The sequence below is a fragment of the Balaenoptera physalus genome, assembly GCF_965194825.1.
Source record: "Balaenoptera physalus genome assembly, chromosome: 8".
Taxonomy (NCBI): Eukaryota; Metazoa; Chordata; class Mammalia; order Artiodactyla; family Balaenopteridae; genus Balaenoptera; species Balaenoptera physalus.
The window spans coordinates 110192289-110336467 of record NC_138887.1 but is presented as its reverse complement, the minus strand read 5'-3'; the positions used below and the strand labels follow the sequence as shown (position 1 = coordinate 110336467).

At 41.6% G+C, this 144179-nt stretch overlaps 2 protein-coding genes across 17 annotated transcripts in view; both read left to right on the top strand.

Moving 5' to 3' along the window:
- The window catches only part of SLC37A3 (solute carrier family 37 member 3), a 117900-nt gene extending 95009 nt beyond the window's left edge, over positions 1-22891 (top strand). For 12 of the 14 annotated variants that reach the window (XR_014266827.1, XR_014266828.1, XR_014266829.1 and 9 more), the window contains one exon: positions 1-3959. This exon is cut by the window's left edge. Coding sequence is in view for 2 of the 14 variants with exons in the window: in XM_082473073.1 (XP_082329199.1) it covers positions 21873-21907 (35 nt within the window). In the remaining 12 variants the exon portion in view is untranslated. Of the gene's footprint in view, positions 3960-12385; positions 12430-21872 lie in introns of those variants that run through there. The other 2 variants (XM_082473073.1, XM_082473058.1) reach the window with 2 other exon arrangements.
- Positions 22892-64105: 41214 nt separating this feature from the next.
- On the top strand, positions 64106-143623 carry KDM7A (lysine demethylase 7A). Of its 3 annotated transcripts, XM_082472900.1 has the most exons (20): positions 64107-64407; positions 103574-103659; positions 108744-108861; positions 112016-112176; positions 114039-114180; positions 114466-114652; positions 115864-116026; positions 119497-119584; positions 120868-120974; positions 124084-124175; positions 126441-126530; positions 132741-132950; positions 134491-134615; positions 134829-134983; positions 136251-136348; positions 136840-136988; positions 137155-137363; positions 138682-138767; positions 141098-141371; positions 142030-143623. In XM_082472900.1, exons 1-20 carry the CDS (start codon positions 64214-64216, stop codon positions 142122-142124), a joined length of 2829 nt encoding a protein of 942 aa, XP_082329026.1. In that variant the 5' UTR covers positions 64107-64213; the 3' UTR covers positions 142125-143623. The 3 variants fall into 3 exon arrangements, with proteins under 3 accessions (XP_082329027.1, XP_082329028.1, XP_082329026.1); XM_082472901.1 differs by lacking the exon at positions 126441-126530 and having other exon boundaries at positions 64106-64407; XM_082472902.1 differs by lacking the exon at positions 142030-143623 and having other exon boundaries at positions 64106-64407; positions 138682-138778; positions 141098-141222.
- The last annotated feature ends 556 nt before the right edge of the window (positions 143624-144179 follow it).

Genomic DNA, 144179 nt, shown 5'->3' with positions numbered 1-144179 from the left:
CTGGTGAGGTGTGGGTAATCTCAAACACTACTAGTGAAGTATAATTTGGCACAGACTTTATGGAAAAGCCACTTGGCAAAGTCCGATGAAATTTTACGTGTACATACCGTTCAATCTAGCAGTCATACTTCTTCGCCTTTATCCTCAGAGAAACACTTGCACGTGTGCTCAGGGCAGCATGCCCAGGGACATTCCTGGAGCATTGTTTATAAGGTAAAAAAACCCAACAATGCTATAATTGTCCAATAAAAGGGGGACGGCAGTACAACAACAACAAAAACCAAAAGTCATGACCCTTGAACATGTAAAAAGATGCTCAGTCTAACTCATGATACACAAATAACAATTTAAAGTATAATGAAGTTCTATATATATTTTTTGCCTATCAGTTTGGCAAAGTCTGGTAGTATTTTATTGGTGTGTTGGTAAAGCTATGGCAAAGCAGGTGGTCTCATACAAGGGAAAAGAATCTAAAAAAAAAAAAGAGTGGATATATGTATAACTGATTCACTTTGCTGTGTACCTGAAACTAACACAACATTGTAAATCAACTATACTCCAATAAAAATTAAAAGAAAAAAAGGTGGTCTCAAACATTGTTCACGGGAGGACAAATTGGTTCAATCTCTACAGAGAGCAATATCCATCAAAATTACAAATGCACAGGCTTTTTGACTGAGAAATCTCACTTCTAGTAATTCATCTAATAGATAAGTGCATGGACTAAATTTTATATATATACACAAAGATATTTGTTGCAGTGTTGTTGACGGTAGCAAAAGTTTGGAAACAACCAATAGGGGGGACTGGTTAAATAAATTTCTTCTTATTTAACGCAGACGTCTGTGCTGCGGAGCTAAGACGTGGTGGAGGTCGGGGAAGGACAGGAATGGAAGGAGAATTTGCCTTTATTTCACCGTATGGCATTTCTTCCTATGTTCTCTTCTAGGACAAAATGCCCCACAGTGAAATAAATGTGCTCTGTGCCTCAGTTTCCTCATCTCTAAAAAAGAGATGGTGATTCTAACCTCCTAGGGTTACTGTGAGGATGGTGAGCCGATCCACGTGAGGTGCTTAGATCAGAGCCTGGTGCAGAGCGAGGGCTGTAGAAGCTTGTCCAGGGCGCCACGTGTAACAGAGCGGGGCTCATCAGTCATGGGAGGGGGCTCTAGCGGTCAAAGTTTAAGCTGCTCGGAGACAGACATTAGGTTATGTCAGAAAAGTCAAATCAAATGGGGTAACTCAGAGATGGATCTCCAGCTGAGACAACACAGGACCATGGGCAGGGCTGGCAGCCAGTTCCATTTGTGGCTCTCCAAGGAACCATACGTGGTGGTCTTCACACCCTTGTGTGGATCTGGGGCTAGGCTGCTTTCACTGGTAGTGTGTAGAAGCAGGAACTCCTTTTATTTTTTTAAATTGAAGTATAGTTGATTTACAATGATTCAGGTGTAAAGCAAAGTGATTCAGTTATATATTCTCTCTATATATTCTTTTTCAGATTATTTTCCATCATAGGTTATTACAAGATATTGAGAACAGTTCCCTATGCTGTCCAGTAGGTCCTTGTTGTTTATCTTTTGTTTTTGTTTTTGTTTTTTTTTTGGGGGGGAGCCATGTGTTGCACGCCATGCGGGATCTTAATTCCCCGACCAGGGATCAAACTGGTGCCCCTGAAGTGGAAGTGTGGAGTCCTAACCACCGGACCGCCAAGGAATTCCCCTGTTTATCTATTTTACATATGGTAGTGTGTATCTGTTAATCCCAACTAAGAAGGCAACTCCTTCTTAAGACCTGTACTGACCACGGCAAGGGTGAACACCCCAACTAGCCCAGCTCCTCCACCAAACCCACAGATGAACAGCTGATGTTTAAGATCAGCAGAGGAAAGAAGCAGGATAGGACAGAAGGGTGCCACATCCTTTTAAGGAGCTTTTCTGGGAGTCCCTCACACTTCTGCTCACATTTCATTGGCTAAAACCTAGTCAGAAAGCCTCATCTCACTGAAAGGGAAGTTGAGAAATGAAGTCTTTGAGCTGGCAGCACTGACACCTGAATAGGATAAATTCTATGGGTGATGGAAACGTTCTGGAACTAGACAGTGGTGATGGTTGCACAACCTTGTGATTGTAGTAAATACTGAATTGTACACCTTAAAAGTATGAATGCTGTTACATGAGTTTTACCACAATTTTTAAAAATTGGACTTCTTTTACTGAGGAATAAGATGAAAATGAATATTGGGGCAGGCACCCAGCAGCTTTATCGTACCTGCTTTTAAATTGCAATCAATTACAGTAGGTTTCTCTGGGCTGCGTGGCAGCAGGGGCAGGGGAACAGTGTACCGTGATTGGACAGCCTGGGTCACAGGCAAACCCTGTAGTTGGGGGCTGGGGTCTGTGTATAGGAGAAGCTAGGGAGGGGTGCTGGGTAGACACACAACAATCGTCCTGCCATTTGTCATTAGGATTTAACTACCTTAAAGTAGGTAGGAAGAGCTCTATGGTTCACCTTTCCCATTTCGTGACCATTCCCCGATTGTTTTCCCCAACTGTCAGGCCAAGCCAGGTATTTGCTTTTGAACTTGACCTGTTCGCTCTTTGTAAGCCACACCCCACTCTGAGGATTGCTGTCTCTGAGAACGTCAGGGGAAGTTTTGTCCAGGTGGGTCTGCATTTCCTCTGCCCCCCCGAAAATGAAGGGGGTGGTTTCCCAACTTTCATGAAGTGTTATCTAGGAAAGAAAGAGGCGAGCGTAATGCAGAAACCAAAAGGGATAATGACTAAAAAGTGGCTTAGCCACCTCTCCTGCCTTGTGGGTCCCCTGAGGCCCGAGTCCTGCCCTTTTGCCTGAATCAGGAGGAGCAGGGCAGGCGATGGAGAGAAGGAGGAGGAAGAGGGGGTTAAGTCTGCCCACGTTTTTCAGTGTGATGAGACCAGGGCAGAAGGTCTGCCAGGAACAGGTCAGGTTCAAAACAAGAAGCCCCAGGGCACTTCTCTGTAGATTTTACATGGATCTCAAGGGAAAGTGCTAGAACTGATCTCATTCAATATTTTATTTTACAAATCATGTTGAAAAGGAAGTACACAATGAGCTCTCCGGGTTTGCCAGCGACGCTAAATCTCTCCCAGGTGCTGCAGTGCTAAGGTAACGGGAAACGCAGCAGGAAGCTCCTACAGCACTTAGTGGGAGGGGGCTGGAAGATGGCCTGACAAGGGGCAGGAGGAAAGTGGAATCTGGGGGGAGCAGAGCCAGGCCCTGCTGCCCTGGGTTCTCATAAGCTCCACAAACTTCCCGGGGCTTCTGCAGCTCCCAGTGTTGGTGTGGGTGGTGTGGGTGGAGTGGGTGGTGGGACAGAAGAGCGGGGCTCCCGAGCCACCTGGGAGCCCCTGGGACGGCCCAATCCTCCCTGGCCTGCACACACAAGCCGTGCTCTTCGGGACACCCTGAGTCACGGAACTCCTCCTGTCTGCTGGGATCTTCACCTCAGCATCAGGTACTTTCTTCAGCTTATCCTGCTTGTAATTTCAGATATACTTATTTGGTTTGTCTTATTTCACCTTGGCACTTCCCTTGCCTTCCACTCAGCCCCACAAATGGTTCGGATTCTTGTTCTCCTAGTGTTGAATTTCTAGGCACCAGGGAACCAGCCAGCAGGTCTGGTCTCCACAGGCTGGGGAGTTAAGTGAGAGGAGTGACAGGAAAGAGAAAGGCTTCTAGTGGTAAGAGATTGAGCCTCATCTTCCTACTTACGTTAATTACTAGATTCCAGGCCGCGGCCTTTTGAGGCATAAACTCAAGTTTAAACTGGTAGGAGGGCAATCGAAATAACTGCTTCAGGCAAGGATCATCAACTGTGTTGATTTTTAGGAGGCACATACTGAAGTATTTAGGAGTGAAATATGATTTCCAAAACTTAAGTTCAAGCATTTTGGCAAAAAAAACACAAACAAAAAACACACATATAGAGATAAAGCAAAAATAGCAAAATGTCAACAATTTTTAAATTTAGGTCGTGGGTATATGGGTAATCATTGTGCTATTCTTTCAACCTTTCTGTATATTTGAGCACTTGTGTAATAGTAAGTTGCTGGGAGTAAGGGTATGGGTAGTGGACAGCTGGTGAATCTGAGAGTCCTTGAATATATCACAGGCATGAAAGGGCTTAGTAATGCCAGACTTGGAAAAATCTTTTCATTCTGTGAGGCTCAAAGAGTAGTGTCTTGGGCTGAATTTTGTCCCCTCAAAATTCGTATGTTGAAATCCTAACTCCCAGGACCTCAGACTATGACTGTCTTTAGAGATAGGGCCTTTACAGAGGTAATTAAGGTTAAATGAGGTCATTGGAGTAGTGTCCTAATAAGAAGAGAAATTTGGACACAGACTGGTAGAAAAGACATTGTGCTATGGACTAAAAACCCCCAGATTTGCATGTTGAAGCTTTAACCCTCCAAGGTGATGGTATTTGGAGATGGAAACTTTGGGAGATAGTTAGGTTTAGATGAGGTTATGAGGGTGGAGCCCTGTTAGGGACCGAACGTTTGTGTCCTCCAAAATGCATATGTTGAAACTATATACCCCTCAGTGTGGCAGTATTAGGAGGTGGGGCTTCTGTGCTAATAAGCATAAGATGAGGTCATAAGGGTGGAGCTCTCATGAATGGGATTAGTGCCCTTCCAAGAGTCACAAGAGAGCTTGCTTCCTGTGCTCTGCTCTCTGCCACATGATGGTGCAAGAAGTCAGTAATCTGCAACCTGGAAGAAGGCCCTCAGCAGAACATGACCAATGCTGGCACTCTGAGCTTAGACTTCCAGCCTCTAGAACTATGAGAAATAAACTTCTGTTGTTTATAAGCCACCCAGTTTATGGTATTCTGTTATAGCAGCCTGAGCTAAGACAGGCCCTCTCGACAGGATTAGTACCCTTTTGTAAGAAGAGAAAGAGACCCCTAGAACTCTCTCCACCATGTGAGGAGACAGTGAGAAGGTGACTGCCAAGAAGGGAGCTCTTACCAGAACCCGACCAGGCCTGCACCTTCATCTTGGGCTCTGGCCTCCAGAGCTGTGAGAAAACAAATATCTGTCGTTTAAGCCACACAGTCTATCGTATTTTGTTATGGCAGCCCAAGCAGACTCTTACACGATATGAAGACACAAGGAGAAGACAGCTATCTACAATCCAAGGGAGGAGGCCTCAAAAGACACTAACCCTGCTCACACCTTCACCTCAAATGTCTAGTCACCAGAAGTATGAAACATTTCTGTCATGTAAGCCACATCATTAGGGCAGCCCTAGCAAACATGCAAGTATCATTCACCATTGTTTGCACTTCCTTAAATGAAGCAGAGCTCTCACACAGGAAAAAGAGTTCAAATGGGGCAAAGTTCAAACTCTCCTGTGCTTTCCTGTGGTTAGGACAAAACCAGATGGCAGCTGGTGGTTACCCACCTGAGAGAGAGCAGAAAGTGGAGGGGGGACCAGACCCTGGGAGCCACTGAGGGCTACACTTGTCTTATACTTTGGAATCTTGACCAAGAGGAATAGAATTTGCTTTTTAATAACTATTTCCTTTTGTTCTCCTGTGATACTAATAGAGCTATGTTTTGTAACTAGGACACAAGGTGAAAAAGTTATATGCGATAATTGAAAATAAGTTTTCCCTATGAGGGTCAAGCTAGGAATAATCAACATTTGAGAGACAAGGTCAGCAGTCTGTAGGCTGAGGGCATAGATACAAGGCTTCTGAATGGTATTGTGAGAAGAGCCTTGGCTTTGGCTTGGACAAACGTCAGCACAACTTTTCCCTTTTCCAATTAAGAGCTGTGAGACCCTTAACTGGGGCAATTTGTGTAACTTCTTTGGACCACACTTTCCTCATCTGTAAAATGGGCAGAATACTACCTGCCTTGTAGAGATACTGGAAAGATTAGAGCCATTGTACTTAAGCCCTGGGTACAATGCCTGGACACAACAAATGGTACTATTATTACTGTTGCTATTTTTTGGGAACGCTCAGTAAAGGTGATGGAAGTGCAGTGAAGGGAAACACAGTAAAGATAAAAGAAAGCTACCTTTTACTTAGTCAAAATCATAGAGACAAAAAATAGAATGGTGGTTGCCAGGGGCTGGGTGAAGGGTGAAATGGGGAGTTATTGTTCAATGAGTATAATTAAAGTTTTGTAAGATGAAAAGAGTTCTGGTGATGGATGGTGTTGATGGTTACGTAAAAATATGAAAGTACTTAATACCATGAACTATATATTTAAAAATGATTAAGGGAATTCCCTGGTGGTCCAGTGGTTAGGGCTCCACGCTTCCACTGCTGGGGGCCTGGGTTCGATCCCTGGTTGGGGAACTAAGATCCCACAAGCCGCACGATGCAGCCAAAAAAAAAAAAAAAAGATAGTAAATTGTATGTTACGTGTATTTTACCACAAGAAGAAATAAATTGGAAAAGAAATAACTTACTCCACAGTACAGCACACTTGACGAAAACACAGGGGAATTGGGGGGGAAAAATTAGCCATAAAGAAATTTAAAAATTTGACTAATAAACAAAAATTCTACCAGGCAAAAATCACTCTAAGCAAAGTCAAAAGACAAAGAACAAGCTAGGAGAAATATTTTCAATTCTATCCAACAGAGCTCATTTTCTTACTGAAGAAGTCCATATGTTAGGAGAATGGCCTACCAGAAGGCCAGAAAGAGGAGTTCAGAGAACATAAATTCTAGTTTCTCCAGGACCTTCCAGAGGCACCCATGGTGGGACAGGTAGTTGGGGCAGACAGTTCTTCAGGCTTCATGACGTCCCAGCTCAAATATCCCTCTACATTCTCCATATCCCTTTTCTCTGAATTTTGTGCTAAAACCTCTTTGGACACATATTAGGTGCCAATAAATATTTATTGAATTATTTCACATATTACAGTGTTTTCGTTTCCTAGGGCTGCTGTAACAAAGGACACAAACTCGCTTAAAACAATGGAAGTTTTACAGTTAGAGGCTAGAAGTTCAAAATTAAGCTGTCAGAAGGACCATGCTCTCTCTGAATGCTCTGTCAGAGAATGCTTCCCTGCCTCTTCCTAGCTTCTGGTGGCACCAGGCATTCCTAAGCCTTTAGTAGCATGACTCCAATCCCTGTCTCTCTCACATGGCTTTCTTCTCTGTGTCTCTGTGTCTTTCTTAGTCTTCACCTCATCTTATAAGGATACCAGTCATTAGATTTGGGGCATACCCTATATCCAAGATGATTTCGACTTAACATCCTTAGCTAATTACATCTTCAAAGACCATATTTTCAAATAAGGTCACATTCTGAAATTCTGGGTGGATGTGAATTTTGGGGGGACACTATTCAACCTTTTAGTTGCAACACAGAGCTTTTTTAGTTGCATCTTAAAGAAAACCCCCATCTAACTAGCTTAAACAAATAAAAATAACTACTGGGACAATTAGCAGAAAAGTCTAGGAATATATGGAACATCAAGAATGGCTTGACCAAGGAAGTCAGTTTCTCTGTTTCATTCTGATCTGTCTTTTGCTGTGTTGACCTCATTCTTAGGCTCCATCGTGTGGCTTTTGGCAGCTCCAGGTTCACATCATCCTTATTGGTGGTAATCCTAGCAAAAAGTATCTCATACCTTTCCCCAAACAGTATCAGCAAACATCTCATGTATATCATTGGCTTTTATTAGGTTTCATGCCCATCTCTAAACCAGTCACTGTGGCCTGGCCTTAAGTCTATACCTCAGCTCTAGAACCAGGCATTGAAAGCACACAGACTAAGGATGGAGGAGGGGTTCTTCCCAGAGTGAACTTGGGGTATTATTACCAGGAAAAGCATGCATGGGTGCTAGGTAGTGAAAAATGTAGCTGTCCACTAGAATGTTAATCCTACCTTCATAGTTAAAGAGCTCCTGGAAGACAGCAACTCTGGTTTTCTTTTCTGTATTCCAGAGCCCCAGATAGCATCAGGCCTTCACATAAGTATTTGCTGACTTGTTTTGAATTTTTAACAAGATTTAATCTCTGCAGACTTTATCCACTATAAATCTGCAGCCCAGTTCCTGAACCAAGGCGACACACCCTACCCCATCGAGATACTGCTCTTTGTAAAGCTCTATCTAGGTAGACCAGTTGGCCACCTGTTGTGAAATCATTCTGAAAAACTTCCATGAAAGGGAACTGAGTAAAAAGGCTCATGTTTGGGTCAACATGGCAGGAAAGAAACACAAGTGTCAGGAAAGAAACAGTGGGTGAAACTGAGGAACAGAGAAATACAGCGCCACTTCCCCACTTTGTTCCAACACACACACACAAATCTCAATATATCTGCTGGGATGGAGTATTGTTACTCTCACATACCCCGGAGCCCTGGTGGAGTAAATAAGATTCTGTTAAGCATGTGTCATCGAGGGGTTTAGGCCTGAAGTGTTGTACCTTAAACACACGCAGAGGGGCCTTGTATCTAAGGCCAATGCCCAAAGGGTGAAATCAGACAGCCCTTTAGCTAGATGAAGCTGGACTTGGTAACCACACTGTGGAGTTTAATTTGCTGACCTAGATGTAGTTTGAAGCCCACAAAACCTCATACCACAGCAAAGCTTTTCTTGTGCTGAGACAGCTGGCTGAGCATGGTGTTGCAATGACTCAGTTCTTGGTAAAGGGTCTGCAGAAATTAGGGGCAGAGCTATAGTCCTAAGACCACAGTCCCAAGAGACCTTCCTGTTTATTCCATGGTGAGAGAAGAGGAACCTTCTGTTTGTGGGCACTGGTGTTTCATCAGAAAGGACGAGGCTGGGGCTATGGGTTTGGGCTGCGTATACACAGTCCACACATGATGGTCAGACAGTTATACTCAGACTGATCCTTCAGACTTAACCACACAGGCCAAAAGCATTTTTGGAAAGTGGTCTTCAAACTGTGTGAACTGAGTCACATTTCTCCTTGACTTCCATTTTGAAATTGGGGCTAGTTTACATGAGGAAGCTGACTTCAATAAAACTGGGGTTGAAAACTGTGGGTTCTGAGGACTCCCCATTAAACATAGCAGATTGAACGTGTATAAGCTTCAGCCTCCTCCCAAAACCCCACTAAAACATGAGTAAAGACACATTTTTTTTTAAAAGGCATATATCCAGAAGAGAGATAAGAGCAGAGAGAGGGATCAAAAAAATCCTAGCTGAAGCCTATTGATGTTCAAGGGAAATAAATTTACTTTGGATATATTTCCCTATTGTGAAATATACATCTAATAATAAATTGTTAGACATTGTTACATTGATCAGTGTTCACTAAAATATTCACCATCTTTGTGTGAATGTATGTGCATGCTGTGTTGGTTGATTTAATTTTACATAAATTTATGTTCTCAAAAGGATACATCTTAGAGTAAAAGGTGGCAGGGGATTTAAATAATATCCATGTGAGTTTATGACATCAACTAGTACATTTCAACCCTAGCAGTGCATTAGAATCACCTTCAAGTGCTTATTAAAAATGGGAACCCTGGGACTTCCCTGGCAGTCCAGTGGTTAAGACTCCATGCTTCCAATGCAGGGGGCACAGGTTCAATTCCTGGTTGGGGAACTAAGATCTCACATGCCAGGTGGTGTGCCCTGCCCCACCAAAAAAAAGGGAACCTTTATTAAAAGTACATATTCCTGGGCCTGCCTCAGATATATGAAACAGAACAGGATTGTGGGATGGGGGAATTGCTAGGAATCTGTTTTTCCTTCAACTTTTTATTTTGAAAATTTCAAACTTACAGAAAAGTTGAAAGACTATAATGCTCACCCTATACCTTCCACCTACATTCTACAATTATTAACATTTCATGACATTTGGGGTTTTTTTCCCTTTCTCTCTTTCTCTAGCTATAAAATTTTTTGCTGAGACATCTGAAAGTAAATTTCAGACATCCTGACATTTTATTCTTGTTGTGGGTTGAATTATATTCCCCCCAAAGAGAGATCGAAGTCCTAACAGCTTGGTACCAGTGAATGTGACCTTATTATAAATAGGGTCTTTGCAGATGTAATCAAGTTAAGATGAGAGAATATTGGGTTAGGGTGGGCCCTAAATGCAATAACTGATGTCCTTATAAGGGGAGAGAGAGATTGAAGTCACAGAGAGACACACAGGGAAAGACAAGTGACCATGAAGGCAGAGATGCAGTTAACGCTGTCATAAGCCAAGGAACACCAAGGATTGCCGGCAACTACCAGAAGGTAGTAAGAAGCAAGGATGGATCTTTCCCTAGGGCCTTCAGACAGAGCATGGTCCAGCTGATACCTTGATTTGAGACTTCTAGCCTCCAGAACCGAGAGAGGATACATTTCTGTTGTTGTAAACCACCCAGTTTGTGGTAATTTGTTATAGCAGTTCTAGAAAACTAATACAACCTCTAAGTACAGGAGTTACCAAAATGTAGGTATTTCAAAGGAGTAAGGACATTCTCCTCATAATCAATACCATTACCACACCTAAGAAAATTAAGAATAATTCTATAATTTCCAATCCATAATCAAAAGGATCCAATTATCCTCAAAATAACTTTTTGCAGATTTTTTTTTTCTTTTTTGGTCAAGATCCAACCCAGATATCTGATATTCATTTGATTGTTATCTAATTTCTTTTAATTCTATTTGATTAAAAGAATGTAATTAAATTCTTTTAATTTCTCTAATTTCTTTTATTCTGTAGTAATCCACCCTTTTAAAAAATGACATTAATTTTTTGAAGTATCCAGGTGTTAAAGAAAAAAGAATTCTCAAACTATAAAGAAGACTTTATTCAAGATTATTGCAACAGGGGAGAGAGAGGGAGCTCGACTCCAAATTCAACAAGGACAGGTGGGGATTTACAGCCAAAGAGCAGGTGAGGGAGTCAGTGGATGGAGATGTACTAATAGGAGACGTGGTGGAGCAGGGCAGGGGGAGTCTTGCTAAAGATAGGTCAAGTCCTTAGACATTGTCGTGGGTAGAAGAGGATGAACTGGATCAGAGATTAAGGGTGATCAGATAGTGAGGGTGGAGGGATGATTTAGCAGCACTCTGCTAAGATTGGGTTGGGTAGGTCCAAGACAGGGTGGGGACCAAGGTCGAGGCCTAGTGGAAAGAGGGTTCAAAGGAACCTGACTAAAGTCAAGGAGAGAGCCTTTGTCACAGGTCAATTGTCTTAGAGTATGTTCCACACTGTGAATTTGTCTTTTTGATTTCTCTTGGTATAATTTAACTGTTCCTCTATCCCTGTATTTTCTGTAAACTGGAATGTAGGTCATGAGGCTTGGTTAGAAGTATGTTAATCACTTTGGCAGAAGTAATTCATAGGTGGTATTGTGTATTTTGGATTATATCACATCAGAAGGTGCATAATTGTTGCGCTATTAGTGATGCTCAGTTTGATTGCTTGGTGAAGATTGTGACTACCAGATCTCTCCATTGTAAAGAGAAATCTTCCACTTGGTAATTTGTAAGTCATCTGTGGGTGTTATTTTAACCCAATGCGACTATCTTACTCTCCTATAACCTTTCATCCAATGGTTCCATTGTTAATCTTTGCCTAAGTCACTTATTTTACTGGGGGCTGCAAAACAGTGATTTCCAATTCTATCATTCCTCCCATTTTTATTGGCTGTTATTTCCCTTCCTCTCTCTTTTGTTTTGAATATCACTGTGAACGTGTGGATTTTGTTGTATTCATTGTGTTACCAACTGTAGTCATTATTTTTTTTTTTAATTTTATTTATTTATTTTTGGCTGTGTTGGGTCTTCGTTCCTGTGCGAGGGCTTTCTCTAGTTGCGGCAAGTGGGGGCCACTCTTCATCATGGTGTGCGGGCCTCTCACTATCGTGGCCTCTCCTGTTGCGGAGCACAGGCTTCAGACGCGCAGGCTCAGTAATTGTGGCTCACGGGTCTAGTTGCTCCGCGGCATGTGGGATCTTCCCAGACCAGGGCTCGAACCCGTGTCCCCTGCATTAGCAGGCAGATCCTCAACCACTGCGCCACCAGGGAAGCCCCTGTAGTCATTATTTATTTTGATGCTCAAATTGTTTCAAATTTGGCCAGTATGAATCCTTTCCAGCTAGCTCCTATGTCTTTGAATACTTCCTTGTCTTCTGGCACGATTTGATGCCCTAGGCTCACTTTTCCTGCCTGAGACTTGGGATTGGCCATTTGTTCAAGGGACAGAAAACAAGCCCATCCTTCTCAATTACCCATAAGTAAGGTGTCACTTTCCTTACCATTTAAAATAAGCTTAATAATAGCTAATGTTTATTAGGTACTGTGTGCAGGCACCCTGCAAGTGTTTTCCATGCATCACCTCATTTAATTCACATACTAATTCTTTGTGGTCAATACACTTATGTATCCCCCTTCTACAGATGAGGAAACCAGGGTGTGGAGAAGTTAAGTAAATTGCACAGGACCATTCAGCTAGCAAGCGGAGGACTTAAAATCAGAACTCAGATCATTCTGACTCCAAAATCAAGCTTGGAACCACCCTGCCATATTGCCAATTTTGCTACAAAAAGAGAAACTGCTTTAAAAGAACTGAACTTCATTATATCTATAACTAAACAAAACAAAACAAAAACCCCATGCTTTAAGATGATAGGCATTACGTAAAATTTAAAGAAAGAAATCCTTGAGAAATTTGGTAACTTTCTCATTAATTCTAAATTGCCAGTAATCACAGTTTCGGATAACCTGGGTCAGGCCTGGAATGTGATTAGCAACTCAACCAGAAGCCTTATCATGGAATGAACTGGAGCAGGGACTTTGGACCAAGTTAGTGTTAAAGCCTTCCAAGCTTCTCATAGCTGCAGAATTTTTCTCTGTTTCTGGGGTGGTCTGTTCAGCACTTAAGCTGTACAGGTTAATGGAAGGGATAGATAGGGGCAGGAGGGAGAGCTGCTGTGATTATGTAGCTGTGTCCTGGTTCTCATTGGCCCAGGGTGCTGGGGAAGTTGGGGGAGGTGACTCACCCAGTCGAGGGCTGTGACACCTGAAAGAAGGGGCCCCTTCTTCTAATTTGCACAAAGGTGCCCTGTGGGCTGGTAGAGGCCGTACCTAAGTAAAGTCCTCCTGGCTCGAAACTGACTGTTCTGGGTTCAAGGGCGAGTGACTCTCTATTATCTCTTAATGAGAGAAAACTTCCTGCTCCCACAGGAATTTCCAGTTATAGTTATTAGCTTAGGTGTAACCCGAAATTTAAATGTAATTACATTTCTCTTAGAGCTAAGGTTGCTCCTAGAAACCTGCCAGTTTCCTTTCCAGGAGGAAGGTCTTTGGCCTTTTACTCTTTTCCTTCTTTTCCACCTTCACCTTAGCGTCCAGTTAAGCCTGGCGTGGTGTTTAGTGAGGAGCCTTAACCCGGACACCAGATGTCCGGCCTGTCCTCCCCCATCCCCTCCCTCCCTGGGTCTTTGCCCAGGGCCGGGAGAGGTACCTGAGTATCCAAGTGGTGGTGAGGGATATTCCAGGGAGCGATAGGTGGGGGGACCCATTAAGATAAAGAGGAAGAATAAACAGAAGCAGATGTGCCTTCTGCCCAGGTCCCCAGCCAGCTGATAAGAGCTAGTCTCCAGGGCTGGGCCTGGCCTCCTTGGAGCCAGGAGCTGGGCCAGGCTCCTCCATCCTCATCTCTCCACTGGATCTTGTTTCCCTTCCTGGAGCTTTCCCCTCCATTGGAATACAAATCAAATATATTCACAATCTATTACCAATGCCAATGATTCCTCTAGATTTAAAAGATGTGCCCAGACAACCATTCTCCTGTGAACTACAAAGGTGGAGACTACACACACACACACGCACACACACACACGCACGCACACCCACCCACACACACACACAGAGAAGCACCCGTCTAGGCTGAGCTTAAAAAGCCCCAAGGTGTCTCCAATCCCCAGGACTGATAGTCCCCCAAAGCTATGGGGCCCCCTCCATGGGATGGGTTGTCCAAGCTTCGCTAAAGGGCTCTGGGCTTGGGGTAGAATGAGTGAACAAGGAAACCTCTAGGAACCCTTCTGGCCCTAAAATCCTCCGGCTCTCAGGGCTGTTTAAGGCTACCCACCCCCAACTCAGAAAGGATAAAAGCAATAGAAACTCTGGACCTTTAAGGGTGTGAAGGGCTTGGCTGGCACTGGGGCTGGGGCTGGCGATGGCCTGGGGTCCTCCCCCTGGCATATCGTTCTGCAGCAATGTTTCCCTTTGAAAAGAAAAAATTGTCATCGATCCAGAACAGGCTTAAAATGTTAAATTTTTAATATTACCCAAATATGTGCAAATTTTAACCTAGGTTTAAACTCCCTGTGTGCGTAAGTAGTCCATAATCATAAAATTCAAGCTGGAACGAAGGGAGAAGCCAGGGTCTTACCCACACACTCCCACCTTCAGGGGCGTCTCCTGTAGCAGCTTCTGTTCCTCCCAGACAGACCCAGTGTGACCAGCTGTGTTTAGAGCTTCCACTGGGTGATCCCTGGCTCAGGTGTCACTGCCCCTTTCTCCTGTCCCTCCAGCCTAGGGGGGTGGTGGCCTCCTGCTGTTGTTCATCTCTGGGTTGCCTCAGCCTCCCCTGTTTGGACTCCTGGTTCTTTCATCCTGGCAAGCTTGAGGTGGGGAGGCAGCATTTCACAGATGTGGGCGTGCAGGTGTCTTAGGTGGGATGCCCCCAAAGCCACCTGTGAGAGGGAGACTTGCGTGCAGAGTGTTTCCTGGCGAGCGCTCCCAGCAGCAGCGGCTGTGAGCAAGCGAGGGCAGAAGATGTCAGAATGCAGCACAGCTGCAACCAAAGCCCCATGCTCTGCCCCAGAGTCATCCCAAACTGGGGCCGGGCTGGGATAGGGTACCCCACCTCCAGCCCCGCACAGGGGAGTTGGCCTTGGGCTGCCCCCCGGGAAGGGGCCCCTGTTGGACATTGGATGAGGCAGCTCCGTTGAGGCAGGGCCATTCCTAGGGAGGGACTGGCTGGGAGCTGTCCTCCGTCCCGAAGGGGCACCTGGGCAAACGCCACAGCGAACAGCCCAGGTTCAAAGCCCAGCTCTGCACCTTCCTAGTTACGTGCCCTTGACCAAATTCCTTGTCCTTATTTAGGCAGCGTTTCAGTTTCCGCATCTGTGAAAAGGGAAACTGTGAGGACTCCGTGAGACTCTGTTCCTGCACAGGGAGAGCCTCCGCCCCTGCTGGCCTCCCTCCGGGGAAGCCATAATCTGTTTGGTCAGGATCCAGGGCACTGGCTCAGCCAGACTCATGAGGGGGTGGGGCTCCTGTGCCATAAAGGGTCATGTGCCGCATTTCTCCCACTCCCTGCTCCCAGGGGTTGGGTGACCTTGCCCTCCTCACTGGCTTTTCTAGCTCGGGGTGGAATGAGGAAACAACCAAGGTCCTCTGGCAGCCTGGCCTCCTGGCCCTCCCTCGTCTTCCTCCCAGGGCTTGTGTCGGGGGCAGGGGAGTCAGAGCTTTGGATCCCGGTGTCCCTGCCCCGGGATGGTGTGTCAGGCTCTGTGCTATTTGCCTTTATCCCATGTGTGTGCCCCAGTCCCCAGGAGCCCCGCAGGAAGGGAGGGGTGGGCGAACCAGGGTAGAATTCCTGGACCCCCAAATTCTACCTGCACTCTCAATAGTAGAAAAGATGGAAAGAAAGAAATAGAATATAGCGGGGGTGTGTGGAAGAGTACAGCAGCACCCCACACTTCTTCAGGGTCCCCTGCTATATATGGGAACTCGATGTCAATTAGAAAAGGTCCCCCCTCTGGGGAGACACAGCCCCATGAGTGCTCAGCTTAGTGAACAGTGCCTTTGTGCAAACTAGAAAAAGGCCCCCGATCTTCCCTGTGCACTCGAGGTGCGGTGCACGACCTGCCCAACCTTACGGGGTGACCCTGTAGGAAGGCTCCACTTGATGCCACAGGCTCCTTGCCCTGCCTTCTGTCCTGCCAGTTTTCTCAGCCCACACCACACCACGTAGCCTTGGGTTCTGCACATTCCGTGTGGTTTATGGGCTTAGGATGGACGATCAGGTTATATATACTCCACAGAGCCTATCTTCCCACACATCAAACAACTCTCTGCCTTAGAGCCTTACATGTTCCTTTCTGTGATGACATTCATAGATTCGTTGAGTCCTGGAACTGCAAGGGACCCGAGAGATTACTAATCACTGCTGAGTGACAGGGCCAGCAAGCCTGTTCCTTTGGGGACAGACCCCAGAAGCACCCCAGCCCGGCAGCCTTTGCCCCCCTGAGGTTCTTCTGTACGCATGTCCTGCTAGTCTCCCCTGCTCTGCTCAGAGCCCACGCCTAGTGACTTGTGTCCGTGGACATGGATCACAGCAACCTGTCCGTAAGGCATATTGCTGGAGAGGTGTGGACAGAGCAGAAGTCAGGAGCCGGAAGAGTTCAGGGGGATTTAGCTGGATTTGTTTGATGTAGACCCCAGTGTTGACTCTCATGACTTTTCTTGAATAAATGGATAAAATGGGTCTGCATTCCTTCCTGGCGGCACCTGACTGGAGCCGAGAGGTGTCACCCCAGCAGAAGTGCAGGAGTGGTCTGAACCCCAGTTTAGTGGGGAAGTGTTATGTGTGTACTCCAGAGTCAGCCAGCCTGAGTTTCAATCCTGGATCACTTATTAGCCATGAGACCTTGGAAAAGTTATTTCCCTCTGCCTCAGTTTTTCCATCTGTCAAATAGGATGATGACATAGTGCGACCCATCCTTCAGGGTTGTTAGAAGGATTAAGTGATTATGTGCTTATAATAGCACATAGTGCATAATATTTGTTAGCTATTGTAATGACAGCAGGTGAGTTCCCATTGGGCAGAATAGACATTAATGTAAAGTTTCCACAAACATCATTTTATTGTCTCAGTGACCCCTGGATTCTCAGCAAAAGATTGTAGCTGGCCTAAGGAAACCCAAGCGGGGAAATTCATCTATGAGATCCCCTCCCCTCAGCAAGGCAATCTTCCAGACTGCCCAGGGCGTGCAGGGGCAGTCTCAGCTCTGGGTCTTGCCTCGCTCAGAGCTCTGTTCCTGCCAAGGGCATGATGGGAAGGGCTGTGAACAACCAATTGTACTCCCTGTCTGCAACCTCCAAGAGCACATCCCAATATCCCAAGGCATCCTCAGTCCCCTTCCTAAGGCATTACGGTCTGTCAACAGCAAAGTGTTCCACAGCGTACTGGGCATTTTAATTTCCAGTCTGACTCCTGCTTGGGGTAATAAGTTCCATGAGCTTATCACCCACCGAGTGAAGTCCGATTTTCTTCTATTATTCCTAAACATCATTCTCTCAAGCTTTAAGCAGACCCCCTGGTTGTTCAGGATTGGGTGAATGAGTTCATGACCACTAACCATAACATCCATGATCACACAGATATTATTCCTTCTTAGCCTTTGTCTTTCCAGAGAGAAGAACCCTCAATGTATTACTCTGTATTTTTATGGCAGCTTCCCTATTTCCTTGGCAACTTTGGTTGGTCCTTTTTCTCGTTTCCCACTGTCTTTCATGAGGTGTAGAAAATCCACAGGACAGAAATCCCTCCTCAACCATAATTCCCTGTATGCCACATTCTATACACTTGGATACACTTCCAAGTACCAAATGAGAATTTCAGTTCAATACATGCAAATTGTAGTCATTTTATTGAAGAAAACTGGAAAAAGAGGGGATTGGGAGTTGGTGAAAGAAAAGAGAGTAAAAATAGGCAGAGCACCAGCAGAGAATTTTGCCATCGAGGGTGGGAACAATAAAAGGTGAGATCTTAGAACTCCGCCCCAGAGCTGCTTTACACAACCGTGCAAGATGCATCTTACCCAAGGGCACCCTCCAAGGGGGCAAGTGGGGGCTGGAGTCCAGTTGCCACCCACTCACCATGGTCCTGGGTGCCGGGCTGCACCAGCCAGAAAGCGTTATCTTTTCCTGATTTGCATAAAGACACCTTGTGAGCCAGTGGCAGTCCTGCCCATTCCTCCATTGGTCAGTATGGGGGCAGCTGTGTCCCCCAGACAGGGAGGGCAGAAAAACCCAGGTCAGAGCTAGGCACTGGGTCCTGACGTGCTCTTCCATGAACTTTTCTTCGGCATCCATCCAATGAGCACTTACTGAGCATCTGCTCTGCGCCCATCACTATTTTAGGTGCTGAGAAGGCAGATACAGTTCCTGTTCTCACAGAGCTTATGTTGTAGTCAGGGGAAACAAATTAACAAAGTAAATTTAGACACCACAAGCATCATAATGGGCTGGTTCAGGGGTTGGCAAACTACGACCCTTGGGCAAAATCCACCCCTTGGGCAAATCCACCCCTTGGCCTACTTTTGTAAGGCCCATGAGCTAAGAATGATTTTTATATTTTTAAAGGATTATAAAACAAAATAAACCCTTAGGAGATACACAAAGCCTAATTATCTCCTCTTTGGCCCTTTACAGACAAAGTTTGCCCAGCCCTGAGGTGGTAAAGTGGTCTGGAGGACACTGCTGGTGGCCTCCCCAGCACCCATCAGCATCTCCCAAATGCATGGCAGCCTAGAGATTTGGGTGGGATGGGGCCTTAGCTGCCTAAGTCTAATCTGGGTCCTTTCAGCAGCGACTGGTTCAGGGGTTGGTTCAGGGATATGCGAATCAGCATGTGCGATTCTCCTGGGTTAAGTGATGGGTTAGGTGAAGTCCAGTACTTTCCTTTGAGTGTTGGAGAACAAGAAACTCTCTTTCTGGATGAGGTGGGATATGGATGTGAGGCCAGGGCTTGATGCAGCCATTTTGCTAACGTACAGGAGGTCATCATGAGGACAGAGCTGACCCACTGAAGAGGGGAACATCAGAGAATCACAGAGACACAGATCCAGGGCCCTGACTTTTTAGTTCCACAAGTCACTACATCCCCTTCGATATTTAAGCCAATTAGGGTTTCTTGTTTCTTTTGACCAACAACATTCTAACTGATACTCAAGGAAAAAAGGAGGTGATGTTTGAGCTGAGACACGAATGATTGTAAAGATCTGGAGGGAAAACCTTCCAAACAGAGGAAAAGGTAAATGCCAATGCCTAGAAGTGGGCACGAGCCAGGCACATGTGAAAAGCAGGACAGTCAGTGAGCCCTGGGGAGAATGATATCCGATGAGGTAGAGAAGTAGGCTGGGTCTCAATGACCAAGGAGAGGAGCTTAGATATTGCTCTAAATGCAACAGGAAGCCATTGTTAGTTTTTTTGTTTGTTTTGTTTTTTGTTTTAATTAATTAATGTATTTTTGGTTGCATTGAGTCTTTGCTGCTGCGCACGGGCTTTCTCTAGTTGTGGCAAGCAGGGGCTACTCTTCGTTGCAGTGCGTGGGCTCCTCATTGCGGTGGCTTCTCTTGTTGCAGAGCATGGGCTCTAGGCGTGCGGGCTTCAGTAGTTGTGGCACACGGGCTCAGTAGTTGTGGCTCGCAGGCTCAGTAGTTGTGGCACATGGGCTTAGTTGCTCTGCGGCATGTGGGATCTTCCCGGACGAGGGCTCAAACCCGTGTCCCCTTCATTGGCAGGTGGATTCTTAACCACTGCGCAACCAGGGAAGCCCCTTGTTTGTTTTTTTAACTTTTTAAATTGATTTTTATTTATATACAGCAGTACAGTGCATGAAGCTTAGGGCAGAGCTTGATGAATTTCAGCACTCACGCACATACACATGTATCTCCATCACCTAGATCAAGAATGTTTTTGGCCCCCACAAGCCGTGTATGTAATTTAAAATTTTCTGGCAGCTACATGAAAACAAGTAAAAAGAGAAACCCAGGTGAAATGGATTTTAATAACGTATTTGATTTAACCCAACAGATCCAAAGTATTGTTTTAATATGTAATCAGTGTTAAAGGTGTTACTGAGCTCTTACATTTTCTCCTACATCTTTGAAATCCAGTGTTGATTTTACACTGAGAGCACATCTCAGTTTGGACTAGCCACATTTCAGGTGCTCAATAGCCATATGTGACTGGTGGCTACTGTATTGAACAGTGCTGGTCTAGAGGGTAAGGCATGATAAATGGAAACAAACAGTGCGCGTTGATCAGGATGGAAGTTACGTAAGATGTGAGTCACTGACCTTACCTCTATTTAGAGTACTGACTTTAAAATTTTATTTTAGTCAAAGTAAGGTACCACCCATTCTCAGTTCCCTAGCCTTATATCCCTGTAAGGTCTTAGATTACTCAACACAGAATTTTCCTTCTTTGAGGGGTTTTAGTTCCCCTTTGGGTTCTCTCATGAATGGAGTTGTCATTCTGCACATGCTTAGGCAGTATGAACATCTGAATGACAGGTTCCTCATCTAACCAGTAACCTGCCAATTTCACACTTGGGTTATCTCAAATTTTCTGATGGAAGTCTCTCTATATCTGTGCGTTCCCAATCTAGCTGGTCATCTGAATCACTTCAGAGTACTTAAAAGAAAACAAAACAAATAACACACATCCAGGACCTCTTGAATCACAATCCAGAGATGTGCTCAGTGATGTGCATTTAAAAAAATCTCAGCAGGGGCTTCCCTGGTGGTCCAGCGGTTAAGACTCCACACTTCCACTGCAGGGGGCACGGGTTCGATCCCTGCTGGGGCAACTAAGATCCCCCTCGAGTCTTTGAACAATAATATATGCTTAAAAAAAAAATCTCAGCAGATGACTGTGATGGGCTTTCAGCCTTGGGCACCATCGACTTTGCTGAACAGTCCCGAGACTTCATCTGTGGCAGAGACACAGCAAGTCCCAGAGTGACAGATCCTCTGGGAGCAAAATTCCTTTTAACAATGTCATTGTGGGACTTCCCTGGCGGTCCAGTGGTTAGGACTCTGCACTCCCAATGCAAGGGGCTTGGGTTTGATCCCTGGTTGGGGAACTAAGATCCCACATGCCTCACAGCCAAAAAAGCGCAAAAAACCCCCCAAAAAACCCCAATGTCATTGTGGCCAGGGGAGGGGTGGGGTGATGGCGGTGGCTGAGGTGGAGGCCTCAGAGGTCCCTTTGAGTGTAGCCTATTTTAGGCAGGCAAAGCCTAGCGCATGGGACAGGAAGCAGTATCTCCAGATGGAGAACCAATATGAGAGAAGACAGAGTGGGCCTCAGGTCTCCCGTTGGCCTGAGGGCTGTGGGTGAGGAGGAAGTCCACAGCTGGTAACCTATCCTTATTCTCCTCATTTTGCTTTTACCTATGGTACTGGCTTTCCTGGCAGTCAGTCACTGGAATCTCTTCTACACACATAGGTGTATAACAGCAGAGCTAACCTGTGTTTCAAGGGGCAATTTGAAAGAACAATGGGGACTTCCCTGGTGGTACAGTGGTTAAGAATCCGCCTGCCAATGCAGGGGACACAGGGTCGAGCCCTGGTCGGGGAAGATCCCACATGCCGTGGAGCAACTAAGCCCATGCGCCACAACTACTGAGCCCATGCGCCACAACTACTGAAGCCCGCGCACTTAGAGCCCATGCTCTGCAACAAGAGAAGCCACTGCAAGGAGAAGCCTGCGCACCGCAACGAAGAGTAGCCCCCGCTCACCGCAACTAGAGAAAGCCCGCGTGCAGCAATGAAGACCCAAGCCGCCAAAAATAAGTTTATTTTTTAAAAAAGAGCAATGACTAAGGTAAAAGAAAAAAAAATTAACCCAGTCCTTCTGGATTTCATTTTAATTGCTGGGTGTGCCCTGGGCACCAGGATCATAAAGCAGGCCTGGTTTCTTTCCTTTGATAAATTTAAAGAGCCCTGGATTTGCAGTCAGGACACCTGAGTTCTAGTCCTAACGCTATCACTAACAGCTGTGACACTTTGGGTATATGCTTGAATTTATCTGAGCCCCACTTCTCTCGCTAGTAAAATATGAGTAATAATACCTGTCTTTTAGGTTATAGGGATTACCAAGTAAGATCACGCCTGTGAAAGCAATTTGGAAACTAAAGCACTACACAATCACAAGATGCTAACGTTTATAGTAGGGAAAATAACGCGGGACATAGAGAAGCGGGAGAAACCCTTCACCAGCTTCCGAAACGCTCAGGACTGGAAGCGTGTTTCCGCCCCTCTGCCCTCCGCCCTTTCTTCCTTTGCCCCCTCCACCGGCCACGGCGTGTGCCTTACAAACAGCAGGCGCTCTAATCCGAATGGCTGAATAAATGAACTCGCTCCTGGTATTTTGGTTCTTGATACACACCTGTCCTGGGCTTCTGGGAAAGCAGCCCCCAAGAGAAAGCGCTGGGCCAGGTCTCCATCAATGTTTCCACTGGCAATTCCTCCGCAGGCGGCAGGTTTCCATTGGTTGGGGACCCCCTGCGCCTGTCTTTCATTGGCTGACTGCTGCGGGGATGAGGAGAGACAGTTCCTCTGCGGTTCACCGCCAAGAACCACTCAGGGCTGCTTGCGCCTTCGCCTCTTCGTGTCCCCATCAGTCTCTGGGAGCGCCCTCCTCCTCCGCGCGCTCAGTCTGTCCCGGGCCGCAGTTCTAGTCTCAGGCCCGGAATCTACAGCCTCTGCTCAAGTCGCCTCCTTTGGGAAACGTTCCCCAGCTAAACCCAGCCACCACCGGTCCCTTAAAGGACATCTTTCTGGTCCTCCACTCAGAGGCGGAGCATTCCCCTCAGGGCCATGCGAGCCGTGCCTCCGTCACTTTCTCAGGCCAGCAGCACCAGCTGCGTCAAAATGCTCAGACACCTTCCTAACTCTTCCCCTCCTCAGTGGACTGAAGACTCTGGGGTTTAAATGCACTGGGCCCCGGTCAATAACCGAATGAAGGGGGACGTTTCTTTCATCTCTTACAGAAAGTGTTTTCACTCGGCAGGAACAGCATCTACAGCTCCGCAGAGCCAGCCTAGTCCAACACCACCAAGCTAGAGAACACGGGTGCAGTTAGGGGCGCTTTGTAGCGGCTCCCCCCTCCGCGCCACACACACTTCCCATCAGGCCACATTGTTCCTCGGCCTCCCCGGGCGGGCGGCGAACCCCGCAGCCCGCTCTGCCCGCCCCGGCGGGCCCCGGGCTCAGGACTCCCCTCCGCAAGCCGGGCGGAGAGCTCGGTGGGGGGGGGGGGGCGCGGGCGGGGCCGGCGCTGCCAATCACCGCGCGGCGCACGTGCGGCACGTCTGCGCATCCGGCCCCCGCCCGGCGCCGGCTCGGCTGGGGGTCCGAGGGGGCAGGGGGTGCGCCCTCGGGAGGCGCGCCTGGGTAGGAGGTGTGACCGTGCGGGGGTCCGGGGACGCGAGCGCGCGGAGGTCGGGGCTATGCGCAGGGGGCGAGAAGGGTGTGAGCGCGCTGGGGTTGAGGGGCTGTGCTGGGGGGCCTGGGGGATGCGAGCGTGCGGGACGGAAGGTTTCTCAGGCGTCTGGAAGGTGCCAGCAGGCGGGGGAGTGAACAGGGTGTGAAGAGTATGTGAACGCGCCCGGGGGTTAAGGGGGATGCTTCGGGCTCTTGCGGAGGGCCGGGGGAGTACTCGCGCCGAGCGAGTCTACCCGGGTACCGCGGGGCTCACAGGAGGGTCCAGCGCCACTCGGCCGCCCCCCTAGCTGTAAAAGGGAGCGCCGGGAAGCTCCCCAGTAGGCCTCAGCCTGCCTCTCGCTAAAAACGGGGCCACAGACAGGTGGGGATGGGTGTGATGACCCGCGCGCATCTACCGCCGGCTTAGCCAGGGGCCCGCGGCAGGGGGGCCGGGAGGGGGGCTTCACATGCTGGACCCAGGGCACCTGTTCAGGAGAAGGCAGATCGTTTTAGGCTCCTCCTTCACCAGCATCCCCATACCTCAGCCCCACCCTCCCACCCACCCCCGGCCCAAAGAGGAGTCTTTTACTTCTGTCTGTGGTTTCTAAACACAGAGCCCTCCAATATGTAAGCCAAAGGACGGAAGCCCAGGAATCAGAGCTGTCGGTGTGGACTTGACAGCGGGCAGGAAGGAAGATGGGGCATCGCCGTCAGGGCCCGCCCTGTGGTGGGGCTTTCTGGCTGCTCGTTAATGTGTAGGGAAGTTAGGAAGGCACGGAACCAACATCTTCTTCACCGAGCGCAGCGTCTTCATTCTCCGGTGTACCGGTTGGGCCCCGGAGAGGGCCGCGTCCCAGCGAGGAAGCCGGTTGGATGTGAGTCCCCTGAGGTGTATTGCTGTTTACCCTATTTGAAAGGCTCTAACAACTTCCGGAAGAAGAACTCCCTTTGAAGTGTGGGCCTCGTTTCAGCTCCTCTGACTTCGCATTGTCTCCTTTGATGTGGGGTGACGCCAGGCTTAGCAGAGACTGGCTACTGGGATCCAGAGATCAAACAGCACTCCAAGTTCACCTCCACCAGGACAGACGTATTGAAGGGCCCGTTGAAATACTCGAGAATGGATCTCAAGATTTTCCGTTTCCTGTTGCTTTAAAATTAACACTACATATTTTTCAACTGTATCATTCAGTTCTCTGTATCTATGAAATTACAATGGAAAATCTTGGGCTAAAGTGCTCTCTACCTACATGGCTTCATTTAATCCTCACAACGCTATTAGATGGGTATTATCCTCACTTTATAGAGAGAACTTGAAGGCTTAGGGTCAGGCAGCTACGGGACGGAGCCCTCTTCCTGAGGACCTTCTCATTAAAAGTTAATTGGGCGAATCAAATGAATCCAACTACGCCAAACACAACAGTGGCTGGACCACAGTCAGCCCAGTATGAAAGGTGAGCTATTCTTCTCATCAGTGTTGTTATTACAAATAAGAAACTTAAAAGTTCTATTGCCGGGACAAGTTCTACAGGAATCACAGGCAGCAGACCTTGATGAATTCTTTTAGTAATGTTTAGGGTTTTGCTGTTTTCTAGTGAGAGCCATCTCCAAATGGTACTGGGAGTGGAATTCCTGACCAGGATGCTCCAAGACAAACTACACAGCATGTCTTTCCACAGAGATTTGCTCCCAGACTTGATCTGTCCTTCCTTCCCAACTGGAGAAGGTTCTCACAAACACGCTGTCCAGCACTCAGCTGGGTGTTTTGAGGCCTGAGGGAGTCAAATGACATGGATAATGTAACTTGACTTTGTCTTAAAATTTCACAGAGTGAGTCAACATTATTTACTGAATCATTTACTTTTTAAAATTTTATTTATTTATTTATGGCTGCGTTGGGTCTTTGTTGCTGTGCGTGGGCTTCTCATTGTAGTGGCTTCTCTTGTTGCGGAGCACGGGCTCTAGGCGCGCAGGCTTCAGTAGTTGTGGCACGTGGGCTCTAGAGCGCAGGCTCAGTAGTTGTGGCTCACGAGCTCTAGAGCACAGGCTCAGTAGTTGTGGCGCACGGGCTTAGTTGCTCCGCGGCATGTGGGATCTTCCTGGACCAGGGCTTGAACCTGTGTCCCCTGCATTGGCAGGCGGATTCTTAACCACTGTGCCACCAGGGAAGCCCTGAATCATTTACTTTTAAAGAAGTGTTTTAGAAGTACTGCTTTTGGGCTGGGGAGTGTCCTGAAGGCCCCTCAGTTACCCGAGGCGAGTGTGTTGAGGGCTGTCCTACAGACAAGTGTGCCCTGGGCGACCCAGGAGGACAGCAGTCGGGCTGAGCTGTCCCTGGGGTGTTAGCAGGACAGGATGGGGAGGTGGCAGGAGCTGCAGAAGCACTGCTAACTGAGGCGCACAGCAGGGCCTCAACGAGGGCCTCTCTTTAATCAAAGGCTGGTGGGAGGTTGAGCACAGCCAGGCTTTGCTCTTAACACGATAGGATGGAAGAAGGTATAAAGGAGTAACACGTGGTAATTGTAAAAATAATAACAGATGGGCTTTGCATGCTTTATATCATCTACCCTAGGAAGTAGGTTACTATTAATGTTCCCACTTTACCGGTAGGGATGCAGCTGCAGGGAACTTAAGTCGCCCAGTGTTACCCAACTAGTAAGTGGTCACTCAACTAGTAAGTGGCCGGTAAGGACTCCTGCTCATGGCTGTGTAACTCAGACACGTGGGGATGGAAGTGTTTTGTTCTTTTGTGCTGAGGATTCAGTTTACACGTTCTTGTTGTGGGGAATCAGGGACATCCTGGTCTGAGTCCAGGTGAGGGGAAAAGGAGCTGGCGAATCAGAGGGAAGGGGAGAACAGGTAAGGATCTGGTGGCTGAGCAGGGATGGGTGAGGGAAACTGGGACAAATGACACAGGGGGACAGCACAGTGACTGGTGTTGTGTTGGCAGGAAGCAAGAGTGCCTTTTATTTTATTTTTTAAAAATATCTATTTAATTTTGGCTGCGCCGGGTCTTAGTTGCAGCACACAGGGTCTTTTAGTTGTGGCATGTGGGATCTAATTCCCTGAGCAGGGATTGAACCCAGGCCCCTTGCATTAGGAGTACACAGTCTTACCCACTGGACCACCAGGGAAGTCCCAAGAGTGCCTTTTCGAGGTGTGTGTTCAGGGAGCAATGAAGAGGGATGAGCCTTTGCTGGGTTGAACTGGGAGCGGCAGGTGGCAAGTATGGAGGCGTCACAGGAAGCTTCCACACTAAGATGTCCGTTGACAGTGGCCAATTTGTGTCAAAGTATAGCAATGACACCTCCCAGTTTTAACACAGTGTCACGGGTTGAATTGTGCCCCCCACCCGTATATGTTGAGGTCCTAGCCTCCACTACCTCAGAACATGACCTTATTTGGAAATAGGTTCATAACAGGTGTAATTTGCTAAATTAGAACGAGGTGGGACCTAGAGGGGTGGGATAGGGAGGGTGGGAGGGAGACGCAAGAGGGAGGACATATGGCGATGTATGTATATGTATAGCTGATTCACTTTGTTATACAGCAGAAACTAACACACCATTGTAAAGCAATTATACTCCAATAAAGATGTTAAAAATTAAAAAAAAAAAGAATCAGGTGGGAATTCTCTGGCAGTTCAGTGGTTAGGACTCCACACTGTCACTGCCGAGGGCCCAGGTTCAACCCCGGGTCGGAGAACTAAGATCCCACAAAGCACGTGGCGTGGCCACAAAAAAAACCCAAAAAAACAAAAAACAAAACCTTATGGAAAGGGGAGATTTGGACACAGATACACACAGAGGGAGTGAACATGCGAACACATGCCTTGTGAATGTGAAGGCAGAGACGGGTGATGTGTCTCCAAGCCAAGGAAGGCCGAAGATTGCCAGCAAATCATCAGAGCTAGGAGGGAGGCCTGGCACAGATCCTCCCTCACAGCCTCAGAAGGAACTAACCCTGCCAACACCTTGACCTCAGCCTTCTGGCCTCCAGAGCCATGAGACAATAAATGTCTGTTGGTTAAGCTGCTCAGTTTGTAGTACTGTGTTGCACGGCCTGGTAAGTGATACATGCGGCCGCATATCCGATGGCTGCTCGGCTGCAACAGAGCTCTGAGATTTTTGAAACCTTGCTTTGTAGAAGCTAAGAGGATCTGTTTTATATAAAATGGTCTCCTCTCTCTCTTTCTCCAACAGAATGACGCATGGACATAGTTTAAAAAGTGAAATGGAATAGATATATTAAAATTGCGATGGAAAATAGCCATCGCTCTCATCCTTTGCCCCCGGCTCTCTCCAGAGGCAGCCACTCTCTATAGCCTTTATCCTGGTGTTTACCTCTGTTGTTCTAAATAATATGCTTCTATTACTATTCCTTGAGTTTTCAGTTTTGGACATGACCTGTTGACGTCTTTTTTTTTTCTAATTAATTAGTTTGTTTTTACTTTTGGCTGCGTTGGGTCTTCATTGCTGCACGAGGGCTTTCTCTAGTTGCAGCGAGTGGGGGCTACTCTTCGTTGTGGTGCGCGGGCTTCTCATTGCAGTGGCTTCTCTTGTTGCGGAGCACGGGCTCTAGGCATGCAAGCTTCAGTAGTTGTGGCACGGGGGCTCGGTAGTTGTGGCTCTAGGGCTCTAGAGCACAGGCTCAGTAGTTGTGGCGCACGGGCTTAGTTGCTCCGCGGCATGTGGGATCTTCCCGGGCCAGGGCTCGAACCCGTGTCACCTGCACTGGCAGGCGGATTCTGAACCACTGCACCACCAGGGAAGCCCCCGACCTGTTGGCTCCTAACCGTGGTAGCTGAGGAGTCACGTGCCCCCACCGTGTCCCTGTATCACAACACTGATGAGATGATTAGTGTTCACATTATTAGGACCAGACACATGCTGTTAGCAGCTGAGCCAGCCAATGCTGCAGGACCGCGCCCCCTTCTCCTGCAACCCGTGTCTTCCTCCGGAGTTGATAACGGCTTTGTTTCTTCATTTGCCTGATTTTCTCTGAACCTCTGTGTTCCCCACGTGCTGTACTATCTCTGCCACATCGCTGTCAGCATTACTTTCCAGGCTCCCTGCCCTTCGATTTTTTCCCAGGTGCTGCCCTCTGGCCTCCTGCTCCGGTGTGGCCAGGTGGCTTAGGCCACAGGACAGCCCAGGTGCTGGGAGGGAGGAGGTTAGCAGTTTTCCTGTTTTCTGAGGTGGATGTTTCAATTCAGCTTTGGGGCAGAGGCTCTTTCTGCTTCATGAAGGCCACCCAGATGGGCAGGTGCGCCTCGTTGTCCTAAGGGAAGCTGGCAAGCCACCATTCATGTCATCTGAGTGCAGAGGTTCACAGTTCCGGTTTGAGCCTGTTAATCATTCGTCAAGCTGAGCCAGCTCTGAATCCAGGGGGTGCAAACGACTGGAGATTCCTAAACTCACTCCTGTGGAAATTGGTGTTTTCATTAATTGGGCCTTTTGAGGGGGAGGGGGTGTTTGCTGAAAGGTGCTTTCAGGAGATGCGGAGTGGACGAGTGGAAGGTGCATCTTCTCCACCTATGAGTAGAATCAGCACGGCTGGGTCATCAGGGTGTGAGCAGCACCCCTCCATCCCGGCCTGGAGCCTGGTAGGCTCCCCATGGGCACTGTGCCATTGCACTGGTGGAATAAATATATTAAATGGAATAAAATTGTGATGAAAAATAGCCGTCACTCTCATCCTTCGGTGGCCCCAAGGCTCTACTGGTGGTTTGGGTGTCATGGACCTCAACCAGAGAAGCCAGGGCAGAAGAAGGACATGCTAATGACAGGGACTAATTGGGGGGCCCTTTTGAGGGCTCCCTGAAAGACCCGGGGGAGACTCTGCAGGGGTGGGGCTGAGGGCCTGCACTCACCTGGAGCCTCAGAATTACTGTGATTTGGAGTCGTGATCTAAAAGCGATCTAATCTCCACCCCAGTCTGCTGAAAACTGGGTGTATGTGCGTGTTTTCCTCAGAATGATGTAGGGAGATAGCCAAGGTATTTTTTACCCCTATTTTATGGATAGAAAATCAAAGTTTCAAAGAGGCTTATATCCTTAAGTGACAGAGAGGGAATTGGACCCCAGGTCCAGTGCTTGTCTACTTCCACTGAGTATGAAATTCAAGTCGCAGGAAGGTAACAGGGGACATAGCAGCCCCATTGTACATGTTACTGGTCCTAGGGACAAAGTATTTATTACCTTCAGTACAGGTATCACATTTTAAGAGGAACAAGAATAAACTCAGGCATTCCCTAGATTGAAATAAGCTTCATGAAAATAGATCAGGTCTGTCCTTTTCAACGTTATATCCCATCACCCAACGAGATCTGGCACAAAGTAGGTGCACGATAATTATTTATTGGATAAATGAATGAATTTGGGAGATGATGAAAGACCTGGAAACCAAGTCATTTAGGAAGTAGCTGGAGGAGCTGAAAGCATTTAGTCAGGAGAAAAGCACAGGAGAAATGTCTTCGAGTATGAAAAGCCCCAGTGTGAAAGAGGGATCAGGTTGATTTGTGTAACTCCAGAGCAAAGCAGAGACAGCCCAGGGGCAGGACAAGGGCCAGCAGGCAAAATTAGAGTAAGAGCAATTTTGGGTCAAAATAACAAAAAACTTTGCAACAATGAAAACTGTCAAAAGCGAAAATGGAATGCTTTGGAATGACCATTGGCCCTGGCATTTTGTAAAAGCAAAGGCTCTGCTGTGGGAAGGAGGTTGAGCCATGGCACTTAGGCCAAGTCTATGGAGAAAGCAGCGCAGCCATTCGGTGCCGGAGAACCCAAGCCTGTCTCCCCACTCGCTCCCGGGACACCAGGCTGCTGTGGCCTTCGTGGGCCCTTCTGTCTGCCCCCAGGAGGAGAGGAGGACCTTTGACCCCCGTGAGCCTGTCTTAGTGCAGAGGCACAAGGGATGAAACATCAGCAGTGGCGGTGATGCCCCAGCACCGCATGCGGGGCAGATTAGAGGAAGGAAGGTGCTGAAGGGGCGGAATGGCAGACGTGCCATGTGGGGCAGTGCGGGGGAAGGCGCCCCAGCCCGGGGCCGGGGAGTGGGAGGAGGAGTGAAGACATTTAGGACGTCTCCAGAGGAACCACAGGACTTGCTGCCTGACTGAATGTTGGGGGGAAAAGGACAGGAGGCTGAAAATAATTCTGAATGTGAAATCAAGCCTGGTGGTTGTACATTGAGAGAAGAAATTGGGAAGGAGAGCCATTTCTGATCCAGGCAGGTTGTCAGTGAGATACTGAGAGTGAGGGTGCCTTGAAATGAGCCCAGAGCCTGGGTGAGAGGCTGGAGCTGTGAACTGATGCAGTATCAGGAACTCCCCAGTAGAAATTGGGAAGGTGAGGTCTTGTGGACAGAATTACTCCGAGGGGAAGAGTTGAAGAAAGAGGATGAAGCCCAAAGAACATGCACGAGAACCACACTGTCCCAGAGATCAAGTTCCCTAACAGGTAAAAACTCCCCACTTCACTTCCAGCACTGGTGCCAGAACTCCAGTGATGGTGTAGTGCTTGCACAACTGAGGGACCTGCTAAGCTCAGGCAGGGCTGCATTTCTTAAGATGCTTCTCGTCAGTGGGAAGTAGGTGGAAATTTCCTGCATTCTGTTCTAACAAGGTTGAATTTGTTGCTTTCATGGAAAACTTTACTGAAGTCTTGAGAATCCCATTCTAGCTATTTCTATCACTGTTGGACTCTAACCTCTTTATATTTACAGATTTATTTTGCCTCACTCACGGCTACTAAGTGTACTTTTACTGAGTTTCTATGGACAAGGTTAATTAGTCTCTTTTCCTGACTTCTTGTGATTTTCGTTGACCCCTGTTTGGGTTTCATAATCACGCAACCTCAGGGGTTTTCTGAGGTTAAGGGAAAACAGCAGCTTGAAGGCTCAGGAAGTGGTTGGGCTTTGGGAGTTCTGGAAATAGAGCCCAGACATAGACTTACAAATTCTTGATGAGCCTGTATTGGTGGCTCAGAGGACCTGGTCTTCCAAGGACTAGTAATGCAGCTAGGTTGGCCTCCTGCCTCAGGAAACAGAGCACACAGAGGCTTTGAGAGTGAGTAGAAGGCTGCTGGTTATACCTTCTCAGGCCCCAGATATGCATCTGGGCCATACAGTTGGGAATAGGGAAAACTGTTGAAACTCTTCCTGATTTGTATCAATTAGTTTAGATTCAGCACAACAGCAGTGACTTAATCAAAATATATTAAATGGCTTCTCATATACATAGTCTAGTTGCATTATGTCAGCTTCACCGTCTTCAGGGACCCAGGCTCTTTCCAGCACTGTCTGCCCTCCCTAGACAGTGTGCCTCATCCTCATGGTCCAAATTGACTGCTGGAGCTCCAGCCATCACATCTGACTTCCAGGCAGCAGGACAAAGAGACTTCCTGGAAGAACCATACTATACTTTTGCTTACAACTCATTGGCTAGAACTTAATGGCCAAACCAAGTTGGAGGAAGATTGGGAAAATTAGTTCTTTAAGCAGGGTATAGTGCTACTCAGAATAGTTGGGGTTCTGTTATCCCAAGGGGGAGAAGGAACATTGCTGTTGGATTGGGTAGGCAGCTAGAAGTCTCAATCAGAGAAAGCTGGATATAGAAGCTGTGATATAAACAGCTTATTGGGATTTATAATTCACTTAACTCTTTGTGTGACCCTAGGCAGATCACTTTACTTCTTTGAGCTTCAGTATCTTCATAAAAAAAAAAAAAAAGTTAGACCTTATGACCAGTAGCTGTGGTTGTTAAACTGTTCCATGAAGTCCTGGGGTTTCTTGGAGGTGCCTCAGAGGTGAACGGGAGCAGCCAGAGCTGAGGCAGGAGAGGAGCCCAAGCCAGATGAACTCCTCTCTTATCTGCTTTGTTATGTTACCATGGATCTCAGCAGTTCTAATGCTCCATGGCCCAGGGAGAAACTTAGGAGCAATGGTGCAAAGTTTCTGGGTTTCAAGAGGAGCAAACTGGACAGATAATGTAGGCTCAGGTTTCTGTGGTTTGGGAGATAGAGGGATGCATTTCCGTAATTCTGAGAATTCAGGGAGGCCTCAGGAAAAAAGGTTGGTCATACTTTTATGATTCTGTAGGTAATCAGACATAATTTTCTTGACTCAGGGGCTTAGAGTATATTTCCTAAGGGCTAGAGTGAAGAGAAAATGGACTTCAGAATAAGATCCAGGCTTGTTTCCCTCCTCTGCCATTTGCTGCTTGTTCTCAATCTCTCTGAGCCTCAATCTCCTCATCTATGAAATGGGGATAATCATGCCTCCTCTTAGGGCTGCTGGGAGAATTAAATGTATTCAAGTATGTAATGCTTAGTAGGCTGTGAGGGAATGTTAGTCTACTTCAATGTCACCCATTCATCACAGGGTTCCCACCACTTAGGGGGTTATGGTAGAGTAGAAAGGCCTGGTCTTAATGATTCTGCCAATCAGTTCCCAAGGCTCAAAGTAAAAATGATGACATTGGGACTTTGGAACATCACCCTGAGCAGTGTCTGGGCCAAGCCCCTATCTCATAGGGTTTGGGGTTCTTTCCAACACGCAGCGCCCTGGATCCAACCAAATCTCACTGCTATCGTTTGCTTTCTCCCCTAAATCTTCCATCTCTTTCTCTTTACTGGTTTTTCCCCCTCACCATCAATTAAATATTCTGAAGTTGTTCCCATCTTAAAACAAACCAAAAGCCTTTCCACCTCTGGGCAGACGACTCCCACTACCCACGTCTTTCCTCCTTTCACAGCCAAGAACCTTGAACAAGCTGTCTACACCGGCGGCCTCTCCTTTCTCCCCACCTACGCTCTCCTGGTTCCCTGTAAGCGGGTTTGTGCCACATCTCTCCATGGAATCTGTTCCTGCCAAGGTCATGGACAGCCCCAATAACAAGTTTCAATTCTTCTGTGGCCTGAGTATCGCTAATTCTTTTGGCTCCCTGAGGTCACCCTTTACTTTTTTTTTTTTTTTTGCCACACCATGCAGCTTGTGGGATCTTAGTCCCCTAACCAGGGATGGAACCCGGGGCCACAGCAGTGAGAGCACAGAGTCCTAACCACTGGACCGCCAGGGAAGTCCCAGTCACTCTTTACTTTAACAAAGAAAGTTCAGCATGTAGGTATAAGTAACACATATAAGTGTGACCCCTAGTGTTTCTGAGGATCGCCCCACCTCAGGGGGGATATGGTACCTGTATGTTTTTAAACTCTTGCAATTTTCTCTCTAACTGTTCCCGTCCCCCTTCCTGTGGCTATCTCAGCCCTGCTTCTGCTCCTACGGGCTGCCCAAGCTCTCTCCGACTTGCATTATCCCTAGATATGAACGCACCCGTTGTCTTCACATCCAAGGACATCACTCACTCAGTTCCACTGGGTGAAAGAGACCTTAATTCAAGTCTACAGGTGCTTCCGGGGAATTACAGCGTAGAAGAGAAAGCAGGGAACACAGAGCATCCGCCTCACGTACCTGGGACCCACCGGCCACTGGCACTGTGGAATCTCTTCCCAGCACCCTCTCTTCCTGGCCGCTCTCTCCTGCTTTGTTGCTGGAGCCTCCTTGCTCCCTACCCGGAATCTCCTCCTATATGTTAGCTTCTTTTAGTCGCAAGGCCCATCCCGAAGTTCTGTCTCTGAGGTCACCAGAGGCCCATGAAAATAACTCTATGCTGGGCAATTTCAGTTCCCTTTTGACTCAGTGTTTCCTTTCTGGCGAGAGTGAGGGTGGGTGCCTGGGGGGTGAGCCCCCCTATACTTACCCTCAAGACACCCTTGTACCCCGGGGTCTCCAGCTTCAGCCACATGAAACACTGGCAGACATTCTGAAGCCAACTTTTCTTTCATGGGGTCAATGGTTTCAAAGAATATTCTAGGCTTCCCTCCCCACCGTTAGCGCCTGTGGAAGGAGGGTGGAGATCTTTTCCAGAGCAAACTCACGGGGTTGTGGTTTGTTTGTCTTGTTTGTCTCCCCACAAACTCCTGCTCAACAGCCTGACACTCTCCTCCCCGGGCTGTCATCACATCACTGTCTCCTGTTTTCTTCTTTCCTCTGTGCCTGTTCTTTCTGTCTCCTCCCAGGGCTCCTCTTCTTCTGCCTTTTTCTTTTTTCTTTTTTTTTTAACTTTTATTTAAAAATACTTTCAGACTTACAGAAAGCTGTTGCATAACAATGTAAAAATACTTAACACTGCTGAACTGTGCACTTTAAAAATGGTTAAGATGGTAAGTTTAATGTTATACATTTTTTTACCACAATTAAAAAAAATGCTATTTGAAGGCTTAGTTACATTGCAAAGGAAGGGAAGGGGTAGAGATAGGAGTTGAAAGTTTTGGAGGAACAACTCACAAGTCAGTTTCAACTCTACTTAATAAATGTCTAGCATTTAATACACACCTCAAAATAATTTCAGACTTACAGAAAAGTTGAAAACAATGCCACAAAGAATTCCAGTGTACCTGTACCCAGATTCCCCAAATGTTAACAGTTAGCATTTTATCACATTTGCTTTGTCATTATCTATCTGCTTACCATCTATTATCTTTCTTTCTCTCTGTCTCTCTCTGTCTCTCTGTATCTATCTATCTATTAATCTTTCTATATTACCTTTTTCCTGAACCACAGAGAGTAAGCTGTAGACATAATTCTCCTTTAGCTCTAAATACATCTATTGATATTTCCTTAAAAGGGCTTTCTCTTACACAGTACAGTGATATGAGTCAGATCAAAGTTACAAAAACACTGATATAGTACTAATGTCTAGATTGACTATAAACTTTATTTTAAATTTTGCTAATTATCACAAAGCAAGTGTAGCAAAAGAAAAAAAAAACCTTTATATTTCCTGCCACAGGATCTAATCTAGGATTGTACACTGAATTCTTTTTTTTTTTTTATAAATTTTATTTATTTATTTATTTATTTATTTATTTATTTATTTTTGGCTGTGTTGGGTCTTCGTTTCTGTGCGAGGGCTTTCTCCAGTTGCGGCAAGCGGGGGCCACTCTTCATCGCGGTGCGCGGGCCTCTCACTATCGCGGCCTCTCTTGTTGCGGAGCACCGGCTCCAGACGCGCAGGCTCAGTAGTTGTGGCTCACGGGCCCAGTTGCTCCGCGGCATGTGGGATCCTCCCAGACCAGGGCACGAACCCGTGTCCCCCGCATTAGCAGGCAGATTCTCAACCACTGCGCCACCAGGGAAGCCCACACTGGATTCTTTAGTTATTGTGTTTGTTACTTACTCTCCTTTAATCCAGAACAGTTCCTTAGCCTCTCTTTGTCTTTCATAACCTTGACATTTTTGAAGCGCACAGGCCAGTTATTTTGTAGAATGTCCTGCAATAAGGATTTGTCTGTTGATCCCTCATGATTAGACTCAGATTATGCATTTTGGGCTGGAATGTAACAGAAGTGATGTTGTTTCCTTCTCAGTGCATCATGTTGGGAGGCCCATGATGTCTATTTGCCACGTTAGTGGCGATGTTTGTTTTGATCATTGGGTGAAGGTGGTGGCTGGCAGGTTTCTCCATTGTAAAGTTACTTTTTTGTCATAGTTAATAAAAGTGTCATGTATGGAAGACACTTTGAGACTACTTTCTTTTTTAAATAATTTTAAATAAGTTTTTTCTTTCTTCATCATTTTATTTATTTTTAAAATTTATTTTTGGCTAGGCGGCATGTGAGATCTTAGCTCCCCGACCAGGGATTGAACCTGCACCTCCTGCAGTGGAAGTGCGGAGTCTTAACCACTGGACCGCCAGGGAAGTTCCAAGACTACGTAAATTCCTACGTCTTCATGCTCCCTCGTCAGCCTTCGGCTCTTCTCACTCAGCAGTGTGCGTGGCTTCAGTTACTCGGCACACCGCCTCTCAGACCTCTGTCTTTGGCCAAGATGGCTCCTGGAGACACAGCTCCCTCACACGATGTCCCGTGGCCACCTTAAGTCAGCACTACTTTTCCTATTCAGGACCTCGTCTCTCATTCCTCCTCTAGCCCTTGATGATGGTTTATGGCACCACCATGCTCCCATCGTCCATCATCCTGGCCTCCTGGGCATCATTCCAGACCCCTCCCTTCCCCTCACACTTCACGTCCAGTCAAAACCACTAAGTCCCATTGCTCTTACATCCCCAGTACTTTTTACTGCTCCCTTGGTGCAGGCTGTTATCATCACATGCTTGGAATCCTTCCACAGTCACCTCTTCCTGCCCACAACCTTGCCTTCGCTCTCACTCATTCTCCATCAGATGGCAGAGCGAGCTTCCCAGAGTGTAACTGTTGGTCCTCAAGGGTAGAGCAGGTGGGGTGGGTACTACTTAGACTCCCTCAGTGGCTCCCCATCACCTTCACAGTACCAACCAATTCCTTTATGGGCAGGTCCTGCCTCCCTCTCCAGCTGCCCCAGTCATGTTGATGTTTTCAATTTCCCATTTTGAGTTGCTCTCCCTGTGGGTTTTCACACGTGAGATCTGCCATCCCCACTTGAACCTGTTCACCAGCTCTTGCCGCCATTCAGGCTTCAGCTTAGACTCTGTGCCACTTGCTGAGGAAGACAGTCCCTGCCCCCGTGGGCATGAGTTAGATGCCCTTCCCAGGTGCTCCCCTGGTACCTGGAACGTGCTCCACCCCGCGGTGACACCCATCACATCGCTGAAATGGATTAGATCTACTTTGACACCTTCCACTGGGCTGTGAGCGCCTCCACTCCAGGAAGCATGTCTTGCCATTCCTTGTTGGGCAACTAGCACATTATGTGGCTCCAAAGCACATGCTCTGTAAACATTTGTTGCCTGGGTAAGTGGATGAGTGAGTGGAGGGGCGAGTGAAGGCAGGACTCGGCTGCGGGGTTCTGCTGATCTAGGAAAGTAACCAAGACTCTGCCGACTCAGAGACTTGGTTTCTAGGGACAGCGTGGCCAGTTCCTGGAGTCCAGCTCTCACGGGCCTAGGACATCCAGGAGGAGCACGGGGAACAAGACAAGACATTTCAGAGGCCACAAGATTTCATTAAGGCAGGGCACTCATCAGATATCCAAGGTGCCTGTGATCCAGCAGGACTGGGTTTCCAAGTTGTAGATGACTCCAAAGGAACAGGTTTCCAAGGCCCAGGTGACTCAGATAGGGTTGGGCTCCAGAGTTTAGGAAGGGCAAGTGCCAGGTAAGAAAGCAGTCAGCAAGGCTTCTGCCCAGGTGGCCAACCACACGGTCAAAACCCTCCGTTGACTTAGCAGCCAGTTCAGCCTGTGGTTTCCTAGGGAACCGAGGGCCAGTCTATAGTGCAGCTTGGCGTGGAGCCGGGGAAGGTTTCTGAGGGCCAGATGGCCAGATTCCGGTGCTGTCAGTGTTGCAGGGTGGGCGGCTGGGGGTCTTCAGGGTAGGACTCAGCACTAGGGCTGGGAGGGTCTGAGAAAAGCTAGAGACTTACAAGGGCTACATGGGTGAGGGGCACGGGAACTGGTGAGATCTGGAGATGCCCGTCACAGTTGGCAGGTAGGAGCGTGCAGAACCAGAGCCTGGTGGGCAGTCTGGAGACGGGCCACTGGTCCTGAAAGTCAAGACAAGAAAGTGAGTTAGAGACTGGGAGTGACCACATGGTTGGAATCTGGGTCCAAAATATTCTTTGCCCCATGAAGGAAGGAATCTTTTCTCTCTTTTTCTCTGCTGTAATCCACACTGCTTAAAACACAACCTGGAACAAAAGAGTCACACAGATCAGAATGAGAGCCAGTCAGGGCTATTGAAGGGCAGGGCTGATGGTGGCTCTTTCAGTCCTGGGAGGCAGAGCGTTCCAATGACAGAACTGACATTTTTAAAGTTTATTTACTAGGATTAATACCTACATGAAGCACTGATGGTAAAAAAAAAAAATCGTAAGGCATAAACATGTAAACAGTCACAGTCCTAGCAGAAGGCACTCTTTGCTGAGGGCTGGGTCCCCAGCACCTCAGACGCCCAGCCCAGGTGTGAGAATGTGAGGTTGGTCGGTCAGGGATGCCCCGTTGCTAAGGAGACCTGGCGGAGGGGGGCTGCTTCGGTGGGAAGCTGAGGGGCCCAGAGTGAAACTCGAGACCTGACTTGTCTTGAGAAGGCAGGAAATGATTAAAACTGAACCCAATCACCAGATATTTTCTCTCTGGATCTTACTCAGAAGATATGTAGATTAAAGGAGTTCAGAGCATGCGCACTGGCAGTCTGAATTAGGCTGAGCTCCATAACAGAGATGGGAAACCGTTTGTCATATGTGGTTGGTGATGGGCGCAAAATGCTCCATCTGTTGGATTTTTTCCCCTGATGGCAGCAAGAACTGGGATGTAGGAACATCTGGACAGAGAAATGAGGGGCTGACAGATAAGGGGAAAAGCCTGCACTGCTTCCAGTCAGGAATGTGAGCTAGAAGCGCAGGCAGCGAAGCCCTACCACCAGCAACGAGGGACTCTGGACTTTGAGGCTCCTGGGAGCTCCGGACAGGAAGCCTCTGACACATGGGGGATGGGGCAGCTCAGTGCCTATAGGTTGGGACAGGGAGACAAGTCAGGGAACTGAGCAGACCAGGTACTAGGGAAGAGGCGGCATGAGACGGCCGAAGAAATGGTAGGTTCTGCTACCACCCCAGAGCCTGCCCGTGGCTCCTCATTTTCTGTAGCGTCATAAGTGGCTCCTCTTTCTGGGTTTCAAGGCTCAGCATCAGCACCATTCTCCTCTTCCTCCTCCTCCTCCTCCTCCTCATCAAAATACCATTTATTGAGCACTTCCCTTTTGTTCAATTACCTCACTTAATTCACACAAAATGCTGTGAGGCAGGAACTATTTGAGGAAACTGAGGCTCAGCAAGGTTCAGTGACTTGCCAGAGGTCACTGTTACTAGGTCATCACCTAGTAGGTGGCAGAGCCAGACTTTGAATCAAGGTCAGAGGGACTCGAGACTCTGCAAGGTAGCCTAGAAGTTAGGAGCACACACTGTGGAAACAGACTCGCTAGTTGTGTGGCTGAGGGCAACTCCGTGACTCAGTTTTCTCGTCTGTAAAATGGGAATGATGGTGATACGAGAACTAACTCATAAGATACTACTGAGGAGCAAATGAGGAACTATAAAATATATAAATGACAGATAATATTTTAGAACAAAAAGTCTTGCAATATTTGGGACATACTTATACTAAAAATTATTCTTTGTTTATCTGAAATTCTAATGGAACCAAACATCCTGTATTTTATCTGGCAGCCCTATGGAGGGGGCTCCCAGGCGGGCTTGACCCCTTGCCCAGCTCGTCTTGCAGGATTCTCTGCTCTAGTGGGGCTTGTTTCCTCCCTGGCCTCCCAGCCTCCCGGCTTCTGGTCCTGCACTTTCATGCCCCCAACTCTCTCCTCTCCTTTCCTCCCCTCCTGGCCTCAGGGCCTTTCCTTCCTTCCAGCCTCGGCGCCTTCCTCGGTCTTCCTGTGTCTTTCTCCCCCGGATACAGGCCGGTCCATCCGCTGCTCATTCAGGTGAGTGACTCCACTCTCTCTTAAATGGGCTCCACGAACCTATCAGACAGAGCTCTGTCTTCTGAGTCCGGAACACGTACAGGTTTCAGGAAATTCTTGCTTCGTGAGCAGTTACAGAAATGGAACCAGCTTCCTGAGGGAGCCACTTCTGTTTTCCTAGGATGGCGGGGGTTATGCTATCAAAGTAAACCAGAAAGTCTTGGTGTCTCCGGAGGACCCCAGTCAGCCCCCTTCCTCCGGCCTACGACTCTGTGTCACTTCTGCTTCCCACAGAGGGGAGTGGCTTGGGCAGAAGTTTGTTTTTTCTCAGCCAAGGAAGTAGCACCCAGGGCACCTCCCTTCAACTGCAATAAGGAAACGACAGCCCAGCCTGGAGACCTTTAGAACACAGCAGGAGGCGGGGCGCCCACAGAGATGCTCATCCCCCTTTGTCACACCTCATCTCAGGTGGCATCAGGCCTGCCTGGCTCCTTCCCCTGTTTCCCGGGCCAGGGTGAGTTCTTGGATGGACACCCTGCCCTCGATACTCTGCCCTTCCTGTGCTTGTCCTTGTCTTCCCCAGCCGGGTGTGGGCCCTTGTAGGCTGCATAACTAAAGCCATGTTCCCGAAGAGTGGACCTGAGTCACAATAGGGCTTGTTAGGACCCTCGTCACCAGCCCCATCCCTGGAGTTTCGGATGCATAAGTCTGGGCTGTGCTGAGAATGTGCATTTCTATCGAGTTCCCAGGTGATGCTGAGGCTGGAGCCCAGTGTCGCACTCTGAGTCAACAGGAGGTTGAGTTTCTGAGAGGCACTCTTGACCCTCAGCTTCCTGATCGGAAGACGAGGAATCCCAAACCAGGATGCAGTCCTCTGCATGCCCGTTTATCGTGGCTGGCATCCCTGTAGCATGAAGGATTGAGTATGGTCATGGCAGGCCCATTTGGTAATCCTGTCTGGGGAGGGCTTCAAGAGGCATGGCGTGGTGGTTATTAAGGGACACTTAAAGTTGGAAGGGCAAGTCTTTCCTGCAACATGTGTATCATCCAGTGCAGACACAAAGCGAGAAGTAGGGGTAACGATTAGTCACCTCTGATGTGATCACACCCCTCACTAGCGGGTTCTGCGGGTGCTGCCGGGAGCAGGTGGCTGCTGGCTCGTGAGTCGAGTCCCTTTCCAGGAATTGCCCTCCTTGTTCACCTACATCTGTTTATCCCTAAATCTGAGGAAGGTAGTGCAGAGGATAAATGCTTCTAGAAGTTAGAGGAGGGCTCTATCTTTAGGACCTGGTGTTCGCACAGAGGGGGAAGCAGATGGGGCAGTGACAGGGTCTGGCAGCCTTTCCCCGCCCTCTCTGCGCTGGCCCCTTGCTCCTGAGACCCGGGGAGCCCAAGGTTTGCAGCTTGCTCCCCCCCAAGACTTCACCGCGGTGCATCTGCTCACCCCGCTTCCACCCAGACTCCTGTTCCTTTCACACCCTTCCTTATACTAAGACTTAAGATATTACTGCTGAGAAGATACTCATCTCTCAGCCGTGACCTTTCGTTATCCCCATAAAAGCCACTCGGGTAGATACCATCTCCAAGAAAAGATAAAAAGAAAAGAACGTCTGGAAGAAAAACAACACTGACACTCTGCAGGGAATCTTGGAAGGCGTCCCCTGATAAGGTGCTATGAGCATTTATAAAAAGCAAAGAAGCCCTTTAAAGTTAAATGTGAGGTGCCCAAAGGGCTTCTAGATGTAAGGGTCATTGTCCTTGATAAGAATGACTTCTGGGTTGAACTGGGGGAGCTCCGTGAAGGCCATCAGGAAAACTAACCTCCGGGCACACAGTAGGCTTTGAACAGACACTGACTGAGTGAGGAAACATAGGCCAGGCTGAGCTGTCAGTCATCTCTTCACGAGTAACACTGATGATGTCAGCTAATTTTGAGACTAAAAATATTCCCACCGTGCTTCCATGAGGCCTTTGCAAGCAGTGGCCCCTGATGACTCCAGAGACCCCCCCCCGAGTCCTGCAGAATATGAAAGAGGAAGTCCATTTGGAAAGTGTACCTGAAAAGGAGTCCTCAAATACATCCCCCCCAAAGCTTTCCTAACCCTCCCGCCCATGGGCAGACTTAGCCTCCTCTCCCTTTGGACGGGCACTATCCCCCAGGGCCCCCTCCGAGGACCTGACACTGCTCCTGTAACCCTGCACTGCACTTACTTCTGGACAAGTCTCTCTGCTCCCCAGCCTGTGAGCTCCTCAGGGGCAGGGGCCATGTCTGTATTTACACCCATGACCACAGTACCTGGCACACTGCGGGGGGGGGGGGCCTTAATATTTATTGAGTGAACAAACAAATTACATATATTTGTTCCAGAAATAATCTAGCATGGGAAAGATAAGGCAATTCATTTTAGTTTGGATGAAACGATATTCTTCCAAAGTCCTTGAAGGTGATAAAAAGGAAACAAAGAAAAAGCAGAAATTGACGTTAGTGGCAGCACACAAAACAAGACTGATGAGAGCACTGGGGAGGAAAAGAAGATGTTCTCTGTGAATCTGGGTTCGTTTTATTCTCAGCTCCTTTTCTGGAAACCAGGGCTTTCTGTATCTTTTTTGACACAGTAGAGGACACGGTGTGCAGAGAACATAATGACTTTCTTTGTTTTGCTGTGAGGATGACCCCTACCCCAACCCCCAGTTCTTAGATTTTGTCTGATTCTCATCAATAGGCAAAAACTGACAAGTCAGTTCCCTTCGACGTTTTGGAGTTTCGTTCACAAAAAGAATTCAAAACATATAACGATAAAGTCAACTGATAAGTTTACAGTTCATGCTTAGGTAAGCCATGCTCTTATAGTTATTATATAAATAGAATGCTATGAACAAGTTGTACATAGTACATTTTAATGTTCCCAAATATCAACGTTTTTTCAGTCTTTAAGAGGGCATTTGTGTGTCTTTCCCATTAAATATATTTCTCTTTCCCCAAGTGTCCCTGTTCCCTTTATTTTTTTTTTACCAGAAACGGTTGTTTCATCATGTCTTCAACTTTTTGTAACAATCTATAACTCTACCCTCATAATTTCTTTAAAGAAAACCAAATAATTAAAGGAACATGCAAAGAGAAATTCTGGAAAATAAAAGCATAGCAGTTCAGATTTCCTGGGATTTGCTGTGTCCCAGGGACATTCTAAACACTTTATACTACTACCTCATTGACTCTTCACAACAGCCTCGTGAGGCAGGTGCTCTTAAACTCAGCCCCACCATGCACGTGGGAGTCTCGCCCAAGGTCACACTGGTGTTGGCTGGGGGGCAGACTCTGGTGTGTAACGCTCTGAGCCTGTGCTCTCAGCTCCCATAACGTCCTGCCTGCCTTCCGGGACCGAGATGAGAAAGAGGGGAAATGGGGGCTCTTGCTTAAGCCCTGTCAGTGAGAACTGAAACATGGTTACCACGGAAGATGGCTTTCTGGGTGCGATGAGCTTATCTGAGCTGAGGCTGCTAGGCTGTCTCCAGCCTCAGGGTCACCGGTGTTTAATGCACAGAAAAGGATCTGGTTTTCTGACGCTCTCCCGGTACTCTGTTGCTATCTTATTTCAGTGCTTTCTGTTGGATTCTCATCCAGAGTTTCTTCTACTTATGCTTGGTAGACACTTGAACTTCCCTCCCCCCTCCCCAGCCTCCCCCATTGCTCCCAGACAGAGAGCCACCGAAAGCAATTGAGAGGTCAGAGGTCAATGGCAGGAGTCAAAGGTCGCCGGCCTGGTCCCCTAAACAATGGTTGAGGGTCAGACAATTGAAAAGCGAAGGGTGATAAAAACTTTGGCGTCTGTGAACCAATTAATTAGACCCCCTGTCCCTGTGGAGTGAGTGCAGGACACCTCAGATCCAGTGTGGGCAGCACTAACGAAACGCTAAGGTGAAGCCATCACGGAGAGACAGAGCTTCCCAGAAAAAGACTTGGCTTCTCAGAGACCTTCTGTTATCTTAATTGTATCTTTCTTTCACGATTCCAACCAATATTCGTGGTCCACCTGGTGTGAGCAGGGCAGGAGGAGGAAGGGATGAGGGCATTTTATCTGTGGAGTCAGGAAACTCGGGGTGACCCTTTCTCCAGCGGGGTGTAGAGGGCGTCGCCTCAGCAGGGCTGAGCACCTGTGCCCTCTCAGATCTATTCTGCCCTCCTTTTATCCGGCATCCAACGTTTCAGACTAGACTCCCTGGCACGCCACAAGACACCCTCTCTACTTTCCTCTCCTGGAGGGAAAGTATTTTTGTTCTGGAAAGAGAGGCTTTGGGGCCTGCCAACTTAGGGCAATTCACACCTCAAAAGCTGATCAGGTTTGGGCTCTATATTCAAATTCCTTTCGTCCAAGCTCTTTAATCTCCCCAAGAAGGGACCTCCTCGTTCAGCAGCTCTATCTACCTGCTTGCAGCGATTTGCTTCCCCTGCGAGGAGTAAAGGGGATTCTCTGAGAATTTGTGCATGGTTCACTGGTTTCATTCAAAAGTGTTTACCGAGGGTGGCGCAGTGATTAAGAATCCGCCTGCCAATGCAGGGGACACGGGTTCGATCCCTGGTCCAGGAAGATCCCACGTGCCTTGGAGCAACTAAGCCTGTGCACCACAATTCCTGAGCCTGCAAGCCACAACTACTGAGCCCATGCACCACAACTACTGAAGCCCGCGTGCCTAGAGCCCATGCTCTGCAACAAGAGAAGCCACCGCAACGAGAAGCCCGCGCACCGCAAGGAAGAGTAGCCCCTGCTCACCACAACTAGAGAAAGCCCGTGCACAGCAACGAAGACCCAACGCAGCCAAAAATAAATAAATAAATTTAATTTTTAAGAAAAGTATTTACCGAGCTAATGATAATAGTAATATTCATAAACGTATTCATAAAGAGAGGAGGATTATACAGCAAAATGTAGGAGATTATGTGTGAACTGGTTATTTTCTTTGTATTTTTCTGTAGTGACAAAGTTTTCTGTGATAAACAGACTCATTTTAAAATCAGAAAACAAAAATGCTATTTTACACTATTATTGATCACGTAGATGAACAAAGCCCTCTTCATAGCATGATGCAGAGATAGACTTCTGCTTCTAGCCATAATGGAGCAACATAGATCAGATTTACCTTCTCACCTAAAACAATTTAAAAACCAGGCAAAATATATGAAGCAATATTTTTCAGCCATGGTACAACAGGCAGTGCAAGACAATAATACCTGAAAGAATAGAAACAAATGAGGAGCACCATGAAATTCCCCCAGATCACTACCTGGAGAGTTTCCATTTGCAGTAAAGGGAGGAGGACCCAAATGGAGCTCAATGGTGTCTTGAGTTGAGGAAGCCAACCTCAGAGTTTGGAGATGGTTAATTTCATGTGTCAGCGTGGCTAGGCCACAACACCCAGATATTTCTAGATGTTTCTATGAAGGCATTTGCAATGGGCTGAATATTTGTGTCCCTCCATATTCATGTGTTGAAGCCCTAATCCCCAATGTGATGGTATATGGAGGTGGGGCCTTTGGGAGGTGATTACATCATGAAGGTGGAGCCCTCCTGATGGGATTAGTGCCCTTATAAGAAGAGATGTGAGAGAGGTGATTTCTCTCTCTCTGCCATATGAGGCTACAGCAATAAGACATCCGTCTGCAAACCAGAAAGTAGGCTTTCACCAGAAACTGAATTGGCGAGAACCTTGATCTTGGACTTCCCAGCCTCCAGAACTGTGAGATGTAAATGTCTGTTGTTTAAGCTACCCAGTCTATGATATTTGAAATAGCACAAGCTGACAGTATTAAGGCAGTATTTTCTGGATGGGATTAATGTTTAAATGGGTAGACTTTGAGAAAGCAGATTGCTCTCCATAATGTGGGTGGTGGGCCTGACACAATCAGTTGACGGCCTTAAGAAAAAGACCAGTCTCTCCCAAGGAAGAGGGAATTCTGCCAGCAGACTGCCTTCAGGCTTGAGCTGCAACATCAACTCTTTCCTGGGTCTCCAGCCTGCCAGTGAACCTCACAGATTTTTAGCTTTGTCAAGATATATATATATAACGGCATATATATATATTGACATATATATATATTCATTTACTTATACATATATGAATATATATGACATATATATATTCATTCATTCATTCGTTTAGGGGATGATGGGGAGCCACTGAAGTTTCATGAGCAGGCCAGTGTGGATCCGTGAGGTACTTTAGGAAGATGCCTCAAGCTGACCTGGAGGAGTGAGAGGCTAAAGCTTTGGAGAAATTCTGGGGCTGGGGACTGCCAGAATCCAGGTGTGTGGTAGGAAGGAAGGAGGGGATGAGAGAGAGAGGGTCAGTGAGAGAAACATTTTTAAAGAAAGAATTCATAGGGCCTGGTAAAGACTCTTTTTTATTCATTTGACTGGGGGTGAGGGAGGCATTTCAGTGAAGTCCTCATGATGCAAACGGAATACCAGGGATTGGATAATGATGGATAATGAGGAAAGAGAGGCACCCAAGTTCTCATGGAAGAAGGGGATGGCTAGATCGGTTCCTAGAGGAGTGGCAGCTTGTTTAGAATTCCTCTGGCTTTGCTGTCATTTTCTCCAGGTCAGACACTTCTTGGGCAGTTACTGCCATCAGACCCTCTGCTAGGCAGTGCGCAAGGAAACCTGGGCTTGTAGGAAGGGAGAGAAAAGGGTTAATGGGGAGCAGGAGAGGAAGGAGGTACAAGCAAGGAATGGGGATAAGGCACCGAACAGGCTTGGCAAGAGGGAGGGCAGGGGTTACACAGTCATGGGTGGAGGGCTAGGCTGCGGCTTCTGAGTCCAGAAAAAGACAGAGGAAGTCTGGGAGAGGAAGGGAGTTCAGAGGGTGGACGAGGTGTGGCCTCCATCTGCCCTGTGGGTCGTGAGGGTCTCTAGCAAGACTTTTGCACCCTTCATCCAGGATGTTTAACCTTCTCCCTGGGGATGGTTTATCGCGTCTTAATCACTGCTCACTGGACTCCTGGCCGTGCTCTGCCTGTTCAACAAGTGCTCTGTGTTGTTCTCATGGCAGAGGGCGATTTTTGGCCCTCGGGTATCCCAGGGTACGAGGAAAAGGCATGTTTGAAGCTGGAAAGAATTCCTCACTCCAAAATTTTCCTTGGGACATGGAATTTAAACTTTTGTCACTGACAGGACTTTGCTTCTCATTTTCCTGAATGACTCAAATGTTTCCTTCAGACAATGGCAGAGTGTATCTTGCTTGAATCATTGGACTTCTGTTATTTTTGTAAGATGTGGGTGGGCAATATGACTCAGTATTTTTCCAAGAGATGTGAAAATTATATTGCCTATTTTGGATCATTTCATGCTGAGATCTGGAATCTTTTTCTTGAATTTCAAATCTTGGAGCTTGGGAAATTTTTGTTTCTGTTTTGCTTTTCAATCATTTCAGATCTTTCCCAGATAAAATGTTAAAGGAAAATGACTTAAATTTACTTAGCCATAATTCTAAGTTATGAAGTAAGTTTTGAATTATAACCTATTCTATATTTTTTAAATAAGAGATTTGCTAAATCTAGTGGTGTGTTTGCCATGTTGGTTGTGAAAAAAATTGGGGAATATGGGGTTAGTAGAGTTTTGAAGGTCATCTAATTCAAAACCTTATCTGGTGTGTGACTACCCTCTGACTAGTTTTCCAGCTTCTGCTCGGGCACCTCTCTCTGACAATTGAGTTCTATTTGAGTGCATCAGGTGATGGAGAGCTCTTTGGGTACTAGGCAGAACCACTTCTGCACAGCACTTGCACACAAAACTAAAACCCGCTTCCCTGTAGCTTCCAAACACTGGCCCTAGTTCTGATCCCTATTCTCTATGGATCTCTATTGAATAATTCTGTAACAGTGTGATAGATTTTGAAATGCTTACTGCTGTATTTTCCTTCTTGATAAGTCAGGTCCTTTAGCAGTCTTTTTATTATTAATGCTGGGATAAGACTCGGAGGCTTAGTGTCTCCAGGGAGGATAGTATTATGGGATGAATTGTGTTCCCCCTCCAATTCAGCTGTTGAAGTCCTAACCCCCAGTACCTCAGAATGTGACTGTATTTAAAGATAAAATCTTTAAAGAGACGATTAAGCTCAAATGAGGTCTTTAGAGTCTGCCCTAATCCAGTCTTACTGGTGTCCTTATAAGAAGAGGAAATTTTGGACACATAGAGAGGCACCAGGAGCATGAGAGCACAGAGGGACAGCCATGTGAAGAGGCAAGAGGATGGTTGTCTTCAAGCCAAGGAAAGAGGCCTCAGAAGAAAACAATCCTGCCAACACCTTGATCTTGGACTTTTAGCCTCCAGAACCATGAGAAAATGATTTCCACTGTTTACAGTTCCCAGTCTATGGCATTTTGTTGCAGCAGTCGTAGCAAATTAATACAGATGTGGCAACTAAGAATAAGAAATACATGCCACAAGGGCAGTTGCTTTCAGATAGAAAGAGTGGAGAGGAAATGCAAAGTCCTTCCAGAGTATGTGCACGAGAGCCACTGGGCAGCCCTAGAAAAGAGCATGGAGAATGTGTCTGGTGCCAGGGCTCTCGATGTCCCCACACCCCACTTGCCTCCAGCCCTGAATTTGGCCCTGGGCGGGAGCCATTGTTGGCAGCAGAAACATCTAGAAAGTTCTGGAGCAGAGGCAGATTTACCATGAAGCTAATGGAGCTCACATTTCAGGGCCCTTAACTTTTTGGAGCTTCCTCCAATGCCTGAGGAGGTGCCCTAGCAAAGTATCCACATAATCTTGTTTTTTAAAAATTTGCAAAAGATATTTTAACTGCAATTGGTTAAAACCACTGCCTCTTTGCACTCCAACTCCTTCTCCATCACACTTCTCCGCCTGTTGAGTGATGGGAGAGTGGCCACAGCTAAGGGAAATTTGAGTTGGGGTTTCATTTTTTTGTTTTTGTGGAACACAGGCACATAGGTTGTAGTCAGATCTGGCTAGCTGTCCTGGGGTAGGAATGGCTACCAGGTGGTGGTGTACTAGTAAATGTTTAGCAACTGGATTTGTAAAGTTTGCCGATTTCTATGGTGTAAATACTCCCACTGTGGCCCATTTCAAGCTGTCAATGTGACATCACTGTAAGTGGAGTTAGGAAGAGTATACACCATTAGGTAGTTTTGCATCATACGGATTCAATAGATGTAAACAACCTTAAGAGCATAGTAATGGTAAAACGTAGTGAGATAATTGGAAAATGATGAGTTTTGAGTATATATTATCTTTGTTTTTAGTATTATTTATTTAATTGGAAGTTTATATTATTTAATTTTTAATAATGTCTCTGTTTAACAACTGACTCACCAAATTCCTGAAAACCTACCAATGTACTCCTGTGAGCCACAATGAACCAGCTTCATCACACGACTGTGAACCAGGTACACTCCCACTGCCCACTTTGTTGATTCACCATGTTTCATGTCAGGAAGATGCAGGGTTAGAATTAGTAATTTGATATGAAACATGAATAAAGGAGGAGAAACTAGGTTTTTAAATGTATGGAGCAAGAAGCTAGTCTGGAAAATTCTTTCACTCATCAGGCATATAAATTTGTACACAGACGATTTGGTTCTCATCAATGCCTAGTTGAAGTGATAGTTCTTGCCTGTCAAGAATATGCTTGATAATGCAGTTTACAGAATTATAAATGCCCCATATAGTTAAAAGGAAATTTTGATGGTGTATTAGCTCCTATCCCCTTTCCTCTCTCATATTCTCCCCCATACAACACTCCCTTTTGCTTTCTCCACTCCAGCCACTCTGGTCTCCTTGCTGTTCCTGGAACTTACAGGGTATATTCCTGCCCCAGGACCTTTGTACTAGCTCTTCTGTCTGGAATGCTTTCCCCAGGTAGCCAGATGACCAGTCCCTCATCACTTTCACGTCTTAGTCATTTAGTCACTTTCTCATGAGGCCTTCCCTCAATCTAAAACTACCACTCAGTTAACCCCTTGGCCTTTCCTTAATTGAAGTTTATTTAGACCTTATCACCTAGGATGTCAGCTTCCTACACTATAGGATGCAAGTTCCATGAGGACAGTTACTTGTTTTGTTTTACTTTTAAAGTTCACTGCTGCACCCCTGGCTCCTAGAAGAGGGTCTGGGACATGGTGGTAATGAGTTCCCGTGATCTACCAGTCTAGTAACCAGGAAAGAGAGAGAAGTTCAAGCCATAATGGCTCCGACTGATCCCTCTCTCTCTCATTTCCTTTTTTTTTTTTGCTTAACTGACTTGTAATTATAGAAACAATGCATGCACATAGCAAAATTAGAACGATCCAGAAAAGTATAAAATAAAAGTATAAGATGGAAAATAAACATCACATTCCCTTCCCCAAACGGATCCCTCAGACTCACTCCTTAGAAGCCCCCCCATTGTCAAGATTTTCTGTTTTATGGTGGTTATTATAGAACCCCAAATAATTTGTTTATGACTTTCTTTCTTGATTCATCAATGTAGAAAGTATCTACTAATTCCTTGCTGTGCAAATGAAGAATTTAACACATCTATAATGCTGCCTACTTTCTCTAACCAGTTTTTATTAGATATGTTATTTCAGTTCTTTAGTTCTTCTGTGGGATATCTTACAACTTCACATAAAATACTAAAACCTTTATTTCTGGGTTTATCAAATTCAGGCAGATCCTATTGACTCTCTGCTGATAGATGAAGAAATTTGCACACTTTCATTTCCTTTCTTTTCTCATCTGTCTCTCATTTCTTTATTAGACTTTTTTTTTTACATTATCAAGATTTAAAATATTTACATTCTGTGACCATAGGTAAAGTTTTCTGTGTTTTGACTATAGATTGATTCTAAAAATAAAAACCATTTAAAAAGCCATTACAATATTATAATTATTTAAATTATTCATCACTGAACCAACAATGATTGGCTCTGTAGGGAAGGAATGTAATCCAATGTCATTAAATCTTTGAAGCTTAAAGAAAAATCATTTATGCATCGATGCCTAATGTATCCCCTATTTTTTAAACTTCCTTTACTTCTAGGTCATTCTCAGCTAACACTGTTTCTGGTATTTCAAGCCACTGTATTTCTTGGAGTCCTTGGTTTGTTTTTCTGGAAGCTCTGGGGTTTTTATTTTTTTGTTGTTGTTTTTTGTTTGTTTGTTTTTGAAAACTACTCAGATACTTTTTTCACATAGGGTAGGTGTCAAATTTTCTAAATTCTTACAAGTCCAAAAACATCTGTTTGCACTTCTACTTAATTGACAGTTTGGCTGAGTATAGGATTTTAGGTTCAAAGTCTTTGCATCTCAGAACCTGGAAGCAGGGCTGCCTTCACTGGCATGAGACCTGTCCACCCCAAGAAAGAGAGTGGCATGAAATACAACAAGCATTGGAAGCCGAGAATGGCCTGAAAATAAAGGAAGCACAGATTAATGAGGCCCTGTGCTTAAAAGGGCCCTCGTTTGGTTTAAGTCTCTGCTGTCACCATCTTGAAATTCTTAATAATTTTTTATGGAATGCCACATTTTCATTTTCTCTGAGCCCTGCAAATTATGATGCCGGACCCACTTAGAAGACATTCAAGCATCTAGCCATGTTGATAAGTGTGAAGTCAGACTGATTCTTATTCTTTGGCAGGTAACATGCTTTCTCTTTCTGGAAACTTTGAATATAAATACATACATACATAAATTTTAATCTTAATTTTATTCTGGATTTTCACCAAGGGACACCTCCCTGTGGGTCTCATTACAACTGTTTTGCTTTGGCATTCAGTGGGCCCTTTTAATCTGAAATCATTCATTTCATTCCTAAGCTTAGGGGATTTTCTCCTTATTGTTTCTTTGATTTTTTTCCCCCCTCTTTGTTTTTTTTCCTTGCAGAACTTCCATTTGATAAATATTGGACTTTCTTCATCTTCTATGTCTCAATTTCCCTCACATATCTCCTATTTGCTTGTCTTTTTTGCATTATGTTCTGGGAGATGTCCTTAGGTTTATCTTCCAGATCACTAATTTGGCCTTTAGCTTTGTTCATTCATTATTTCACTCCTTCACTTTTTTTTTTTTTACTCTAGTAGTCATAATTTTTAGGTTCCTCAAACTCTGTGAGGAATTCTGAAGGAGCTATGAAGGCTCCTTTTTCATAGCAGCTTGCTCTTTTTTCTTGAAATTTGCTCTCAACTTTCTCTGAGGCTACTCATTAGAATGAAGAAAAAGGTGTATTTCTCTTGTGTTCCTGAATTATGCTTCCTCTAGGGTGAGTTGTTGTTTCTTTGTGTGTTTGTTTTCCACATTAGTCCTTCTCTTTTAGGCCGTTGATTTTCCTCACATGCCTTTTTGTCCCTTCACATTTATAATACACATTTCTCTTTATTATGATTTGGGCTTTTTCTGCAATTTATCCACATGGTTCTTCCTTGAACGGGAGCCCTTACTGTGAGTTTTAGGTGGGCCAGGAAGTGTTTACAGGCATTCAGATCAGGTCTGTATCAGGCCTGCAGGTTGGGGAACTTCTCAATTAGCAAAGGAAGAAGGGCTTTATTCTGGGAAAATAGAAGCTCAGTGTATTTCTATCCTTATCCTTTACTCCTTCTTCTCTTTCTTCTTTTTCCTGGCATCTGTTGTGGAGGCCTGGAGTTACCTAAGCTCTGCTGCATTTCTCTCCCAGCCCTCAGTACCCTCATTAGGAGCCCTCCTCAGGCATGCTGCCCACTTTCTTTAGAGAGCAGTCTAGCTTCCACCTAGATCAGGGGTTCTCAGTGTGGTCCCAGACCAGCAGCGGCCTAAACATCACCTGGGAACTTGTTAGAAATGCAAATTCTCTGCCCCACCCTAGACCTACTGAAACTCTGGGAGGTGAGGCTCAGCAATCTGGGTTTTCACAAGCCTGAAAACAAGGCCAGTAGTCTGACAACTGTTGGCCTAGGGCAAAGCTGCTGCTGCCAGCCACTCTGTTTCTGAGGAGGAGAGGGGAGGGTACACCTGTTCCAGGTGGTTCAGAAGTTCTTTAATGAGTTATCCTGATGATTGTCCCATGGCTCACTCCTTGTCTTTAAATATATTGACTGGAGCTTGAAGCTTCTCTGAAGCTTTCTTGGGAAGATCCACAATTACTTCGGGTGCGGTTCCCCTTTCCCTTTTTCAGTCAATCAAATCCCACCTGCTTTTAAAAAGTTAACAATTTTTTCATAATAATACAAGGGTATAAGTGATAAATCAAATAGTACGAAATGACTTACAGTGAAAAAAGCAGTCCTCTGCTGTCATTGCTACACCTTTGCTCCCCACCTCCATGCCACCCAGGCCCATTCTCTACTGGCAACTACTTTGAACTCTTTTAACCACTTTTCTGTTATTTAACTCCATATTTCTAAATAAAATACTTATATGGCTATTTATCAATTTTGGACATTACCTATTGACTTCCTGTTATTGTTATTGAGGATTTAACTCTTTCAATCCATCCTCTCCCTCTTCTATTCTTTCCATCTTCTAAGTACAGTTATATTACAATTTTAAAAGATCAATAATCAGAGTTTAAATAGGATTCACTCTAGAACCCCATAGTGTACTCTGATTGTTTCCTTTCTCTTACAACTTTAGTTTGTCCTAAAGTTAAAACCAACTTGGTAATTCCCCTGTGGTCCAGTGGTTGGGATTCCGCGCTTTCACTGCTGAGGTCCCGGGTGCAATTGCTGGTCGGGGAACTAGTATCCTACAAGCTGCGTAGAGCAGCCAAAAAAAAAAAAAAAAAATAAAAATAAATAAATAAATAAATAAACTTGTTTTTAAATTTGCTTATTTTCTAAGTGCTTATTCATTCATTTTAATTGGCCCCAATGAGCCAATATGTCTGTCATCAGTTTTTTTTTTCTAATGTTAAAAAGATCATTTCAAGCAATCTGTCAGTTTCATTATTTTTTAGTCCCTGGAAACCTTCCTCTTGTCTTCCTGTCCTTCTGTCCTCGTTTCTCATCTGACAGATTGCTCTCCTGGCCTTCTGCTTGGTTACAATCCTGGGATTTCCCTTTACCATTCTCCCGGTCTCATGAATCTTAGCAGGAAGTACTTAAGCAGCTCAGCAACAAGTCATCCTTCCTTGAATTGTATTTCTAATTCCTGGCCTCTGTCCTAGTCCCTGTCACAACTCATGCTTTTGATACATCCAAGATCACATAGGCCTAGTACCTGACTTTCTTCCTGCCAGTCTCTTTGCCCAGAGAAGGTCACCCAACTCCTAAACTCCAGTCCCAAGACAGGAGCCCTCATAGCTGCTCACAGACTTCCTTGATGCCAATGGGTGCCTTTGATTTTTAAGTTTATTATCCTTCGGATTCCATATCACTGGGCCATCTTCAGCATACAGAGGAAAGAGACTGTGAAGTCATAGGGACCTGGGGTCAAACCTCACCTGCTCCTCTTGCTAGCAGCAGAGCCTTAGCAATTGTCTTATTTTCCACATTGGAAAAGTCCAAGGATCAAAATACTACTCTCATTAAGATTGTTTTAAACGTATATAAATACTAGCTCTAGATTCCCTTCTCTGCTACCTTGTCTCTCTGGTCCTACCACCAACAGCTGTCTTTGCATTGTCATCTGGTTTTCCCATTTCCAGTGGATAAACTGATCCTTCGTGCATCTGCACCTGGATCTGTGTCTCTAGAACCACCTGCCTCCGCCTCTCCTGTACTTTGATACTTCCCTTTGGCCCACTCAATAAGCTAAATCTAGTTTCAAATAGAGAACCTTTCTAATCTTCCCATGCTGCTACAAATAAGTGGGTCAAATCCATACATAGTTCCACATACCATTTTTTTTTTTTTGGCAGAGACTATTTTCTAGCTCCAAAGACATCTTCTGATAGGAGATGAAAATTAAATAGATGTTGAGAATTTTGCTTTATCATCTGTCAATATTACGCCATCCGCCCCTACCATCATGCCTACACCTTCCTTGTTCTTTTTCTCACTCTAAATATAGATTAAAGAGTCCTTTTAGTTGTCCTGAATTTATTTTGGCAAGGCCCAGCTCATCCTAGGCTTTGGTCTTCCTCACAGCTTTTATACAAATCTGTGCTGAAATTCTGTGTTTGTTCTTGACTGAATGTTCTTTTCACCAGGTCCTTTGAAAATCTTGGATTTTCAGGGCTGCCTGTGTACCACATGGTTAACTCTTTGCTCACTATTTTTTTACTCTTGGAAATTATAAGTTTCTGAAAACAGGAACCATTTATACATTTCTTTGATTTTCTTCATGGCATCCAGTATACTGCCTTATATGAAACAGACCTCAGTAAAATCTTATTAACCAAACTTACTTTTGTTAATGCAGGTAATTCTTTTCTAAGGTAATTCTTTTTAGTATTTTTGTTAAAAATCATCTTTAAAGCTATTTTTTCCTCCTATTTTTTCCTCAAACATAAGAGAATATAAGCTTCTTTCCCATGACTGGCCCTGAATATTCAGGCTGACTATACATTAATTCCTATTTTTAAGTACTTAAGGAAAAGACAGCCGGGAATTCTAAACCCTATCTCTAATACTATGAAGAAAGTTATTTAGTAGTATTTTGTAGCTTTTGTGCAATTAGAAAACAAAACTAAAACTTAAAACCCATTTTGGTTTTAATGTTAATTTCTTAATTACAACCTATAAAAGAATAAATATGTGAGGCAATAAAATTAAGAGGCAGGACTCACAATTTAATTAAATCTACAGACTTAATAGGTTGTAAATTAGTTATCCATAGGCAAAAGATTTATAAGTCATATATGAAGAATTCAAAGACAGTGGACAATATCCAAACTTATTACATATATATTCATGCTGCAATTTTCAGGTCACAAAAGAATTACTTGTCATTTGGGTTCAATTTGAAAGAGATTCTTTGCATTTTAAAAATATTTGTTTCTTGGTCATTAGGAGTGACTGCTAATTGCATCAATCAGAAACAAGGAGGAATCACCCCTGAAATAAGAATGCAAACAAAATTTATTAAGAAGTTGTCCCCTGGGGAATTCCCTGGTGGTCCAGTGGTTAGGATTTGGTGCTTTCACTGCGGAGGGTGCGGGTTCAATCCCTGGTTGGGGAACTAAGATCCTGCAGACCGTGTGGCATGGCCAAAAAAAAAAAAAAAAGAACTTGTCCATAATTCTCTATTTATCAAATTTTTCTATTTACTAAATTTTTCTTTATACTTATAGTATTGCTACACACACCACCTTGAATGCTTAATAAATGTTTGGTGTTGTTGTTATACAAGAAATTTTTGCCACTGCCTCTCATTCAGTCCCCTTTAAAGATACACACCCCAGCCTCATTACTAGTAAGTACTACCTTGATTATTTGGTTTGCTTCTTATAACCTGAAAAACCAAAAACATGTATATAAATATATACACCTCCCACTTCTACTTGAGGTGGGAATGAAACTTCTTTATACTGCTTGGAAAGTAAAATTTTTACTATTTCATAAATAAGGATAGTGAAGGACATAGAATTTCTTTCAATATTTGTCTGTCCTTTTGGACTAAACATTCCCTGATCAACCCCAGTCCAGATTAGATGTCCTTCCTATGTGCTGCCACAGCTCTTTGTGTTTTTCTCCATCAAAACTCTTAACATATTATGTTACAATTTTATATTTACTTGTTTATCTCTTTTATGGTAAGAGCCCACTGAGGACAGGGGATGTGTCTTTTATTCTTGTGTTCTTAGCAACTACCAGATGTATGGAGTAGGCACTCAATAATAAATGAATGGATGAATAAATACTTGAAAATTTTGCCAACCTCTTGGGCTAATAACAGGTACACAATACACACAGACCCAGACATGCATAATTTTCCAGACTGAATCAGTATTAATAACATGTTGCTCACCCCACCAGGCGCATCTTCTCCAACTGCATCGAAGTACCAAAGAACTCAGAATGGGAAACCATGATCTAGTGTCCTCTGTAACTGTTTTTTAGTAAATGGGTTGGTAATTGAAACATGGAGATTTTGTAGGTAATGTACACAAGAGCTTTTTGATAGACCAAAATAATAACAAATCCAAAGCATTTGTGATTATGGGATAGCTCTAAGCTCTAGGCCCCTGAAAGAACAGTTTTAAATTTACAGAAAAATTGAGAAGATAATATAGAATTCCCATACGCAGGTACCAAGTTTCCCCTATTATTAACATCCTCCACTTGTCCAATACATTTGCTACAATTAACAAACTGATATTGATGCATTATAATTAACTAAAGCTCATGGTTTATTCATATTTCCTTAGTTTTAACCTAATGTCCTTTTTCTTTTCCAGGATCCCATCTAGCACACTACATTTAATTGTCATGTTTCCTTAGGCTCCTCTTGGCTGTGACAGTTTCTCAGGCTTTTCTTGTTTTTCATGACCTTGACAGTTTTGGGGAGTACCGCTCAGGTATTTTGTAGAATGCTTCTCTATTGGAATTTGCCTGATGTTTTTCCTCATGGTTAGAATGGGGCACAGGTGGAGCTTTTCTTTTTTTTAAATATTTATTTATTTATTTGGTTGCACCGGGTCTTAGTTATGGAAGGCAGACTCTTTATTTGTGGCTCACGGGCTCCTTAGTTGCAGCAGGCGGGCTCCTTAGTTGCGGCAGGCGGGCTCCTTAGTTGTGGCATGCAAACTCAGTTGCGGCATGCATGTGGGATCTAGTTCCCTGACCAGGGATCGAACCCGGGCCCCCTGCATTGGGAGCGCAGAGTCTTATCCACTGTGCCACTGGGGAAGTCCCACGGGTGGAGGTTTTTGTATGGAGACTGGTCTAACAGAGTAACATCATCTCTCATTAGACAAGGGGTGGAGTGGTGGGGACACAGCATTAGGAGCATTTAGGAAACTTTCTCTGTAAAAAGTGCCCCTCCCTATTCCTCTTTAGCAGGGTCAAATTCTACCTCTTATTTCATAACCCCTTGGGTTGTGAAGCTTAAACAAAATAATAGTCCCATAGCACTTTGATTTATGAAAGACAGGTATAACTCTAGAAGATATTATCCACTACAAAAATATCATTTATTTAACTTCAGAACAGACTCAGGAAAGGTTAGACTTTTAAACTTATGGAAAAGTACAAAAATACAGAAAAGCTGAAAGGCTAGTACCACGAACACTCATATACACGTCATTACCTAGATTCAGCAATTGTTAATATTATTATATTTGCTTCATTCATCTCCATCTTTCTTTTCCTCTTTTTTTTTTTTTTGCTGAGCCTTTCGAAGCAAATGCTGACATCATAATGCTTTACCTTTCAAGCCTTAGCATGTGTCTCCTAAAAATAAGGACATTCTTTTACAAAACCACAATACTGTAACACAGCAAAGAAAATTAATGTATACTTAATGTCATCTAATACCCAGGTTGTATTAAGATGTCCCCAATTATCCCCCAAACTGTATTTTCTAGATTTTTTTGAATCAGGATCAGAGTTCATAAATTATATTTAGTTATTTTCTTTTCTTTTTATTGACGTATAGTTGGTTTACAATGTTGTGTACAGCAGGTGTACAGCAAAGTGATTCAGATATATGTATATATATATTGTTTCTCAGATTCTTTTCCTCTATAGGTTATTATAAAATATTGAGGATAGTTCCCTGATCTATACAGTAGGTCCTTGTTGGTTATCTATTTTATATACAGTAGTGTGTATCTGTTAATCCCAACCTCCTAATTTATCCCTTCTCCTTTGATAACCATAAGTTTGTTTTCTATGCCTGTGGTCTATTTCTGTTTTGTAAGTAAGTTCATCTGTATCTTTTTTTTTTTAGATTCCACATATAAAGCGATATCATATGATATTTGTCTTTCTCTGTCTGGCTTACTTCACTTAGTATAATAATCTCTAGGTCCATCCATGTTGCTGCAATGGCATTATTTCATTCTTTCTTATGGCTGAGTAATATTTCCTTTATCTATCATCCATCATCTATCTACCTATCTATTTATATTTGGTTATTTTCTTAAGACTTTTATCTAAAGCAGTGTCCCTCCTCTCTCCTGTTCCCCTCCCTTTTTCCTTTGTTTTTGTTTTTAAATTTTTTTACTTTATTTTTGGCTGTGTTGGGTCTTCGGTACTGCGCGCGGTTTTTTTTTCTGTAGTTGCGGTGAGCAGGGGCTATTCTTCGTTGCCGTGCGCGGGCTTCTCATGGCGGTGGCTTCTCTTGTTGCGGAGCACGGGCTCTAGGTGCGCGGGCTTCGGTAATTGTGGCACATGGGCTTAGTAGTTGTGGCTCGCAGGCTCTAGAGCGCAGGCTCAGTAGTTGGGGCGCACGGGCTTAGCTGCTCCGCGGCATGTGGGATCTTCCCGGACCAGGGCTCGAACCCGTGTCCTCTGCATTGGCAGGCGGATTCTCAACCACTGAGGCACCAGGGATGCGCTTCCCCTCCCATTTTCTTAATGACACCTTATTAAAGAGACTAAGCCAGTTGTCTTGTGGAAGGTTTCACATATTGGATGGGTCTTAATTCCCTGTGGTATCTTGCAACTTGCTGCTCTATCTCCTGAATTTCCTGTAAACTGGAAGTTAAGTCTAATGGCTTAACTACATTCAGGTTAAACATTTTTAGCAAGAATACCTCATAAGTGAAGCTGTGTACTTTATACTGTATCCCTTCAGAAGGTATGTAATGTCAGGCTACATTTTTGATTTGCTTTCCTTACTAATGTCACTTATCTGCTTTGCCTTCATTTATACCACTTTCTCATCACTGTTTTATTCTTAAATTTGCACGTCGATTGAATATGTTCAACATGTTGACAGTTTCCTTTAATAACTTCTTAAACTGGGCCATCAGTTTAGAATTTACCCCAGCTCCTGGGGCAGAAGCAAAGAAAATCAGGCTGACTGTCAACACAGCTGCCGAGCTTTGTGTGCTGGGGTCCTGCCTTCTCTCCTGGGACCCTGTGCTCCTTCCTCCCAGCACCAACCATACACTTCCTCTTCAAGATCTAGTCTCCTTGGGTGATGTTTTCTCTTTTTTCTTTTTAAATTTATTTATTTATTTATTTTTGGCTGTGTTGGGTCTTCGTTGCTGTGCACGGGCTTTCTCTAGTTGTGGCGAGCGGGGTCCACTCTTCGTTGTGGTGCGCGGGCTTCTCCTTGCAGTGGTTTCTCTTGTTGCGGAGCATGGGCTCTAGGTGCGCGGGCTTCAGTAGTTGCGGCAGGAGGGCTCAGTAGTTGTGCCTCTTGGGCTCTAGAGCACAGGCTCAGTAGTTGTGGCGCATGGGCTTGGTTGCTCCTCCACGGCATGTGGGATCTTCCTGGACCAGGGCTTGAACCAGTGTCCCCTGAACTGGCAGGCGGGTTCTTTTTTTTTTTTAACATCTTTATTGGAGTATAATTGCTTTACAATGGTGTGTTAGTTTCTGCTTTATAACAAAGCGAATCAGCTATACATATACATATATCCCCATATCTCCTCCCTCTTGCGTCTCCCTCCCTCCCACCCTCCTTTTCCCACCCCTCTAGGTGGTCACAAAGCACTGAGCTGATCTCCCTGTGCTATGTGGCTGCTTCCTACTAGCTATCTATTTTACATTTGGTAGTATATATAAGTCCATGCCACTCTCTCACTTCGTCCCCGCTTACCCTTCCCCCTCCCCGTGTCCTCAAGTCCATTCTCTATGTCTGCATCTTTATTCCTGTCCTGGCAGGTGGATTCTTAACCACTGTGTCACCAGGGAAGTCATGAACAGTGTTTTGAAGAAAAAGGAAGGAGAGGGAATACTGAGGAAGGGAATAGCAGACGTGGTCTTGGAGATAGACCAGTATTGGTAGTAGTGGGAAGCAGAGTTGTTAGGCTGGAGCAAACATTTCTTTTTAGAGAAATGAGGGTTTATGGACAAGTGGAGTGTTAAAAACAATCCACAGAGTGACTTCGATTTGATATGAAAATTAAGTAAGATGTATGGTAGGTACCAGAGTACCTGCAAAGGAGAAAGGCAGAGGGATCCCCACAGTCGTTGCCAACCAATGCTGACGTGGAGCTGGGTGTCTCTCCTCAAGATTTTTTTTTTTTAATTTTTTATTGGAGTATAGTTGATTTACATTGTTGTGTTAGTTTCAGGTGTACAGCAAAGTGAATCAGTTATACATATATATATATATATCCACTCTCTTTTTAGATTCTTTTCCCATATAGGCCATAACAGAGTACTGAGTAGAGTTCCCTGTGCTATACAGTAGGTTCTTATTAGTTATCTATTTTATATATAGTAGTGTGTATATGTCAATCCCAATCTCCTAATTTATCCCTCCCTCAGGATATTTTCTTTCTGAAATTCTCTTTCCCCTTTTTGTAATAATACTCTCCTAGTCTTCCCTCCTAACTTTCTAGGTGCTCTTCGGTCTTATTATTATTAATAAACAAGTAAAATAATTACTCATAATTATAGCTAATAGCTATATGGGTTACTATGTACTAAGAATTGTGACCTGCATTTTGTTATCTCATTTAATGCATCTAACTGTGTGAGGTAGATATTCTTATCACCCCTTAAAATGAGAAAACTAAAACCCAATAGTTAGTAAGTTGTCACAGAGATAGTAGATTGTGGAATTCAAACACATGCTCTTAATTACTAGGCATGGAGATTGTCACTAAAATTTTGGCATTATTCAGAGTTCCAGCCTTCATTCTTTTCTTCTCAAGGTCAAATCTTTGTGTTTACAATTTTCTAACCTTTCCTTACAGATTTGTATGCCTTATGGTGTTCTTATTCTTGCTGATTTTTTGATGTGCCTTTGAAACTAGCTGTGTTTCCAAACTGGAGACTCAACTAAGTGGACCAGGCAAAAATACACAGAAGTGATGCTAGTATCCTCACTGGATCCTATCAGGTGGTGCATGATTCTGATTTGTCCCATTACTGATGGCCCTTGATCGCTTGATTAAGATGGTGCTTGCCAGACTTCTCCACTGTAAAGTTACTTTAATTCTCTTTGTAATTAGTAAGAATTTTGTGGGGAGATACTTTGAAACTTTGTAAATATTCCAATCCTTTTCAAACTTTCAATTTATGTTATTTACATCTGTATGGTTTTCTATGTTATTCAATGTGTTTAAATACATTATTATTTTTTATTTTGTCCCAGATTTGGGACACAAGTTGGCCTGTGTCCTTTTGACATGCCCCATTATTCTTTGCATATGCCCTTTTTTTCTGGCACAATTAGGGGCTCTAGTCTCATCCTGTACTTCTCTTCTCCAGTCCTGGAATCAGCCGTTTTGCCAAGAAGAAAAATGAAGAGGAGAATGGTGTTTACAAGGCAAGATCTGGGCTAGATATACTCATCATTTTGTTGTGCCCCAGACCCTCTCAGTGGACAGAGTGTGCATGTACTTATATACCTATATTTATTTCTATAAATAGAAATAGATTGATACCTCCATTACCAGTTCACTACCGAAAGATTCATTCTAGTTTTCTTTCCATATTTGTAACCTGTTCCTCAACAGTGAGGAATTGGCTCCCATTTTCCTTAATATATTTACTTACTGGATCAATCCTCTTGTTCATAACCAATCTCCCATCACCACTGCTGCCTCCTCCTCTGCTTGGCTACCCTCCTCACTCCACCCATGGTGACATCCCAGGGCCAGGCGGCCCTTCCAGCATTGAGAACACCTCCTACCCAGCCACGTCCCTGTGTGGATACCCTTCTCACCCCAGCTCCAACATGATAGCTTTCACTGCCTGCCCTTCTGTGACAACACACATCCTCTACAGTGTACTTTTAAAAATACATGATCTCTTCTGCTTATGATAAAGCCTCTGTGAGGTAGTTAAGGAATATATTATCTATAATTTTTCTTTGAGGATATCTTCAAGGATCTAATTCAAGAGAAATGGAGTGACTTGCCCAAGGTCACACAGCTTCTACAAAGCAGGGTCTGAATGTAAGGCTCTTTTCACTACCTGAATCCAGGATGCCTCTAAACATATGCCAGAGTTACAGTAACTTTTCTCTTTTCACCAGTAGAAATATGTTTCGAACTCATTCCCTCTGTGGTCAACTCTGACCTCTAGGTGTTTCTTTTCCTGCAAAATATGTGACAAGCAATGGTGTGGTAGAAAAAGGACTGGTTGTAGAACCAAGACACTTAAAAACTTTAGCTCAAGCCCAGATCTGAGATTTTAGGCAAGTTAATTGCTTTCCTCAATTATAAAAAGGCTAGACTAGATCAGTGGTTCTCTGCCTGGACCTGAATGAGACGGGAGCTATAGGGATTTTACCAACGATAGAAATGCCTGCGAAATTTAGCTACAAATATCTGATTCCATAATTCCTATATATATGCATGTATATATATATAATTTTATTGAAGTATAGTTGATTTACAATGTTCTGTGATTCCATAATTCTTAACATCCCTTCCAATTCGCGTAATTATGATAACAAGGCAATCTATTTTTATTCGATATGTGTTAGCTGTTTTTATTCTTATCAATCTCATCTTTCATTCAAATATATTTTATTAGTGGCCTAATTATGTGCCAAGTACCGTATTATCTGGTTTTTGTAGTAGTCCCTTTCCGAGGTGTCACTGTCATTTAGAATTTTATCCTTATCTTCCAAACTGGTAACTTGAAAATATTCGCATCTAAGTCGTGTTGTTTATAAACATGCCGGGTTCCTCTCCGGTCCTTTCTCCACCCACATTTCAAGGCTGGTCCCTCTCGGCTCACAGCCATTAAATGAATTCCTCTTGGGAACAACCTCCTTCACCCACCAGTGGTTCCATCAACACTAATTTCCTGGCCGGTCGGTGGGAATTCGGGTGGGACGTTTTGGAAGTTTGAATGACTCCCCAGCACACTCCTGCCCCACAGCAGGGCATAACCTGCTCGCTGTGCTGTTAATCCTCGGCTCGGACCCACGGAGGTCGCGGGGCGGCTGCTAATTGATTTAAGATTCTCCCCGGGTCGGGAGGTGGCCCTGGCGGGGCTCTAATTTCCTCGGTTCGCAGACCCAGAGCACACACGCAGCGTGCGCCGCTTTTCACTGCGCAGGAACTTCCCCGGCCTCTGCGTTCACTCAGAAACGCCGGAGCCGGCTGCTCGCACGCGCCCGCTGTCCCCCTCCCGGGGCCGCGCTCCCCGCGCCACCGCGCGTGTCCTCAGGGAGCCTCTGCCTCCCTCCGCCTCCCCCGCCCCGCGTGCCCTTCAGCCTGTCCCTCCGCCGGGCTGACGCGAGAGGAGCGCGGCGCGCGCGCCGGCGGCAGGACGACGTGCGCGAGACGCACGGCCCCGCGCGGAGCGCCGGAAGGAGCCGGGCCGGGACCTCGCGCGTCGTGCGCGCGCCGCCGCCAGCCGCCCGCGGCCCCCTCCCCCCCACCCAGCGCCCGGCTGTGGCATCGCGCGCGCGCGCACTGAGGCACCGCCGCCGCCGCCGCCGCCGCCGCGGCTGCTGCTCCGGCTGCTGCAGGAGGCGGCGCTGGCTGGCGGCTGCGCTCGCTCCAGTCGGCAAGCGGAGCAGCGAGCGAGCGTGTGTGTGTTTTTTAAAGATGGCCGGAGCGGCGGCGGCGGTGGCCGCGGGAGCAGCAGCTGGAGCCGCCGCGGCAGCCGTGTCGGTAGCGGCTCCGGGCCGGGCCTCGGCGCCCCCACCGCCCCCGCCGGTGTACTGTGTGTGCCGGCAGCCGTACGACGTGAACCGCTTCATGATCGAGTGCGATATCTGCAAGGACTGGTTCCACGGCAGGTAAATAAGCCCCTTCCAGCCCCGCCGCCGCCGCCGGCCACCGGCCAACCGCCGCCTTCGCCGCTCCGGCCGCCCGCGCCGCCCTCCGCCCGGCCGCCGCACTGAGCGCCGAGGGGCCCCGGCGCCGAGCCCCCGGCCCGGGCAGCGGGGCGCGCGGGGCCCCGGGCTCGCCGGGCGCCGGGCGGGCTACGCGGGCTGGTGGGATCGCCCGGCCGGGCGAAGAGTCGCCACAACAAACGGGAACAAAGGGGACCAGCCGAGAAGTTGGCAGGGGGAGACCGGGGCGAGGGGACGCGTCCGGGGCAGGCGCCGGCGGAGGCGGCGGGCGGAGCGCCGGCCCGGCCCGCCGCCCCTCGCCGCACCCGCAGCCCGCCGCCGCCCCGCCCGCCCGGGGCTCCCGGCCCGGAGTCGCCGCCCGGCCAGCCGCCGTGCCCGGCCGGCCGTCGCGCCTTCCTTCCGGGCGGCGACCGGCTGGCCCCGGCCCGGGGTCTCCAGAAATTGCCCTCCTTCCCCCCGCCTCCGCCCGCGGGTCGCGGTCGCGCCCCCTTCCCCGGTCTTTATCAAACTTCCTCGGCCGCGGGGCGCTGAGACGGGGGCGTCGGTAGCGCCAGCCCGGCGGGGCTCCGCGGAGTAAACAGAGCAACAGATGAGGCACTCTCGGGGACTTGAAAGATGCCAGTCGGAAGTTCGGGCCGGGGGTCCCGGGCGGGGCGGCGGGGCGGCTCGGGTCGTGGCCTCCACCCGCCACCCGGGCGCAACCCGTCCCGGCGGGGGTGGAGCGGATGGAGTGGGCAGCGGGGCCCGAAGGGACAGCCTCTCGTCCCCAACCCCCCGCGTCGCCCCCGCGCCGCAGCCCAAACTTTACAAAGAGTGAAATTTCCTGTCGCCCGAGGGGCCGGCGACACCCGGGCGGCCCGGGGCTAGCGCCCGGGAGCCTGGTGCGGGCGAACTTTCGCCGGACGGTGGGGATTTCGGGTCGGGTGGCGGGGGCGGCGAGCGTCGCCCTCTGGCTCGGCCGCCGCCTGTGTTTCGGGTTTGACGTTTGTGAGAGCTTGGGCCGCCTCCGCCGCCGAGCCGCCGACTCGTGTGTTTTGTAATCAAAGTGTGAGGCTAATAAAGGGCGGCGCCACAGCCTCTTGACTCCGGCGTGGGAGGGATTCGCAGGCATTTAAACAAAGAAACTAGTTGAGGTTGGGCTCACAAAGTCCTTATTTGGGTCTTGTGGCAAAGCCTGCGGTCACTTTTAGGTGATGCAGGTTTCCCGAGCACCGTTTCATGTCGTATCTGGGCGAGAGTACGCTCGCGGGTAAGAGCAGATATGGTGACTGTGATTGTAGGAAGTGTCCTTTGATTGACAGCAGGACATTTAAATACAGCCTCCGCTCCCCCCCTCCCCAATTTTGCAGAAACGCTACACGACCAGGCCAGATGTCTTAGTCTCCCTCTACTGGACCTGGGAGAGAAAACCAGTTAAATTACAGCGTTCTTGTCAGTGTTTAGTGCTAGGTACAGTTGGTTTTATTTAATTTTCAGCTACAGCTAGTTTTCATCAGTTTTCAGGTTGCACAGTTCTGACAGCACAACAACAGAGGGGGGAAAAAAAACCCAACAAATTGTCACTGTAAAAGAAGGACAGCATCCTTATTTTGTATATCAGATAATCTTTTAATAGTCTGGTATATGCTGGGAATGTTATTGCAAATGTGCCGCTTTGTAATAAGAATAAATTATGTAAAGTGCTTTCTTTATTACTTGAAACCGATGTTTCGCCTATATTTTGATTGTATGTAAAACTGAAATATGAAGATACCAAGTTTTGCCAATTCTATTTCTACATCCTCTTTTCCCATCATAGGCAACCAGAATAGAGATTATCCAAAAATCTAGGTTACATATAGAATAAAACCCAAATCCCTGATGATTATGTAAATACTTATTTTTTTCAAAGAACTATTTTAGCTGCATAAGAAATTTGTCCCATGGTACAGTGTAGAGATTTGATGGGTTAATAAATTTTTGACTACAATTTTATTTATCTTAATTTAAGTAACACTATAACCGTGAAAAGCTGCAGGTAGTTTATGGAGAATTTTGTTAATATATTTAAATACAAATTCATAAATAGGAGGAGTTGAAGGGAGAATAAAGAGGCTGTGTGTGAAGGAGGGAGAGCAGGGCCAAAACAAGTATGGTCTCCTTTGTCACATAGATTTGTGTGACTTTATATCTGTGGAAGTGAATTTGAAAAGTGCTTTTTGAACCCAGGGCTTTTTTGACCAGCAATCCTTGATAAGTTAATGTGATTCAGATGTCAAAAGTTAGAAAATTTAGTGATAATGTCCTGCCATGCTTATTAGCAAGTTTAATTCTTAATGAAACATTGGTAATTTGGGGTCCATATGTTTTTCCTGTAATCGATATTTACTTTGTTTATTGTACCACAGAATGAATGCTTTGTTGAACACAGCAAAATGTTCCTTAGGTATTAATTATTAAACAACTGTCATTTGCTTATGTGAGAATTGGCCCCTAAAGTACCAAAGTACAACTTTAACCCCCATGCTCAGCTTTCCTTTGGTTTCCAGGGATGGTCCATCTGCAGAAGAGAAAGAGAGGGTAGGAGGGTGGATACAGAGAATTGTCTTTCCTGGATAACTTCTTGGTACTTTTATTTTTTTCGAGTAGAAGAATTTTTTAAACTCAAGGAGTCAGTAGATTTTGGTATAAATTTGGGTTAACTCTGCCTGGAGTTTCTGACATCTGGAAATCCGAAAAGTTTTTGCCCTAATTTATCGTGAGTGGGAAGGAAGATCCTCCCTTGATGCTTTTTAGCCAGGCATGAGGGCAGATGGAATCAGCTTCCTCCAGGTTTGAGGCTTTTGAACTTTGACTGCATCCTTGGTGTTCAGGAATTCCAGTCCCTCAGTCTGCCTAAGCCTTTTCTGTAAGTGAGAGGGGAAAAGAACATGTGCCCAGGGTACAACATATAATTGATACCTTAGGGGCAGCAAGCTGAGGAATTAACAGGATTTTCCTGGGCAGGTTCCTTCCAACCTAGAGATGGAGTTTTTCCTCTCTGAGTCCTTGGTGGAAGTAAGACAATGGAGATCTTTCTTGACAATGCCCTACCCCCTACTAATCTCTAGGATAGATGTCTTTCATAGAGCTTTTATATCATCCTATGCAAAATGGCATCATTGCCCTGATTCAGTTGTATTATAATGTCTTTTGTCTGTAAACACCTTTATTTATTAGTCTTGTTAGTCATATATTCATGTTGATTGGCAAAAGTAACATATTGTAGAAAAATTGAGAGGTATAGAAGAGAATCAAGAATATGAAATTACACGTCTTCCAGTGATTACCAGTATTTTAACATTTAAGGTATACATATGTATTTTTAAAAGTGAAACAAAACTAGGAATTTATTTATGCGTTCTACTGTTACCTATCATTCATTAATGTATACTTTTTCCTATATCTTTAATGTTCTTTGAGAAACATTTTCAGTGGCTGCATAGAGTTTAATTTCATGGAAGTACAATACATTTCAAAATCATTCTCCTCATGTTAGTTTTTTACTTTGTTTACTAGTTTTTCTTCTATTTCCTAATGATGGATGGTTGATTGACATCCTTCTGAATAAACCATTGTTGAGCATCTCTAATCATTTCCTTAGAATAAATCAAATGAGTTAATACATGTAAAACACTTAGAAGAAGATCTGGCCCATGTAAATACTCAGTAAGAAATTTCCTTGAAGTAGAGTTATTAGTCACAGGGCATAGATATTTTTAGACTTCTTGTGCCTATTGCCAGAATGTCTTTCAGAAAGGTTATTTCAGTTTATACTCTCACCTACTGCCTACTTGTGTTTCCCTGGATTCTCACTAAGGTATTATTAACCATTATCTCCCTCCCCCCGGCCCCCCCAAAAACCCCCAAACAAACAAAAATGTTGCCATTCTGCAGATACCAAAAGACATACCCATGAACCCAGAAGCCCATTCATGGCAGCACTATTCATATTATCCCCAAACTGGAGCAACTTAACTGTCATCAATAGTCGATTATATAAACTGTGGTATAATCATAAAGTGGAATGCTACTTAGCCATAAAGAAGGAATGCACTACTGTTGTATGCAACAACGTGGGTGAATCCCACGGATATAAGGTTGAACAAAAGAAGACCGACATGAAAGCATATACTGTTTGATTCTACTTATATGAAGTTCAAGTACAGGCATAATTGAGTAGAAGTCAGACTAGTATTGATACTCACCTCTCGGGGTATTTACTGAGAGGAGGCTCAAGGGAGCTTCTGAGGTGCAGGAAATGTTCTATATCTTGGTCTTGGGTTGTTGTTACATGAGTGTGTACAGATGGAAAAGTTCACTGAGCTGTATGGGCACTGAAGATTTTTTTAAAACTTTATTACACTTCAAACATTAAAAAGTTTAAAAAGTTAAAAATTTGCCACTTTAGTAGCTGACACATAGTATTTTGTAATTTTACTTCATTTCTTTTTCCGGACACAAGGGACTGCCTCTTGTGTTTTATCAAGTATGCTGTTGGCTTTGGCCCAGTTTGCAGTATGCCTGGCGCTGTTCTTGGTGCTAGGAATATAGCGATGAACAAAGTCCTTGCTATCCTGTAACTTACATTCTGTGGAGGTGGGGATGGTGGGGAAGTGGGACAGTTGAGTAAATATACATGGCAAAAGAATGCTAAGTGCTGTGAAGAAAAATTGAGTTAGGAGAAGAGAGAGGACTGGGGGGTGGTATAAGGCTGCTTTCATACGGTGTGATTATGGAAGGCTTTGCGAAGGAGCCATTTGAACACTAGAGAATTTTGGATTTCACTCAGAGCAAATAGTCAAATATTTTGAGTGGAGGAATAAACGATCTGACTTAACCTTTGAAAGGTTCACTCTGGCTGCTACATGGAGAAAATACTGGAGGGGGAGGCAAAGGTGACAGGCAGGTGAGTAAGAAAGCTATTGTGATAATCCAGGTGAGGGATGATTTTAAATGTTTGAGTGGTTTTGGTAATTTACAAATGTCCTATATTAATTTTCATTCCTGACGTTTGAATGAACGAAGAGCCTGGTTTATGGGGATAGAAGCATTTTACCTAGAATAATGCTACTGGCTAGGAGTTTCTCAGCTACTCACTCTTAGAGTCCCAGGAACTCAGCCGAACACTTAGTGAATGCTTTGCCAAGTTCTAGGCACTGTCTAACTGCGTTAGCTGTATTAATTAACTCATCTAACTCTCACTGTAACCTTGCTGGGTAAGTGTTATTATCATCTCCATTTTACAGATGAGGAATCTGAGGGTTGAGAGGTTGGTAACTTTCCCAGGGTTGCAGAGCTAGAAGGTCATAGAGCCAGACCTGATCTCTGTCTCTGTCGTGGGGTGGGGGTGGGGGAGGGGTGTGATGCAGGTAAAACAGATGTGCCAGAGCTCCAGAGAAATACATCTGTAAACATCTTCCTTTTTTCCCTTTATTAAAATTATTTTCTTTGGCGTAAATATGTTTACAATGATCATAACTGCCTTGGGAACAGAGTATGAAATCATTATTTGAAAAGTTTTATAATTAACTCTGTTTCATCCTTATTATAATGGATTTCTTATTGGAGCGTATTTTGATTTTTTTTAATGTTAAGGATGGGAATTATTTTTAAAATTTGTTTTATCTACGTTTCTGCTTAATGATCAAGTCTTTTAGTATTATAAACTTAATAGGTGAACATGTATCTCCCTGTAAGAGACAAAAAGTCCATTTATTGAGTTTCTCAACATCTTTTTTTGATGTGACAGTTTATCATAGGAGAATATATGAGTATTTTCTTCATATGTTTCACTTATGATAGTATTCTACATATATACTCAATTTTGCTATTTGAACTAAAATATGTTGTGAAATGGAGTCTTATCTCAGAATGCTTAGTGGCACTAACATATAGTTCTCTTATCAAGCTTTAAAACTTTTTAAACCATCAGTTTGGGGCAGATTTCTGCTTGGTATGCTGTCATATCCTGTGTACTTAGGTATGAAATTGAGTTGACTGATCACCTAAAGGGGATGAATGCCTTTATATTTGATGATCTGACATGGTGGGGCTCAAGAATAAGAACAGAACAGGAGTAAGTAAAGGAATTTGATTATAAAGCAAGCTTTGGTTGGTTTGAGCAGTTGAAACCCCACAATAATTTGCACAGTTTTTGAACAGTTGGTCAGTGCTGATGTTGCAGCTGCTACCAAGTGTCTAATTCTTTTTGGAAGTCACATTTTATTACTGTAGTGATTGCCTACTTACTTTTCCATTAATATTAATATTATACTTTTTCCATTAATTATGGTGTGAATAAATGGTAACATGATTTTTTTTTTAAATTAATTAATTAATTTATTTTTGGCTGTGTTGGATCTTTGTTGCTGTGCGTGGGCTTTCTCCAGTTGCGGCGAGCCGGGCTACTCTTCGTTGCAGTGGCAGGCTTCTCTTTGTGGTGGCTTCTCTTGTTGCGGAGCACGGGCTCTAGGCAGGTGGGCTTCAGTAGTTGTGGCTCACGGGCTCTAGAGCGCAGGCGCAGTAGTTGTGGCGCACGGGCTTAGTTGCTCCATGGCACGTGGGATCTTCCCAGACCAGGGCTTGAACCCGTGTCTCCTGCATTGGCAGGCAGATTCTCAACCACTGTGCCACCAGGGAAGTCCGACATATGATTTTTGTATGTATTTGTGTGAGCCCTGGTTCCTTTTATTGGAGAATGGTTGTTAGAAACCAAGGTCTGGCACTCGGTAGGCTCATTGCTTCTAGACGTTCTCAGTGGACAGAACTAGGAAATACTCTAATCACGCACATGCACACACACCTGTATTTGTGTTTATGTCTATTTGTACTAAAACCATAAAACTTTATAGTGATACCTTTGATTCTAATCTAACACCACAGGGTTCATTTTAAACTTCCCCATTTCCTTACTTTTGACTTTGTTGACTAACAGAAACGCAGCTCTCATTATCTACAGTATATTTATTTGTTCAATCCTAGTGTGTACATAAAGTACATAAAGTAGTTCTCAAATTGCTAACCCATACCCTTCTGAGAAACCCAGTTTGCTAAGTAGATTACAGTATTTGTGTGTAGGTTTTGTTTTGTTTTGTTTTTGTCTTTAGCCTTATAATATCTAGGCAGAAAACCGTTTTCTAAAGTTAACTTCTTTTCTTCTATTTTAGTGTGTTATTTATTTGTAATATAGTTCAGGTTTATTTGTTACTGTTTATGTTGCATTTTGGATTCCTCCTCTGTCCTGGTTGGTTTTAATTGTTGGTTTATATTTTGGGTATGTGGAACATTACTGTGGTTCTAAGAAGCCAGAAGTTACATGAAAAGGTATACTCAGAAGTGTCTTGCCCTCTTCACTCCTCCTACCCCTCCCGGTCCCCCATCTCCCCGATCCCCATGAGTAATCATTCTCTTTAGTTTCTGGTTTATCCTTTCTGTGTGGAGTTTTTTGTTCATTTTCCCACAAATGTGCAGATCCTTGTGTGTTTTCTTATATCTACTTTTTTTTATACTGTGTAGCATACGATAAATACTCTTCACTTTGCTTTTTTTTACTTGACGGTGTATACTGGATATCACTCCATGTCAGTTCATAGAGCTCTTCTTTATTCTTTTTAACAGCTGTATGGTACTCCTTTGTGTGCATGTACCCTGTTTTATTCATCCATTTTCTTGTGTATGGGTATTTAGGTTGTTTATCACATTTTATAGTTACAAACAATGCTGTAATGAATAACCTTGTGCATATGTATTTTCATATTAATGGAGGTATATCTTCAGGTTAGATTGCTAGAAGTGGGATTACTTGGTCAGAAGATTAAGTGCATTGTTTTGTCAGGATTACCAGATTTCCCTCCGGAATGGTTGGACTAGCTTTCATTCCCACCAGCAGTGTAGGAAAGTGCAGCTTTCTCCACATTCTTGTCATCAGGATGTGTTGTCATGTTTTTAATCTTTGCCAATCTGATAGGTGACAAATGGTATCCACGTTTTGATCTGCATAGCTCTAATTACAAATGAGTTTGAACAACTTTTCATGGGGCTGAGGGCCATTTTCCTTCCTTCTTTCTTTCTTTTCTTTTTTTTTTTTTTTTTTTTTTTTTTAGAATCATCTGTTTATATATTCTGAGAGCCCCTGCATGTGTTTGAGCAAGCATACCATGGGATGGTTAATGGAAACTAGTTGAATGTTAAGATTCACTTACTGGCATGGACATATATACACTACCAAATGTAAAATAGATAGCTAGTGGGAAGAAGCTGCATAGCACAGGGAGATCAACTCGGTGCCCTGTGACCACCTAGAGGGGTGGGATAGGGAGGATGGGAGGGAGATGCAAGAGGGAGGAGATATGGGAATATACGTATATGTATAGCTGATTCACTTTGCTATAAAGCAGAAACTAACACACCATTGTAAAGCAGTTATACTCCAATAAAGATGTTAAAAAAAAGAAGATTCGCTTACTGGGTTGGTTTGTCTTTCATCTCAATATTGCTAGCCACCATGATGGTTTTGACTTTAATTTCAATTTTTGTGGGTTTTTTGGAGAAAATTTCAAACATAAACAAATAAACAGGATAGTATAATAGGCTTCCAGATAACCATCACTCCACCTTAATGATTATCAATTCATTCATGACCAATCTTGTTTCATCTAACCCTGCCCCCATTTCCCTTGCACTTGGTGTTATTCTGAAGCGAACTGGTGATGTGTCATTATATCTGTGAGTATTTCAGCATGTATATCTATTAAGATAAGGCCCCTTTTAAGAAAAACTACAATACCTTTAAAACAACTAAAAATAATTGAAAATTGTGTAATATCAGTATTCAGTGTTCAAATTTTCAGTTGTATCATAAATGTCATAATATTTTTTAGTATTTTGGTGTAGTAAATGGTAAATACAGTAACTTTTGGTATTATAGTTTGAATCAAGGTCCAGATAAGGTCCACACATTATGATTAGTTGATGTGTCTCTTAACCTGTAGCAGTGGTTCTCAACTGGGTGCGATTTCGCCTCCCAGGGGACACTTGGCAATGTCTAGAGACATTTTTTATTTTGGCAGGGGGATGGGGTGGGGTTGTTCCTGGCGTGTCATAGGCAGAGGGCAGGGGTGCTGCTAAACGTCCTGCACAGAGCAGCTCCTACGAGAGAGGATTCTCTGATCCTAAATGTCAGTAGTGCTGCTGTTGGAAAACCCTCATCTGTAGATTTTCCTCATGTTTGTTTTTTTCCTTTGCAATTTATTTGTTGCAGAAAGTGGTTGTTTATCCTCTAAAGTATTTTCCACTTTCTGGATTTTGCTTATTACATCCTTGCAGTATCTTTCAACATGTTCCTCTCTTTCCTGTAAATTGGTAGTTGGAGCTAGATAAGCTTGATCAGATTCAGGTTTTTCCCGCCAAGAATATTTTGTAAGTGGGTGGTGTCGTCTTCTATCAGGAGGCATGAAATGTCTGGTTGTTTCTCTTTTTGTCATGTTTGCTGCCATTGATCAGTGCCAGTATCCATTCATTCATTCATTAGCAGTTGCAAAATGATATTTTAATTATAAAATTTCTTCTTCATTTGTTAGCTGGAATACTTCTATAAAGAGAAAACTTTCCTTCGTCTACTCCTTTGGTTACCATTTGTATAGGAGAGGTAGATTTAAACGCTTGATTCGGGCTTCCCTGCTGGCACAGTGATTAAGAATCCGCTTGCCAATGCAGGGGACGTGGGTTTGAGCCCTGGTCCGGGAAGATCTCACATGCCGTGGAGCAACTAAACCGGTGTGCCACAACTACTGAGCCTGCGCTCTAGAGGCTGTGAGCCACAACTACTGAACCCGCATGCCACAACTGCTGAAGCCCGCATGCCTGGAGCCTGTGCTCTGCAACAAGAGAAGCCACCGCAATGAGAAGCCCGCGCAACACGACGAGGAGAGAGGTCACCGCAACTAGAGAAAGCCCGTGCGCAGCAACGAAGACCCAACGCAGCCAAAAATAAAATAAATTAATTTAAAAAATAATGATAATAAGATGGGGGAATTCCCTAAAAATAAAAAAAAAGCTTGATTCGTTCCCTTCATCACTAGTTTTGAAATTCATTGGCTCATTAGCATCCTCTATTGGTTATTAAAGGAAAAATTCAGTGTATAATATTTATTAGCTTTAAGCAATATGAAGTAAAATGGTGAATTTTAAAAAAGGTCCGTGTCTCCTTTGACCACATAACTTGTAATTAAAAAACAAAAACAAACCCCCAAAAATCTGGTGAGAAATTCAAGCAATATAGAAGGATAAAAAAGTGAAAAGTGAGACATTCACAGAAAGACAGACAAGATGAAAAGGCAGAGGGCTATATACCAGATGAAGGAACAAGATAAAACCCCAGAAAAACAACTAAATGAAGTGGAGATAGGCAACCTTCCAGAAAAAGAATTCAGAATAATGATAGTGAAGATGTCCAGGACCTCGGAATAAGAATGGAGACAAAGATTGAGAAGATGCAAGAAATGTTTAACAAAGAGAAAAATTAAAGAACAAGCAAACAGATGAACAATACAATAACTGAAATGAAAACTACACTAGAAGGAATCAATAGCAGAATAACTGAGGCAGAAGAACGGATAAGTGACCTGGAAGACAGAATGGTGGAATTCACTGCTGCGGAACAGACTAAAGAAAAAAGAATGAAAAGAAATGAAGACAGCCTAAGAGACCTCTGGGACAACATTAAACGCAACAACATTCGCATTACAGGGGTCCCAGAAGGAGAAGAGAGAGAGAAAGGACCAGATAAAATATTTGAAGAGATTATAGTCGAAAACTTCCCTAACATGGGAAAGGAAATAGCCACCCAAGTCCAGGAAGCGCAGCAAGTCCCATACAGGATAAACCCAAGGAGAAACACGCCGAGACACACAGTAATCAAATTGGCAAAAATTAAAGACAGAGAAAAATTATTGAAAGCAGCAAGGGCAGAACGACAAATAACATACAAGGGAACTCCCATAAGGTTAACAGCTGATTTCTCAGCAGAAACTCTACAAGCCAGAAGGGGGTGGCATGATACACTTAAAGTGATGAAAGGGAAGAACCTACAACCAAGATTACTCTACCCGGCAAGGATATCATTCAGATTGGATGGAGAAATCAAAAGCTTTACAGACAAGCAAAAGCTAAGAGAATTCAGCACCACCAAACCAGCTCTACAACAAATGCTAAAGGAACTTCTCTAAGTGGGAAACACAAGAGAAGAAAAGGACCTACAAAAACAAACCCAAAACAATTAAGAAAATGGTCATAGGAACATACATATCGATAATTACCTTAAACGTGAATGGATTAAATGCTCCAACCAAAAGACACAAGCTGGCTGAATGGATACAAAAACAAGACCCATATATATGCTGTCTACAAGAGACCCACTTCAGACCTAGGGACACATACAGACTGAAAGTGAGGGGATGGAAAAAGATATTCCATGCAAATGGAAATCAAAAGAAAGCTGGAGTAGCTATACTCATATCAGATAAAATAGACTTTAAAATAAAGAATGTTACAAGAGACAAGGAAGGACACTACATAATGATCCAGGGATCAATCCAAGAAGAAGGTATAACAATTATAAATATATATGCACCCAACAGAGGAGCACCTCAATACATAAGGCAACTGCTAACAGCTATAAAAGAGGAAATCGACAGTAACACAATAATAGTGGGGGACTTTAACAGCCCACTTACACCAATGGACAGATCATCCAAAATGAAAATAAATAAGGAAACAGAAGCTTTAAATGACACAATAGACCAGGTAGATTTAATTGATATTTATAGGACATTCCATCCAAAAACAGCAGATTACACTTTCTTCTCAAGTGCGCACGGAACATTCTCCAGGATAGATCACATCTTGGGTCACAAATCAAGCCTCAGTAAATTTAAGAAAATTGAAATCATATCAAGCATCTTTTCTGACCACAACGCTATGAGATTAGAAATGAATTACAGGGAAAAAAACATAAAAAACACAAACACATGGAAGCTAAACAGTACGTTACTAAATAACCAAGAGATCACTGAAGAAATCAAAGAGGAAATCAGAAAATACCTAGAGACATATGACAATGAAAACACGATGATCCAAAACCTATGGGATGCAGCAAAAGCAGTTCTAAGAGGGAAGTTTATAGCTATACAAGCCTACCTAAAGAAACAAGAAAAATCTCAAGTAAACAATCTAACCTTACACCTAAAGGAACTAGAGAAAGAAGAACAAACAAAACCCAAAGTTAGCAGAAGGAAAGAAATCATAAAGATCAGAGCAGAAATAAATGAAATAGAAACAAAGAAAACAATAGCAAAGATCAATAAAACTAAAAGCTGGTTCTTTGAGAAGATAAACAAAATTGATAAGCCATTAGCCAGACTCATCAAGAAAAAGAGGGAGAGGACTCAAATCAATAAAATCAGAAATGAAAAAGGAGAAGTTACAACAGACACCACAGAAATACAAAGCATCCTAAGAGACTACTACAAGCAACTCTATGCCAATAAAATGGACAACCTGGAAGAAATGGACAAATTCTTAGAAAGGTAGAACCTTCCAAGACTGAAACAGAAAATATGAACAGACCAATCACAAGGAATGAAATTGAAACTGTGATTAAAAATATTCCAACAAACAAAAGTCCAGGACCAGATGGCTTCACAAGTGAATTCTATCAAACATTTAGAGAAGAGCTAACACCCATCCTTCTGAAACTCTTCCAAAAAATAGCAGAGGAAGGAACACTCCCAAACTCATTCTATGAGGCCACCATCACCCTGATACCAAAACCAGACAAAGATACTACAAAAAAAGAAAATTACAGACCAATATCACTGATGAATATAGATGCAAAAATCCTCAACAAAACACTAGCAAACAGAATCCAACAACACATTAAAAGGATCATACACCACGATCAAGTGGGATTTATCCCAGGGATGCAAGGATTCTTCAGTATATGCAAATCAATCAATGTGATACACCATATTAACAAATTGAAGAAGAAAAACCATATGATCATCTCAATAGATGCAGAAAAAGCTTTTGACAAAATTCAACACCCATTTATGATAAAAAACTCTCCAGAAAGTGGGCATAGAGGGAACCTACCTCAACATAATAAAGGCCATATATGACAAACCCACAGCAAACATCATTCTCAATGGTGAAAAACTGGAAGCATTTCCTCTAAGATCAGGAACGAGACAAGGATGTTCACTCTCACCACTATTATTCAACATAGTTTTGGAAGCCCTAGCCATGGCAATCAGAGAAGAAAAAGAAATAAAAGGAATACAAAGTGAAAAAGAAGAAGTAAAACTGTCATTGTTTGCAGATGATATGATATTATACATAGGGAATCCTAAAGATGCCACCAGAAAACTACTAGAGCTAATCAATGAATTTGGTAAAGTTGCAGGATACAAAATTAATGCACAGAAATCTCTTGCATTCCTATACACTAATGATGAAAAATCTGAAGGAGAAATTATGGAAACACTCCCATTTACCATTGCAACAAAAAGAATAAAATACCTAGGAATAAACCTACCTAGGGAGACAAAAGACCTGTATGCAGAAAACTATAAGACACTGATGAAAGAAATTAAAGATGATGCCAACAGGTGGAGAGATATACCATGTTCTTGGATTGGAAGAATCAATATTGTGAAAATGACTATACTACCCAAAGCAATCTACAGATTCAATGCAATCCCTATCAAATTACCAATGGCATTTTTTACAGAACTAGAACAAATCATCTTAAAATTTGTATGGAGATACAAAAGACCCCGAATAGCCAAAGCAGTCTTGAGGGAAAAAAACGGAGCTGGAGGAATCAGACTCCCTGACTTCAGACTATACTACAAAGCTACAGTAATCAAGACAATATGGACACTGGCACAAAAACAGAAACATAGATCAATGGAACAAGATAGAAAGCCCAGAGAAACCCACGCACCTATGGCCAACTAATCTATGACAAAGGAGGCAAGGATATACAGTGGAGAAAAGACAGTCTCTTCAATAAGTGGTGCTGGGAAAACTGGACAGCTCCATGTAAAAGAATGAAATTAGAACACTCCCTAACACCATACACAAAAATGAACTCAAAATGGATTCGAGACCTAAATGTAAGAGCGGACACTATCAAACTCTTAGAGGAAAACATAGGAAGAACACTCTTTGACATAAATCACAGCAAGATCTTTTTTGATCCACCTCCTAGAGTAATGGAAATAAAAACAAAAATAAACAAATGGGACCTAATGAAACTTCAAAGCTTTTGCACAGCAAAGGAAACCGTAAACAAGATGAAAAGACAACCCTCAGAATGGGAGAAAATATTTGCAAACGAATCAACGGACAAAGGATTAATCTCCAAAATATATAAAGAGTTCATGCAGCTCAATATTAAAAAAACAAACAACCCAATCCAAAAATGGGCAGAAGACCTAAATAGACATTTCTCCAAAGAAGACATACAGATGGCCAAGAAGCACATGAAAAGATGCTCAACATCACTAATTATTAGATAAATGCAAATCAAAACTACAATGAGGTATCACCTCACACCAGTTAGAATGGGCATCATCAGAACATCTACAAACAACAAATGCTGGAGAGGGTTTGGAGAAAATGGAACCCTCTTGCACTGTTGGTGGGAATGTAAATTGATACAGCCACTATGGAGAACAGTATGGAGGTTCCTTAAAAAACTAAAAATAGAATTACCATATGATCCAGCAATCCCACTACTGGGCGTATACCCAGAGAAAACCATAATTCAAAAAGACACATGTACCCCAATGTTCATTGCAGCACTATTTACAATAGCCAGGACATGGAAGCAATCTAAATGCCCATCGACAGACGAATGGATAAAGAAGATGCGGTACATATATACAATGGAATATTACTCAGTCATAAAAAGGAATGAAATTGAGTCATTTGTTGAGACATGGATGGATCTAGAGACTGTCATACAGAGTGAAGTAAGTCAGAAAGAGAAAAACAAATATCGTATATTAACGCATGTATGTGGAACCTAGAAAAATGGTACAGAGGAACTGGTTTGCAGGGCAGAAGTTGAGACACAGATGTAGAGAACAGACATATGGACACCAGGGGGGGAAAACTGTGGTGGGGTGGGGATGGTGGTGTGCTGAATTGGGCTATTGGGATTGACATGTATACACTGATTTGTATAAAATTGATGACTAATAAGAACCTGCAGTATAAAAAAACAAACAAAACAACTAATACTAAACTTTCATTGGGTTATCTGTATGGAAATATGTTAATATAAATGTTTCAGACATTATGTGAAATTTCCAAAAATCTTATATGTTCTGGTATAATGTTATGTCATAATTCTAGTTATTACTTTAAAATGTATCTCTCAGGAAAAACTAAATGTCCTTGTTAATTGCACTGTTATGAACTTTCATCAAATCTTTAACCGTGGTCATTTTTAAGTCTTTTGTCAGTTACAGACAGTTCTGGGTGTACTCTGATGCTTTTGCAAATATGTTCCTATAAAAGGGTTTCATCGTCAAGGAATTCATAGGAAAGACTCTGACAAGTACAGGTTTCTGGTAACTGTACTGCTGAACTGAATGAATAAGCATTTTCAGAACTCTAATGAAAAACTGATGAACTCATAAAAGTGCTAACAAAAGGTCAAGATGAAAAAAAAATTAATTACATGGGACTGAGTGAACTGATGAGGATGATTATAATTTTTGTGACTTTCTGTTTGAATTAAAAAAAAAATCCCACGAGGACTCAGAGGCAAAGAATATAGAAATCAATTTTCACTGCAAAGTAAAGGAGCTGTTACAGTGGAGGATTACTGGATTGAATGTCAATATTATAACATAGTATGAGTGTGTTTCGTGTTTGGTAATTGCAGTCATCGTTGCTTTTGTTGTGGTCATCCATTTACAATGCTTGGTGTCGGTCTATTTATCTCTTGTAAAAATAAAATACAGTGTGTGTGTGTGTGTGTGTGTGTGGAAAAAAAAAAAAAGATGTTATAAACATCTGAAAAAAAAAAGTGAAAAGTGAAAGTCTCTTGTCTCTTCCTGCAGTCCTCTTTCCCCAGTGGTAAACACCATTAACAATTTTGAATTTCCATCCAGATGGAAGGGTTCATATATGGTATACATGGTTTTGTACCTTGCTCTTTTTCATTTATTAAAATATTCTGCAGGTCTGGGAGAGATTTTCACATCAGCATATACAGATATCTCATTCTTTTTAATGGCTGTGTAGAATTCCATTCTGTGGATTTACCATAATTTAACTGGTTCTCTGTTGAGGAATTCTTCAGCTGGTTTCTCTTCTCTCTCTCCCTCTCTTTTTCTTGTATTTACTTAATAGTGCTGCAATGTATATATATTTGTGTGTTTATTTTTATTCTTGATGAGCATTTACATATTCTTAAGGTAAGTTTCTACATTATACAATTTGAAATTGTTTTTAGCTGTAGTCCTATTTACAATTTATTTTCTAAAGGGACTGTTGATCAAAGACAGGAAGCATAAGGAACACTGGTACTGAAATATAAGTTTGATGAACTTAAACGTACTAACTATGCACACGTAAGATACTTCTTTACCAGTATGTAAGTTGCATTCATCTGGTAATTCTAATACATCAAAAAATCATTGTTAGAGGCAATACAATGACATATCCAATTTGTATTTTATTATGGGGAGGGGGAAATAAAACTCTTTCAGAATGCTTTGTGGAGAAGTGCTGAACTCTTCCTTTGTAAACTGGAAGTGTTTTACTTGAGCACAAAACACAGAAATTCAAACATAATATTGACTTCTATTTATCAGTTAGTAATCATAACAGTCTGATATCATGCAATAAATTACAAAACTGCAAAAGCTGGAGGAAGCTATACCATTGTAGGTAATTTGGTGTTTTTTAATGCACAAAAGCTGTTGTCAGATGAGTGGTCCTATTTGACAAAGAAATTGGAATGTAGTCCACTGTGGTCCTTTTGATTTATACAGTGTCCTATGGATACTTTAATATTAATAAATATAGAAAAGAAAAGAAAATGGTCCTGGAATCTGTCTGGAAGTCCCGGAGATATTCACACTGCCCAGGAACCCCACAGATTATTGAAACAAAACAAAACACATGAACAAAAGTCAGAACAATGAAGCAGTTTGGAAAGCATCCTGACTGAGCCATTAAGTGACGAAGTATGGGGCAAAAGGCACCCTCGAAGCAGAGGCTCTCTGGCCAGTTCCCATCAATGACTTCGGAAGCTTTCTGTGGTGACCGACCACAGGGGAGCATTCTCTCCCAGAGCCTGGGTTTGTGGGTTCCCGGGGCTTTCCTCTTCTCTGTGACCTCCTCCTACAGTGCCTCACCTGTCACACACGCCACACTGTAGACATGTGATCAGTCTTTTTTGACTTTACTACTTTATGAAGGAACCTTGGGATATAAGCTCTCTGCAGATTAGAGGAATTCTAGTCTTTTTACTTAATTTAACTTTTCACAGGTCTGACTCATATTCCTCTCTTACATTCTTCCTATTTTAAGGCTGGCTTTCTGTGTGTCTGGCTCTTGAAGTCACTTTCCTTTTTTTGCTGGCCTGTCCTTATTTTCTGCATATCAGAGGATCAACATTTCCTTAGATGCCATGGTTACTGGGAGAGCAGAGTCCCTTCTATTCAATTCAGGGACTTCTTTCCTCACGCCTGCTTTTCCAACCATCCAAATGCCAAGTAGTCAGCACTGGGCTCTGCTTGCCTTATTTTCCTATTCTTGCCTCTCCCTTTGTGGGAGGAGAGATCAGAATCCCTGATCTGAACTTGTTTTCTCATTTCTTGAACCCCTTGTTGGAAATGATTATCCTCTGAAAGCTCCAAAGTCTTTCACACACCTCTTTCCCTCAGGATCACCTCGTTGGGGCTGCCTGTCCCTTCAGGAGTGTTACCCAGGGAATCTACCCACTTAACCTCCTGCCAGTTGCAGGGTGGTTTGTTTTTAATCTTATCCTGGCCCCAGGGCTGCTGCATGATTCATTCACCAGTTCCAGTGCTTTGAAAGGATCTTTTGTTTCTTTGGACAGGAGAGAGGAAGACTGTGGTACAAGCTTTCTTAGGACTTTAAGATCAAGTGATTTTAAGATATGCGTGACTTTTCTTTTTTCTTCACCACATCAGTGATTTTTGGTTTCATTACCACTGTCACATTTCAAGCTTTTATTGACCACTGTCATGGTTTCTACCATATCTGTGTAGCACTTGTAATATTTATTTAATATTTTTCTTTAAAACAACTTTAAATGGATTTTGGTTTTTTAAATTTAATTTTGTCCTAAACAGTGGGCTCTGTTAAATCATATGTTTGCACTGCTCACTACATATTTTAATATTTGTGAGAAAAGATATATTTATTGAGATAAAGAGTATTCATCATCTAAAATGTTTATGTGTAAGATTGTCGGAAGGGTGATGGTGATTGATAAAAGGGTAATACAGAGACAGGGAAAGGATACAGGTTTCTTTAATTGAAGTAAAGAGTTGAAGATCTTAACCAAATGAGAATGGCTCTATAAAGCAGGAGGCCCAGCAGAATTTGTCCCATTGGCAGGACAAGCTTCCCCGGCCTCCAGTTCTCATAAAGGTGCCCTGTTGCCAATGATGATGCCATCTGGGAACTGGATCCCATCAGGTTCAACCATTCTCACAGTGTTGACGGTGCTGGGCTCCTCTGGGTTCCTCCCTATTTTAATGGTGACCTTGCCTGCCCAGCAGGTGTGAGTAACTGCTCACAACCTCAGCATATTCCTCAGTATTTATGGCAAGATTGGATGACTTGTGGATCAGCTTCTTCTCTTGTGTGCCATCTTTCTAACAGTCTTCAAGCCTGCTTGAAGTCTATTCCTCCAGGTATGCATAACTCTGCACTCTGGTAGACCTTGAACTAGATCAATAAAAAGTAACTAGAAGGTTTGTACACACCCACAGAAAGAAGGGATCCTTAAATGATGAAAAGTAGCATATCTATTTGTCAAAATAGCATATAGTCTTCAAATAAATGACATTTTTTTCCCTTTAGACATTTTTTATTCTAGTCATTGTTTTTGAAGTGTCAGTGCTACACGTCTTGCATTCAGTCATTTGTATGTGAGCCAAAGTTTGCTTTAGTATGGCGAGATCTATTTTCAGAATTAGGAAATTTCTGGAAATGTAATTTCAGGAAGAAAAGGAAACTGCTAAGTCATTGGAAATTATCCTTAGGTGTATTAGATGTATTAGATCCCACCTTCTTTCCCCTATTCAAGGACATGACTTCAGCATTACCCCCTCTCTCACAATATCATTGTTTTTCTCATTAGTGTGCAAATAATATATAACTTCATTGAACAGAAAAGTCCTTGACCTTATAGTCCTCCTTCAGCTGCAACCTCATTTCTTTTCTCCCTTTATAGCAAAATTCATAAGAAGAATTGTCCATATTTAATGCCTCCAGCTGTTTTTCTTCCCTTCTCTCTTTATCTAATTGAGGTCCCATTCTCTCTCAACCCAGTCCACTGGGGCTTTCATCTTTACTACTCCATTGGAACAGTTCTTATCAAAGTTACCAATGAGTTTCACCTTAGTTGGCTTCTAGGAAATCCCTATACTGATATTCCTCCTGCTTCGCTCTTCCTTCCTCCCCCTCACTCCTCATTGCAGTTTCTTCTCATCTCCCTGATCTTTTGTCACTGGAGTACCACAGGGTTCATTCCTCAATAGTTCTCTTTTTCTAGTGTTTATCTGGTCCCACCACTTCAGCTTTCATCTGTATGTGGATGATCCCTCAATTTTTATCTCCTTTGTAGACCTCTTCCCTCAGCTCTCGTCTTAAATACGTAGTTGCCAACTTAGTGTCTCTCCTTGGATGAACAGCAGGCATCCTGCCCTCTAGTGTGCCTGAAGTCAGACTCCAGAGCTCCCTTCCCAACCAGCTCTACGCACCCCATGGTCCTCTCCATCTCGGTCAGTGGCAACTCCTTCGGGCCAGAATCTTTGGAGTCACCCTTGCTTCTTCGCTCATAATCTGCATTACATTTTCAGCAAAATCCTGTTGGCTTACCTTCAGAATCTCACCACTTCTCATCACTTTCACATCCCTTTCCTATATAAATTGAGATTATTGTAGTAGCCCCCTAACTAATCCCCCTCCTTCTGCCGGCACAGAAAACAGAGTAGTGCTTTTTAAAAAATTTTTTATTTATTTATTTATTTATTTTTGGCTGTGTTGGGTCTTCGTTTCTGTGCGAGGGCATTCTCTAGTTGAGGCGCGCGGGGGCCACTCTTCATCGCGATGCGCGGGCCTCTCACTATCGCGGGCTCTCTTGTTGCGGAGCACAGGCTCCAGACGCGCAGGCTCAGTAATTGTGGCTCACGGGCCCGGCTGCTCTGCGGCATGTGGAATCTTCCCAGACCAGGGCTTGAACCCGTGTCCCCTGCATTGGCAGGCAGATTCTCAACCACTGCGCCACCAGGGAAGCCCCAGAGTAGTGCTTAATGTCAGACCCTGTGACTCTTCTGCTTGAAACCCTCTAAAGAGTCCCACTCAGAGCAGAAGCCTTCCTGTGGCCTGAAAGACCCTGCAGATGGTCCCCACACTCTCTGTCCGGCATCATCTCCTGCCACTGCTCCCTTGGGCTGTACTAGCCTCCTTTGTGTCTGTCTCCCCCCAATAAAATGTAAGCTTCAAGAGTACAGACACTTGATTTGTTGATTTTATCATCGCTGTATTTCCAGTGTCCTGATAGTGCTTTGAATGAGTGAATGGTTGAGCCATAGAAGGCATTTGGGTTCATTTTACAGCATAAAGTTCGTCTCTTGAGGAAGGAAAGCAGGTAGTGTCAAGTGTGTATTTTACCCATGTACAATATTGTGGCATACTAAACGAAGAAGAAACTAATATTACGGTCTGCACCTCCACCTGCTAATATGCCTTTTCCCTGCTTTCACCGCCCATGCTTTACATTGCCTTCTAGCTGTCTCTTCATGACCTAATCTCTTCTACCTATCCTAGCTTCATTTGTTTTCCTTCCTCATTCTAAGACCCACCGCATTTCAAAGAGTTTACCCTCCCTCTAACCCTCCCCCCACCCCTCACCGCAGGTACATAAGTGTAATTTAGCGTAACACTTTCCTCTTCAGCAAAAAAAATTTCTCTGGAAATTCCCTGGTCATCACCATGATTTCTTTCTTCATATAAAAATAGTTCCTGAAGTGCTACTTTCTCTGTGGAACTTAAAATAGCTAAAATATTTTAATCCCTTTTGTCTAAAAGACGATTGCCCTCTTTCCATCTGCTCCCCTGGTCCAGTTTCTGCACAGTGATCCAGTCTCACAAGGGAGTCATGGTAGGTGAACCCAGACTTGAGGCTGCTCTCAGAGGTGGGACAAAATTTGTCTTTAAAACCCACCACTTTTATGTCTGTCTCTGGAACTGATATATAGTAAGTTGGTAGGAATGATTATTTCTCCCTCTGGAGAATTGCTGAGTTCCAGTGATGGTTTCCCACGTATACAAATCAGTTGTGGATTTCCTCATCAAGCTGGACTATTTTGTCCTTAATCTTTGTTCAGGAATTAAGTATTAAATATTACTTATTAATTAGTAATATTATTTACTTCGTCTATACCTATTTACCGCTAATAACTTTATTTATCATATGTATTTTGTGTACATACTTGTTCATTATTCATCCCAGAGAGGATGGAGGGATAATGGACAGAAGGGTGAAGAACACAGTGAGTGTTAAGGTGAGTGTATGTGTACAAAGAGTGAACACATGTCAGTATGTCTGCATATTAGTTTGGCTGGACTAAAATGCTGCACAGGTAGCAGGCTCTGCAGAAGCCCCATCCCCCTCCCCTGGCTTTCTGTGTTCCCATCTCTATCTCTAGCTCTGTCTGTGTCTCCATCTCTGGAATACTTCTTGTTGAAAGCACTTGAGACTTGACCTGAGGGCTTCTTCTGGCTACAGGTGCTCAGCAGCTTGTACTTGAAGCAGGCTGGAAATTCTGAGGAGTTAATGCCTCTGGATAGCCCTCAACCTTTGTCGATTAGGAGACAGTGGGTAAATACCTAGCTTCCTCTTCCACTGCTGGGACCACCCTGAAGCTCCTTCTGCCTAGTCTTCCAGATGTCCCCAAAGGGGCAAATGCTCGTGAAGGTGTCCGCTATGGCTTCCTCTCCTTCCCTGTCCCCCTTTTCCGCTCCCCTACCAGTGCTTCCAGAGACCACCTCCCAATATGGACACCCCCTCAGATTCGTGCGTCAGGGTCTGCTTCTGGGACACTCCAACCTAAATGGGTAGAAAATTGTTAATGTGAAGAGTGACCGTAAGTGAGTGATCATAAGACAATTGGATTTGAAAGTAGAGTTTGGATTCCACTTATTAAATAGCAGATAGATTTTTTACATGATAGTCATGTTCATGTGTTAATGCCTATATAATAAGTGTGTTTTCATTTACTTATGTCTGTGTGCAGATGCTTTGGGACCATGACTATCAAAGTAGAATATGAAAGCTGCTTGCTTACTTCATTGAATAGTTTTCTGGTACAACCTTGAAAAGATGCCTTGACTTGGAGTTTATGTGTGATAGGGTTTTAATTTGAAGCTGTTTTAATTGATTTCTCCCTTCCTTTATTCCTTTTGAATCCCTACTTTTTAAAATGCTAGAAGCATTTCATAGTAGTAAGTAATCTTTTAGCCTGGGAACAACTGCAATGAAGTGTTAACATTTTACAGATTAATTAGCATATAAAAAACTAGCAACAGCATTGCCATCTTTGGGGAATGTTATGGTCTACTTAAGTAAGATTTTCCTGTAACTGAAAGATTCTACTTGTGAAATGTGGCTGAGTATCCTAGAAAAGTTACTCAGAAGATAAAATTCTTTATGTGTCAACTATTTTTGGGAGGATTTTAACAATATATTATGCTCTTCTTGATAGAATACTATATCATTTCATGTCTAAACATCATGGACCTTAGTTATTCTCTATGCCCCGCGAGCTGTTGGCATGTGTTGGACCATCTCATCTGTGCACTAAATTGCTCCAGGCCAGTGGGAGCAATTCATTGATAGTGTTTCGTCTCCTTCCTTGCTATATCTTTTTCCTGCTGTCTCTTATCTACTTTAACCAGTCCCCACTGCTGCTTCTAATTTTCTGTGTTTTCTTAACTAGAGAAAAACTTCAAGATTTTGATTGGGAATCTGATAAGAGGTCTTCTTAAATTGCCCATTCTGTCATTCTGATACATTGGTGACAGTAGGATGGGCCTAACCAGGAATGGAGTCAAGCTATGCAAAAGGGACTTGGCAAATATCATTTAAATAGTTTTGACAGGCAAGGTTATAATTTTTGAAGTCAGAGAGCTCATGGTGCTAGATAGTAGCTTTGAATTCTTACCTTAGGACAGAAGCTCTGTGGGGAAGGGTAGTTCTGGCTCATAGGTAATTTTGCCCAGAAGAAAATCAGATGGCTGGCGTAGAGATATGGTGTATCTTGCTTCTTATGGAGATTGTGTATTTTGACAAAATTGTCAGCTCTTTAAAGTAAGGGTACACAGTCTTCAGGCTTGAGCCTAGAAAGTGCCCTATAAATATTTGTTAATTATATTGTGATAAGGGAAATCTGAGACAAATATCTTGTTAAGTTTCTCTTAAGTTTAAAACGATAGTTTTAAAAAGTTTTAGTGTGTTATCGATTATTGACTGTTTTTGCTCAGGTGCTTTCCGATAGTGTGTGCTGTAAATGCTTGGTAATGCTGTCACGAATTTGGTATCCTTTGTTGTTAAGGGAGTGGTTTCACAAAACACTTAATGTGCTGGTACTTTGTACCAATTGTAAAATTGTAAATTAAAAAAAAGTTTGTGAATTTAAATTGTAAAATTGTAAAATTGTAATTATAAAACATTAAATTTATAGTACATTCTTCACAGCTGGTGAGTCTGAAAATTAACTTCTATAACACATTCCTAAGGTGGGAAGTAATAGCCCCCATCTAGATCCCCATCTGGTAAATGCAAAGTGCACATCAATTTGTTGAATTCTCCAAGAAGTCTTGCTGGTAAGTAAAGTGATTTGATCTTAGCCCAGCATCTCCCAGGCTTATTTGACTATGGAATCTTTGTGTGTGTACCCTTAACTCCTGCGGGATAGTTTAAGAAATGCTCTTTTAGAGGATGCTGTGTAGGTAGTCCGCACCTTGTCCTTTCTGATTCGCACAGATTTTGGTCACCATACAAAGGAAAACTGTTTCTCTACTTATAACACTTCTGATACCAAATGTGTGGGTTTTCTACACCCAGCAGTTCTCCAGTTCTCTGCAGACACCAACTGGGTATCCTACAGTTTAATTCAACTCTGACAGTAATAACCTGGAGTTAGTGTAGACCCCACAGGTTAAGGGCTCAGTCCAACAAATCTGCCCCCCTACTTCAGACACCAATTGCAAATAGTGGATTCCTGGGTTACATAAATTTCTGTCTGACTTGGCTACAAATTGGGGGTTTCCACGACCTTTTAGGTTTGATAATTTGCTCTAATGGCTCACAGAACCCAGGGAAGACTTTACTTGCTATTACCAGTTTATTAGGAAGGATATTATAAAGGTTGTAAATGAATAACCAGATGAAGAGGTACATAGGGTGAGGTTCTGAAGGGTCCCACATGCTTCTGTCCCTTTGGAGTTTGGGATACACCACTCTTCTGGCACGTGAATGCACTCACCAACCCCAAAGCACTCCGAACCCCTTTGGGTAGGGTTTTTATGGAGGCTCCACTATGTAGGCACGATTGATTAAATCATTGACCATTGGTGATTAACTTAATTCCCAGCCTCTCTCCCCTCCTTGGAGGTTGGGGGGTGGGACTGAAAGTTCTCACTCTCTAATCCTGGTTGGCTCCTCTGGTAAACTCAGCCATCCTGAAGCTATCCAGGGACCCACCCAGAGCCACCGTATTAGCATAAACTCAGGTGTGGTTGAAAGGGGCTTGTTATGAATAACAAAAGACACTCCTCTGTCACTCAGGAACTTACCAGGGTTTTAGGTGCTCTTGCGCCAGGAGCCAGGGATGAAGACCAAATACATATTTCTCATTATATCGCTCTATCACCATGGTTTAGTTAAATACTAGTCCCCCATGACACGATTCAAATTTTGGTCATCATGATATAGTAACTGTGCTAATAAAGTATAGATTTTGCTGCTAGCTCTTCAGTATGCAGGTCAGCAAGTCAGTGTGTCCACAACAGCTGGGCATCTGTTCTTCAGCTCACACACAGACAGGAAAGGGTGTTGTTGTACTGCTTCCTTGTTTCCCACTGATAAGCGTGACGTACTACAAAGCTGGGTATTCACAAGAGGGAAGTGGTCAATAAAGATGAAAGTCCAGCAAAGAACAAACAGTGATGTTTCTGGAAGTGAAATTTAAATTGAGCATAAATGAAATAATAAAATGAGTAACTGATGGTAGGAATGTTGACACTGCCACCATTTGAGAGATTCTTGATACGCAGCCAGGAGCACTTAGTGAAGGCAACCTTAAGAGCATAATGTTTTAAATTACAGTGTACTAAGTAAATGTTTTAGTAATTTTTCATTTCTCCATACATTATAACCAACAGTAAGAGAGTTTTAAATGTTTTAACGAACATTTTTGAAACTCGGGACAACTGTAATTTTCCCATTGATTACGAAGATAGCTTTGCGTAGTTTCAACTTGCATAATTATTTTTATGCTCCCACACTACCATGCAAAGCAAGGACTGCCTGTATTTTTCTTGTATTTGCCAATCATTTATCATCTGACCTCTAGTGGAAATAAAGAAGAATTACAAAGTGAACCTTGAGGAACCTATAATGATAAATTATCTTCTGAATGGATCTAATAGGTAAAAACCCCTACGTATTATACACTTAACACTTTGCCCTTACTGTATGTTTTGAAATAGGATGGTCCAGTGTTTGCTGTTGACCTTTTCTGGACAACTCAGCACTACCCGTTTTGCTTTTGATGGGTACTTCTGATTTGTAATTTTGTTGAAGTTCTTTGAAATCTTCATGTAGGGATGTTTGTTAAGGATTATGTCAGGATTTCCATGATCCAAACCTCTACTCTTAACTCATCCTTCATTGAGAATGAAGAAACCTGCTAAAGGTGTTAAGTAGTCCCCCTTAGAAACCTTAGTTTCTGTCCCAACAGAAAGTTCTCTAAGATGAATCCTTTCTCTTGGCTTCACTCAGAATGTAGTCTCTCCCCTTAGATTTGGCACTGAAGACTGTTTACAAGAGGAGAAAAGTTATTAGGGAACTGGATCGGCTTGAGTTGACTCCTGTCCTTTGTAGCTGACTCATCACTAAGTGTCCGCAATATAAAAGTTTATGACTTGCTGTTGTCTTTTATCCCAGGGTGTGATCTCTTAGCCGTGCATATATTAAATCTTCTGTAAGTGTCATTAGACCCTGGAAAATATAGCTTTCCTTACCATGCTCACAGTGGGAATTAAAACTGTCAGCTGGGTTGAAATGAAAATACATGATGGCTGTTGGTTTATCTTTTTTTTTTTTTTTTTGGTTTATCTTTAAAAAATCTATTTCTACTTATCTATTTAATCTATGTATTCTTTTAGTAGATACCCTACTTGGAAAATCAAGTTAACATAAGGACACTTAGAAGCTGCAAGAAAGGAGAACAGAATAAATGGGCATAATATATAAATCTGTAATGAACAGAGATCTTTTTTGCACAATGGGATTATATACCTGCGACTAAACTCGAACATTCAGGAATAATGCATCCTTTTTCATTGACAAAAAGTATGGATATTTCAAACTAAGATCTCGAAAGAAAAAGTCACCCATTATTTATTTTTTCCTCCTCACATCCATTTTCTACCCCTTTATATTTGCAATATTCATATTTAATTTTGACTATGATAGGGTATTAGCCAGGATAGTAGCCCAAACTAATGCCTCCCTAATGTGCTTGGAATTTCTGCTTTCCGTCAGTAAATATTCTGTGAGCGGGGACTTCCGTGGTGGTGCAGTGGTTAAGAATCTGCTTGCCAGTACAGGGGACACGGGTTCGATCCCTTGTCCGGGAAGATCCCACATGCTGTGGAGCAACTAAGCCCGTGCGCCACAACTACTGAGCCTGCGCTCTAGAGCCCGCGAGCCACAACTACTGAGCCCGTGCGCCTAGAGCTCGTGCTCCGCAACAAGAGAAGCCACCACAATGAAAAGGACGTGCACCACAACGAAGAGTAGCCCCCGCTCACCGCAACTAGAGAAAGCTCGCGCGCAGCAACGAAGACCCAACATAGCCAAAAAAAAAAAATGAAGGCAGTAATGTACATAATGATGGCACAGTTTTTAATTCCTTCCTTTATTAACTTAACATTTCCAAGCAAACGTTTATGTAATTGCTACTGTTTATCCTTTATCATCATGGCAAGTTTTTTCTCCCCTAAGATGATTTACAAAGTTCTTATTAAATTCTCACATAATATTCATTTTGGGATGGCATTTATTTGCTGTTTCACTGGTTATAAGTAGAAGTGTGGTCTGTCTTCATGAAATAGCAGATATGCTGGGCACCATTTGCACTATAGCGTTCCTTGGTCACTGTTGGCATACCCCAGGCATAGCCGGACAGGCAGAAAGTAGATTCCTAAAGAGGAGTAAGAGAGTGTTAGTTTGAGAGATTGAAGAGCTAGTGGAACGACCACAAGGTGGTGAAAAGCAAATCCACTTAGCTTTTTGGATATTTCAGAAATTTAAAGCAACTTTTCTTTCTTTAGAGCATCCTAATAGAAATTATTACCTTCCTGAGATAATAGTTTGTTTATGCTTATTTGTAAAGATACTTTAATCCATTTACCATTTACGTTGCCTACCCTGTGTACTCAGGTGTCAGATAGACAGTGACAAGAACAAGCATGTTTTCTCTGCTCTAGAGGCAACTAGTATAATGTTCAGCATGTAAATTATATTTGATGTATATGTTTCACACATTCATCTTGGAACAAATTTTATTAGAAGCATGTCAACAGGATTTTCAGCTTTTTAAGGGGTGCATTTTGTATCAGTGAGCTCACCTCTTGGTTCTTCAGTCCCTCTTATTTTCCTTTCATGTTCTTTGTTCATTTCCTTTTTATATTGTCTTCCTCCCTCACCCTTATTAGCATAGATGTTCTGAGTCAGCTGGTTGGAAATAATTCAGGAAGCCCTAGGACAGTTGGAAGCATGAGCTGACTATTAGAGGTAGAAAAACTATCTAATTTTCTGAGATTATTATGAACCAAAGGAATTTGGTTCAGAGTATGCACTTCATTCAAAATCCTTATTAAATATAGTTAAGCATATTATATGCCAGTAAATAGCTTTAATGTGTCAAAAAATAAAATCTTCAATGCCATACTCAACTTGTAAAGAAAAGCACTTAATTTTTTGAAAAGAGTTTTACATGTCAGCAAGAGAATAACGGAAGTTGGGTTTTTCTGAACCACAGGTTTAATAAAAAACTACCAGGTTGATTTTCAGTGAAAATATTTCATATATGCAAATTATAAATTTTTGCTTTAGCTGATAATTGATAATAAAGTATCTTAGGGTTAAAACACTGCATAAAATGCAATTTAAAAGTGAAAATGCCTGTTGGCATCCTAGTACTTTTAGCAGGAATATCAACCTATTAAGCGAATACCGGTTAGCAAAGTAAGATTTTTGGACCACCAAAACAATTGTTCTACAGTTTCAGTTCTGAACATTTTATGTTTATTAACTTAATTAATTTTCTTAACTTTGAGGGAGATACTGTCATTATCTCCATCCTTTCAGATGAGACCAAAAACAGAGAAAGTTACCCGAAGGCACATATAGGTAGTAGCCCAGGATTTTTTTTTTTTTTTTTATAAATCCATTTTTTTTTTTTTTTAATAGCTACTTTATTTATTTGTTTAATTTTTGGCTGTGTTGGGTCTTCGGTTCGTGCGAGGGCTTTCTCTAGTTGCGGCAAGCGGGGGCCACTCTTCATCACGGTGCGGGGACCGCTCTTCATCGCGGTGCGCGGGCCTTTCACTATCGCGGCCCCTCCCGTTGCGGGGCACAGGCTCCAGACGCGCAGGCTCAGCAGTTGTGGCTCACGGGCCCAGTTGCTCCGTGGCATGTGGGATCTTCCCAGACCAGGGCTCGAACCCGTGTCCCCTGCATTAGCAGGCAGATTCTCAACCACTGCGCCACCAGGGAAGCCGGTAGCCCAGGATTTTAACGTAGGTAGACTGACTCCAGAGAACTCAACCATCAAAAAGGAATTAAAAATTGAAAACGAATTCTCTTCTTTTTCCCTTAAAGAATGGCCGTTTGAGTGTCTAATGTGTGCTCTGAAGAGACATCACTGAAGAAAAAAATATTAAGCCTAGTCATAAAGCCAAATTTCCTGCGTGGGCTCCAACCTCATAGGTAATAAGCCCAGAGCTGTATAAGCTATGATTGGTACCTAATAGAAGCATAATAATATTAATGGTTACTATTCATTACTTAATAATATTTACTGTACTATTTCTTATTATATGCTAAGCCATATGCTTTACGTATTTACATACATTGTCCTATTTAATCCTAGGAGAACTCCTGCTCAGAGGAATTAAGGAAGTTGCTCAAAGTCAAAACTACTGGAGCTAGAAATCAAACCAAGTCTTTCTTTTTTTTTAATTTATTTATTTATTTTACTTACTTATTTTTGGCTGCATTGGGTCTTCGTTGCTGCACATAGGCTTTCTCTAGTTGCGGCGAGCGGGGGCTACTCTTCGTTGTGGTGCGCGGGCTTCTCATTGCTGTGGCTTCTCTTGTTGCGGATCACAGGCTCCAGGCACGCGGGCTTCAGTAGTTGTGGCACGCGGGCTCAGTAGTTGTAGTTTGCAGGTTCTAGAGCACAGGCTCAGTAGTTGTGGCTCATGGGCTTAGTTGCTCCGTGGCATGTGGGATCTTCCCGGACCAGGGCTCGAACCCGTGTCCCCTGCATTGGCAGGCGGATTCCTAACCACTGCACCACCAGGGAAGTCCCCAAACTAAGTCTTTCTAATTCCAAAATCTATGCATCCCACTGAAGCCAGTTGACACCTGTTTTTCTGGTGGCGTGAAACGAGACTGGGCAGTCCTTGCCTGGCTTATAGTTGTCCCAAGGCCTCAGCTGACCCCAGAGTTATGATATGAAAGGAAATATGAAGAGCAGGTTATAAACCACCCTCTATATTCCTGGTGTTAATTCATCTCAAAGGCCACTCCGCATCCTCTTTGATGGTATTAGTGTGAGGCTTTGAGGGTTGCACAATGGATGACTCAGTCCTCTATGAAGAAGTCATAAAAATCGCCTGGGTAGAAAGATGAACTTTTGAAACACAGGTGAAAACTTGCACTGAAGCAAAATTTTAAATGAATGAATTTCATTGCTACATCCTACTACCATCTAAGGAAAGATGATAAATCTACTAATTCATACATTGAAAGATCTTTCCCTTTTTTACCAACTGTGTTGCCTTTAGTTCCTATACCAAATTCTTAAAAAGTTCAAGCAGAACAGACTTTTTTTTTTTTTTAAGCTGCTTATAACTTTACCACAACGGATCAATTTTAAAATAAGTTTTCAGCACAGTTAATAACCAACAGAAATTTACTGGGATCATCATGTTGAGAGGGCACTGTAAGTGGTCCTGAGAGAAGTCTTGAGCTCAACTCAAGGTTGTTGAAATAGGGTGTGTAAAATAGCTCAATATTAGACATCAGTGAGTGGAAATGTGTATGAATAAAATGTTGCAGGACTTTCTATGGGGTGATCCAGTGATGTTTCACCAAGGAGGAGGAATTTGTGTTGAGCTTTGAAGCCTAGGTAGTGTAAGGTTCCTTGTTGAGGAATGGGGAGAACATTTGAAGCAAGAGGAATATCTAATGAAGTCCACTGGCAGGAAGATCTTAAAGAATTTGGCCATCTACTCTTCTGACACCAAGAGGAGGGAATATAAATGGGAGCATTATCCAAGCGGAAGAAAGAGAGTGTTTGGCAGATCCCAGGGAATTCTGGTTAGTCATTAATTCAATTCTGTTCTCGTTAAGTGTCAAAAAAGAAAAATGCCAGCTAAGCAACAATTTCAGAAGATTAAGACAATAGAAAGTGTTAAAGTTGTCACTGTCCCACTCACCAAATGGCAATGAGGCAGTTCTTCTGTAGATGGAAGCTATTCAGAAAAGGTCAGATTGTCACCGCTATAGGAAACCCCCCCACACATACACACACACACACTCCCAATGGTCTAATAAACATTGAACATTTTTCCATTAGGAAAAAATGGAGCGATTTGTATATGAAGGAAAGTTTTATAAGAGAACTAAATGGAGTGAGAGACTGAAGGGGATTTGAAAGTTATTCTTAGAAAGTTTGCTTTCAGAGTTCTGCATGTTATGTGTCCTACTGCATTTGCTCTTAACATATCTGTTAAAGCTACAGTGACTCTAGAATTCTTTTAACGGGGGCTGAGGGATGGGAGAAGTTATCCCTCCCTTTGAGAGAGAAACTGAAATGTATGTAGTAGTTCCTTTTAGTGCCGTCCAAAGATCTGAAATAACCTTCTTGGTCTAGGGGCATTTAATTTTTATGTTTAATTTGATTTTTAAAATTATATTTTATGTGATTAATATAAAGGATTGTTTTTCAGATTTACTAATTTATCAGATGTACTGTTTTTTATTAATTTACCAAACTTACCATTAAGTTCTGAAATTTTTTGATAAATGTAAGCTATAAATGTTTTGCCAGTTGATTAGAAATGGTCAAAACCTGAAGATATGGTTGAACATTGCTGAGAAAATGAAAACAATCACACAGCTGTGCAGAGATGATTTCACTTGGAATTCATTATCACAGACCTCAGGTAGAGTCTCAGTGCTACCTAGCAGTGTTATTGTTTCTTGGTCTTCATTCCTCAGATCAACTATTTTGTATTTCCTTTCCTCACACTGCTCTACCATGTTCCAGACTCAGCTGATTATCTCATACTAAACTAAGCTGAGAAAACAGAAGCCTTCAGATTGTAGTGTGACATCCAATTCATCTATTTTTCTTTTGTCCCTCGTGCTTTTGGTGCTGGATCTAAGAAACCATTTTCTGATTCAAGGCCATGAAGATTTACTCCTATGCTTTATTTGAGGAGTTTTATAATTTTAGGTCTTACATTTACATATATGATCCATTTGAGTTAATTTTTATATATGATGTGTGGCTGCATTCTTTTGCATGTATTTGTCTCAGTACCATTTGTTGAAAAGACTATTCCCTATTGGATGATCTTGGCACCCTTGTTGAAAATCAGTTGCTCCTAAATGGTAAGGGTTTATTTCTGGACTCTCAATTCTGTGCCATTGATCTGTATGTCAGTACCATACTGTCTTGATTACTTGTAGCTTTGTGAGTAAGTTTTGAAATTGGGAAGTGTGAATACATTATCCAGTGATTCTTAACCTTTTCTTTGGGTTACAGAAACCCTTTTGGGTGTCTTATAATAAACCATGGACCCAGTAGGTTGTGCATAAATAAGTAAAAAATTTTGCATAAGGTTTATTTTATTGGATTGGAAATTGATAGTTTTTCAGTTAAAAAAACTTTTTAAACAATTAGCATATTCACCTTTGCTTTCTGTGGAAGTAAATGAAGTATATCTAAATTGGACAGATAAAACCAAAGAAATTTCAGTTCTATAGAAGTAAATTGCAAGTACTTGATTCAGTTACAGGGATTGAATATTCAAATGGAAATATCATGTTATTTTTGACAACTGGTTTTGACTTTTTTTTTGTCTTGATGGCATCAAACTCTACTCAGACTCCCAAAGACATTATGGAAGCAATTGTACTGGAGTCCTCAAATGAGAACAGGTTTATTTTGGGGTATCCACAGATCTTTAAGATACATTGTTTTTCATATTTTGCTGTAGTTGTTAGATTAATACAAGGTTTTTGTTTGCTTAATCTTTTTATATGATTGTAGATAGAATTTTATCCTTAAAAGTATTTTAATTGTGAAAGAATACAGAAAAATGTCTAAAACATAAATGTATAACTTAATGAATGATTATAAAACATATACCCTTTTAATAACAACCACCCAGGATCCAGACACCTCCCCCCAATCCTTTCCAGATCACAGCTCCCTAGAGGAATCTATGATCCTACTGTTATGATCTATCTCTGCTTTTCTTTATAGTTTAATCCCTAAACACTGTACTTCAGCTTTGCCTGGCTTTAACCTTCAGGAATAAATAGAATACATTGTATATATTCTTGTCTCTTTTTTTAACATAATATTGACATTCATATAATTCATTCAGTTATTGCATGGGTCTATAGTTCTTTCATTTTTATTATGCAGAATTCCATTGTGAGAATATACTATAGTTTATGCATTTTACTGTTGATGGACTATTAGAAATAATGATTCTGTAACTTTTCCTGCATAGTGTCCTTGTGCACACGTACATGAGTTTCTCGAAGGTACATGTACCTAAAAGAGGAATTGCTTGGTCATAGAATATAGGATTCTTCAGTTCTTTTACAAAATTGTTTTCCAAAATGGCTGTACCAAATTTACTCCAGCCAGTGGTATATGAGTTTCCATTGCTCCCCATCATCTTCAACATTTGGTATCAGTAGACTTTTTAGTTTTAGCCAATATGGTGAGCATATTGTGGTTTTAGTTTGCATTCCTCCAGTTATTTATGAGGTTACATATATTTTCATGTGTTTATCAGTCACTTGTATTTCCTTTTATTGTGTGCCTAGTCACATCTTTTGTTCATTTTTTTTCTTACTGGGTTCTTCTTTCCTCCTCTCCTCTCCTCTCCTCTCCTCTCCTCTCCTCTCCTCTCCTCTCCTCTCCTCCCCTCCCCTCCCCTCCCTTCCCCTCCTCTCCCTTCCCCTCCCCTCCCCTCCCCTCCCCTCCCCTCCCCTTCCCTTTCCTATTGATTTGTAGGAGTTTATTATACTGTGGGTATAATTCCTTTGGTGGTTATTATCTCTCTTGTAATGTCTTCTCCCACTCTGGCTTATCCTTTCATTCTTTATAGTTTAATGAATTATATATTTTAGTATAATTAAAGTTACCAGTTTTTCCCCTTATGGATAGTACATTTTATGTTTTGATTAAGACAACACTTCCTACCACAAAGTCATAAAGATATTTTGATTTTATGTTATACAACCTTTGTAGTTTTCCTTTCACGTGTGTTTTCATGCGTGTTTCTAATCTATTTTGGAATAAATTTTTATGTTGTGAGACAGGTCTAATTTCATTTTTTCCCCATACAGGTATATAAATGGTGTCTCAGGACCTCCTACAGAAAAGTCTGTCCTTGCTTCATAAGTGTCCACATATGCATGGGTCTGTTTGGGGGCTCTTGCATCAGTTTTGTATTACCTTCATTCCTACAACTTTAAAATATGTCTTGATACCTGGTAGAGAGTTTGCTTTTTTCTCCCCCCCCCACCCCCAAGAATGCCTTATGTATCCTTGGCTCTTTATGTTTCCATATCAGTTTTACAATCAGCCTGTCAAGTTCTACAGATTTTGACTGGGATTAAATTGAATCTATAAATCAATTTGAAGAGAATTAATATCTTTACATATTACACTTCAAATCCATGATCATGATGTATGTATATCTCCATTTATTTAGGTCTTCTTTAAAGTCTCTTAATAATGTGTTATAAAAAAAAATAATGTGTTATAATTCTCCTTAAAGGGGTCTTTGCATAGTTTTTGTTAAATTCCAGCGTACTTGACATTTTTTCTGCATTTGCGCATGGTGTTTTATTTCATTTTTTAGCTTTATAATGTTGGTATATGGATATATGATTACTTTTTATGTGCTGCTATTATATCTAGCAATCTTTCTTTTTATTGATTTTTTTTAAATTAATTAATTTATTTATATTTATTTTTGGCTGTGTTGGGTCTTCGTTTCTGTGCGAGGGCTTTCTCCAGTTGCGGCGAGCGGGGGCCGCTCTTCATCGCGGTGCGCGGGCCTCTCACTGTCGTGGCCTCTCCCGTTGCGGAGCACAGGCTCCAGACGCGCAGGCTCAGCAATTGTGGCTCACGGGCTTAGTTGCTCCGCGGCATATGGGATCTTCCCAGACCAGGGCCCGAACCCGTGTCCCCTGCATTGGCAGGCAGATTCTTAACCACTGCGCCACCAGGGAAGCCCCTTTATTGATTTTTGTAATTTATCCACAGATTCTTTTTCATTTTCTACATGTGTAACCACAGCATTTGCAATAGCAGCCTTGTTTTTTCTCTTCCAATCTCTATACCTTTTAATTCTTTTTCTTATTTTACTACACCAGGATAAGTTTCATTAGAAGTGGTAGCATCAGGCATTCTTGTCTTGTTCTTATCTCAAAGAGACTGCTCTCATGTTATTTGCATAGGAGTTTTATAAGTACCCTTTAGCAGATTTTGGAAATATCCTTGTAGTCTTAATTTTCTAAGGGGTTTTGTTTGCTTTTTAATCATAAGTAAATGTTGAATTTTATCAAATACTTGTCCTGCTTCTTTTTAAATGGTCATATGGTTTTTTCTTTTAATCTGTCAATGTGGCAGATTTCGCAGATTAAATTTTTTAGTGTTAAAACCACCTTGCATTCCTGAGATAGACCAAACTTGCTATTTGCATCTTTGCTCATAAATGAGAGTGACTTATAATTTTCCTTTCTTGTATCATCCTTTCCAAGTTTTAGTATCAAGGTCATGCTATCATAAAATGAGTTAGGAAGTAAGTCTTTTTTTCCTACTTGCTGGTGCAAATTTTATATAATATTGGAATTATTTATTCCTTTAATATTTGCTAGAGCTTGTGAGGCCATCTGGGCCTGGGATTTTTTTTTTTTTTTTTTTTGGAGGGGGAATAATTTTTAATATAAGTAACAATTTTAGGACTATTCAAATATTTTTTTTCTTTGTGACCCAGGTTTGCCTGTCTTACCTATATTTTCTAATCTTTTAGCATAAAATTGTTCATAATACCCTCTTTTGCATTTAGCATGTATAGAATCTATAGTTTCCTCCCTCTTTTCATTCCTACCATTGTTTATTTATGTTTTATCTCATTTTTCTTGAGCTTGCTAGAGGTTTACAAGTCTTTTCAAGGAATCAATTTTTGGCTTCAGTGCTCTATCGTATGTTTGTTTTCTGTGTCATCAGTTCTGTACTTTTAGTTTTCCTTCTGTCTGTATTTTTAAGGTTTATTTTGCTATTCTTTCTGTAACTTTTTGCGGTAGATGTTTATTCATTAATTTTAGCCTTTATTATGATTTATCTTTTGACTCGGGTTATTTAGAATATTATTTCTTAATTTCTAAACACATGAAGATTTTCTAGTTAACTTTTTGTCATTGCTTTCTATCTTGAACTGTGGCCAGAGAATTTCTGATTTAAGACCTTCAAATTTGATTGTGGCCCAGTGTATGATCACTTGTTACGAATGGTCCATGTGTGCTTGAGGAGAAATGTGTGTTCTATGGATGTTGGGTGTAAGATTCTATAAATGTTCATTAGGCCATGTTTTTTTAATCCTGCAGTTCAAATCTTGTATATTTCATAGATTTTTGTTTTGCCTATTTATTCTATCAGATACTGAGAGAATTGTCAAAATCTCCACTACTGTTTTGTCCTCCTGGTAAATTGAAATTTTTATCATTATAAAGTGAACATGTTTATCTCATATTTTTTGCTTTAGAGTCTGTGTTGCTTAATATAGCTGTACTTTCTTTTGATTACTATTTTTGTGGTATTTATTTGCCCATCCTATTACTTTCAGTCTTTCTGTATCCTTGTTTTATGTCTCTTATAACCAGCAAATTGTATTGTTTAAGTCCAGCCATATAATCTGTCTTTTAACTTGAGCATTTAGTCCATTTGCATACAATATAATTACTGATATATTTGAATTTATACCTTATTTTGGTCTTTTTGTTTCTTTTTCTCTTTTTCCTCCCCTCCTCTTTTTAATCACCCTCTGCCCCCAACTAGTTTGGGAGCTAAGCTCTCTGTTTCTGTTCTTTTAGTTGTCTCCCAAGAAATTATAATGGGGGTCCTCAACTGATTATTATTGAAGTCTAACAGTAATCATTACCTTCTCTTTCCTTCTAGTATAAGTGCCTTGGGACCCTGTAACTCCATTTGTCCTCTCCTGACTCAGATGCTGCTATTGTCATGTGTTTTAGCTCTTTATATATATATTTAAACCTCACATGACATTATTTGTTTTATGTAGTCAGTGTTCGTATAAATTTACCCACATATTTATTACTCTACTTTTCTTAGCTTTTCCATCTTTTTCTTGCATCCCAGACCTCTCTGTGATCATCTTCCTTCTGCCAGAAGTACATCTGTTGGCATTTTCTTTACTGTGGGTTGGCTGGAGGTGAACTCTGAGTTTTTGATTGTACAAATACTTACCCCCCCTCCTTCTTGAAACACGTTTTAACTGAATATTGAACGCTTGGTTAATATTTTAGGTTAACAGATATTTTCTTTAAGCACATGTAAGATATTCTAATGTGTTCCAGTTTCCATTATTGCTTTGAGAAGTCTCTCATCCTTGCAAGTAATCTGTGCTTTTTTCTTCTTATGGCTTTGAAATTTTCTGACTTTGTTTTTCTGCAGTTTTACTATGATGTGATTAGATGCAGACTTTTTATTCATCCTGCTTGGGATATGTTGGGTTTCTTAAATCTGGAGATCAGTGTCTTTCATTATTTCTGCAAATTTGTAACTGTTAGCTCATAATATTGCTTCTACCCCTATTCTCTCTTTACCTTCTGAGGCTGTGGTTAAATGTATGTTATACACTTTTTCATTTTATCCTTCATGGTTCTTACAGTCTTGTTTTTCCCACCATCTTATTCTCTCTGCTACATTCTGAATAATATGACTGTCATCCATTTCACTAATTTTCTCTTCCACTGTTACACCTGTCAACTGATGCCCCAAAATTCTGTGTTAGGTCTGCTTTGGTTCTTTTTCAAGTACTAGTTGTGGTTGTGTTTTTGTTCTGAAACTTTTTGGGAGTACAAACATGTATAAATTTTTACCCTAATAAGTTATTTGGGAAGTGAGCAAAGCTGCTGTGGTCTTTCTTTGATGAACTACTCCTGTTTTCAAGATGTCACTATGTAGTTTTATCAGTTCTTAGGTGGTTCCCTTAAACTTTATTTGTATTTAAGTCTACTGCTGTATACTCCATGATATGGAGTATTCCAGATAACAGTGCCTCAAACTAATTTAACTGGTTAATTAGGGATATGAGACCTAAAGCAGAACTGTTAAGACTCAGTGCTCTCACCATGTCAGTGATGTTACCCAAATTTACTAATCACCTCTGCTGATGACAGCCATATTTTAAAGTTAAGTGGTGTTTTAGTCTGCTCAGGGAGGAGAGAAGGAGAGGAAGAGAGAAGAGAGGAGAGAGAGAGGCTATGTGAGCTCTGTGGTGTCTCTTCTTATAGGGACACTAATCCTATTGGATTAAGGCCCCAATCCTTATGACCTCATTTAACCTTAATTACTTCCTTCTTAGAGGCCCTATCTACAAATACAGTCACACAGGAGTGTACAGCTTCAGCATGTGAATTTTGGAGGGACACAAACATTTAGTCCATAACAGGTAGTATTTACATAATGGTTTGAGGGTGTTATGGTTTATAATTACGTTACTTCTGCTGTCTCTACTGCTGCTAATAGTGAATCACTTCCCACATATTCAACCCCACAATTATTCAGCAAGTATGTAAGGAAGAGAATAAAATTTATTCTTGCATGTGTTTCTGTACTTTACAAAATTTATTGGTGAGGTTGTACATTTCTCAGCTAAATTCTAACCAATCTGTTATAGTTAAGTGAAAATCTTCACCTTATTCACACATTGGCTTTATTTTTCTTTATCTTAGCTGTGTTGGAGTAGAAGAACATCATGCTGTTGACATTGACCTATATCACTGTCCCAACTGTGCAGTTCTACATGGTTCCTCCTTGAGTAAGTACTAGAAGCTTAAATAAAAATTGAAGTTTAGAACTTAATATGTACATGACAATACTTTAATGATACTCTGACTATTTATATTATACCCACCAAGAACTATAAGGAAGATTTTTCTGAAGATATTGAGAATACAGTTTTTGTTTGAATTTTTAAATAACTTATTTAACAAGTCAAAACATTAAGTGAAAAAAATACTATCCTTCTTAATTGCCAGCGCAAAGCCCCCAAACTCAAATACATATTTTCAAAGCTTTCAATTTGCGAAGTGCAATAAAGTAAAATTTTTCTGATTCTGGCTGTTTTTATCTCTATAAATTAAAAAAAAAAAGAATGGTAACTAGACTTATCATAGTGATCATTTTGAAGTGTATAGAAATATTGAATCAGTATGTTGTGTACTAGGAACTAACACAGTGTTGTTGGTCACTTATGTTTCAAAGACAAATAAACAGACTCATAGAAAAAGAGGTCAGATTTATGGTTACCAGAAGCAGGGATGGGGGAGAGGATTTGATGAAGATGGTCAAAAGGTACAAACTTCCAGTTATAAGACAAATAAGTACTAGGGATGTACAGCATGATAAATATGATTAACACTGCTGTATGTTCTTTATGAAAGTTGTTAAGAAAGTGGCTCCTAAGAGTTCTTACCACAGGAAAAAATTTTTTTTTTCCTATTTCACTTATTTTGTATCTACATGAGATGACAGATGTTCACTAAACTTATTGTGGTCATCATTTCATGATGTATGTCAGTCAGATCATTATGCTGTATAACTTAAACTTATTCAGGGCTGTATGTCAATTATATCTCAATAAAACTGGAAGAAGAAGAAAAAATCTTCCAGTACTGTTTGTGACAGTGAACAGTATAGGATAAGACTTTAATGCACACACGTGCATTATACTTTTAGGAGAAAATTAGGGCACTGATATGCTAAAGTACTACTTCTGTTGTCCGAATTAAGTCATGCTATTGAGTATGGCCTAGAGTCCTGCCCAGCTATCCTCTGTGATGGGAGCAACTTCCCCACAGTCCCCGTCCCACGGAAGGCAGAGGCCAGACCAAGTCTTTGCCTGCAGTCTTCTTGAGGGGTGAGGGCACGGGCAGGGAAGCTCACGCGTCCTCTGGAGTACACCAACAACGCATACAAAGCGATATTATTGTCAGCCTTTTACGGATGCTTTACAGGAATAGATGGGAATATTAACTGTTGTACAAATATGAGAGTAAAGAAGAGATTTTAAAGCCTTTGGATTGTAACTGTTTCTTTTCTTAAAAATTTAGACTGCATGCTAGCTTTTTTGTGTTCATAAAATTAAAGAGAAAAACTGTAGACTTAGTCATTTTAGAACTGAACTTTTCCCGAGCATACCTTGATGCACACTTGGGTCAGATGTAGGTAGCCTATACAACCTCTTTATTTTGAATGCAGCCTTTTTCCTAATGCTTTTTTAAAATAGAAATTTTGTTCTGAGGTTATGGGCAAGTGATTTTTTCAAAAGAGACTTAGGAGCAACTGACTGCTTATCTGTTTTGTTAGAAATATTAATAATTTATCAGTTTCTTTCTAAGAGATTTAACAATTTAAGCTATATGAATGTATTAAAATTTTTTTTGTAAAATACAGATTATCCTTTTTGTTAGTTACGCAGTATAAAATTTGGGGTTAGCAAATTGGTAGAATTGTTACACGTGTAATTGACTAATGTTAATATAAATGTTTTTAAAGTTTCTTATTTTGTGTAGCACTGAAGTATGTAGTATATAACTTGAAGTAATTATTGACCAAGTGTAATTCTTTGAGGAAATAAATAATACTGGGTTGTTCTGTCAAGAAGGGAAACAGAACGAAAATGTAAGTTTCAATTTAGAATTTAAGTAAATAACCCCAAAATGAAATAATTTGAATTTAATTTCCATGAAATGTTAAAGGGGTTACTATGAGTCAGGATAATGTAGTGTTTAAAACACTCTTGCAGGGACTTCCCTGGTGGTCCAGTGGTTAAGACTTCACCTTCCAATGCAGGGGGTGTGGGTTCGATCCCTGGTCGGGGAGCTAAGATCCCACATGCCTCACAACCAAAAAATCAAAGCATAAAACAGAAGCAATATCATAACAAATTCAATAAAAACTTTAAAAGTGGTCCACATTAAAAAAAAAAAATCTTAAAAAAATACTTAAAAAAAGAAAACACTACTAAATGTAATGCACTCTATTTTCTTTTTTCCTATATGATTTAATTTTTTTAAAAGCTTGTCATGCTCACTAAATTGACTTCACAATCCATAATGGATCATGACCTGCACTTTGAATAACAATACTTCAGAGAGAAGCTTGACTGTTACTTGCCCCTTCATATGCTTCTCATCGTTGAATAACGTAAGATCAGGCATTGGCTGTCTTCTGGGCAAAAGTCCAACTCTAAGTACCCTTTAGGAAAATGCCCAAGATCGAGGAATCTGTTTTATCTTGATTTAAGGCTCCACTGCCCCTCACCCCTCACCCGCGCCCCTAATTTGGGTCATACCTTTTGGTCTTAAGCCTCTTTTGCTTGCCACCAACGATTTCCTGTTTCTTTGAGAGCTCCCCAGGAATCCTTACTACAGATACCATTGAAACAGTATAATATCCATATATATGGTGAATTTAGACATTACCCTCTTAATGGGAATTAAGAACTCTGTTCGAGGTCCAGTGTCAAAAAAACCAGCCTGATACTTAAACACATATTCTCAGTGCTCCTCAGGCACATGCAACCTAAACTCAAAATTCTCTGTCCATTCTCTATTAAAATATTCTTTCACTGGCCTCCTTCCTTTAAGAAATTCAGTCAGCTCCTGCAGCAGCTGATTTTATGTGTTAAGGATGTTGGCCCAACAGGACAGTGTAGCCTTCTGTTAACATCCTGCAAGTCAGCACATTTAAAAGAAAAGAAAAGTAATTGGCAGTTTATTGGTTGCCCCAGGCACTATTCTAAGAAAGACTAGACCTATGTTATCTCCTTTGATATTTGTAACACCTTGATGTGAGAAAAATTATCTTACTAGGTCTTTCATGTAGCTATTTGGCAGAGCTGGAGTTTGAGCCCATAGCTGTCCAATCCCAAATCTGTTTGAATTCTAATCTGTTACGCCAAAATGAAAATTAAAACACTATAACATCATTGTTTATTTTCAAATGGGCAGTCTGTTCTTTCTCCCTCTTTTTCTCTTTTTCCCTTTTTCCCTCCCTCCCTCCCACTGTTGACCTGGGGCTTTCAAATAGGCTGCTCATATATATTGGTAAGAATGTGAGTTACTTACCACTTTTCTGGAGGCAGGTTTGCAATATGTAGCAAGAAACAGATTTATGTATATAAATATTAATATTAATTTCATCTTTATTTAAAGATGCATCTACACTTACGTCTTAAAATTCTAGGCTGCCTTTAAATTGTTTTTGAATATTTAATAAGGAGAAAATGCCCATGATAAGAAAGGTAAGCAAGATAAACATTATGATCCCAGCTGAAAATAAAATGGGGTTATGTATCTATATATCTGTAGGAAAAAAAAGCCTGGAATGAAATACCCTTGAATTTTAGAATTGATTTTAAGTGAGAAAAAAAAAAAATAGTAACACCCAAAGGACACCTTAATGGTATTTTCTAGGAAGGTTGCTTAATGATTGTCAGTTTTTCCATGACATTTTTAAAAAACGGGATTTACTCTCTTCCATCTTGGGGGTCTGACTGCCATAAATTACTTGAGAATCTTGTTTTAGACTCTTAGATATGAATAAGCCTGATTTCCACCCCTATTGATTATTTAGTGTGACTTCTTATCCATATGAGGATCCAGCATTATTTTATTATTATGATCTTTGTAAGGAGAAGGATTTGAAATAACTTAGACTCGTAGAGTTGTATCCTTCCCCCAAGGTTTTATTATGAAAATGTTCAAACATACAGGAAAAGTTGAAAGAATTTTACAGTGAGTACCTCTAAACCCACCATCTAGATTCCACTATTAACATTTTACATTACTTGCTTTATCTCATATCTGTCTGTGTAACTATCCCACTGTCTATCCACCTTATTTTTTGATTCATTCTAAGTAAGTTATAGACATCAGTACATTTCCTAGAATCATGGAGGTTTTAGGCTTAAAAGTGATTTTCAAACTTAAAAGAAAAAAAAAAGTAAAACTGAAATCTTACATTGATACCACACAAAAGACATGTAAGTGGTGCCCCCTGGGGGAAAGAGGAATGAGGTCCAGAGCTCCTACCTCAGCCTCTTATCCATCTTCCCTTTTATTAAGGGTTCCTCAACACAGTCTGAAAAGCTGTACTCATTCCCTTCATTTCCACATTGAGGAAACTGGACCCAGGACATGTTAAAGAGATTTGCCCGAGGTTGCAGAGCAAGTTATGACTACACTAGGAGTCAAAGCCAAGTGCCCTGGTTTTGGTTTTGCTGTGCTTATTCAAGATTGTAGCCTCCCAGAGCCATAGAATCACGGGATCTGAGCGTTAGAACTGACCATACGTTATTCATTCTGTCATCTTACTTGTCCTCCTTTCGTTATGATGCCGTCACCTGCTCTTCTTTGTGTCAGTGTAACCATGCTTATTTTGGGAATAAATCTTGACATAAAAGAGAAGGGAACTGTGCTGTTAAAATAGGTTTCCGATGTGGGATCAAAGGCCCTGTCCTGAGGGGATGATTTGGATGGTCCATAAAAATCGTATTATGACCTAATGTTCTAGTGAAAATCATGATTTTAAATAATTGTGAGATTTTATACGTGTAAGTGTGGATATTATAAAAGGCTCCATCTGCTAATTTGAATTTGTTGATTTAATTTTAAAATCATTTTTGAAATGAAAAGATTTTTTAAAACCCACAGTTAATTGCCTATAATTGCAGCATTAAATTTTACTTCTTCAGCCTTAGAAATGCATTAAAAAATGTGAGTATTATTGTACTTGACAATTGTTGTTTCTGATTATATAGACTATAATGATTATAGAAAGTACATAGTACCACCAGTTACAAAAATGCTTTCTTTTTTTAATCTTCTAAAAATCCAGTGAAAAAGAGGAGGAACTGGCACAGGCACGACTACACAGAAATTGATGATGGTTCCAAACCAGTGCAGGCTGGAACTAGAACTTTTGTGAAGGAGTTACGTTCTCGAGTCTTCCCAAGGTAGGAAACCTCTTATGACCAAAGAACATTTAAGAATGTTACCCAATAAGGTGACATTATCTAAAGCAGCATTTTCAAACTTCAGGTTACAAGCCATTATTATTCTTAATCAGCTTTTTACTTTTTGAGAGTAAAACAGAATAGAAAATATTGGTACATTGCAAGTAATAGGAGTAAATAAGCATAGGTTCATGGAAGCTTTGTTATGTGCATGTGTACTGGATTACTGGGTAAAAATGTATTTAACTGTAGGTCTCAGTCCAAAAAGTTTGAAAGACGCGGATCTAAGGCACTTATTCCCGTGCTTCGTTCCTTACGTTGTGCAGCTGCTGCTTCTCTTTCTCCTTCACCTCACCTACACCTATTTTCATACTCTGCTTTTTTCTAATGTTATTTTCCTATCTGCCTCCACCCTACGTCTGCCAGAAGTCCCCACAACCGTTGCTTAGCGTCTGGTGGCAATAGGAGTAGGCTTTTTTATTTTTTTTTAAAGATAATGGAAAGCATTTGAGTTATCTGTGGCTCAAAGAACAAACGTCAAAAGCATTATACAGCATTTAACCATGCTAATTTAGATCATTTCCTACTCGCTGCCTGACATCTATTTAAAGTGATAATGCTTAATAGGCTTTTTACACGAGATCATATCCAGGCTTGTTAAAAAGGGGAAGCACAATTTAAATTTCAATCACAATATCACCTGCAGCCTATTAGGGAATTATTTCAGATCTTGTAACTATAAAACTCTTGCTATTTCGTCATAGTCTTTAGGATACCTGGCCGTTCCCCTCCCTTAAACAGAAACATAAATTATAAGCAGCTACTGTTGGCTCCCTCACGTACTGAGAGAAAAAAAAATATATGAAACACAGTGATTTGCCTGTGATTTTTGTGATATTAAAGGCCTTATTCTCAAATATTCTCCTTTATCAGTTTCAAAGTCATTGGAGAAGTGTCTGTTTATTTTCATTGATTGATTTGGAGCCTAGGGCCAGAGTTTTCAGCCAGGGTCTATGGGCTGGCTTCAGCGAGGCTTGTGAGTTTCCTAAAATTGTATGAACAGTTGACATGTTGACATGTGAATGTGAATTTTTCAGGGAGAGGAGCCTTAGCTTTCATGTTTTAAAATAGGTTTGTAACCCAAAAGTGTAGTGTTAAAAATCCTGGCCCAGTGATTCCTGTGGCTTCTCGGCCGAAGTATTAAACACAGATGTGAGCAGGTTACAGAGGCGGTCACAAGTGTCCACACTGTACTTACCATTAATTAAAGGTCTTTGGTTTTATTTAATGTAACTCCATAAACCGCCACATCATTTAAAACCATGGCAGGGTGACAATAATTAACTAAATTATACATATTTAATGTGATTAATACAGAAGTGTATAAAATAAAGTGAAAGGGTTATCTACCCCGACCCTCCCACTTTAAGACAAAGTCTTTTGAGACCCTTTTTTTAGATAAATGATAACTTTTAAAACAATTATGTGTATAGGTGTATGGATGTATATATACATCTAATTTTAAAAAATAAAATGGGGTTATGTTATGCATATGTTGTGCAACTTGCTTTTTTTACTGTTATGTTTAATAGATATCTTTCTGTATGTATACACAAATTTACCTCACTCCTTAACTGCTGTGTAGTATGCAATTGTGTGTGTGTGTGTGTGTGTGTGTGTGTGTGTGTGTTGTGTGTACGTAAATATATCCCGTGATTTACTTAACCGTCCCACTATGGTGTATGTTTAGTTTGTGTCCAGTTTTTTCCTCTTGTAAGTAATGATGTGCCTGTATTTTTAAGCACTTGTACCTATATATTTTTGATCAACGGGGGGAGGTAAAGCACCAGACATTTAAGATGGAGGAGTACAAGTGATTTAAGATTCTCCCTTAGGTTGGAGTTTAAGGAATTGTTAAATTCTCAGCGGCTGGGGAAGAAGGAACACTTGTGGATGCTTATGGGGAAAATAAAAGGCAGTACAGAACTCAGTGAGTCGGGTGAAGGAGCTCTGAGCCCTCCACTTACAAGACTATCCAAGAAAAGTCTGTCTTGATTTTTTTAGGCCTTAAACTGACCTTCTGTTATTGAGAAGGTGGGACGATCTGAACTCAGTATTTCAGAGACCCAGTTTCTCCTGTCTTCTCCTTGACACCTAGGCCACAGATGACATCAAGACTATTAAGATATGACTGTATAAATGGAAACTGTTGTGTTTAACCTATGATGCAAGTGTTGCACTTAACTTTGAATGTATAGCAGCTGCATTCTGTGAGCAATTGGAAGATAAAATCTAGAATAACCCCATTTAAAGAGATCTTTGATTTATGGTTAGATAGGGGATAGTGAAAAGGGACAGACAAACCACACTTAAGTGTAATGCCTAGAACATGTTAATCATTAAAGAGGGCAGCTGGAGGTTCAGCAACCCTTTTTAGTGGCTTAAGGTGACTGCGTGTTAAAATTTATTAAATAGTGGTGATAGCAGATCTTTGAAACCAGGAGTTGGGGCATTTGGACATTGTCTCAAAGAGTAGGGACCACAGATGCTAGTCATCCCCCAGTGTGCAGGACAACGTGAATTGTTCTATGTCCGGTGAGACTTTGCAATGCGTAACAAATATTTGTGTAGACTTTTATAGCCAGATAAAATCTGGTCTGTTTTTACTTATCGTAACCAGCTTTTATTCTATTGTACCCCCTCCCTTTTGCTCTTCTGGTTTTCTATGCAGCTTGTGTTGAGTGGCTTCTGATCTTGTTACTTTTAAATCCAACCACTCATTACAATTGATTGTAAGCATCCTATTAGTCTGTTATATTTTCTAGTGTTGTTTACCTGAACATTTACATATTGAAATACGTATTTTGCTGGAAACTAATTTGTTTTTTCTCTTGTTATAGTTAAGGCATTTTATATAATACATATATATTCTTCCAATTATATGTAGTATTGAAGTGATTATCTATGACTTTTACTTTAGAATACTAAAAGGGGCTTTATAAAACATTTGTTATAAAAAGGAGGATTAGGTATGATAGGTTGAGAACCACTGATGTAGATAATAATATAGTATATGAATTAACCCATTATCAGATTATCTTTTTTAACTGAACTTATCAACAAAGATGACATGTTACTCTTATGCTTTCCTTAGTGCCGATGAAATCATTGTAAAGATGCATGGCAGCCAGCTGACACAAAGATACCTGGAGAAACATGGATTTGAAGTCCCTATTGTGGTCCCCAAATTAGATGATCTAGGACTCAGGCTCCCTCCACCTACTTTTTCTGTTATGGATGTGGAACGTTATGTAGGTACGAACTTGATTCCTTTAATTACTTGGGAAAACATGGTAAAAGTAAAATTGGTATTATCCTAAAAATACTAAAAGTTGAATGAATAGATGTTAATTTAGATCCGTTTCTGGGTCAGGAAAAGTGAAATTCAGTTATTACCTATGTTGAAAACTATTTTTCTCTCAGCAGACCTACATTCAGAAAGACAGAAAAAAACATTTTGCATATTTTTATTTACTCAGCCTCATCCTACTGCTTTTGGTGGTGTTGTTGTCATCAAATTTCCTGACACTTGCTTAGGAACAGTTATTATGGAGGGGTAGCTACAGACTGAGGAAGAAGGCTTTGGGAAATCGGGTTGGTTCTAGGCCTCTGTAGCAGCATTCAGGTACAAGATTTCTGGATCCTGCTTTAGTGACCTCCTGCTGCCTAGAGAAAGGCTGTGAAAAAGAGGAGCTCATTTTCAAACCTGTTTTTATATTAATGACTTGGTGATACTGCCATTTAACGATGTCTGGACCTAATTTTTTATATTGAGGCCCGGAAAGGTATAAGAAACAAGGTGGAAGACCCTTCATCTGTTGCAATATTGTTGACATTTTCAGTCACTTTTTTCATTTGCATCAGGGTATTTAGAGATAAAGCTGACTCTATGTAGGTCTCATTCCTTGTCAACGAAATAGATAGAGATTATTTGAGGATTAGATCTCAAATCTATCTTGACTCAAACTGTCTATTCTTTATAGTATGTTATCTCCTGAGCATGAAGTATCTGAGAACTTGTCCCTTTATTGATCCATTGGTTGACATTGATAATTGTTTCACTGAGGAAGTCCAATTAAATTGTCTGACTTCACATTCAGCTAGTTTTGAATTATTTGGTAAATTAGAGGGTGAGGCTGAGGTTTCACCTAAACCTGTTTGCATAGATAGCACTGTAGAGTAAGTGGCTAGTGTAATGTAAGTGTAGGAAAAACGTTCATACTACTTGATAGCTAACTTTTTAGTACGCGGAATGCTTCAGTTAACAGAATTGTTTTGCCTCGTAAGTATAAAATAGTCTATTTAGCAATACTTTCTTAACTTATATAAAGTTACATTAAAGTAAGAAAATGTCACTTGTTTCCTATTTCAGATTAAGTATTGCCATATTTTGAATTTCACCTTATCCTACAGGACATTGTAAAACTAATTATGCTTTTTAGGGTGATGCAGTGTTGAGCAAGCAATACCTCATGATTTTATAGGAAAATTGTAAATTAATCCCAATTCAGAACTCATTTCACAGGCCCTAATATGAACTGGTTTTTGCTTCCTAACCATTCATTTTTTTTCTTGAAGCAGAATATTAGAAGAGAAGACACTACCAGGCAAGCAGGAATTGTTTGTCTTGGTTAATTTGTTCACTAATTCCCCAATGACCGATTGGTTTCTCAAAATGATGGACTCAGAATCTTAGGTGTTAGAAGTTAGGTCTTAGAAGCGAAAGGGAAAAGTCAGTCCCCTTATTTTATTTTATGCATGAGGAATGCGGCACAGTTCTTACCTACCAATGTAATACGCATTTTTGTTGTGAGCTGCACAAGAAATCACTGGTGTGTAGAAAGCTTTGTAAACATATAACTTTTTACACTCAGTGTTAATTATGCAGCTCTGTCTTAATTGCTTTATTCTTTCTTTCAAAAATCATCCCTTTGTTCAAAAGTTCCAGTTGGACTTAAAAAGTCAGGATATAGGAAGAATCTTTGTCTAGGCTATATAGTTTTTATAGATGGCTTAATTATCATACAAGTAAATATGGTCTTTAAAATATTTTTGTTTAGGGCGTCTATTGATGAAATTCTTAAGCCCAATAATAAGACTATAATTTTTCTCTGCAGGTGGTGACAAAGTGATAGATGTCATTGATGTGGCAAGGCAGGCAGACAGCAAAATGACACTTCACAATTATGTTAAATACTTCATGAATCCTAACAGACCAAAAGTGTTAAATGTGATCAGCCTTGAATTTTCAGATACAAAGTGAGTAGTTCTGGACATTTTGGTTTAGCCTTTTGAGTGTTAGCTAAAATGTAGTTAAATGATGAATTTCTTTTAGTAAAAAACATAATTGTGACTTCTAAAGTGGCCCAGTGATACAGCTATGTTGTAAATTTTGCTTTGGTTCCCTCAGACTTTAAGTATTGCTGCTAGCTGTGAGTTCCAGTTAATTTCTTGGTTTGGGTTGAGATGGGAGATGAAATTTTAAGAAGTTTTAATTTGCATGCTGTGGGTGTGTGTGTATGTGTGTGTGTTTTTTTTTTAAAGGATGTCTGAATTGGTGGAGGTTCCTGATATAGCCAGAAAACTTTCCTGGGTGGAAAATTATTGGCCTGATGATTCAGTCTTTCCCAAGCCATTTGTTCAGAAATACTGCTTAATGGGAGTTCAAGACAGCTACACAGATTTCCACATTGACTTTGGTGGGACTTCAGTTTGGTACCATGTCCTCTGGGTAAGCTTGGGGTATTTCTTTGTTCACTTAATCACAAAAACATACAGTCTTATTTTTCCACGGGTATATTCATTTGCTATAAATGACATTTGTAAAGAGGGAAGTTTTTTGTACTTTTTCAGTGGGAGCTATCATTTTAAATACTTAAAGAAGCATTATGATTTTCTTTTTTTAATCCCAAGTAATGGAGGAGCCATGAATTCTTAATTTATATAGATTCCCTTTTTTTGCCCCCACCTTATAAATTAATCTCTTTTAGCCTTTTGTCTCTTTTTGTTTCTTCTTCCCCCTAGTCAATTACCAGTTAATCCCTGAATCTAATACCTGAGAAGGAGCAAAATTATAGTAATAATTGCTTCTGACCTTAAGGTCAGGCTAAAGACAGCTAGTTGGATAAGTCAGGAATGCCCATAAAAATACGAATTCTCCTCAGGAGCTTATATTCACCTTGCTTTATCTAGAACTGTGCTATTCCGTACAGTAGCCACGCGGCACATGTGGCTACGTTTAAATAATTAAATATAATTTAAAACTCAGTTCCTCATTTGCACTAACCACATTTCAAGTGCTCAGTAGCCACATAGGGCTTATAACTACTATATTGGATAGCACAGATATAAAACATTTCCATCGTCACAGAAGGTTCTTTTGGACAGTGCTGATCTAGAACCAGATCTTTGTCAATATCACATGCCTGTGCATCAGCAATGCTCTGGACTATGTTTGATGCTGTGCCCTTGAGCTCCTCTTCCTTTCCTCCATGAGAAAGCAAAGGGTTAGTTCATTAAAGAAAGTTTATTCACAGATCTTTAAAAATAATTGTATTATTATATGTCTTAGGAGAAAGGGCAAAGTTTCAGAGATGACTGTCTGTAACCTGGGGCCTATTAACATGTATTTACTTCTATACCTTGAAAATGAGATCAGTAGGATGTTTGTGATTCTTTACCCTCCTCTCTTGTAACTATTTCTCCATCACTACTTTATTGACCCCTTGTCATATTTGAGAGGGGGAGCCTTAGCTCCTTTGAAGATGCTTATTAAGGGCAATAGCTATTGATCAGGTATGTGAAATATGTCTTTTTGAGCCTTAAAAAATCTGATAATTATCTAATTTAATTTAGAACATTGTATTGGGAAATTACATCAATATAGGCCATCCTAAGAATGGCATTTCCTTTTTCAAAAATAGTGTGATTACTTCCTCCTAGGGCGAGAAGGTTTTTTATTTGATAAAGCCAACAGATGACAATTTGGCACTCTATGAATCTTGGAGTTCATCTGTGACCCAGAGTGAAGTGTTCTTTGGAGATAAGGTGGATAAATGCTACAAATGTGTGGTAAAGCAGGGACATACCTTATTTGTTCCTACAGGTAAGGTTTTAATCCCATCCCGCTCCCCATAGTGGATACTCATCACATGGAGTCAGCTTTTGATTGAAATCTCTGACTTTAACGTGTTTGGAAAGGAGTTTTGCATAGCCCGAGAGATGATTCTGATCTTGGACTTTTCACTTCTTTGTGCCTTAGAGGGCTTCTCTTGTAGTTAGGACTTGTTTTGGCATTGTGTTTTATGTCATTTGCCTTCACTTTTATTTTTATTTAGAAAAATTCACATACCATAATACTCACCCTTTTAAAGTGTACAATTCAGTGGTTTTTAGTAGATTAACAGGGCTGTGCAACCCTACCCCTATCTAATTCCAGAACATTTCATCACTTCAGAAAGAAAGCCCATGCCAATTAGCAGTCACTCCACATTTCCCCTCCTCTGAGCCCCTAGCAACCACTAATGTGCTTTCAGTCTCTGTGGATTTGCCTATTTTGGGCATTTCATATATAATACGTGGCCTTTTGTATCTAGCTTCTTTTGTTAGCATCGTGTTTACTAGGCTCATCCATGTTGTAGCACTTATCAGTGTTTCATTGCCTTTTATGGCCAAATAATATTCCATTGCATGGATGTACCACATTTCATTTATCCCTTCATCAGTTGATGGACATTTGGGTTGTTTCCACTTTTTGGCTCTTATGAATAGTGCTGCTTTGAACATCTGTGTGAAAGTTTTTGTGTGGAGGTTTGTTTTCATTTCCCTTGGTTCTATATACCTAGTAGTGGAATTGCTGGGTCATATGGTTTAATGATGTTTAACTTTTTGAGGAACTGCCAAACTGTTTTCCTAGTGGCTGCACCATTTTACATTCCCACCAGCAATGTACAGGTGTTCCAATTTCTCTACATCCTCACCAACACTGTAATTATCTTTTTTTATTTTTGTCATTCTAGTGGGTGTGAAGTACTTGTATCTCATTGTGGTTTTAATTTGCATTTCCTTAATGAGTAATGATGCTGAGCATTTCTCTTATTGGCCATTTGTATATCTTCTTTGGAGAAATGTCTATTTAAATCCTTTGCCCATTTTTATGTTGGGTTGTCTTTTTACTGTTGAGTTGTAAGCATTCTTTATATATTCTGTACACTAGCCCCTTATCAGATATATGATTTGCAATATTTTCTCCCATTCTGTGGGTTGTCTTTTCATTTTCTTGATAATGTCCTTTGCATAAAATTTTGATGAAATTCCCTTCAGTTTTAACTGGTCAGCTCTACATTGATGTCAAAGGCCCAAGCCTGCTGTAAGAATCTGGGCAGCTGTCCTGGGGCAGTTAGGAGGCAATGAGTCTGTTTTGAGGGACCCTAGGAAGGGATTGAGTACCAGCCTTAGCTTGTAGCCTCAAGTATAGGTATCAGGTCTGTCATTTTGAGACGTGACTAAATGCAGGGTATGGACTTTCCAGGTCAGTGGTTTTGAGAATTGTGTTCTTCTGATTTGGATGACCTTAATGGCTACACAGTTTGCAAGGATCTGTTACAGGCCCTGCTTTCTTACCTTGCCTCTGGAGTATATAATAAGAAGTATGTGTTGAGCAAATGAATGAATAAATGCCTAGAACTACCAGAATTTATAAATCTAGATACGTATCAATATTTTCACTGTGAATGGGGTAAGCTCCTCCCTTAAAGCCCCTCCCTTAATGCCCCCCAAAGCTCCCTTTTATAACAAATATTTTGTTATGCCCGCTTCAAAAATCTTGAATTCACATTTATCATTAATATAACCTCCTGCACCAGTAATTCCCCCCCCAATTGATGTAATGACCTAATTAGAATATAAAGAAGAAATTAAAAGTAATTTATAATAAAACACCATTTTACAATGTCCCTGCTCAGGCACAGCAGCATTAGAAGTCAGGATGATGCACAGGCCAGCTAGCCAGTACAGGTGTGTAATTGGTAGTTCAAAGTCTGTAGCTTTGGTGTGGATTAATGGTTCTCAAACTTCATTGACCATCAGAATCACCAGGAGGGCTTATTAAAACAGAGTGCTGGGCCTTAACCCCAGCGGTTCTGATTCAGTAGCTCTGGGGTGGGCCTGAGAACTTGCATTTCTAACAAGTTCCCGACTGAGGCTGGTGCTGCTGGTCTGGGGACCACATTTGAAGAACTGCTGCCATAGATAGTGTGATTTTCTTTTTTTTTTTTCCCCCCCAAGGTAGTTGGCAACTGATATACTTCCTTCAGTTTACAGGCTACCTAGTTGTATTCCTGGAAAATTGTGCCAAAACCATGCAAAAGATCCTTGTTTCATATGAATGGAGTTATAGTTTCTGGGCTCAGACAGTTAATAACAGATTTGGTACCTATCTGAATGCCCAGCAGAAGTTTGAAAGTCCTGACTAATGGAGGACAGTTTCTTACTGTGTGGAAGTGTCCTGCGTGTTGCATCCCTGGCTCCCGCTCACGAAATGACAGTAGTGCCTCCTGATCACTGTGACCAAAAAAGCCCACCAGACTGTCCAGACCACACTCTACAGGCGGTACTGCCTCCATTGAGGACCACTGATCTACAGAATTTGAAGCCAACAGAGACTTCAGATTTGTGATTTCAGGGTCAAGCTCAAGGCTTTTGTGCCTTTGAGCACACACGTGGTCACCACTTGAAAGCCAGTCTTGGGGGGGAGTTTTTTGATATTGTGTTACAGCACAATGAGGGATCAGAATATGAAAAGTATAAGGAAAATGGGATCTGTCTATTTTAACAGTCAATATTTACATGCAAACGTATGTGTGTATATTTATTTATGTTTATATGAAATCTTTATGTTTGGTCTACGGACCTTTCTTTCAAAAGTTTAACATCATCTCAGAAATGAGCCTCACTTTGAAACATTTTTATGGGAAAACATTTTGACTTTGCGGGAAAATATCATTTTGATTGCCAACATTTATATTTATAGGACCATAACCCTGCCTAATGAAATGTGGGTGATCTACTTTTTCTTTCTTAGAGGAAGGTCCCAGGTTGAGTTCCACTGATCCTCCTCTGCTTGGTCCCTAAGGACACTTGTTTCAGGATGACACTAGGGAGGCAAAGCGCCCAGCCAATCCCATTGTTCATTTAATGAAAACGTGCTTGCCTCACTCTAACCAGATTTGACTTGTCTCAGAGTAGAACCTTTAATGTAGAGTAGATTGTGTTCTTAAACTAAAAAAACTGAAACAGCAACAACCACAAAAACCTTCACCTATCCTGCACCGTAATTTTGTCTAATTCGGTCAATCCATTTATCTTAAACACAGCACAGAGGCTGGCATATAATAGGCATTTAATACATATTTGAATCATTGAACCTCTCGATGGTAATAGACATTAGCTTCTCTAGCACTGAAGTACGAGGTAAACTGATTTTGATATTTTGTGTTTCTTAAAACAGGTATATATCACGTTTGTGTGGTTTGAATATTGAAAAATCACTGATTTGTATCCTTTTGACCATTTCAGGGTGGATTCATGCTGTGCTCACTTCTCAGGACTGTATGGCTTTTGGGGGGAACTTTCTGCACAACCTTAACATTGGCATGCAGCTCAGGTTTGTGTCATCAGTATTTAAAGGGTCTTTTGTCCTTTCTTCAATAGGACTTAGTTCTAAAAGTCAAAAAAAAAAAAAAAAAAATTGAGCAACATACTTAATTGAGATCTCATGGAGAATAGGCCCTGAGAAGTTATTAGGAACTTTTAACAAAAGTATTGTCCTAAAACTTTGACAGGAGAACACCTCGATGCTTTTCTAATCTAAAACAAAAAGAATAATTTATTCAATTTGAGACTAGACATCTCCCCAAATTTCAGAATTTTGTAGAAATGGATAGGCTCTCCTTTGGCTATTTTTACAGTGAGGGAATTGAACTAAAACCAGTCAGACTCAGGTGTGACATATGGTGCTGGGGCAGAGCAACCCTAAGTTAGGATTGTTGTCAAAACACCTGCTCTAATTTTGCTGTGGTAAAGGATTAACAGCTATTTCCCCTTCTGCACGAGAATTTGACCTTTGGGTAATAACTTCCCCTGGTAGCCTAATGAGAGAAGAATGTTACTAGGCAACATTGCTTATGATAAAATGATTCCTGATTGATAAACCACATCAGTACTGGCAGAACTAGAAATACCTAGTAGGAAGCCGTGTCTTTGGGCTCTCCTGAGTGTGACTGTTATAACTTGGCATGCCCCTGGGGAGCCCCGGAAGCCATGCATCTGTGGAGTTATTACAAGAGATTCTGGCTCTTAGGGGGGGTATGAAGCTTTAAGCCCGGGCAGCTCCCACACTTGCCAAGTGCGAATCTTGATTCTTTGGACCTGAGCTGTCCCTGGGGAAAGACGGCTCCTGGCTGTGTGGACTGTTGCAAGGACTCCCACGGAAGACTCACCCTGTGGCGAGCTGTGGTTTCCGTCTTCTCACCTTGACCTGTGCCAAGTGTGGTCCTGAGCTTGAATGCTTAGTAGAGCCTAAAGAAAATGCCATGAGAGGGTGTTGCAGTGCTGTCCAACACAGGGAGCTGGTTTGTAAACACATCGTTCTATTTATTATAGTGGAACCCTTGTAAAATTCCTTCTGTTAAAACTAGGCTACAGATCCCAAGGGGTGATCTTTTTGAAGACCAGTGTAAATTCTTCGGTATCCTGTCAAATCTGTTAAGGGCGGACCTGAGTAAGATCATAGCTCAGTCTTACCCACGTGTGGTGGTGTTGAGCGATGTGCACTACTTGATTGGTCTTACACGTCGTGGGCTGCTTATTTTAGTTAAGTTGGTTGTCTCCATTTAACTTTGAAATGCTAATACTAATATTAAATTTCTTCAACTTTTATTTATTTAGGTGTTATGAGATGGAAAAAAGGCTAAAAACACCAGATCTTTTCAAATTCCCTTTCTTTGAAGCCATATGTTGGTTTGTAGCCAAAAACTTGCTGGAGACCCTAAAAGGTAATAAATAATCTGTACATTTTGTTGTTTCATACGATGCATGATATTTCTAAATTCACTAAAAGCCACTCATAGAAAGAGAGGTCCTTTTTAAAATGTGGTGTGGCTATTGTCCCTATTTTGTTTTTTAAATGCATGATTTTCCTCTGTTCAGAACCTTTTTAGCAAATTAGCAAACCTCTAGTCCATAGGCATAAAAATCAGGTATATGAAAAGCTGCATCAGAACCACACGGGTAATATTGATAAATGTTCCTTTCACCGGGGACTCTAGTCATCTGCGCGCATTATCAGGCACGAGAAGGTGCCTCACTAACCAAAATGCAGTTGAAGCCAAGGGACTGTTACCTAGTGTTTGTTCCCAAACATTTGCTTTTAAAAAGTCGAGGGAATAATTTTCATGTCCTGAGTGAATCAGGTGGTGTCTGTGCCATTACCATTATGACCATTATGTGGCCAGTATAAGGCACCTGTTAGCACAAACCAACTAGTGTCAGGCTATGCATGTATAGTTGAAGAAAAATGGTTCTTTTCAAGGGAGGGGGGAGATATGTCCCTTTAAACTTGAAAGGTACCTCTTTTATGTGGAATTTCAGATTTTGATGTTTTATTACTGGTTTAATAATCTTTGAGCAGTCAAGTTGGAGACTCACTGTAACTTCCACTTTTATCTATTTTTTGCTTTTTGTGCACTTATGCCCGTGAAAATACAGTCCATCTGGTTTTTGTGTTGTCTAACTTTCCTAGTCAGTTTGCCAGTAGTGCTACTATTTTTTAAAAATTATTTAATTAATTTATTTATTGGCTGCATTGGGTCTCGTTGCTGCACGCGGGCTTTCTCTAGTTGCGGCGAGTGAGGGCTACTCTTTGTTGTGGTGCGCGGGCTTCTCATTGCGGTGGCTTCTCTTGCTGCAGAGCACGGGCTCTAGGTGCGGGGGCTTCAGTAGTTGTGGCATGCGGGCTCAGTAGTTGTGGCTCGTGGGCTCTAGAGCACAGGCTCAGTAGTTGTGGCACACGGGCTTAGTTGCTCCGCGGCATGTGGGGTCTTCCCAGACCAGGGCTCGAACCCGTGTCCCCTGCATTGGCAGGCGGATTCCTAACCACTGCACCACCAGGGAAGTCCCAGTACTACTGTTATAATTAGCTCCCAGAAGAAGAGATATAAACAGATTAAACAATAAAGTCTAGTCTAAACATTTGGGGTTTTTCCCCATTTAAATGTTACACAAGAAGAAAAGGTAAAAGGAAAAGAAACAACCAATAACTTATTTCTCAGGATGGCATGCACGGATTTAAATGATAAAAATCATTTATGGTTTCTTTCCTTAAAAGGGGGGCTGGGGGAAAGCTCACTTTCTTTGGAAGGAAAGAGCAGCAGAACCCCATCTCACACCTTGTAGCACTGTGTAGAGGTAGGTGTCTTGACAGTGGTGCAGCTGTACAGGATGGAGGTGGGATCCCACGGATGGAGAGGAGTAGTGTTCTCGCGTATTTTTCTTGGCTGCGGGAATGTCACAGTAGACCCATAGAGTTGCAATATATGATTTTCAGTAAAATACTGGACAGTAAAGTTCATAGTCTCCTATTCAAGTAGAAGCCTGGGAAAATAGGAACACTTATAAAAACACTTACAAATGTCCTTATTTTCTGTAAATAGAACCCAATTACTGAACTCTCCAGATAAGAGATTGGCAATTCAATATTCAGAAAATTCAGAGCACTTTTTCCATCTTTCTCTTCTCACTAACACATACATGTACACACACACACACACACACTGACACACTGACACACATACACACCTGGGGTAATGCTTTTTCCTTAATGTCTAAGAGGGGCTCATCAGTCGACTTTTTAGAACAAATTAAAAATGTATCTAAAAGACAAAGTCTTGCTGTTCCCCTTGCAGCCACAAGCAGCAAATTGTTCAGTCTTAAAATAACGATTTAACCTTTGTTTTAGGCCATTGAGAGTCAGAAATATTGAGGTCTGACTGAAAACATGAACCTATACATTAAAAACCTAAAAAAAAAAAAAGATTACTGTAAAAGGATATTTGTAGGTGAGGTTTTAAAATGTTTTCATTTTGTCAGCTATATCAGTACAGGCTACCTGGCAATATTAGTGACTCAGTCCGGTCCCACTAAGGCTAGAGCCAGATGACCACTATACCAATTGCCATCGTCTTAGGATTCATCCTGGAAGCAGGAATGGTGGTCTTGTTACCCCACATTATGTTGTTTTTTGTAATCCCTGACCCTTTAACTTTCTACTATGGCCTGTTATCTTCCAGCTCAGGCTGTTAATAAGGTTTATATGATGGGTTAAATAAGTGTGGATTATATGAAACTCTTAACTGTGTTTAGTGTTAGTAATAATAAAACAGGGAACCAATTTTGGGTTCATGTAAGTAAATTAAACACTGAGCAGAAGTGAGATCTTTTGTTTCACCTTACCTGAATTTTAGACCACATCTAATATATTTTGCATGAGTTTTAGATAACCAATTTGGTTTTAAAACCCAGAAAAAACATTTGTGTGTATGTGTATTTGCCTTTACAATAATGTGGTTTGTCATGCCCATAGTCAGTTGTGTAGGTCACACACTGCATACACATACTCTCTCATACAGTTCAAAGAATTACACAGCTATCACTCAGGTCAGCTCTACCCAAAGTAAGCAAAAACAGCCTTGCTGCTGCCTTAGAGAGGCCCAGTTATTTTTCCCATTGCACCCTCCTCCTTCCCTTCTAGAGAGAACCGCCATCCTGACTTTTGTGAAATCCTTTTCTTCAGTTTTATCACTGTGTCACTAACTAAAATAGTTTAATTTTGTCCATTTTTAGACTTCGTGTGAGTAGATTCCTACTGATACTCTTTCGTGACCTGTCTTTTACTCAGCATTATGTTTGTGAGCTTTCTTTCAACTGGAGCATTTAGTACAACTACATTTAATGTGATACTGTTTCTTTTTCTTTCTCACCTTTTCAACTGATTGTTTATTATATCTCTGTTAACTTGTTTGATATTTGGTGGTTACTCAAAACCTAAAATTAATCCCTTTGTCAGAGAACACTTAACTCCTTTCCCCCTCAACTTCATTGCCACAGAACTGAGAGAAGATGGTTTCCAGCCTCAGACTTACCTAGTGCAGGGAGTGAAAGCGCTGCATACTGCTTTAAAATTATGGATGAAAAAAGAAGTAAGTAGTTGTCTTTGGTGACATGATTGTTAATTTTTACATGGCAGGGTGAGGAAAACAGAGTCCTTATGTTATTTTGGGGTAGTAGAAGGAGTGGAAATCATGCTTTAAGTACAACCTGCATTTTATTGGACAGTATATACAAATGTGCTGGTTTATGTTTATATTTATGAGAATGAAGTACCTAGATATTTCTTTAACCTCAAAAAGAAAGTAAATTTGAGTATATCTAGGATATTGACTAAGAAATGAACATGTAGATATAGAATAATAATATATAACTTTGAGCTCACATAGTGTGCTAACCACTGTGCTTAGTTATATCCATAAACTCATTTACTCTTCAAAACAACTATATGAGGTTGGGGTACTCTTGGTATCCCCATTTTACATATGGGGAAGCTGAGGTTCAGAGTTTAAGAACTTGCCCAAGACAACTGGTGGAGCTAGGATTAAAGCTCAGTCTCTGTGTTTGCAAAGCCTATGCTGTTATCCCTCTGCTAGTCTTATGTAAGAACGAAGGAAAAGAGAGGTCAGGGTTCAAGCAGGAGATTTCCATTTTTCCCTAAAATGTGGTCTAGTTTGCATCTGAATCCCACCACCTCTAAGAGGTCATCCCAGGTCTCCATTTGGAAGCAGTATGTCTTTTCCTTACGCGTCCATAGCGTATCTCTTGTGCCAGTGGACTTAAAAAGTAATGTCCATAAAGTAATGTGTCCACGTCCTCTTGTCTAAGTTTATAAGCTCTTGAAAAACAGGGACTTTCTCATCTTCATTTCCTTCCTGGAACTTTACACACAATGTTTTAATAAATGATAAATAGTTGAGCTGATGAAAATACATTCCCATGCTAATTTCTCAAATGTCCACCTGAAATAAAAATCCCCCTCTTAAAAGATATTGGGAGACAGTAATTAATAGGTTACCCTCCCAATAATTTTATGCTCCCTTTCACTTCATTGCTGCATATCCATTAAGAGTAAGGGCACTGTGGAAGCATTCAGGAAAATAAAAATCATGTCTTCCAATGTCAAAGATGTCATCATCTAAATGACAAGTAAAGGCATAAACAGATTACAAAAGTATATAGTATATAAAAAGATAAAAACGAAATAAAGGATATGTTGCAAAAACCATGTAATTCTTTTCCTTCTGAAGGCTGTAGACAAGTTGTTCTCAAACGTGTGTGTTTATCAAAATTGCCTTTAGAGCTTTTTAAAAATAAACTCCCTGCTTCTTTCCCAAGAGATTCTGATTTAATTGATCTGGGGTAGGATCTGAACCTCTGTTTTTAACAGACTTTGTAGGTGATTTTGATGCACAGTAAAACTCATCAATAATACATACTATTAATTCATTGCATTTGAAGTGCCCTTTTAAAAGCATGATGTTTGCAGTTAACTGTAAACCTTGCTCTAAGATGAGAGGTAGCTTAGCATAGTGGCTAAGAGCGTGAACTCCGGAGTCAGAGGCTTGGATTCAAGCCTCAGCAATGCTGCTAATAAACCGCTAACCTGTGCTTCAGGCCCTCAACTGTAAAGTGAGAGTCCTAATAGTATCTCTATCATAGTGTTGTTGAAAGGATTTGTGAGTTAACACTCGTAAAGTACTCAACTGTATCTTGATGTCATTAGTTTGTTTTAACAAATTATGCTAAACCAAGGAGAGGATGTAAAGCAGAAGTAACAATTAGTACGTTAAGTGCGCCTAAAAGGTCAAAACTTTCTTAGATGTACAGATTAATATTTGGAAATAGACATAATAAATAATGACAGCAGTTTGCAGTCCAGTAGATATGGTAACTCACCAATTAATTCCTCTTTCCTGTGGATGGGATCTTTTTCCTATTTCGCTTTCGATGTGAAAAGAAAAAAAACTTTGCGAATTAGATTTCCCACGAGAAACTAGGATTATTTTAGTGCCTATGTTCCCCCTGACAGATCCTTACGTATTATGAATTAAATTTAGTTAGTTTCTTTACTAATTATAGTAGTAGTTAGAATTACAGTAGGCTTTGAGGTGTAGAGTCCATATAGAACAAAATTTACAGTAAGACAAGTCCATTTTTAACTCAAGGTAAGAGGATTTTATGAGTTAATAAGGATCTCCTTAGAAGATATGAAACCAACCTCATGAGCTCTGAGACCTGACTTGTGGGTATTTGGCCTTGTCTGTAAAATCTAGAAAATTGATTCAGTAAATTAGTTTTTACATCTTAAAATGTAAGTAACTTTGGTTGTCTTATCTTTGTTAATCCAACTACAGCTTGTATCTGAACATGCCTTTGAAATTCCAGACAATGTTAGACCTGGACATCTTATTAAAGAACTTTCTAAAGTAATTCGAGCAATAGAGGTAAGCGTAGAAACTATCATCTAAATGCCTGGTTACTATCTGCTTTGAGAAGCAGTTGGATCTACCACCACACTACAAACACTGGAAAGCCCTGACACTCTTAGAAGAAATAGAATGCACTGTGTCTTGGAAGGAGTCTCAGGTTTTCAGGCTCCCAAAGTCCTACGGAGAAATCTGGAGTATTGTATCATAGTGAAGTAATAAGGAAGCAGTTACCAGGTTACTTCAGGTTCTTTAGGTTACTCCAAAAATAAAAAAATACAGCATAATCAAAACTTTCAGATCTCATTCATTTCTGCAACGCAGAGATGAATACATGTTAAGAAATGAAAGAAAGAGAAAAGGTAAGATGAGTAAGAGCTGGGTGAAACTGAATTGGAAAGAAGGATGACACAAGTAGGGTAAGGCAAGGAGATCCACTTGACTGAAAATATTACAGCAACTCGGTTAGGTAAATGCCCTTTGATAAAAGCCCATGAAGTCTGAGATTAGGTGTTTTAATTTATTAATTAGGAGCTATTCTAGGTATTAAAGAAAGGGGGTTTTAATTAAAGTAATTCTTGAGGAAGGTGGTTCTGTTAGTGTCCAGCTTGAACTGAAAGGAAATTAAGTGGAGGAATGGCGGCTAACTGATACAGCTCAGATTAGGGCTGTGTTTGGGGAATGAAAAAAGATGTACGTCTAAGAAATATTAAAATGTTGGGTTTAATATCCTTGGATAGAGTATTTCATGTAATTCTCAATATGTTCAGATATGGTAGGAAATTATTTTCTGTTTTTGAAGAGCTGCATGTAAATGGATTTTTAAAATCAAAAGTCACATATTTAATTTATATATTTATGGATAAATATATAAATGTCATATATAATAACAACCAAAACTAAGAATAAACTCAATAAGAAAGGTGTAGGTCTATATGAAAAAACTATAAATCTTTACTAAGAGAAATAAAACTATAGTTGAATAAATGGGAGTGTCATTTCTGAAATATGTCAATTCCAAATTAGTATTACAAATTGAAAATGATAAAATATACCTGGAAGAATAATTGGACAAAAATAGTCAACAAAGTGTTTTTTTGTTGTTTTGGGGTTTTTTTTGTTTTTGTTTTTTTAATTGGAGGGTAGGGAGTACAGAAGGAAGCAAAATGGCAGTAGAAAAATGTACAAAGAAAAATATAAACAGGTATTTCACCAAAGAAGAGATAGAAATGGCCAATCCAATAAAAATATGAAAAATAGTCTCAATATGTTAAAAAAGTATTCAAGTACATTTTGCCGCATAATTTATGATTTCAAATGATCATTTACCAAATTGGCAAAGATAAAATTCTTTATTTTTGTGCTGCTGGTAGGAAGTGTAAATAGTTCATGCTTTCTAACTGGCATATCCCTTGACTCAGCATTATTTTAATAAAGTAAATAGGAGGAATCCAATTAAACTTTCTACATGACCATACCTGTTTACCACTATCACCGCTTGGAACCAAAATGATAGTAAAAGAATAAAAAGCAATATCCCCTGAAGACAAAGAGAATAATAGAGATGAAGACTCCAACAAAACTTTGGAAGCTGGAAAGCAAATGTTCAAGTGGTAACTGACTTAACAGACCAGAGAGAGCTGAAACCTGTGTGGGCAATGGGAGAAGACCAGAGCAGATCTTATTTGTACAGTAAAACCTTCAAAAAGTTTAGCAATCAGGGAAACTAGGACCCTCAGAATATGCGAGTGGAGGTGGGGTTGAAAACAGGATTGATTAAAGGTCTATTTAAGAAATAAATTGACCTCCAGATCCCTGCCTTAACACGTGCAAGAAACTAGAGATATAATTTTTTTAGAGGTTGAACTTGAGACTGGACTTTGGCCACTGAACCCAGCTGAGGGAGATGGGTACCGTACTGAAAACAAGAGGATTAAGTGACAATCTACATAGTGAATGATTCTCCTTCCATGTGGCTCTCCCAGACACTGGCAGTCTGGCCTGTACCTCCCAGGCCAAAAAGAAGATCCACTGATGTTGACAATTTGAAACCTTCCAATGGAACAACCCAGATTCCTGTAGTGAAACCCATCAGTTGGTAAAGCCCCACTCACACAGAGCTCCCAATTAGCTTTTTCCTTTTTACATACAGTGAAATGCACAGATCATGAAAGTACAATTTGAGTTTTGACAAAAGAATATACCTGTGTAACCCTTACTCCAGTTGAGCTAAAAATCATCTGTATCACCCCAGAAGGTCATTTCTTGCCCCCTTCTATTCAGTCTTTGACTATCATAGCTACCACTCTTCTGACCTCTCCTGCTATATCATAGATTAATTTTGCCTATTTTTGAATTTCAGATAAAGGCAGTCATACAGCGTATAGTGTTTTTGTGTCTGGCTTCTTTAAACATAAGGCTTTTGAGATTCATTCATGTTGCATGTGTCAGTAGTTCTTTTTCATTGCTGAGTAGTATTTGGTTAAATGAATATACCACAGTTTGTTTTCCATTCTTCTGTTGATGAATATTTGGGTTATATGCAGATTTGGCCATTATGAATAAAACTGTTATAAGCAACCTTGTGTGTCTTGTGGTAGATATATGTTTTCGTTTTTCTTGGATAAATACCTGGGAGTAGAGTTGTTAAGTCATAGGGTAAATGAATTTTTAACTTTGTGAGAATCTGCCAAACAGTTTTCCAAAGTGGTTGTACCATTTTACACTCTCACCAGTAATGTATAGGAGTTGTAGTTGTTCCATATCCTTGCCAGTATTTGGTGTTTTCAGTCTTTTTAATTTTTGCTATTGCAGAGAATATGAAATGTTGTTTCATTGTGGTGTTAGTTTACATTTTCCTGAAGACTGATGATGTTGAACACCTTTTTGTGTGCATGGCTGTCTGTATATCTTCCCTTATGAAGTATCTGTTTGAAGTCTTTGCCCATTTAAAAAATTATGTTGTTTTTATTATTGATTTGTAGGAGTTTATTATATATCCTGGACACAAGTTCTTTGTCCTTTGGCATGCATTCATTCATGTATGTACGGATGATATATATTATATATGAGATATATACATATATATAATAGTAAATATTTACCCACAGCCTATGGTTTATCTTTTCATTGTCTTCATGGTTTTTTTTTTTTTTTTTAACTTTTTTTCCCTTGAGATATAGTTCGTATGAAAAATGGTGTCTTTTTATGAGCAGAAATTTTTAATTTTGAAGAAGTCCAATTTATAAAATCTTTTTCTTTTATAAATAGTACCTTTTTGTGTGTCCTAAGAAATCTTTGCCCACCCAAGGTCTTGAAGATACTTTCTTTTTTTTCTAGAAGCTTTTACATTTAGGTAAATGGCCAATCTTGAAATTTTATACATAGCATAAGGTAAATTAAGGCATTATTTTTTCCCATATTTTTATCTAGTTTTCTTAGCACCATTTCTTGAAACAAGTTAGCTTTTTAATGCTTCCCTTTGAAAATGCATAGAAAGCCAAGAAAATTTTTTAAGACAAAGACCAAAAATAAAAGATAAAAAGGGGAAAAAAAAGTATTCAGAGGAAACAATCAATAAGCAAGTAAGTCTTTAGCCCAAAACCCAAACATAACTGATTCCCTGAAGAGAGAAAAGAGTAAATAGTACTGCCATGAAAAAAGAACAGGAAGCTTTAACAAAGGAACATTCGAAGAAAAAAGAAAAGGAGCTCTTGGAAATTAGAAATAAAATAGAAACAAAATTTAGTAGAATGGTTGGAAGATAAAGTTGGAAAAATCTCTCCTAAAGTTAAAAAAAAAAAAAAAAAAGAAATAGGACAGAAAAATTAGGTCGTTTTACACAATCACTGTCAAAATAATATGAGTTCCAGAAAGAGATAACAGAGAAAACAAGATTATCAGAAGAATAATCAAAGAAAATGTTTTAGTTCAAGGACACACCTTCCCAAATTGAGAACTCTACAGCATGCCTGGTACAGTGAGTGAAAAAAGACCTATTCAAAGGCACACTTGGTCACATTTTAGAATACATGTAATGAAGTATATCCTAAAAAGCATCAAAGAAGGAAGTATGGGTCATATACAAAGAACTGGGAATGAGAATAATATCAGATTTCTCAACAATAACATTACAGACTAGAAGGCAATAAAGCAAACTCTTTAACATTCTGGGATAGGAGGGATGCCAGCCTATAGGTCTGCGTTCAGCCAAGCTATAAGTCAAATACGATGGTAAAGATGTCAGAGAGGCAAGGTCTCAAACAATTTACCTCCATGTTCCCTTCCTCAGGAAACTCTTAGAGGATGTGCTGGGAGGGAGTAAACTGAAAAAGGAGCAGCCCTGGAATTCATTCTTCCAACAAATACTGAGTACCTACTGTGTGCTGTGTCCCATCAGGAATGGGCATAGAGCAGTGAACAAAACAAAGGCCCTGCCCCCGTGGAGCTTAGTAGGAAGAGGCTGGCCGTAAATATTTTAATGTCTCAGGAGTAAAGGAGTGCTCTGAAGAAAATAAAGGAGCGGAAAAGGGTAGGGAGTGACAGCCAGAGATGGGGGGGGGCGGGGGTTGCAGCTTTATGTGGTAGAATGGGAGCAGGTCGGGAATGGCCTTTGGTATCACGTGCAGGCCCAGAGTGCAGCTAGTCCAGGATGGACCAGGAGAATGAAAGGCCCCATATCAGTTGTTGATCTGAAATTCACCTTTAACTCGGCATCTTGTGCTTTATCAGGCCTTCCTGTCTAGGAGGTCTGTCTCCAAAGAAAAATATAAAGATTGATAAATTACTTAATGTGTCTGAATGTTTGCATTCTTCTAGTGGGAATTTGGGGATCAATTAGTGATAAATACATAGGAAACAAAACAGATGGAGATGAGGCAATTATAAACTCAAGGGAAAGTCAAAGGATGTAAAAGAAAGTAGAGGTAATAATAGTATGTTATGTGACACTGGGTTGTAAATAATTTTCATTGAGTCCAATTTAAATACGGAATACTGAAGGAAGAGAAAGTGTGTGTGCCTTTAGGAGAGGTGTGCAAAGATTAAGACTTTATCTTGCATAGTAGGGATTCAATAATGTCTGAAGCTGAAAAACCAAGAAATAACAGTTTAAACATGTTCTTTCGACATTTGGAGGCAAATAACTGAAACAACAGCAACAACAACAAAAAACAAACAGCTACAAGAGTTGGAAGTGCGGGGTATATACGCCAAAGAATTGAAAGCAGGGTGCACACACATGTTCATAGCAGCATTATTCACAGCATCGAAAACGTGGACGCAACCCGGATGTCCATCGCAGATGAATGGATGAACAAAATGTGGTCTATACATACAATGGACTATTATTCAGCATTAAAAAAGAAGGAAATTCTGACACATGCTACAACATGGATGAACCTTGAAGTTACTGTGTTAAGTGAAATAAGCCAGTCACAAAGGGAGAAATACTGTATGATCCCATTCACATGTAGTTCCTAGAGTAGTCAGATTCATAGAGAAAGTAGAACGGTGGTTGCCTGGGGCTGGGGCTGAGGAGGAGTGGGGAGTTATTGTTTAAGAGTTTGAGAGGATTAAAAAGTTCTGGAGATGGATAGTGGTGATGGTTAGACAACAATGTGAAATGTACTTAATGCCACTGAACTGTGGCATTTTACACTTTAAAATGGTAAACTGTGTGTACGTTACCACATATATTATGTGGTACAAAATTCTGTGTATGTTACTACAATGTTTAAAAACTTGCAAGTTGTTACCTCTGGAGAAAGCGAATCAGATGGGGACGAGTAGACTGCACTTTTCATGATATGCTTATAGAGTTTTAATTTTTAAAGCTACATAGATGTGTGACTTTGGTTTAAAAAGCATTTATTGATTTATGCAATTATGTACGTGAAAGAATTTCATCATAGGGAAGAACTGGAAGCAGCCTAAATAACTGCCGTCAAATATTAGGTCAATAAATTACGCCATATCTCTACAGTAGAATACGACACAGCCTTTAAAATGATATTGAAAATCAAGGAAATATGTTCACAGTATATTACGTGGGGGAGAGAAGGGGAAAAGATCTCAGCAAAGCTGTTCAAGTTTTATAATTTGGTGTTTTCTGTTTATATGATTAAACTGAACGTTTTTTGTTTTCTAAAATATTTTTATGGCTGATGATTTAGTCAGGCTTGATTTAGTGGGCTTGTCATAAAAATACCCTGGATTTCATTCTTAAAGGAGGAAAACGGCAAACCAGTTAAATCTCAGGGAACTCCTACTGTGTGTCCAGCTTCACGGTCCTCAAATGAAGCAGCTTCCCCACACCATTCCCGACGAAGGATGCGGAAACTTCGAGATCATAGTGTCCGAACTCCTTCTAACCTAGACATCCTGGAGCTGCACACGAGGGAGGTGCTCAGAAGACTGGAGATGTGTCCCTGGGAAGAGGCAAGCTTCCGTTCCATGGTCACGCGAGAGACTTGGTAGTTTCTGAAAGGCCTTCAGAAGGACTGTAGAAAGAGAACAGTCCGGCCGTTCTTGTTGTCTGATCTTTGCTTAGTGCCGTAGGGGTCAGCAGCGCTTCTGCTCGTGACAGGGACATGCTTCAGTGTAGAAGTGGGACGAACAGATCTCATCTGTTTGCCGACACGTTCACTGAGTGCTTACCAAGTGCCGCATGCTCTTCTAGGCTCTGGAGAAGATACCAGAGTGAGCATAACCTAAGTCCCTGCCCTGCTGTAGCTTCCATCCTAGCTCAAGTTGGCAGGATCGAAGTCAGAGACAGATATTAAAGTAATATAATTTCAGATAACAAATGTTATGAAGAAAGAGAGCAGTAGAGCCAGAGAATAAAGGGGCTCGGGTGGCTGGCTGCTTTAGCTAAGGTGGTCAGAGAGCCTCTCAGGTGGGTGCATTTGAATGCCACTTACATAGCAGAAGAAGTCAGATGGATACACAGACTTGAGGAAGAGTATTGCAGGCAGAGGGAAGAGCAAGTGCAGAAGGCCTTTTCCTGGCCCAGCAGCAGCATCATGGATGACTGTTAGGCTGGGGGTCTGTTAAACCCATGACTGCAGTTTGAGAAGTGATGGCCTAATGGACAAAGGGGAGAAGCAGTGGGGCAGTAATGAGCTCAGTGTAGGGCCTTTGTAAAACGTGCTAATGACATGTGGTGAGATCCATATCATCCATGATTTTACATCTTAAGTAGAAGATAATTTAAAATGAGTAAGATAGCAGTATCTCTTAATTAACATATTTAAAGAGGCTATATAGAAATGAAAACTTCCTTAAATATTTTAAATTTTATATAATTATATTTATACCGTTTTAAGCTTTTGTTGTTCTAAACCGCCTTAAACCCATAGCCAACTAGGAGAAGATTTAGCTTATTATAAAAGGTTCTATTTATTATTAAAGAAAAATATTACCATAAAAAGGAAATATTCTTTATGTATTGAAAACCAGCTACTGTTGTGCCTTTATGTCACCCGGTGGCCTTTGTTCCTGGTGACAGCAGGGTGATGACCTGTAAATTGCTGGGAGTGTCTGGTGGGAAGACCAGAGATTAGGTCAAAGATAGGGTGACTGGAAAGGACCCAGCAGCTAGCACTTCTGCGGGGAGAAACAAGGCAAAGAGAATTCAGATACATGCAGGCAGTACTTCTCCAGCTTTTCAGTTTTTCAGCTTTCTGCAAGAGTGAAATGTCTGAATTCACTTGATAGAGATTTTATATTCTGCGTTATAGAATGTGTTTTATAGTTACTGGCCCTACAGAAAGGTGAACCAGATTCATGCTTTGGTTTTAGGAACCATTTAGTTTTCTTGCCACACCACTACAAATGCCCTAGCCTCGAGGCCGCCCAGCACTCTTCAGCATGCAGGGCTTGGGTGGGGGGGAGGTGGTGGGTGGTATAAAGTTCTTTACTTGTCAAGCCGGCATATTTGAGGGCGGAGGTTAAGTAAGTTCTGTTTTTATACTTTAAGGACATTTTGAGCTCTAAACTGAATGGAAAATTCAACAAACATCTCCAGCCATCTTCCACGGTACCTGAATGGAGAGCGAAAGATAATGATCTCCGATTACTGCTGACAAATGGAAGGATAATTAAGTATGTGAAGTAGATCAAAGTATCCAACAGATTAGTTTTCAGTGGATTCCCTCTGTTCAATTAATCCCTGGTCCAGACCATTACACAACTGCCTGAAATATGGGGAAAGTGTCTTAGTTCTCTGTTTTCTCTGTAAATTAAGGAGGGTTTAATACCGTTTGGCTACATGGTTGCACTGTTTTCTGACTCGATTGTTTTTCCCACTGTATACAGGGATGAGAGACAACCCTTTGCAGATCAGAGTCTTTATACAGCAGACAGTGAAAATGAAGAGGATAAGAGAAGGACAAAAAAGGCAAAAGTGAAGATGGAAGAGAGCTCAGGAACAGAAGGGGTGGAGAATGAAGCGTCTCAGAAACCACTTAACAGTATGTTTGTTTTAATGGTCATTTTAAAGGTCTGCTTGTTACCAACGTGCTAATAATATGTAAAGTAACTTACTAATTTTAAAGTGCTTAAATCAGTAGTAGGATTACAATTTCTGTGTCCCTGATACTCTTTTGAGAAGTCTGGAGCATTTCTGAGTCGTCTCTCCATCAGGGAAATGCCAGATGTGACCACCAAGTGAGGGGTGGCGCCCAGGGAAGGTGGTATTAGTGACGAGGATGTCGCCGGCCAGTGACACCCTCATCTAGTGACAGTTTTTACAAGAGTCACATGAAGCTCATGCATCTCACGGGCCTCTACTCCAAGTAACAAAATAATAAAGTTGCAAGTTTAATCCTATTTTTGAGATAATCTTAGCTAACATACATATGGTTTTCAGAATTAGGAGACATATATAACTGGCTGATCTGAAACTCTTAGTAACCCATGTACTGTTTTATTTGATTGCCTGTTGACAAGAAGGCCTCTACTTGGTTATTAATTGGTCATCGTCAGTGTGATGGATAGTGACTCCTCCTCCTCCTCGAGGTCTTTCTTCTTTGAATGAAGTCTTCATTTTCTCAACACTTTTCAGGGCCTCCATATACCCTTCTATCTTAAAAAGGAGTTAAATATTTTAGTACTTGATAAGTAAATGTTCCAGGTGATTAACATTTTTTAATCCATGTTGAATACCTCAGTCCTGCTAATTCTGGGTAAGTTTGGTATTGCTGTAGTTGCTGACTCTGCCTTTGTTCTCGAGTCTGGGGAGAGGCAGCTAATCAATGGAATTCATCCCGCAGTTGTTGAGGAGTGCTGCCGGCAAGAGGGAGGCAGGGCTGGAGCCTGGTTCAAGCTTGTTGGGTTCGCTGTCTACTTGAATGTGTCTTAGGCTTAGGAGAGTTTTTTTTGTTTTGTTTTCTGTTGAGAGAAATAACGCACAGCGGAAAGTGAAAAGCATCTTGCAGCTAATTTTAGTGTTAGAGGTTTTTTTCTGGAAAGAAATATAAAATAGTCAACCCACCCATATAAGGATTATATCACCATATTCAACAAATACCCCAGATGTTTTAAGAATACACGTTAATCTGTATCTTGGTCAATTAGGGAGATGGTCCATGGGGGAAGAATGAAATGAAGACAGTGAAAGCAGTGAGAAAAGGACAGAGCAGGAGCGGTTGAGCCATCTCACAAAGCTGGACAGGCTTTGGATGGCACTTTATTCAAATTCTAATGACTCTATTTTTCTCTCATCATTTTCCTTCTCAGGGTTTTTAACAAGTGTGAAATCAGAACTCAGGAATCGATCATCAGAATATTCTGATATTTCTGATTCAGAAGACTCTGGACCTGATTGCACCGCACTGGTACGCCTGGAACCCTTAACTTAAAGTTATGTGACAAAAAGATGAACACCCACTTTCCTTTACCTAGGAGGAAAGTGAATGACAGCTTTCCCAAAGCCTGTGTCTCTGACCTTTGTGGCACAGGGCCTTCTCTGCAGTGGTAATTATACACGCACGTCCCATCATGTGACTATTTACATCTGATCGACATAGCTTTTGTCTGATTTTGGAAAGGGTGGAGGGAGATACTGTTCTCATGTTTCTCGTATGTCTCATAGGTTATATTTCATTTTGCCTTAAAGAAAACCTGTACTATGTGTTTGTTTCTTTTTTTACTAAGGAATTATGTTACTGTAGTTATTAGAGATTTTCACTTTTTCATATGAAATACAGAAATAATTACAAGATAATTAAGATTCTCACTTTCCCTAAACGGATAAAGTGTTTCTGGTTAGTTTGTACAGACCTGTTCAGATTTCTTATATAGATTTGCCTTCATTTAATTATCTCAGAAAAATAATTTTACCACTGAAGAGTCTGAAAGTTCAGGTGATGAAAAGAAACAAGAAATTACATCAAACTTTAAGGAAGAATCTAATGTGATGAGGAGCTTCCTTCAAAAGAGCCAGAAGCCATCTAGAAGCGAAATTCCAGTTAAAAGGTAGGCATGCTGATGATGGTAGTCTTATTATATCGTGATATAAATGATAGGAAAACGTTTGTTGCTCTGTTTTGTTTGGGGTTTTGTTTTGTTTTGTTTTAAATTTTACCAAAAATTTTATTAGAATTAAAAAGGTTCTTGTCTTTTTTGCTGATCCGCCCTTTAGGGAGTGTCCTACCTCGACGAGCACAGAGGAAGAAGCTATTCAGGGCATGCTGTCTATGGCAGGGTTGCACTATTCCACGTGTTTACAAAGGCAGATACAAAGCACAGACTGCGGTGGTGAAAGACACTCTCTCCAGGATCCCAGCAGCTGCCACAGCAGTAACCATGAGGTTAGGCAGTTGTATCGCTGTGATAAGCCAGTGGAAAGTGGTAAGAAACATAAACTATAAGTCTCTGAAAAATAACATATAACCCCCACCTTAATAGCCCTGTCACCCTAGTTGAGGTTAGAGATTATGAATAAGAACTGTTTATTGCACATCTTTAGTTGGAAATGGTGTTAAGCATATTGGCAAAAGAATACATAATGCTGACAAATGTAAGATTCAAGTATAAGAACTCAAAATGTAAATTAATGGATTAAGAGTTGTGTTCACTGGCTGTCACAAGACAGTATTGTTTCCCTTTTATAAGTCGGTCAGAGTGGAGGGAATGTTTTGGTGTCTTAATTGATGTGCTAAGTTTGAACAATCAACTCTTTTTCCTTTTGTGGAAGCAAGTTTTGAACTGTTTCTGCTTGAGGATATTCTCTCTTACTTGAAAAGGAAGTATTAGGAAAGAGAGATGACTCGGTGGCATTATCAGTGATGCCACACAGTGTTTTCTTCTGTCTGCCTTTAGTGAAAAATTTTATTTCCCTAAAAATCTGAGGAGGATTGGGAAGAAGATGGTACCACATTAAAACTGAAGTCTGTTGTAGACATTGTGTTCATTCCCACCCAGCTGTGTTAACTAAGTACCAGGAGCTTGACACTGATTTCACTTAATTCTCGAAACAACATTTTGGGTGTATGTAATGTAGCTTTAACAGGTAAAGGAAAAAAGACTTAGTGGACTTCACTTGCCCATTCTTACATAGCTGTTCAGAGGTTGGAATTTGAACCCAGGACTAGATCGTTTGATCTCAAAATCTTTGCTTACTGTATAAGAGGAAACTGAGGTTTAAAGAGGTTAAGTAACTTGCCTTAAGATGCATTGGTAATGGAAGAACTTAAATTCAAATCTAGGTTTGTCTGTCTTTCCACTATACCATTCTGTCTGCCTGTAATCTCTTTGTCCCTTGAAAAGAAAGCTTCTATGGAAATGCTGCCAAATTCAGGCAAACATATGCCTTTATTCTATATGGGAAAATATATTACTTTTAGAGAAAGTATATTGCACTTGGTTTTACATCTACAGCAGATGGCCATAGAATTTGATCTAGGTCCTCCAGCATCTGGCACAAAATCCTGCCATAGAAAGACAGTCATTGGGAGAATTGAAAGAATTAACATGTTAGATTGAGAGCTGGTGACTGTTGTTTTTGAGAGGGAAAGGAGTGTGGTGAAAGTATATGAATAAAGAGTTAGTATATTCATTTTAAAATAAAATGTCAATATAGATTTACTTTCAATTTTAAGTAGCAGGTTAACTTTGTTCTTTATGATCCAGTTTGTGTAAAGATCATTTAATTAAAACTTCTCTTTAGGTTATCATGTCAAGACTGAAGATCAAGACTTGAGGAGTTCTTCCTGGATTAAACAATTTGATACAACTTCCAGATTTAATCGTCAGGTATATTCAAGGTTTGAAACGTTAAAATAGATTGTCATTGGCACTCTGTTTTTGCTTTCTTTTTTGAAGCTGCAACCAGTAATCAACCACTAGACCTGGAAAGCTTAAAAATTGCCATTAAACGCACATTTGAACAGCTGTCCATTTTTAGGGATTCTGATATAATGGCTGATGAAAGGCTTATGGATAGAATGTGATCTGGAAAAGAACAGTTTATTTAAGAAAACAGTTAAAAGCTCCTGGCTGCCAACACCTTTAGGTTATGTCTGGCTAGAATGAAAGATGAAAGGAAATAAAAAGTACCACGAGGATCCTTTTAGTCTCTGACGTTGTTTGTCAGATTTTTTTTTTTAATGTTATTTTATTTATTTTTGGCTGCGTCGGGTCTTAGTTGCGGCTCACGGCATCTTTGTTGAGGCGCGCAGCTTCTCTCTATTTGTGGCGTGTGGGTTTTCTCTCTCTAGTTGTGGCGCGCAGGCTCCAGGGCGCGTGGGCTCTGCAGTTGTGGCACGCAGGCTTAGTTGCCCCGCGGCCTGTGGGATCTTAGTGCCCTGACCAGGGATTGAACCCACGTCCCCTGAATTGTAAGGCGGGTTCTTTACCACTGGACCACCAGGGAAGTCCCTGTCGGATATTTTTAGATACTAAATTTCTTTGAGAATTTGATGACAGTTACGGAGTCTCTTTGCAGAAAAATGTCCATCATAAATATGACTTGTGCTTACATTTTCTCATGGTTTGTGCCCACCCTCACCCCAGACCATTCGTTGACTCCAGGTTAAGAGCCCCTGCTCTAAGAGAAGGCACTTGATGTCTTAGGATCCTGGTGTATGAATGCTTATACCAAACAAAACAAACCCAAAATACCTTTTAAAAAAACCAAAACTTTACCAGTAGCACCATACAAGGAAAGCGGTATGACCTTTTGCTGCAGACCTTGGAAAATGACAGCCGAAGAAAGAATCAAAATTCTCATGTGGCAAAGTGGAGTCCTCAAGCCTCCCCAACCCCAAGCATTCTCTGAGTAGCAGAAATATGGGTAGTTTTTATGTTCTTCGCTTGGCTTATCTATATTTTCTGAATACTTATCAATTACAGTTATAATAAGAAAAAGAACCAAGTTATTTTTTCAAGGCAAGTACAAGTTCTTTTAATGGAAGGATATGCTCCAGAGTCAAAGGTCAGCTAAGAAATCCCTGAACTATTAAGAATTCACTTATTCGGGCTTCCCTGGTGGTGCAGTGGTTGAGAATCTGCCTGCTAATGCAGGGGACACGGGTTCAAGCCCTGGTCTGGGAAGATCCCACATGCCACAGAGCAACTAGGCCCGTGAGCCACAACTACTGAGCCTGCGCGTCTGGAGCCTGTGCTCCGCAACAAGAGAGGCCGCGATAGTGAGAGGCCCGTGCACCGTGATGAAGAGTGGCCCCCGCTTGCCGCAACTAGAGAAAGCCCTCGCACAGAAACGAAGACCCAACACAGCCATCCATAAATAAATAAATAAATGACTTAAATAAATAAATAAATAAAGCCACCCATTCCCTTTAAAAAAAAAAAAAAAGAATTCACTTATTCAGTGTATTTATAGTGCCTCACTGGTTATAAAGTTTATAACTCATTAGCATTATAGGATTTAGTATTAAAAGTAAGCTATTATTTAAATGTAATGGTTGTTTTTATAATTGTCTGAAAATAAAGAAGTAGGGAACAGATGATTAGCAAGATCACCTTAGAGAAGATTGAATTTCTATTTCCTGTAATCTAGCGAGGTATTAGAAAGGCATGTCAAATTGAACAGCTGTTTCTTCATGCTCAACAGTATTTGTGAGACTATTTTAAAGCAAGTCTGTGTTGAATGCTGATTTTATAAAACTTACTTGACCGTTACAGAATCAGAAATTCACTTTAATACACACACTTAAAACTAGTTTCATGAGACATCACATCTGCAGCATGCTCTTTTCGAGTTTATCTTTCCTTCTCTTTTTAATTCTGGTCAGGACCCTCTCTGTTTTGATTTCAAGACCCACCAGTCATCCATCTATCTATCTATCTATCCGTCTGTCTATCTATCTATCTGTCTATGTTTTCTTCTCGACTTAAATTATGAGGCATCTTCAAGACTTGAATCCTTCAGCACTTCTAGGTTTTGGAATGAGATGACCATCAGGAGGGGGTGGTTTTCTGTGGCTACTACATGTTAAGAAAACCCAAGTTCAGTAATCTATTTCTTCTCTCTCTTCAATTGTTAATGCATAGAGAGGTTAAATACCTTACTTATCTTAAAGGAACCCTAAAAATTCAACCTTATTTCCTTCCTTCTTTTTTAGGATCTAAGTAGAGGCCAGAAATGCATCAGAAAGGAAGTTTCATCAGAAATCAGTCAGAAGGTACAAAGTAGGAATTCTGTGGACAGCAGTGGCTCAAGCCCTCAGAATGGAAAGTATATGCAGAGTTCAAGCTTGATGTCAGGGGCGTGCCAAATAAGTAATGGCAGTATAAGCCCAGAAAGGCCCGTTGGTGAAACTTCCTTTTCAGTGCCCCTTCACCCCACCAAGAGACCTGCATCAAATCCACCACCTATCAGCAACCAGGCAACAAAAGGTAACTGCTACATGTGTGTATGTTAAGTACATTTCTGACTGTGTATGTTGGTGACAGCAGCAGTTTAGATAGACATCGTCTGTACCCTCACGTTGCTCACAGCCTGCTGCATCACAGACAGCGCAGCAACAGCAGCGTGCACAGGTTACTATGGGGACAGAGAAGAAGGACACCTCGGTCAACCCTGAGGAGCAGGAGGGGCTTTCTGGAGGGGGAGGTAGATCCTGGAGAGGCTGATAGTGGGTTAGCCATGCTGAGGTGGAGGAAGGGACAGGGTAGACAGCACCGAAGGCAGAGGAGACAGTGTGACCCACAGGACAAAGGGGAGAAACAGCACGGGGTTATGTATGAAACTGCCATCACTTTCGTTGCTGAAGCACAGTTTGAGGCAGGATCGGGTAAGAGCTTGTGCTGAAGAGAAAGGCAGGGATCAGAGCGTGGGAGGGTCTCCTAAGTCTTACGAAGGAGGTTGGCCCTTACCTCTCACGTGATGAGGCGGAGGAGTTTTACGCAGTGGAATTCCAGAAGTGTGACCCTGCCCATTCAGAACACCGAAAAGCCTTTGCCTACCATGTCGCCCTCGTTTAAGTCTTCCAGGTGCTGTCACCTATGATTTTCATTGTTATTTATGCTGTTGTTGGTGTTCTGTATATTATAGGTAAACGTCCAAAAAAAGGAATGGCAACAGCCAAACAACGTCTTGGGAAGATCCTTAAATTGAACAGAAATGGCCACGCACGTTTCTTTGTGTGATGGAGCTGCGGTTGTGGTCGCTCTTCCTTTCGGAGACCGGTCTCGGGGTACGGGAGCCTGGAGCTTCCGCGCGCCCCCGCTGAAGCAGTTTGCATGTACCGTAGGGAACACTGCCTGAAGAACAAAATGAACCTGCTGCTGCATTTTCACTGTGCCACACCCACTCAGCAATAACCATTTTGGACCTGGTGGGGAGAGGAAGAAGGAGGGTAGAACCTTAAAAAGAGACCTTGAACTGGAAAGGGTCTCTTGTCAGGGCTTGAATTTCATTTTGTTGTTGGTAGTGTTTTGATTTATTTTCAGTGGTAGGGTAATGAATTATCAATAATTTATTTAACAGATTTTTTTTTTTTAAAGTTAACAGCTTTTAAATTCTTTCTTTTTTAAAGCTATTTATTTGGAAGATTTCTGGAGAAATATCTCACTAATTTAGATTTAAGAATGTGAAGGTTTTTAAATTATTTTTGATAGTGTGTGTGTTACATGTGGGGAAGAGCCACGGTAACAGTAACTAGTCTGGACTCTTAAATTTGCTATTCAGGTTAAAGTCTTAAACAGGGATTTGATGCATTAATTATTTTAAATTAAGATGTATATGAAAATCATTTTATTTTATATAATTCATGTGTTTTTTATAAGCTATTAGCTTCGCTTTTGCTAACATCCAAGGTGCATACTGTTATCCAGGTCGATTACCTATATCCCACCTTCCCTCTGCACTCCTCATCATTTCGTAACGACACAAGACTCTTCTCTTTGCAGGGAAACACTTTCATAGCCAATGTGTAAGAACTACGTAGAAGACCCCACATGTCTCATTTCATTTGACATTGCAATTTTCTTCTAAATAGAAAAATAGGCTTCTTGCATTTTCATTTTTTGCTGATGATATCTGGGTCCCAAAGAGTACAGCTTTAATATCTTTTTCCTACTTGTGGGAAAAGTATTATAAGTTTGGTTAAATTGTCATGTTTGTAGTTTTTCAAATACATTTGTAACTACAGAGGGCCTTCTTCATACTACTGGTGTTGGAGGGCAGGACCAACACCTGCCACAGAGGTTATATTTTATGACGCTTTTATTCTGTATACCTAATTTGTTGGAAAATATGAAATATGGTTTGACTTAGAATATTCAAATCTGCATAATAAGCCGTAATATAATAAGACTATACTATATTAAGTTGTATAGAAGCAAGCATGTTGGAGTAGATGACTTGGGTGTGTGTGTGTGTGTGTGTGTGTGTGTGTGTTTAGTTTTTTATTTCTTAACCTTCTAAAGAATTATTTAAGATACGGATTTGGAGTAAAATGGGTGCTTTTTGCAGTTTCTTCCATCTGTCCTAACTTAACCAGTGCATAGTGACGTTAAGTATCTGGTTGAGCTTTAAGGAATCATTTCTCTCCTTAGTGCACAATTTTTACTAAGTGCCAGTTTTCAGTTGCTTACAATAGCTTATATTTTCCTTTTCCGCCCCCCATGACATAAAAACAAGTGATTTCTGGGGGGGGGGGGGCGGTGGAGATATTCCCAGTTCTGACAATAGAGCATTTTACAAGTTCCTACAAAGAAAATATAGGCAAATTGCATAAAATTTATTTTTATGGAGAAGAAATACGGCCATATTATGGGTTTGTCTTTTTTTTTTTTTTTTTACTCAGCAAGGTAGCAGGACTTTCCTTTCTGTATTAAGTATCACTTGAAGAGCTAAGAAAAAAAAAAGTCTATACCGTTATCTTTCATGGTCACATTCAAATGTGTATTTTCAAAGAGAAATACTTCTTACTCTGCCTCCGTTCCAATGTTTCGTGGAATATATATGAAATATCTTACAGATTAGCCTTTTTGGCCCAAGTGACTGGACCACTGTCTGGGTCTTATCTGGGTGTCAGGAAGAAGAATTTTTATGGGAGTACTAAATGTCTATAATAGGCCTACTTAAACTCTGTACGCTATGCCAAAACTAGGTAGAGATAGGTACAGTCAGCCATTTGTTGGTCATCAGAGCTCAAGATGTCAAAAATGTGGGTCTGCCTGTTTCTCCCGCCTTCCCCG

Excerpts from the sequence above, each read along its gene's own strand:
- KDM7A (XM_082472900.1), top strand. The coding sequence starts at position 64,214 with ATGGCCGGAGCGGCGGCGGCGGTGGCCGCGGGAGCAGCAGCTGGAGCC. Across the intron at positions 103,660-108,743 it reads TCTACATGGTTCCTCCTTGA|TGAAAAAGAGGAGGAACTGG; the intron begins GTAAGTACTAGA and ends CTAAAAATCCAG. Across the intron at positions 120,975-124,083 it reads CTTGCTGGAGACCCTAAAAG|AACTGAGAGAAGATGGTTTC; the intron begins GTAATAAATAAT and ends TCATTGCCACAG.